Genomic DNA, 144,179 nt, shown 5'->3' with positions numbered 1-144,179 from the left:
ATTTAGAATAAGCCAACGTGCAGAGCAGGTTAATAACTTCTGCCTGATTAAAAAATCCAAACCCATGTTCCCTTCAGAACTGCTATGTCTATACAAGTGAAATACATGAAGCCCTTTGGGAATAGACATTAAAAAATGGGTTTGGGGAAGTGAAAAGTGAAGAACTTTGCCTTAGAAATGGTGGGAGTGAGTCACTGAGAAGTGTTTAATGTTATATAACCAATAACTTATGTGATGCTTTGCAGAATTCCAAAGACACCATTAAAACGAAATAAAAAGCCTCAGCTTGGTTTTGTGCATGCTTCAATAGACAAAAAGATATATTTAATGCAGGGGGTGTTGAATTTGAATTAGTACAAATATTATTAATTTAATGTTCATACTGCACTTTATGGTTTATAAACTGCTAGCAATAATTTTATATATTTTCCCTTACAGCAACATAGTAAAATATATCAGCATTTTATTTTTCCCATGTTATAGATGAGGCAACATTTAATAAGTGATCTATTTCTTTCCTGTGCATATTGGTTAACTGGTAAATGATTAATTTATGTCTACATGAACTTCATCATGCAGAGTATTTATTTTAGTGCGAGTTGGTATTTATTTTACCCACAAAGCATTACAGTATCCAATTATATATGCATGTTTTAAAGGCAGTAAAGCAGCCACCAGTAGTTAATGCAGCATTAAGTCAGAGAATTTAAATCACAGTAAATTCTGAGTTAGGGTATTTAAATCAACCCTCTTTCTTCCACTTCTGGTTTGCGAGGGTAAGAAATGGTCCTCCTAGTAAATGACCACCTGGCACCTGTCCAGTGATATAGAAAAGATGTGTTGAGATTTTCTGAGTTTATAATCTTAACTGTAAAAATAAAAGAACCAAAGGTTTATGATTTGGCTAGTGGAAGGGTAAGCAAGTGTGATCATTTATATCTGCCTACAAGAGTAACTTGCGATTGTGGGGCTTCTATCTTGCCTGCTTCCTTCTTTCTTCTTTCTTTTCTACCTTCATTTCTTCTTTTTGCTTTTTTTTTATCAATATTTGCATCAGTATGACAGTTGCTGTGACTGCTTGTATGGAGAAGTATAACTAACCTGCACACATAAGTAATATATTAAGATTTAGTAAAAAGGACAACATCCCCTGCATTCCTACTGTTTGCATTATTCTCCATATTGCAATCTATTGAATTATTAGAAAAATTGCCTCTCTCAACGTGTGTGGCATTTAAAGTCCATGCTTCTCAAAATACCCCTCTAATATCATTGTACTGCTTTAATCCTGTAAGCTAGAGGACTACCCACCAAAAACTTCAGTCATTTTCTAAGTCTAATTTTTTAGAAATGTGCTTTCTTTTTATAATGTAATATATATAATTGTCCTTCATTTATTGATTGCAAGACTCTTAAATTTGGCCAATAAAACTAAGATTTTAAAAATTCATTGCAAAGAGTTCCTGCCCTAATTTCATATGCAAAGTTTCTGATAAAATCTAAATATTGGCATGTTAGCTGTCAAAGGCTAATGATATAAAACACATTGTGTGTGCTGGGTATTTAAACTCTTCCAGAATCCAGAAATTGTCTCTTTCAAAATTGGAATGTATTCTTGAAACCAGGAAAGTACTTATAGATCCAGGAAAGGCTATGACAAGAATTTTATGAAAATAATTTTAGTAAAAATTTGAACATACTAAAATATAAACTCAGATCTACCACTATGCAGTAATGTTTTTAAATTTGTGTGATCTGTTAGAGGACACATTTTACAGTATCTACTTAATCAGGACATAGAAGTTTTAAAAATAATTTTTTAAAAAAAACAAGCAGCATTACCACAGAGAAGGGTCATTGAAACATTCTCCTCGAGCTTCTTGCTTAGAGATCAGTTTTAATGGAATCAGCACTTCAATGTGCAGTTTTCTCAGAGTTATATATGCTTGACCCTTAAATGGGTGCTGTGAATTATTGTCATAAACTTTACACATATATTTTTGTGTGTGTATGTGTGTGTGTATGTGTATCCCAAAAATATATATGCACACTTTGAATAATTAAAAAGGCAGTTTTTATTTTCAAAATTGAGCTATCAGCTATTAAAGTGTGTATACAGTTTTGGGACATCCTATATATATTATATACACGCACATATATAATACATCCATATATCTCTATAGGTACATATGTATGTATATAGATTTTAAATATAAATTGAGAGATTTAACTGTATCCTCTGTTATAAAAAATAGAAAAATACACATATAATCAAAAGAAACATTTTCAATATTAGAGTATAAATTCAATATATGAAGTATAGAAAATTTACTCTTTTATAAAACCTTCCAACTAATAAATTATCCAAATGAAATGCTATTATAGGCTTTCCTTATATGACATTGTTCCAATATCTAATACCCAAGGGCTTACCCCAGTCCAGACCTTTTCAATAGCATTTATTATTCCTAGTTACATTTATTTGACCAATATTGCAGCTTCTAAATTACATATATCATTTTCCCCTGAGAAGTCCATGTCCTTACATAGCCTTACAGGAGAACTGGGGATTTATATCACTTTCTGGTGTAACAATGAATAAAAGGGCAGAGAACCAGATAAGACTCCCTTACGCTTCCTCATTTTCCACTACCCCTCACAGAACATGAGATACCAGTGAATGTCTTATTATTGTAAATGCTGAACTGGACTTGATCCCCAAGGTCTCATTCTTGTAATCTCAGAATCCATTATTATGATGTTTCTGTTTTCATTTTTATGTAATTCTGTCAGCTTTTGCCAAAAAGAAACATATCAAGGAGGGTTTCTAAAAAAAAAAAAAAAAAAAAAAAGAAAGAAAAGAAAAGAAAAGAATGTTCATGCTAGCTAAAATCACTGTATTCTTTTTCAAAGAAAAAACTTACATGAAATCAAGTATTCCTGATTTTTCAAAACTGCATATGGAGAAGTTGCTAAAACTCAATCTTGATTACAGACAAAATCAGTACAGCATTTACACATTACCAGGCTAATGAAAAATCATATTTCAGCTTAAAATTTCAGCTTTTAGTCTACATGTAACTCTAAAACTCTTACAAGTAAAAGCTCTTAAAAGTAAGCATTCTTGTCCATAAGAAGTTGTTACAGTAAAAGAAGAAAACTAAACAGGACAGGTATTGGCAATGCCTGTCCAGCCCTGACATTTCAAGGAGATCCTGGCCCAAGAACACAGGTTTCTAGCCCATGTAGCAAATGTAACCCTGAGGGAGAAGATTCCATTAGGTTGTCATGGTTTTGAAACATCAGCCATTTATACTTTCTAACTTATTCCCATGGCTCTGAACTCAGAGTCACTTGCTAATCAGTTCATTGATTATAACTCTCCATACCATATACTTATATGTATATCTATGTCTATACCAGTGATGGCGAACCTATGACATGCATGTCAGAGGTGACACGCGAACTCATTTTTTTGGTTGATTTTTCTTTATTAAATGGCATTTAAATATATAAAATAAATATCAAAAATATAAGTCTTTGTTTTACTATGGTTGCAAATATCAAAAAATTTCTATATGTGACAGGGCACCAGAGTTAAGTTAGGGTTTTTCAAAATGCTGACACGCCGAGCTCAAAAGGTTCGCCATCACTGGTCTATACTCACAGAGAGAAAATACAGTCTATATAATTCATTAGCTTCACGGATGCATTTCTTATTATAAAATAACATATTGGCATTCTGCTAGAAAGAAGCTTTGTAATTAATGTAAATATTGCCAATGAGATAATCTTCAAGACATAGAACTCCAGCCACATGTACAGAAGTAGAAGTTCCATTTCTGGAACATAGGACTAGAGAGTAATTTCTCATCTATATTTGCTTATATAATACTAGAGGCCCAGTTGCACAAAATTCGCACCCTCCAGTCTGCACCCTCTCCAATCTGGGACCCCTCGAGGGATGTCCAACTGCCCGTTTAGGCCGAATCCCATTGTGACACCCCTCTCACAATCCAGGACTGCTAGCTCCAACTGCTCACCTGCCTGCCTGCCTGCCTGATTGCCCCTAACCCAGGGGTGGGCAAACTTTTTGACTCGAGGGCCACAATGGGTTCTTAAACTGGACCGGAGGGCCGGAACAAAAGCATGGATGGAGTGTTTGTGTGAACTAATATAAATTCAAAGTAAACATCATTACATAAAAGGGTACAGTCTTTTTTTTTTTTTTTAGTTTTATTCATTTCAAACGGGCCGGATCCAGCCCGCGGGCCGTAGTTTGCCCACGGCTACCCTAACCGCTTCTGCCTGCCACCCTGACCACCCCCTAACCACTCCCCTGCCAGCCTGATCGATGCCTAACTGCTCCCCTGCCGGCCCAGTCGCCCACAACTGCCCTCCCCTGCCGGCCCGGTTGCCCCTAACTGCCCTCCCCTGCCAGACCAGTCACCCCCAACTGCCCTCCCCTGCAGGCCCGGTCGCCCCCAACTGCCCTCGCCTGCTAGCCTGGTCGTCCCTAACTGCCCTCCCCTGTAGGCCTGGTTGCCCCCATCTACCCTCCCTCACCTGCTGGCCTGGTCGCCCCTAACTGCCCTCCCCTTCTGGCCTGATTGCCCACAACTGCCCTCCCCTGCAGGCCATCTTGTGGTCACATGGGGGTGGCCATGTTTGACCACATGGGGGTGGCCAGCTTGTGTGTTGAAGTGATGGTAATTTGCATATTACCTCTTTATTATATAGGATAGCCACTCCCATACATGTTATCACAAAGCCTTTCCTACTCCACATGAAAGGGAACTAATGCTTGCAAGAAATAATGATGGCCTTACATTATCCTCAGAGAAATAGTTACTTGTGCAAGTTCACCAGCCAGAAAGTAATAGAGATGAAATTAAAACTCAGGTCTGACCAATGCCCTTACAAATAAACTTGTATCTTTACTTTGGATATACTACTAGCAACAGGCCCTGACCAGGAGACACAGATAACATTTATTTCCTGGCTGCTAGAGAATAAACATTTGCTGAATGATCTATTGGCTATTTCTTCTAAACCCAAATCTCACATCCAAGAAATGGGTGTTCTGTAACTGGCACTCTTTTATCTTCATACACATGGGAAGAAACCTTGTCTGATAATTTAGTTATACATCTATTTTGGAATCTGACTTTTAAACGAATTCAACAAGAAGATATCTGCTTATAGTAAACTTAAGAATTCAATGTGTACTACTTATCTGGCCATTGGGAAATTTTAAAGAAGTTATTTCATTAAGCAGTTTCATAGTTTCTGTTATTACCTATTTATATCTCTTTATTTGATATGGCTACATAATTATGAGCCCAGTTCCCATTATTACATTTTGTTAGTTGAAATATAGTTTTGTTTCCAAATGTATTTCATATTATTTACCTAAAACTAATCTGAAAGGTCTTCTATCTACTTAATTGGAGCTATTTGTGATAGAGGTGAAGAGTATTCCTAACTAATTGTAAGCCTAGTGATGCACAGATGAAATATTTTGTATTTTGGTTATACATGTTAGGTATTAGGAGTAATACATTTCATGTTATGGAGATATAAAAAATTCTGGAGATTATTTTTTTTTACATCTTAAAGAATTATAAGTGTTAAACAGCATGTAAGTCATTTAGATTTAACTTAATGAGATCATTCTTCCATCTTCCAGTAGCTGTTTTACCTCAACTGTTTCAAACATTAGAATATTTTCTTAAGAAAAGATTATCCACTGAGTCAAACCAGCTAGGGCAATTATCACTGAAGATTAACATTTTATAACCTAAACAGGAATTAATTTCAATGTTTAACACACCTCCTCACTTTGAATAAATTCTAATATCTAATTCAAATCTCTTCCAAAATGTCCTACATCTTCTCCTCTGCAAGTAATGTAATACCAAACTATTTTCCTTATTCTTGATTTTTCATTCCTTTAGTGGTTGGTCTGAATCTATAATTAGGTTATTATTTTCATTACTTTCTAATCAGCTATTTTTGAACCAGTGGAAAACTTTAAGTAAAAAGTGAAAAACAGACCCCTTCCATATCAAATGGATGATCTGCTTGACTCTAGATTCAGGTGCTAATATTGTCCTTAATTACATTATTACTACTAATAATGGCAATGAGCACAATGTTCGATAACAGCTAGCTACCTTGAGCTAATCCCTGGAAGAGCTTTACATATATTATTTATATTTAATCATCACAACAGTTCTCTGAAGTTTTACCAAAATAAAAATGGTGAGTTACTCCACCACCATTGAGTCTGGGACATTTCTTCTGGTATTGACTTTACATGTCCATGAATATTTTTACAATGAGCTGTTCAGCATTTAGTTGATTATTTTTTTGTTGTTGCTTGGTCCAAATGCAGTTTGGATAATATAGAATGAACATAGAAAACCATAGCATTAATCTTGAACTGTAAAAGCCCTATTTGTATTGTGACACAAATATAAATGTAAAGCAAGCAGAAAAAATGCTATGTAAGCTCTTTTCTGAGCTTGGTATTGTTAGAAAATGTTTAACTCTTATGTTATTCGGTAACTTTTCCATTGTGTGTACTGTAAGTGCAAAAAGAATTATGCTAGGGTCAAAAATGATTCTGAAGTTTCATAGTGAACCATTTTTATCAAAAATTTGTTAATTCCTCAGGTATATGTGCACCACTGAACTTAATTACCAAGAGCCATGGAATAGAGAGTTAATGTTCAATACAGGTCTGAACTGATCAGCAAATATTTGATATAAGGTATTACAAAGAAAAAAGTATTTTATTAACATTCCTTGTCTCTTGAATGAGTTATGATTGAAATAATGGGTTTATATATCTAAAGAGGGTAGCATTTTGTTGTGCCAAATATAAACTCACATCAACCCCACTATATTCAAAACTAGGAAGCATTTTTTAAGCAGTGGAATAATTAGAATTGTTGACAACAATCACATGTTTTTATTATAGTACTGAGAGAAAAGCTGATACTATTATAGGCAAATGATCACTGATGGCATCTTACTAAATGGCAGCATAGATAGCAAGTTTCGTCCATAGCACTGAATGATCCCTCTACCAGACAGAATTGGAGACCACACTGGAAACTCCCCCAGGTGATAGTTTTACCCATCTGGCCTTGTATGAATCAACTAAGCAGTTGCCCCGGTTTGCATAATCTTTCCTTGGGGACATCAGAACTGAGATGGGTAAATCTGAAGTGCTATATATAGTCTGCTCTCACATCGGGATGGGAGGAGAGATTATCTCTATTGCTCCATATCCACAATTTCTAAAAGTACAGCCTACAAGTGACGCTAAAGAGGTAAGTCAATGTCATTGTACAATGATTAGTAAACAACTCAAAAACTAAAGACTCTCTGAAAGGGACCTTAGAGGTCATGAATGATGGTCCTATCTTCTTCTGATGACTGCAGTGACACTGAAACACCACTGATGATAGGAATCTCTTGGCCTCCCAATATCAGACTGCTCCAGTTCACAGAAAGTCCTTGAATGAAACTATAATGTTTCTCTCTGTAAATTCCATTTAGTCCTAGATACAAGCTTTTGGTCAAATGAAATGTTTACTTCTTCTTTGGTAACGACAAGTTCCTTTCCAATACTTCCCATTCTCTCTCTTTTCTTACTTCGATCTCCTTAGTCACTTTCCTCTGAACGTGCTCCAATTTTTTTAACATTTTGCAAACTCAGAGTATAATCTAACCTGCACAGGATAAAACAAAATTAGCAATAGCTTTATTCTAAGCACTGTCTTTCTCTTAACACTGAATTTGCTTTTGTGGCAACTATATCAGAGTGACAGTTGAAATTCCTAAGTGCTTAAATATCTAAGCCAAGTCACATGTACCCCATCCTGTACTGTGTAGTTGGGTTTTTACATTTTTGTTTTGGACCTCCATAGACTTCACCTTTATTTCCATTAATGTTACCTCATTAAATGTGTTCCATCCCGACAACTTATTTTTTTTCCTTCAAATTTGGAATGTCTAGTGTATTCTAATTCTGTCACCTCACTCACTAGAAATCCTAACTTCCTGCATTGGTAAACCTGACTAGCATACTTTCTATTTATTCTAATTTCTATTCTAATGCCTGATTTTTTTTAATGTTGACAGTAACAGAAATGAGGCATCACCATTAGAAATGTCCTTCCAGACAGACATTGAACATTCATTGTTATCCTCTGGTTGTGGCTATTCCACAAATTGCCAAACACCCTTGATTTCTAGCTCATACTAGTATTTCTTCATATTAGCCACTAGGATGCTATGTGATGCTTTGGCAAATATTCTGTAGAAGTCCAGATATATTAGTTACCCCCATTCCCCACACTGGTTAGCCCCACTAGTTAGTCCAGTACCCCTTTCAGAGAAGAAAATGATGTTCACCTACATGATCTATTCCTTGCTGAATCATTTGGATCCCAGTTATGAGCCTTCTTATGGTTGATGTAAGGCCCACAGATACGGAGGTTTTGAGAAACTTTCCCCCTCTCCCTTTTTAAAATCACACTCACATTTGCCAATCCTTTGCCTATTATACACCTCCCTTGCTTTCCACAGTTTCTCAATGGTGTTCAGCAATGGTTCAGTAGCTTTCATTTACCGTAGTGTCCTCAGCATACTCACGGTCTCTAGAATTGGCACAGTGTCTAAAACATAAGTGGCATCCTGCTATTTTTAAAAATTAAAGCACACAAAATTTGATATTTTGGTGGCTGTATTCATGTTTTAAAACTCTGAAATAGAAATTATACAATTCATTTGTACACTACATTAGAATTTGAATTGGGCAAAGAAACACTCCCACATCTGACTACATGCTACATCTAACACCCTTCCAAGCTATCTTCCTGTGGTGGTAAATGATATTCTCTGGGTTCTTAGAAAGCTTATTTGCATTACATCCAGAGACAGTGTGGGCTCAGATGGAGCCATATTTGAATTGTTTGGTACAAGAAAAAGGAAGAGAAGAGGTCAGGTGGCATTAAAGGACCTAAGAGGAAGGGGATAGGGCTTTGGAGGAATAGAAAGGGATAAGGTTTCCAATCCAGTCCCTTGAGACCTCATTCCTCTGTGCCCCTCTGACTGGAGTCCTTCTGCTTCCCCTTTTTCCTCCAGGGCCAAATTCTCTTAGGACCTGGCCCCTCTTCCACTAGTATAATATAATCTAACCTTTCCTTAAGAAAATTTAAGCCAGAAGGACAAAAGAATTTCACGTGGAAGAGTTTCTAAAGATAACAAGTAGAAGGTGGTGATGGACAAACCTCACATTTCAATAAATCTTGGTAATTACTAGTAATGGCGATTGTTCAAAATAATTATAAAAACACCAATACTGTCTCTTGGCCCCAGAGTTACAATCATTTCTACGTGATCAAGAAATGAACACCCAGGGACACAGCTCCCACCAACCAGAATCCTTGAAGACATCTAGAATATAGGCTTCTTCTTACACTCTCTTTATTCATCTCTTCCCTCTTAGCAATAGTGGTCTATCATTTCCATTCCAAAGATCATTCACTGCTTAACATAGACTAAGGAAATAGAAACCTGTTTTCTTTCTCAGCCTTCGATGTTACCATCATCTCTAAGCTGCAGGTCCATCTTTAATTGGATCATTGTGCTCCTTAAACTTAAAAAAAGAAAAAAACAGACAAAAACATATGTAGCCTGAGATTTTTTTAAATTAGTTTTAGGCCTGGCCAGGTGGCTAAGCTGGTTGGAACACTGTCCCATACACCAAAAGGTTGCAGGGTTGAGTCAAGTCCTGTTAGGTTGCAGGTTTGATCCCCGGTCTGGTGCATATGTGAGTCAATTGGTGTTTCTCTCTCAGGTTAATCTCTCTCTCTCTCTCTCTCTCTCTCTCTCTCTCTCTCTCTCTCTCTCTCTTCTATCCCCCTCCATTCCTCTAAAAGCAATAAAAACATAACCTTGGGTGAGGATTTTTTTTAAATGTTTGGGGTATATTTAGAATTTTTGCAAACTTCTCAATCTTTCTAAGGCATTTTCTCTTTCAAATTCTCATGCTATAGAATTCTTCTAATCTGTCCCCTGAACTTTTAAAAATCTGTTCTCATAAATTTGCCATATTTGTCTGATAATTTTCAGACTTCCCCTATCCCATCACAGTTCTTAAAACTATATATATATTTTGTTCTATAAAATGTCTGTTACTTCCACATGGTCAACCAGTTCCCCTTTGTTAGAATTTGGTTTTATTTATTTATTTATTTATTTATTTGCAATATCAGTTCCTGCATTCATTTCCCCAAATTTCTGGACAATAAAATTGCCAACAAGGCAGGTCCATGACCTATCAGGTGTACTGAGTTAAGCTGAAAATGAATTTCAGGATAGTTGGTTAGAGTCTACTATCAATACTGTATCTCATAAGACACTTATTTAATATTAAGACTTTATTCTACTATTATTGATATACCATAATTAATGTAATGAAAAAATAATCAAAGGACAATTCCTAAAATAATCTACATTCATTCATTCATTCATTCAACAATTACTGAGGACCTATTATGTACAAAACATAATAGTTTGAAGAACCTGAGATACCAAAATGAAAGCAAATAATACACTACTTAGAAAGAGTAAGTTTCTTTGAACACCAGGAACTCCTAATATAGTATCTAAAGAGTAATAGAATATTCAACAAATGTTAAATAGATGGACAAATAGATGTTTTATGAGTAACTCTTCACAATATCACCCTAAAGTCATGAAATTTTCTTAAGGCAGAATATTTACTAGTATGTACAAAAACTTCATTCTAGTATCAAGACTTAAATTCTCCTTTAAGATTTTAGAAATGAAAGACCAAATTAATTTCTGCCTATAAAGTAAGATTACAACAGATATTATCACTAATTTTTCAAGTTTTACATAAAAAAGATTGACCTGAGGGTATTCTAAATTGGATCTACCATGTAAAAATCAAAAGTTGCTCTTTCCTCTTCACCTTGAATTAGTGAAGCTTCTTGGTCCAGAAATAAGTAACAATTTGACAACTTTTGAAATGTTTGCTTATTTTCCTCTATACAAATTAACTTTACAAAGAAATCCTGGAAGAAGCTGGGGGTTTTAGTTTCTGGAGCACTGAAAGCCGAAAGCTTAAATTATAAACAGTGACTAACATATTAGTCAGAGTAAGCAGCTGTTCCTTAATAGGAAAAGAAATAACATGTTTAAAATACTGTAGGAAAATTAGGACAGACCAAATAACATTTTATCTGCTGAGAGTGACTCTAAATTAGGTGACCCTAGAAAAATATGCAATGTAAATATCTTTTTAGGATTATACAGCTATTCTGGAAGTAATCTTAATTGCCTTCCTTAGTAAAAGTTGCATAGACAAGATAATTTTCCAGTCTTCTCAAATTTCTTGGTTTGAGACTTTATATATTTTCCATGTGTCCCCTAGAGGGCAGTGATGACCCAGAACACAGGAAAGGATTTTCTGTCAGTGTCCTCTGGCATCAACTTTCACTCCAGTCCCTTTGCCATTTCTCACAGATCTGTCTTCTATAAGCAAGTTGGCAGTGGTAGGTTTATTTCTGAGTACAGAACTAGCAAAAGCACTAAATATTAGAAAAGGAAATTGCATGAAGTATATTTTTACAGAGAGAGAAAGAAAAGAACATTATATGAAGACTATATTTTGCTTGCGTATATCACTTAATACACACATGCACGTTGCACACATACACACACCCTAATTGGTTCTTTTCATGCATTTTGAAGTAGAAAATGATGTGAGACAGTTGTGTCAAGGCAAAGAAATTAAAGTTTTTTCCTTTAGTTGGTTTGAAACAACTCATGGTATTACTGAATGCCTATTAACTCATCCAGGAGTTACCTAATGTGTAAGATATTATATTACAAGATACACTGATAATGTGAGGAACAAAGAGACTAATGCTGGGAGCTTATAATTAAGAAAGTGATAATTGCATGACACAGGAAAGGATGACACAGGAATATACTCAACTAGTTGTTAACTTTGGTAGCAATGTAACATAAAAAACATTTTATAAATGTTTTGCATTTCTTTTGGAAGCTCCAAAAACCTTGTCTGGGTCCAACAGGACACATAACTTTATATTTAAAAGGATGAGGAACCACAGGAAGCTTCCTAAATAGGAAGGGAGAGCCTGAATGTGCGCTTTTCTAATGCTGAGGTTTTCAATTTTAGTTAATGTTGCTATTTAAATATTTTATTCTGCTCAGACATTTTTATGCAAAGGGTGCAACTTTCAAAAGAGCCTGTTTTGCAAGGCTGTCCTAAAAGCCTCTTATAATACCTAGGTATTTATCTTCCAGGATCTCTTTTATTGTATTTGGGTTATTTGCTGATTAAACTTCTTTATTTATTTTTATCTTGTGAAATTGGGAGCAAGATGCAAACCTCAAGTATATGAAGAAAAAGATTAATGATATCAGAATTATAATTCAGTCAATATTTACTAAGCCACTTGAGTTTTCTGTGGGAGGCAGAGGGTAATAATATCTGTCTACCTGTATAGCAGAGTGGCTCTGAGAATATTCCTGCCATAACTTTTGGTCAAACCAAATGATATGGTTTGTTTATGTGATTGCTTGTTTATGCAGATGTCTCTGGCTAGAAATTATACGTATTTGCAAAACCTCCTGGGGGAACTCTGCCATCACATCTGTAGCCGTGGTCTGCGTTACAATCAATAGTTTATTGAGATGTTAGAAAATAGACTCATTTCTAACAATATGGATGATAATTATTTATGGTGGTTTAACATTAGATTAGGAATGACATATTTCTTTAAGCATATTAAAAATGGTGGATATTTTCAGTGACACTGTTTTAAAGAATTAGAGTAGCAGAACCAGTATTGTCAGTGTACAGGTTAAAGTTTATGGCACCAGGACCAACTCAAAAAGGGGACAAACTAAAAGGAGACATATGTAATACTCTTTGTAATACTTTAAGCAATAAAACAATTTAAAAACAAGGGACAAACTGTTACAATTAGATTCTTAAACTAATATTTATTTCTATTTTCCCAGATTGGACTAAGCCCACTGTTATTTCCAGGGCTACAGTAAATCATCTTAAGACTTTATCAAAGGATAGTTGTGATTCTAAGTACTTGTCAAGTGGACAATTTCTTTAGAAGAAAATAGAAAATTATGACTGTTCAAAAAAGACCTAGACATTTATATGAGACAGTTTATGAGAGGAAGGAAAAAAAAACACTACATAATTTGCTTCTTCTTGAAGGTGTGAAAATTTCTTCCAAAAGGAAAAATATAAATATACATATATATTGTTTGGCCCGGCTGGTATGGCTCAGTGGTTGAGTGTTGACCCATTAACTAGGAGGTCACGGCTCCTTTCCAGGTCAGGGCACATACCGGTTGCAGCTAGATCCCCAGTTGGGAGGGGGAGATGCAGGAGGCAGCTGATGGATGATTCTCTCTCATCATTGATATTTCTCTCTCTCCCTCTCCCTTCCTTCTCTGAAATCAATTTTTAAAAAAACATATTTTTAAAAAACTGTTTGTAGAAAGAGTAGGTATAAGAGCCAATTTTGACTCCTAACTTTACTTTGCATTTGCAGTTTGAGATGTATCTATAAAATGGCTACTATTAGACATTCATCATTTATTTCTCCTGCCATTTCTGCGTGATTATATTTAAAATGAAAACATAACCATTGTGTATATTTTGATATATTATTTGTAGAAAATAGTCTCTTTTTTTCTGTTGGGAATTGTTACATTGGAAGTCACAAATAACCAGGTGATTCTAATGTTGGTTCCAACAAAAACAACTGCAGCCTACTAACAAAAATGTAAGCTTTATAATCAGCAGACATTTTCTATCATGTAGCTCATTTTGAGTTTCTGGATCTGAGGGGCAGAAAAATTGTCAATTTCTTGGAAAAAAAACATTACAAACAATCATTACATTTAATAGTATTGTGATAATATATTGATAGAATAAGAGCCTATCTTGCTTAGAATGCAGAGCTTGTAAAAGCACTTCCACACACAGCAATGTTGATTTCAGGTGAGTGTGGTTAAGCCCATTCCAGACATTTCTAAGAATTAGAGAGCCATAGGGGGTTTCCCAAGGTCACATAACTTGAAAATTGCCAAATGCTTCTCAGACAAGGTCTCCTCACTCTGACCTAGATCTATGTGACATTATAGTGAGGTAGTGCTTAGTACATGATTGCACTCATTTTATTATATGAGGCAGCTTTCTCATATGTCAATGGAACATATGCAGAATGTTGCTCTTAATTATGTTCCAGGCAATGTATTCAATGCACAGACCGCCTTTTTAGAGAGGAGAAAGTGGAATCCCAGAGAGGTTCAATACTGCATCCAGAATCACACAGCTCGTGAGCAGTGGAGTCACAGGGTGTCCGGCTCCAGAGCCACACTACCTGTCGGAAATGGACATTCCTTCCAGTGCATTACTAGATGGGGTTTTTTTCTAAACTGGGCCTTCACTCCCCTAATTGTTTATTTTTAAAATGTCACGCAGTTCTGTGCTTTTTTTCCTCACTGTTGTATGTTTTCACTGGATACAAGGTTTTCTACGAGCTCCAAATAATGTTGGTGTGGTCTCTCTGTTTTGAGTGTAATTCGCATGGCATGGCACAGTCTCTTTTGAACATCACTGAAGGACCAACTGAAGTAATCTAGGAAGCCAGCCCCAGGGCCCTCTGAGAATGAGGGCCACCCACTCCTCTTCCATTGGTTGGTTCAATGGTAGAAGAAAAAGCTGCCCTGAGTAAAGCACACTGGACTCTGAGTACAGGGCAGAGTTATGACTCCCTACCCACAAACCCAACCCCAAGTCAATAAACAAATAAGGAAGAGCTACAGGATGAAAACTGAAAAAGACTGTAATCCTGCTCTTGCCACATGATGGTGACAGGGCATCTTCATGAAGTGGCAATGGCAAGTTCATAGGTACTAAAGGTAGTAAACAACAGAGCAGCAGTAAAGGGCACCAAAGGATACAGGCCAGTGAGGGCAGCCAACCTGCCATTACTGCCTAAAAGGCCACCAAAAATGCAATCCAATTGCAGTTTATTACAAGTTTTTCGTGATTTGGGCTATGATTGCCAGTAAATAAGAAAGTATCAGATGGTGGGGGCATGATACAAAAAGTAAAACCTCTCTCCTGAGTATTCCCAGTTTAAATATTTGGTCTAACCAAATAGTTCAAAGTCTCAGATACTATAAATATTACTTTGGGAAAAAGCAGTCATTCGTTTGACACAATGTGTTATGTTGCAAATGCAGATGATTAGATTTCCAGTTCTCTAAGGGGGTACTTTGTTCCTGTGAGCAGCTTATTTACAACTGGCAAAAACCACATGTCTGGCTGTGGACGTCAGACTCTGTTGGATTATTTAGACAAACATACTATTTGATTAAATTTACGAGTGTAATCAATAGGGGGTTCTGGTTGTCACATTAATTACATTCTATGGAAATTCTATGGACGCATCATTTAATTAAAATTTTCACTTAGTACTTATCCAAGTATAAGAAATGTCATCATAGTTTTTTGCACATGGTAATAAAATCATTGGTACATTACCAAGATTAAATCATGAAAAAATATCTACCCTTCTGTTTTCCTTCCTGCTAAAATTATCGAGCTTCTTACGGTACCACCTATGATGACAGGCAGGATAAACAGAATTTCAAAGCTTTCCACAACATCTCCATGTCAGAACAAATGAGTATTTCCAGTCGACAATTTATCATTATAGCATTTCAGAGCCTTATAGCTAATTCTTAAAAACATTAATAACATCTACCTTTACTGAGTGCTCAATATGTGCAGTGAATATGTTAAGAATTCCACTTACATGATCTTATTTAATCTCAGAGGAACATTTTGAGGTTTCTTTCCATTATACAGATAGAGAGAGTAAGGCACAGGTTATATAGATGGTAAAGGCTAGAGCCAGGATTGAAACTCAGATATGACTCATTCTGATGCCCTTCTAGTCTAGTCCACTTTGTATTTCATAAATACAGAAACAGGCCCAAGGGATAACCTAACCTGTCTTTCCAAAGGGCACACAGCTGGACACTGACAGACAAAATGAGGGCTCAGGTTTCTACCAGTTACCTTAAGTGCAATAAGCCATCACTATAGGCCTAAAATATTCAGCTTTTTATCTTGTTGCATTTCTTTTTCAGCATAAGGCAGCCAGAGACATGTAAGTCATATCCATTATCACTGCTGTCTGTGTTGTATAGAGCAATCACATTTTTAATGGACACTGTCTGAGTCCTTGCTTGTCTGCATAGCTCTTAAAGAGGTCTGGAGTGAATCTATCGCTTCTTAGTGGCAGTCAGCATTTGTCATAGCTCCTCACATGGTAGAGTTGGATTTCTGTGGAATCCAACTCTCCCCTATCTCTGGAAACTTTCTCCCCAAAAATGTCATACTGTAGCTCCTTACTGCAAGAATAAGAACTGTGACTGCTTCATTAAAAGTCTCCTATTTTAAACAGCCCTAAGCTGGTCATGCCTTTTTCTTGCTTTAAATGCTCAGATAAACATTTTGGTGTTTGTTTTTATTATGAATGGGTATAGAATTTTATCATCCGCATTATCTGTATCTGTTGAGATAATCATGTGATTTTCTATTCTAATATCATGATTTACATTATGGATTTTTTTAATGTTAAGCCAACCTTGCATTACTGACAATGTGGCCTTAATGTATTATCCTTTGCTAAACTGCTGGGTTTAGCTAATACTATTTTTATTTGCTAATATTTTATTCAGGATATGTGCCTATGCTCATGATGTCCTTGTCAGGTTTTGTGATGAGTGTTATGCTGGCCTCATCTTGGTTCAGGTGGTGGTGAAAAAGGTACTTAGATATATTAAAAGTCATTGAACTCAAGATATTAGACATTTTACTGTATATAAATCACACTTGATTTAAGTACAATTATTAAAAAATCATTCAGATGGCTTCACCTTGCCCTGAAACCAAATTCATTAGAATGGCATTCAAGGCTTCTGTCTCCTTGGACAGCTGAATCACCTTTGTCACTTCACCTATTACATGGCTATTCAAGACTACTTTTAGTTATTCAAAACCATCATATTCTTTCATACTGTCAGAACTTTGCTCTTCCTTCAGAACTGAATGCTCTCTTCCATGCCTCTCTTTCTCCACCTGGGAGAATTCCTTTCATCCCTCAAGGTTAACACCAACAATGCTCCTTCTAGGATTTTCTGGAAGATTCTGCTTCCCTCCCCAGCCACCTGAATGAGTTAATCTCTGCTCTGTGCTGTCACTACACTGGACACACAACATTCTAACAAACAAAACAGGTCCTGTGTGTAAGTATTTCTGTTTCCTCAGTGAGGCTGAGAGCTCTTCTGAATCTTTTTCTCATTTTTGGATATCCAGGGCCCAATGGCACCCAACAGGGGTAATTGGCAAACTTTATTAAAAGAATAAGTATGTCCTCCAATACAAAATTGGGGGAAGGGAAAGATTATAACATGGTAAAGTTGTTACCATTTAATAAAACCAATAAATGCATGAATACCTCCTCCAAAACAAAAGAAAGATCTAGCATTATGTTTATACATCACTGTATAACAAATTAATCCAGAATGTGGAGGCTTAAAACAACCATTTCACTTATTTGCTTACAATTCTACACACAGAAGAGTATTATCAGCTTATTAAGAAATAAGGGCCAACTGTACAACTTTTGTAGAATCCCACATGATAGTAGTTCATTATTGTTCATGAAGAAAATTCGTGGCTAAAAATTGTTATGAATTTAATAACACGTTTAAATGAAAAATACCTCATCAACCATGATAGCACACACTTAATTTTCAATATAGTGATGTTATTTTTTAAACAACAAATAAGATTGGTGAATATGAGTTCTTGTTTCCTTTGCATTAAACACTGGACCCCTTTGAGTATCCATCACTGACAAGTTACCGGACCACATATTTAGACTAAGAGAATGCTTTTCTAATAACTGGGTCACTCCTTCCAATTACAGTGTTTTACAATTAGCACTGCTGGTATATACTAGACTGGCAATTTAAGAGAATGTATTTGTGCCAAGTAATGATAGATGGCAATTATCTGTGGTTTGGGAAAACCGAGGGCAGTTAGTTACTCCTTGAATAATTGACCACAATGACCCACATGTCTGCCCAATCAGAAGGAAGCCTCCATGTTAAGTTGTGTGGAATGACTTATCCACCGTTTTTGTATTATTTACTCTGATGTCCACAAAGTGTGTTCAGTGAAACACTGTGGACTGTTGGTTACATAGAAGGGTTACTTAGTCTAATATGAATGGGCAGCCCAAAACAAGACTATTTCTTCTTATAAATGCATAATTTCTTTTCACATATAAATGCCCTGAGAAGTCTTCCAATAAGAAATATAACTTTATTTCATCTGTTAGCCACCTCAAATGTGTTATTGAGAAGAAACTTCAAGTCCAGCAATAATCAAACGGTACAAGCAGTAATGCTCATAAGATGAACAGTTGTGACAGGTTCCTTTTTATAGAAAGCGGAAGAACTATTTATGTTCACAGTAGATGTTATATCACCTTTACTATTCACACACACAAAAGTACTGTTTGTATTGAAGTATTGAAAACTGCTAAGAAAAAAGTGATTCAGATATTTCTTCTTGTTATCTGTGAGTGTCATATTTAGTATCCATCTCACACAAAGACCACTGTCCCTTCAGGTGCCATGTAACTTAGAGAAATGAGTGAGAGACCCAGATCTTCAACGAGGAATCTGGGTTGGCCAAGAATTAAGAAGAAAGAAGCATCTCTTTTGAAGTAATGGGTTCTTATGTGTCCAGTTTATTCCTCCTCTGGATAGATGTGGATATTTAAACATCAAGGTATATTCTTTACTTGAGTAATTGGGAATGATACACTTATTAGGAGCCTAAGTCCCTGCCTTGCCCATACTGTCCATGTATTTAAATCAGACTTCATAATCACATCATCTGTTTAAATGCGCTGTGCTTTTTCTGCCCATTTTAACCTCCCCCTCTTATCAACCTGACATTGCTGCCACAAGGTGAAACCATTGTAATATCCCAATTGTTTCATTAGGTAGGAAGTAGAATAATAATTTATTTCTTAAGGAAATATCAAGGAATTAATTACAAATTGCATTATTAGTTTTCTGATACATTATGGTGGTGAGGTGGTATCACTCACAGTCAAATGACCCTCAGATGTTAGCCAGCTTGTCAAGAACCCTGCCAGTCCTAAAGTTGTCATCTCATGAAGATGACATCTCACTCTCTTCAACTAAACTTGACCTTTAACCTACCTGAAGTTTCTGAAATATAACGTATTAAGGTAATTTAATTTGATATTTGAATTTAAGAGGATCTATAGACCATTAGTCTTCTAATCACACAGTGTGATATTATGCATTGTAATCAGCTTTACTTTGAATGAATAGGGAATGGTAAATATGAAATGCTTATTATATGAAAGTAGATTTTTTTTTCCTATGAGGAGTTCCTACTTTAAAATGAATAATATCTAAATCAGTATTTGAGCCCTAGCGGGTTTGGCTCAGTGTCGGCCTGAGGACTGAAGGGTCCTGGGTTCGATTCTGGACAGAGGCACATACCTCAGTTGCAGGCTCAATCCCAGCCCTGCTCTGGGCGTGTGCAAGGAGGCAACCAATCGATGTGTCTCTCACATCGATGTTTCTCTCTCTCTGTCTATCTACCTTCTTTCCCCTCTCTAAAAATCAATGGGAAAAATCCTGGGGTGAGGATTAAATAAACAAACAAATAAGCAAACAAATAGGAATTTTAGTTCTGGCAAGTGACTTGACCTTTCTGGTCCTTAGTTTTCTCATCCATGAAGTGGGGATGATAGTGGTACCTTCCTCATAGTCATTCTGAAGAGTTAATGTAAATGTGAAAGCATTTAGCACCCTGCCCAACACATAGTGGGTGTTTACTAAAATATTAACTAGTGTAATTACAGATTAAAAAGTCAGGTGGTGATAGTGGTGTTTATTTCTATTGTTCGAGCACACTAAGTAGCTTGCCTGTTTATCACACTTAATTCTTTGCAAAACATTTTCATGATGATCAATGTACTGCTGGCAATTGTTACAGTAGAACAAATAAAAACGTGGAACATAGTTTTCCCTTAAAATTGCAGCTTTGTCATAAGTCACACAGATGGCCTGTATATAAGCTAGAAGAAATTATAACTAAGGTGTCTTATAAAAGTTTTATCATTTATCATTATTAAAAATCATTTACTATGGCCTTCCTTACTGTTCAAGGCACTGTGGGATGAAAACATAGTGATACTTCCATGTCTTTCACCAAAACTTCAGTTTCCTCTAAGACTGGTGCTGTGATGGGAAGTGAGATTTTGTGTTCTGATGTCAGGAGTCACCAGCTTATATTTACAAACTAAGCGATTATACTCCTTCAATATTGATCTGACATGTTTAACTGCTTATATCACTCACCTGCAATGCAGTTGAACTCACTTGTCCATAAAGGGGAGTTTACCAAGTGGTAAACTGGAGTCACATGAAATATTAAAGTAAATATGTTTACAGAGTTAAGGAGAGACTGCAATTGTATGCATTGCATCAGATGTTCTTGAGTCAGGTCCTCTGTGCTTTTAGATAAGGAACCATTATGAAAGGAGTGATGCCTATTAAGAAAAAGCCTCCCAATTCAGCTTTTTTTCTGGTGACTGTATGTCTCCCTCCAGGTCACTGGAGTTTCTAAAAAATGTGTCTCCTTTTAAAGTGATACCTATACATATGTTAGTGTACTATGCACTAATTTACTTCAGAATATCTACATCCGCATGACCAGAAGATCAGGGTTAGAATTCTGGGTTAAGCAGAATTCTGGCTTCTCCTCCGCTGACATAAAGCAAGTCACTTACCCTCTAGGAAACTTCATTTCCCCCTTCTCTCATACTTGAGATAATAATTTTCAAGGTTGTCATGAAGATTAAGTGAAATGTATATTAGAAATGTTTGGTAAGCAGAAAATTGTGATATGAACGTAGGTGGAATTATTTTTCTGAAGTGGGCTGTGTGTATATGCATGCGCAGTCCATTTATTTTTCTAGTTTCTGCATGTAGTTTAGCTCACTTCTATAGATGGAAGAAAAAGCAGCAATTGCAAGTCATTCGCAGTGCAAAAACCTCAAATACTAAACTTTCTACTTTACAGAGAGAACTTGATGGAGGCTATTATGTATAATGCTTACAGTCAGCATTTGGGGGATGAGTTGTAGGAATGATTGATCTTTGGTACTCCCAAATCAAACGATACCTTGTGCTGCACATTATTTTTAAATGGCCTCATGATGAGTCCAATTTTACATTTACCAATGTGTATAGAGTTTCACATTTTACAAGACATTTTCCACAAACACTATTTCATTTAGTCTCTTAACAACTTTTCAGAAAGTTATTATTCTTGTTCTCATTTCATATATGGAACTTTGAGTTGTTATAAATTAAAACTAGCACAGAATTACATGGCTAGTTAGTGGGACAGCCAAATACAATCCCATTTTTCTGTGCTTTCAACTACCATGTGTTCCCTTAATGTGTGTTTGGGGATTTTTTTTTCCCGCTTGTTTCATGAACAGAAACACAGTTCTGTGTTTGCTGTATGAAACAGTTGGTCAGGCAAGACAGCCTTAAACATGCTATGAGTCATAAATATTTTCATTTATTTTTAATTAGGTAAAACCGAAGTCTAGCATTAACACCTTTTGCAAATATTAGGAGGAAATGTAGCTTATTCCTGAAACAAATGTCCCATCACATGCAGATTTTTTCCAGTACAGAATCATGTTGTACTCTAAAAACAAAACAAACAAAACTAAAATACACATTGTGCGTGAAACTGTTTTTTCTTCTTTGTATAGATGTGAATACATGTTTTCCAATTAGTAATGCCATGCCAACAAAGCCAGACATATAACCATAAAGGCTGTTTGCCTCCCTCTTACACATGCTGAGCTAGAGCTGTGGAACACCACCATCTTGGTAAGAGAGATTTTGACAGAAAGAAGAATATACGTAGAATTGTGGAACTTGTAAAATCACATTTTTTTACAAAACTTGCCCAACCCCAACAGAAAACCTAATAAATGGATCCATACAAACCTGCAAAAATACGTTTAACATGCTATAAAAAAGGGATATTTCTTTTGTTGATTTCCAGCTCATAGACTATAACCATTGGTGCCCAGTAAATTAGAAACTCCAACGTAAAAAGTATTTTTGCCTTCATAGACCTAACAACTAAAAGCACCCAGGATTTAATGCTTCTATCTTTAAATGGATAATCTTGGAAATTCCAGGATTGAATCCATTAGATTAAGGTTAGTATTCATGTGTTCGCCTATAAATACATATAAACATCATTAAATTTATATATTTAAGATAAACTCTTTTAAGTATTTATTTTCAAAAGCTTCTCCTAGAAACTACATCAAGACTGACAGTGATAACTGAACTAAAAACCCAAGACTGGGAGTTAAAATTTCCACCTGTAGATTTTAGGTAAAGAACATCTCTTTCAGTTGATTCCCAGTTAAGAATAACAAAGATTGACCTAGCCGGTTTGGCTCCGTGGCTAGAAGAGCATAGGCCTGCGGACTGAAGGGTCCCAGGTTCGATGCCCGTCAAGGCCATATCCCCAGTAGGGGTCGTGCAGGAGGCAGCCGATCCATGATGCTCTCTCATAATTAATGTTTCTATCATCTCTCTCTCCCTCTCGCTTCCTCTCTGAAATCAATAAAAACATTAAAAAAAAAAAAGAATAACAAAGATTACCCTAGAACAGTGGACAGAAAATAGAAGCTTCAGAGATCTCGGAGCTGGCTTGAGTAATAGCACCTGAGATAAATTCCCAAGTAGTCACGTCCCAAACCCCTTGGGCTGAAGGGTTTTCACACTTTGCCAAATGAAAGACCATTAACACAGATGCATGCAACGCCTGCCTGTGGCATTTGGAAAGGAGAGGGTTCGTGGTGTGGTGGCGGGTAACCCATCTTATTGCCATTATCAACCACATGAAAGCTAGGGAAGGGGCCCCAGATGGAACGCCCCGCATCACCAGGCCCCAGAGGAGTCTGACAGCTGCGAGAAGCATCTCGTAGAGGCCCCGGGAGGTTCGGGTCATTCTCCGTTTGACCTTGAACGCTTAGCATTGATGGGCCACAGAGGAGGGTCAGCCTTACCTTCCTGCCATCATCAGCTGGAACCTTTGGGGCGCATGCTCTCCCTGGCGCGGCGGTGGGAGCTGGGGAAGCTGGCACGCGAGCTGGTTCGTACAAGGGAGTCCGCGCTACAGCGCTGCTCACGTCCAGTGCCCAGAGGCCTTGCCCTGGTCCGTGGCGCAGAAGCGTTTCTGGAAAAGGCAGACGACCCGAGCATGTGAGTCCGCACGTGGGCCATGTCCCCAGCCACTTCATCTTTAGAGGACCGCCACGGCTGTCGTGAAAGCCACCGGTTCACGCCAGGAATCCTCGCGCACCGCTGTTTTTTAGTATCTTGCAACCAGACACATCGAGTCTTAAAAATGGGCGCAAGAGTGAGCTTCAAGCGTCCCCGTCTTCAAACCCTAGTAGGAAAGAGTCTCTAGAACACCTGAAACTCGCCACCTAAGGGAGCATCCTCTTTATAGGCACAGACAGCATCCGAGGACGAAAAGACGACCACAGGGGTCTTCCTCTCCGGCGTGTGTGGGCTCCGTGTGCTGCGTTGCAGCGCTTTGGCGGCTGGAAAGGTTGTCTGCGCCTGCGCCTGTGTCTGCACCTGCGCCTGAGCATGCGCAGAAGCCAGAATGGGACTTCTGGCGCCGCCACCACGTGTTGCTGGGCTTTGGGCGTCGGTTGCCAACCACTGAAATGCAGGTTTATAAAATAATACGGAAAAGACCCTCTCTACAGGAGTCTTATGTAAGTGAGTACGTGGGTGTGCTTTACGTAACTCCCTGAGAATGTTTTCTATAAACTGATGGCAATAGAAATGTTGAACAATAGTGATTGAATTGAACTTAGTTATCTTGAGGTAGTAATTTGAAAAAATCCTATGATCTGAGAACATACTTTTTTTAAAAACTCTCAAAACTCAATAGTAAAAAAATAAACAATCCAGTTATAAAATAGGCCAAAGACACGAACAGATGTTTTAGCTAAGAGATTTGAACGGCAAATAAGCATGTGAAAGATGTTCGACATTATTAGCCTTTAGAGCAATGCAAATTAAAACCACAATAAGTCGTCCCTACAAAACTATTGAACAACTGATTTTTTTGTTTGTTTAAGTAATAATACCAAATGCCAGGGAGAATGTGAAGAAACTAAACCTCTTCTACCTTACTGGTGGGAATGTAAAATGGTACAACCACTCTGAAACACAGTTTAACAGTTGCTTAACATATGACCCAGCAATCACATTCTTGGGCATTCATCCCGAAGAAATAAAAATCTTATGCTCACACAAATACCTGTATACAAATGTTTATAGAACTATTACTCAAAGTAGCAAAATATTGGATACTACTCAAACATCCTTTAATGGGTACATAGATGAAGATACTCTGGTATAATGCCAATTTACTTAGCAATAAAAAGGAATGAGCTACTGATATATGCAATGCCTTGACTGAACCTCAGGGTATTGTGCTTGTTTTTAAAAAATCAATCTTAAAACATTATATATTGTATTCTCCCATTAATATAACAGTCTCAACGTGACAAAACTGTAGAGATGGAGGACAGATGAATGGCTGGTGGGGTAGCATGATGAAGTGCTTTTGTGATAATGGAACAGTTCTCTATATTCATTGTGGGGATTATATTTTAATCCTATGACTTTGATAACTATTTACCATAAAAGCTAGTCAAAAAGCTTTTACATCCATTTTTGCTCAGTATAATCCTGGAAGTATTTAAATATGCAGTGTTGGTTTAATTAAGCTTAAATACCCATTTTTATATTTGGTAAAATCAAATAGTATTGATTTTATTAGCAAACAACAATTTCAGTATACAGATGTGGGTTATTTTGTGGTAATAACAAGAACAGGGATAAATTCTGGAGTTCAATTTACTATTGTTCCTTTTCACTTCTTGTTGGCAAAGTAGAGACTGGTTTCTCCAACTTTTCTAGAATTGGGGCGGGGGGGGGGGTCATTTGTAAAATTTGAGAGCTACTTAGCATAATTATGGCAGCCTCTTTCTCAGATCACTGCCTTAATATGGAAGGACTTTCTAGAATAGTGACTTTTCCCTGCAATCTTAATTGCTGTTTCACCAATTATTTTTTTCCTGAAAGTTCTTCTGGTCAGTTTCCCTCAGGTTTAGGCATCAACTGGGCAATTTTGTGATGACTGTTCTTCACCCCTATGGAAGCAGCATCCTTTAGAAGGCCTCTCTGAGCCTCAGTGTCCCCTGGGTATGGAAGGCAAGCGACAACTGAATGGTAGTCTGTCAACTGGAGTCTTTGTATAGATGTCTTTTTGGGCCTAGCACCTACCTTGCTTAAGCATGCCACTTAATTTTTTAAAATTTATTATCGAGGAAATGAAAGAAACAGGAAAGGAAGGATACCAAAAAGCAGGTTAGTAATAAAATAAAGCCTTGGCACAGGCTGACCCAGGTACAAGTACAACTGTCAAAAACTCAGAAAACTACTCACTTCTGCATGCCTCAGTTGTATCATCTATAAAATGATTATGATATTAATTATATCTTCATCAGTTGTTGTAAGGATTCACTGAGCAAATACGTTTTCAACCTTCGAGCCCACTGCCTGCCACATATGATGGCTGCAATACATGCTGATTCCCATTTCTTTTGAGTTTCTACCCTAATTCTTAGCCTTGAGGATAGTTTGAAAAGATTAGGGACTGACTGATAACTCCATTTCGAAGACAGTTCAATGAGGATGGCCTAAACAAAGCAGGTTGCCTATAATACCTTTCCTTGCCCCAAATAAACAAACCATTGAATTTCACTATATCCTGGAGCCTCTGAGACATTCAGAGAGCACCGGGCAAGCCTTTGTCTCTGCAGGAAATATAAACCAGTGGGGAAGAGTAGGAATGCCCAATGGACTAGAACTCATCTGGGGACCTGGGAAGGGACAGTAAGTACTCCATCTGGGAAACTAAGAATGGTTTCCTGGAAGAAACTGAGGGACTGAGAGGTTTGCTTTTAGGAATTTTCCCAATGTTCTGTTTCTTAGGGGATATGGCAAAAGCCAGAGCCCTTGCAATAAAATATGGCTCCCTTTTCCCCAGCCCTCAATATCTCAGAACATGTTACTGGAGAACTCCTTGAGGACCAAGGACACGTTGCCATCTTTGCATACCCAGCCCTGTGTACACATCCTTCTAAATAAAGGTTTATTAAATGAATAAATCCCTTTAAGGTAGCTGAGCACATCAATAACATTGTGCCCAGGCTGGAAGTAAGGAGGTCTGGGCACACTAATTTTAGCAGGCCCTCTCAACGCTCTCCGAGGGCCCAGGCCAGCTTGGTCGTGCTCACTGTCATCTCCTTAGAACCTGACAGAGTACCTGACATACTGTAAACATTCTAAATACTTATGTGAATCCTGAAAAAAAACACCCCTGGTCCTGTCCTCAGAGGTCACAGTCAGCCTGGAAGAAGAGAGATGGACTCTCTTGGGTTTCCAAGGATTCTGATAACCCATGAGCGGCCAGAAGTCAATTTCACTTCCTCGCTCAGCCATTTGTTGATGGTTGTAAGTCACCCCCTTACTCGGGTTGGGGGCTGCCTGTGAGTCCTTAAGCCCCCTGCGGGGATCCCAAGAGCTAAGTCACCAAGGAAGGAACCCAGAGGGGGAAGCCCGACAGCACAGCACGTGCAGCCGCCCAGGGGAGGAGGAGGCTGGGCTAACGCCGCCCTTAGTCAGCAGCTGGGCTCGGTTTTGAAACAAAAGCCAATGTCCTCCCTCGGAGTCCGCGGCCGGTCAGCTGCTAGGGGAAAGAAAGCCATGCTGCCCAGCCGGTTAGTGGCCCAACTTACTTTTCCGGAGCCTGGGACCAAGGGCCAGCAATTGCACGGGAATGGGTGGGATGTTAGGGATGGGAACCGGGGCACAAAGCTCATCGACCCGCCCCTCCCCACGGCTCGGGAGAGGGGCCTGGGTCTCCCATGCTCTGCGCATGTTTGTCCTGGGCAATCCGCCTCCCAGCCCGGGCCCAGTCTGCGTAAAGCTGAGGCCCCTTGGCCACCCGCGCACCAGCGCCCAGACACACCAGGCCCTGGTTTCATGAATGAAATCCAATCGTGTGGATATAAATAGCCGCGAAGGCTGCTAACGTCACAGTGAGCGCGGCTGCCGCCACCGCGGCGGAGCTGGGTGCCGGGAGCTCTATCCGCCGAGCTGGCCCGCCCGGGAGCGGGGTGGGGGCCGGAGGAGAAGGGGAGGGCTGGGGGTGGAAAGGGGCGAACCCCTCTGTCCCCGGACTGGGAAGAGCGGCCGCGGCGGGAGGCGAGCCCGCCGGGCGAGGCAGTGCCATGCTGCCTTTGTGCAAAGTTGGGCGGCGGGCTGCACGCCGCGCGCAGGGGCCCCGCACACCCGCGACCGCGCGCAGTCGTGGCTGCTGCTGAGTGACGGGGGGGCCCCCCCCGCTCCCCCCAGCCCTTGAAGGCGGAGAGAGCTCGCGTCTCGCTCGGCTTCAGGGTAGGTTCTGTGTTGTGAGTGCGCTAAGGTACGAAACTTCTCGGAGCAGCCGCCGCGCAGCCCCCACCGCCCCCGGCCCCGGCGGGTGGCGTGCGGGGGTCCCCGGGCCGCGCCACGCGGTAAGCCGCGTCCCAAGAGAGAGTTGTGGGACCGAGATGCCAGAGGAGCCGCCCTCGTTTCTCCGCGAGGCCGGGAACCCTCACAAACGAGAGATTTCTAGGAGCGCCCGCACAGCCGCACCCCTAACTTGGAGCTGAGAAAATGAACAACAGGCACCCTTAGAAGGCTGGCTGCGCCAGGGAGGGGGTGGTGCCGCGCCGACAGGAGGGCTCTTTTCCTTGGAAGGACAGTGGTGGGGAGCCAGAGGTCCCGAGAGGGGGATATGCTTGCCCTTTTGGCGCTTGCACCCCCATGAGAGTTGACGGGTCAGCCCACAGTTTGGCACTCCCCACCCCCCAACCCCCTGTCGATGGAGTCTGTTGTGAGTTGCTGTGACAACAGTGGAGCTGCCATGAGGGGCTTTCAAAACCTCTTACCTTGTCTCCCTGTGCTCAGCTTTCGGGGAGAACAATGGGGGTGGGGTGGGGGGGGGGGGGGAGTGTGCAGACAAGGGAACCCAACCTCCTCTCCAAAGAAAGAAATGAGAGGAAGGCACAGCGATGTAAAAATACATCATTAGATCCTACTGTTAGCTGTGCCGTGTCTACCCCCAGCAGTATCAAACATCTCAACTGAGGAGCAATGTCAATATTTAGACTTGGACAAGCCAGAAAGTTAGAAGGGAGCGCCAAACACAGGGTTTTGACTTGGCTTTGCACGTCAGCCCACAAGCTGTGCCTTTCGAGCTGACTGTACACATTTACTGGGGGGAAATGCATGAAGGTTGATATATACACAAAGGCACCCAGACCTTCAGGTCTCAGAAGACCAAGACTCGCCTTGACTTTGAACTTCACCCAACCTGGGCTGTTCGCACAGTTCCGTTGGACCCCAGCCAGATGCTCAACCTGAGGTTTCTCTAGTTTGGGGCTCTCCCACCCCCAACCAGGCTGTGTTGCATATTCTACACTGAACTGTGCATCCTCTCTAAACTGCAAAGATGTTATCAGTAGTTTGTATACCTTCTCTCACTAACAGCAGATATAAATAGCCAATAGTCTGTTTTTGTTTGATCTCAGACAAGCTCTAGGCTTTCCAAACATACACTATGTTTACAAAAAACTCTTTATAAATTTGGAATTATATTTAGTTTCCAATAACTTTGTAGTTGCTGAAGAGAGTCTCTAGTTGCTAGAAAATAAACAAGAGTTCTTTTCAGTGTAAATAACGTCTGCATATTGCTCTGCAGGTGGAGTGGGCAGTAAATTATTACATTAAACAAGGTTTCCTCTGAGATTCCTGGATCATATTTGGACATTAGTGGGAAAGGGTTTAACCAGTCCAATCCAATGCAGAAGACTGAAAAATAATTAGGAAGCACTAAAATCACAGCCAGTATTCTTCTAAACTTGCCCATTGGTTGTTATTGTCCAGAATTTTGAATGTAGTGTAAATTGAAGTACAAAAGTCTGTGTGTGATCAAGAGGTGGAAATAGAAACACAGGTAGTTTAATGTCATTGGCTCAATAACACAACTTATTAACTGTTCAAATGTAGTTTAATAGAAAAAAAGAACTTTTCTTATGATAATATTATCTTAAAAATGTTATTTTTGAGGAATAGCATGTCTGCCTTTAGGACTTTTGTATTGTAAAATGTCTGTAAGCTTTTCCTTGTTCCTATCCTTGGGTTTGTGGCCAAATGCTTTTTTTGTAACATACCCAGTGTTCAGAAATATATTTTAACAAATGCTACAAAATGTTATCCTAGCTATTTTAGGATAACATTTCTTTGACCCAAAGAAATGCTACTTTAACACTGGCACCTAGCAAAAGTAAAGCAGATTCTGCCCATTTGGGGGGCGGGGCGGGGGGAGAAAACAACATATGTTGAAAATTTTGGTAGCTTTTCATGTGCTCCTGGCAAGCAGTAGGATTTATACAGTATTTCTCTCTTTTATGTAGGTAAGTCCAGCTGTAAGCAGAGTGTTTTGTTCTTCACATCCAGCAAGCCAGGTTAGTGTCTTTGTACAAACCCGTGACCACAGATTACATCTTGTGTCTAATTCTGAGTGTACATTTGAGGACAGGTTTCTTAGTCAATTTGTCTTACAACAATTTGTCTTTGTCATTTTTTAATGGAATAATTTATTAACATAACTTCAATGATTATTAAAATTATTCTATTTACTCTGTGAATAAAATGGACCTTGAATCAATTTGTCCTTTATAAGACTTTTTTTATTTGGGGTGGGGGGGATAAAAGTGGTGCCTGAGTAGCTGAGGATAATGAAGATCTAGGTGCTTGATAAATAAGGTTTTACTTCTATTCTAATCTTAGCACTCTAGAGCTGGAAGAAACCTGATAAAATAATAGTTGGCATTTTTTAACATGAACCAAAGTTAAGGTAAGATACTGCATTCTTTGCATTTATGTTCTCATTCTGCATCTAAAAAACTCCCCGTGATGTGGAATTACTCTCTTGATCCCCAAACAACAGGTGAGGAATTGGAAACTAAGAGGTTAGATAATTTCAATTCCTAGTTCTAGGCAATGGAAAAAAAATAGAATTGATTTTAAAAAATTAAAAAAAGTTCTATCTTACTCTAACACTTAATTCTCTAGTTGAAAAAATTGTTCTCCAATAGGGAAACTGGGGCCAAGAAAAGTTAAGTGACTTGCCCAATATAACTTGGTAATTACAGCTCATATCATACAGCTGTTACAAAATAAATCAATTCCATTTTCTAGAATCTAGAGTAAAACGGTGGAATAATAGGTATTCATGTCTGCTTTCTGGCATGGGACTGTCAAAGATCTAAGTAAGTTTTTATCATGAGATCTCTGGTCTTAAGGATCTTACCAACAAGTAAGATTGTAAACATTCATGTATTTAAAAAATTAGGAATGAATCAAGAACATGTATACCAAAAGGCCAAATGGGGGGTCATTGGTACATTGACAAGTTCAACATTTTCCACTCTGTGGGATTACTTTGTCATTGGGGGGAAAATATCCAGTACATGTTTTGTATGGATAGATGACAAGTGGGTGAAAGTTTAGGAAAAGATAGAATGTAAAATTTCAACCGAACAGGGAGAGATTTTGCAGTCATCTAGAAACACTAAATTACACTATCTCAGACTCAAAGGTGATACTGCTTCAAAAGCATTGTAAAAAAAATAGGCAGTTTCATCTCATTACAGTGGGGCCTTGACTTACGAGTTTAATTCATTCCAAGACTGAGCTCTTTAAGGAGCTTGTTAACTCAAATTACTCTATCAACTCAATGCAAAAAATCAGCTGGGCCAAAGCCGGTTTGGCTCAGCGGATAGAGCGTCGGCCTGCGGACTGAAAGGTCCCAGGTTCGATTCCGGTCAAGGGCATGTACCTGGGTTGCAGGCACTTCCCCAGTGGGGGATGTGCAGGAGGCAGCTGATCGATGTTTCTCTCTCATCGATGTTTCTAACTCTCTATCTCTCTCCCTTCCTCTCTGTAAAAAATCAATAAAATATATTAAAAAAAAAAAAAATCAGCTGGTATCTCAAAAAACTCGTTAGTCGGGACACTCTTAAGTCAAGGCCCCACTGTACTTGGAGGCCTCACTTGGGCTTCATGGAATGGGATTGGTTTAGAAATTCAGGTGACTTGAATCTGATTTTTGTGTTTGAATCTGCATAGCATCTTTGAGAAAGCATTGCAATTTGGCATGTTGCTTGCAAGTATTGTATTCCTTTTGGAATTTCAGTTTGTCTGAAATATGCCATGTAATGGATTTGGATACATAATAGATAAATCCCAACTAAAGTCCTGAAAATAGCCAATATTTATAGATTAAGTAAGACATTTTTAGTTTTTGCCTAGGTTGATAGTCTTCTCTTCCCCACTCTTCCCTACTTTTTGAAAAATCATTGGTTACAGTTGTTAATCCTTTTAGATAGGGGTAATAAAAGAAATGGAAACAAATTACTAAAGAAAACCTTAATATATCATCTTTTATTAAAGTATTGATATTACCAACTCAAGCTAATAGCCCTAAAAGCTTATAAGTTAAGATATCCTTTTAAGCATTTAAGGTGTGGTTAAAGATGTTCCATAACAGCTTTGTCCTATAAAAGTTGTTATATAGTGTATCATTACAAAATAGATCATAAGAGCATTATTATACTGGGAAGATCCCATTACAGGTTGAGACCTCAGCATCAACTGACATTTGGTCATAGCAACTACAAATCTATAATTACTTCAAGAGTAAAATTATGCTCTGAATCATATAGTGTTAGTACCGCAAGAGATGGCTAGAATTTGTGCGATATCTCTAATGATAATTTAATTAGCAATCATTTTTTGTTTGTTTTTGTTTTGTCTTAACTTCAGAAAGCTTTAGTTAATGTGCTTGACTTATCTCAAAACATGGCTGAAAACATTTGAAATTTTACTATTTTTTTGTTCAGAAAATGTTCTTGTATAAAACAGAATAATTTTTTAAAATCATTTTGTTCTCCCTTTTAGAAAATAGGCAGTTCAATTTCATTATTTGGAGGCCTCACTTGGGCTTCATGTAATGGGGTTGGTTCAAAGAATTCAGGTGATTTGAATGTGATTCTTCTGTTCATCTTCTTTTCTCCATCCAAGCTTTGACCAACCTCCCAACACCAAAACAAAACTTGGAGAAAGAAGAAAAAATAAGTCACAAAAAGTAGTGTATGTAGAAAAGGATAGAAAGTGGTAGTGTGGGAGTAGTGGAGCAGGAGATGAGGGAAGGGAAAGCTTTGATGGGGTGGTCCAGAGACAGGCACTCAAGTGGATGGGGTGTGTGTAGATTGGTTATTTATATGTCAGCATGAGAATTGTTTGGTTTTTTATGATCTAAACAAAGTGAATCACCTCCTCCTCTTCCTAGAATCTTTTGTTCCTGTGCACATAGGGCAGAAATTGGACAATGGACAAATAAGACACTGAAATGAAATGTGGGTATAACAGTACTCTTTCCAAATGTCCAAGAACACTCTGGTCTTCAAATACTTTGAGAAGGTTTTATCCACTAAGAGGTGAATTAGAACATTTTGTTTTTTTTTAAAAAAAGAAAGAGATGCTAAAAGGTCCAGAAGGAGCAATTATGTTTTTCTATTCTGCACCTGAGTTAATTTATTGCACAGACATGGTTCATGATAAGTTCCCAGTGCTAATGAGTTTACCATCTCAGGTTTCATTTCACTGGAAAATTTCCTTTGAATTGTTACCCAACCATAGTTCCAATCCCTGATGATCTGGAATAACAGTACTAGTTATACTCCTACTAGATGCCAGGCACTTTACTACATTACAACTCAGGTTCTGTAAATTTCAATCTACAGAAGCAAAAAATGGAACTCAGATATGTTAAGTCAAAGAGCTAATAGGAGGTAGAGCTTGGATTTGCACTCAGATCTAAGAACTTGAATATATATTTATTTTTAAAGAACACCTAGAAATAAAAACAAAACTTTAAATCATTTTATTCCAGGTTACTCTTGCCAATGGTAGCGTATGGGAGTAAATAATTATTCTTATGTGATTTTTTTTTAATTTAATGTAATTTGAATCACATGAGAGGTTTTTCTCAACACATTTGTTAACACTTCAGGTCATTTCTAATATATTTTGATGGAAGTTTATATCTTAAATAGTTGAGTCATAGAGGGTTGAATCATGGATCCAGAAAAGTTCTTAAGGATACTTAATCCAACCTCATGTAGGTGAAAAAAAAACTGCCATCTAGAGAAGTGGTATAACTTACCCACTCTCATAGTTAATAAGTGACACATCTGGAACAGAACCCAGGCTTCTAAGTCCCAGCCCAGGGCTCAGTTCTATTATATAACACTTCCAGAAAAATGCCAAGTCTTCCAAACCCTCCAGCTTAGCCAGAATTACAGCTATCAGTATGATATACATCTGAAACCTAAGATACATCCAGAAATGGGTGATAAAGATATGTTGTGTTCTAGGAGATGCCTTACTTATCTTCATTAACTCCAATATAGAAAAAACCCTTTCCTCTTATTCACAAGATAACAACCCCATACTCTGATTCCTGCCAGCTGTCTTTGTTGAGCAATCTGTGTTAATTAAGTAAGGAGCTATTTAATTTTGTCTGTGGAGCTCCAGATTTTTATTTACTATATGACATGGCTGAAATACTTCCTTGGACCGCATTTTGCTAGTCTGTAAAATGGGGACCATATCACCTCCTCTAAAGGCTTATGAAGATATTAGGAAATTGCACATGTCGAGCACATAGTAGGTGTCCAGTAAGGGTTAGTTCTCTTCTTAGCCTTCCTAGATTATTTCAAGGGAAAATGTTATAACACATTAGGGCAGTGATATCATTTTACCCCTAAATGTACTAAAGTCATTTGAATTCTGATATCACAAGGACGGTTGTAGTAACCCTTTTTCTTGGGTAAAAACAGGCAAGATGGTCTCTCTGGGTACCAGTGGCCCAGTCGCAATTACATTTGATTTGTTTTCTTCACATTCTAGGGTTGCCAGAGTTTACCTGAATTATTTTACTGTTCCGGTTTCTGCTGCAACTAATCCCAAGTTCCCCTTGGAGATTTGTGGCTCGCATTTCCTTCCAGACACTGTTTAAGTAGCTAACGTGTTTTCCCATAGACCTGTGCAGCTTGAAGCAACTACAATATTTTCAACCAAATAGCTAAGAAATATTTCCAGAGAATATTATGGCCAGTAGAACATTTTTGCTTTCAATTTCAAAATATGTGACACTTTCCTACCACTGTCATTTCAATTAACTTGAGCACTGACTGTTGTCTGTGCACTGGCCCTCTCTTTTCTTCCTGTCCTGTGTTGCTGACTGAGATATTGATAGGAAAAGCATGAGCACTACAATTTCCCCCTTTCGCCCTCAGCACTTGATGACTACCCTGGCCTAAATTACATCTCTGGGAAGTGTTTCATCACACTCCTCTCCCAGCTGCCACACTTTGTCCTGTGGCACTTGCTGCCCTGCTTTGAAATTTTGGAACCAAGTCTAGGGAAACATGTCCTATCCATCATGTACATGGAGAAAAGCTACTATTGCGATTTTTTTCTCTGTCTTTTACATTTTTTCTCCTTCTTAAATTAATAATCCAAGTGGCCTAGAATAGCCTTTATTTTCCTAGTGGCACAGTTTCCCTTTCAATATTTGACAAATGTATATTGCAAGATATAGGTCCTTTTCTTCTGGCTTATGGGCAGCAATTGTGTATTTTCCCCAGGGCTGTGAAGTGGTTAGACTGATTTTAGATGCTTAAAGATCACTAATCGCTAGATTGTCTCTAACCTTATTACTAATCTCAAATTGGTTATATCAATTTCAGTTCATACCAATGAGTTTATTTTTAAAACTAGAGGCCCAGTGCACAAAATTCATGCAAGAGTAGGCCTTCCTTCCCCTGGGTGCTGGCACCAGCTTCTCTCTGGCACCCAGGACCCTGGCTTCCCTCGCAGCCCCAGCTTCATCCAGAAGGTCGTCTGGAAGGACATCAGAAGGATGTCCTGTCTAATTAGCATATTATGCTTTTATTATTATAGATCAGTGATGGCGAACCTATGACACACGTGTCAGAGGTGACACACGAACTCATTTTTTTGGTTGACTTTTCGTTGTTAAATAGAATTTAAATATATAAAATAAATATCAAAAATATAAATCTTTGTTTTACTATGGTTGCAAAGATCAAAAAATTTCTATATGTGACACGGCACCCAGAGTTAAGTTAGGGTTTTTCAAAAGGTTCGCCATCACTGTTATAGATAGTGCTTCTCAAACTTGTCAGTATACAGATCACCTGGGCACCTTGATAAAAATGCAGATTCTGATTCAGGAGTTCTGGGGGTTAAACCCAAGGTTAATCTCACAAGCTTCCCATTGATGCCAGTGCTATGGGTGTGGGAACCACAGGTTGAATAGTGAGACTCTAAAGTATAATCGTTACTATAACTTATGCCAAAACTCATTGCATACAGGCCCTACAACTCCCACCTTATTTTGTTTGCTTGTTTCTTAAATCATAATAGAGAGTCATGGAATCTTAAACATGGGAGGAATGTAGACAGAGGTGTGCCGGTAAATCAACCAGCTCTCTGGGGGAAAAATGCATTTATGTGCATACATAAGTTGATGATAAATTTTACTGACATAAAGAATGTGTGTAGCATACAATTACAAATAATAATAAAATATACAATACTCTTTATTGTAAATTCCATATAGCCCATTGGGTTTCACAGAATGTTCGTTGGTTTTTGTAGAACACTTCTATCCAAAGCCTACCTAGGATACAATTGATGAAAAGGTGTAATTCCCATATAAATGTTGGCTGATAGTTTTCTTTAAGTTGATGAGTAAAACAAAGTTAAAATAACAAAGACATATGTCAGAACTGCATACATTCATTAAAAATATGAATGACGTGAGAAACTAAGATGGCGGCATAGGTAAACACCGGGAAATTGCCGCCTCACACAACAATTGAAAATTACCGCAAAGGACAGAGCAAACATCATCCAGAACAACAGGAAGGCTGGCTGAGTGTAAATTCTACAACTAGAAGGAAAGAAAAACACGCTGAGAGCCAGAGGCGCTGCAGAGGTGAAGTGCAGAGGTACAAGTGCAGAGGTACGGCCGGCTCGCGAGTGCACGCGAGTAAAGGGGGTGCCACCTGAGGACGCGGCTGTCTTTTTGAATCACAAACTCCCGACTGCTCTGAACTCCGGTTCCGGGAAGTCTCTGGGGACCCAGGACTCATACGGGGAGAAGCTGGTCTGTCCGGCAGCGGGTGAACTTGAAGGCGGCTTTCCCTCAGAGGTGCTTGCAGCAATTAGCGGGTCACCGAGACTCGCGACTCCAGGCGGAGAATCAGCCATAGCTCCTTGATCCGCCCTTTGATTCCCTGAGACCCCACCCCGCCCCACCCAGGCTGCGGCAGAGGCTTTTGCATGTGAATGTACCTAACTGCAGCCCAGCCAGGCAGACCCGGAACTTCCAAGAGAAGGCCCAAGGCCCCGCAGCGGCTTGCATTGCTTCACAGCTGAGCCTCTTCGTGGCTCCTGCTGTGTGGCCTCAGGCAGAGGCTGAATTAGCACCTCCTTAGATCCAGGAGCCCCTGTACCCAGTGGTCAGAGGGGGACCATCCAGATTGCAACTCCTCAGATCCATAAGGGACACACTCAGGGAGCAGACTCAGTGAGCACCAAAGCCCCACTGAAGCAAGTCTTGCCCCAGAAGGGTGTCTTCAGCACAGAAGTTCTCCCACTTTAGACACAGCTGATTCTCACAGCCAATTGGCCTGGAGGTCAATTCCTTCCAGTGATCCTACAACAACCAAGGCACCAAGAGTGCACCAAGAGTGCCCACCCTAGGTAACTGGGGAGGCTGAGCTACTGGGCCCTACAGGACACCTGGCGTGCAGGGCCACTCTATCAACACAGGGAAGCTGCCAAAATGCGGAGACAAAGAAACAGGTCACAAATGGCAGAAATGGAGGAAAGCAAACGATTGGATATAGAATTCAAGGCCACGTTTATAAGGTTTTTCAAGAATTTTATGGAAACCGCCGATAAATTTAATGAATCCCTCAATAAGTATAGTGAGACCATGGAGGACATGAAAAAGGACCAACTAGAAATTAAGCATACACTGACTGAAATAAAGAATAATTTACAGAGAGCCAGCAGCAGACAAGAGGATCCCAAGAATCAAGTCAAAGATTTGAAATACAAAGAAACAAAAAATACCCAACCGAAAAAGAAAAAAGAAAAGAGATTCCAAAAATATGAAGATAGTGTAAGGAACCTCTGGGACAACTTCAAGCGTACCAACATCAGAATTATAGGGGTACCAGAAGGAGAGAGAGGGCAAGATATTGAAAACCTTTTTGAAGAAATAATGACAGAAAACTTCCCCTACCTGGTGAAAGAAATGGACTTACAAGTCCAGGAAGCGCAGAGAACCCCAAACAAAAGGAATCCAAAGAGGACCACACCAAGACACATCATAATTAAAATGCCAAGAGCAAAAGATAAAGAGAGAATCTTAAAAGCAGCAAGAGAAAGACAGTCAGTTACCTACAAGGGAGTACCCATACGACTGTCAGCTGATTTCTCAACAGAAACCATGCAGGCCAGAAGAGAGTGGCAAGAAATATTCAAAGTGATGAATAGCAAGAACCTGCAACCAAGATTACTTTATCCAGCAAAGCTATCATTCAGAATAGAAGGTCAGATAAAGAACTTCACAGATAAGAAAAAGCTAAAGGAGTTCATCACCACCAAACCAGCATTATATGAAATGCTGAAAGGTATTCTTTAAGAAGAGGAAGAAGAAAAAGGAACTCTTACCATTTGCCACAGCATGGATGGAACTGGAGAGCGGATAAATACCACATGATCTCACTCATTTGTGGAATATAATGAACAACATAAACTGATGAACAAGGACTGATCCAGAAATGGAGAGGCATTGATTGGACTGTCGGGACTTGGAGGGAAGGTAGGGGAGGGTGGGGGTAAGGGGGAAAGATCAACCAAAGGACTTATATGCAAGCATATAGGCCTAATCAATGGACATGGACAACGGCGGGGTGAGGGCATGAGTGGGGGGGGGGGGGGTAGAGGATAACGTGGGGACAAGGACACATATGTAATATCTTAATCAATAAAAAATATATTAAAAAAAATATGAATGACTTCTTTGCTGAACCAGATAATAGCTTTTATATACCATAAGGATATTTCCTTAAATGTACTATTCACGATGTAGCAGCTACACATATAACACATTTTTAAATTTAGTATCTATTATTAACATCTTTAAAATCATTTTCTTAAGACAGTCAACAGACCAGTAAAGCTATTGTGTAGTGGTTGCTAACTTCTGTGGTGTAAATACTCCCACCATAGCCACTTTCATGCTATCATTCTGACTGAGCATGGAGTTGGGGAGAGATGGGACAGTAGCACACCACTATATAGTATTTCCACCATGCAGATAAAATGGGCATAAATAACGACAAAAATATAGATAACAGTAAAATAATGAGTTTTGAGTATTTCGTACCTTTAGTACATTTTATTTAATCAAAACTTTACATAGTGTAATTCTTAATACCGACCCTATTTTAACAGGCTTACAAAAATCCTAAAAATGTAACTGGTTCTCATGAGCTAACAGGGACTGGCTCCAGCACACCACTGGATGTAGACCATTGGTCCAGTGATTCTCAACCTTGACTGCACATTGGAACATTCCAGGAAAAATATAACCAACCATCTTAGTAGATCTGCAGTGGGGCCCAGGAATCTGAATGTAAAACATTTTATTGAAGTGTATCTCATTTCAAGAAAAATATACATATCATAAGTATATAACTTAAAGAATTTTCACCATCTGAGCACACCCACATAACTGGCACCTACATACAGAAATAGGACATCACCACCAAGAAGGCTTTCTTAAACTCTTATCCAGTCACAACCCAATGGAGGTAAGCACTGTCTTGATTTCTAATACGGTAGATTAGTTTTGCCTGATTTTGTGCTTTTATAAAAACAAAATCTCTTTTGTGTCAGGATTTCCTCTCCCTCAATATTGCATTTGTGAGATGTAGCCACAATTCATCCATTTTTAGTGCTGTGTAATACTTCATTGTATAAATAGACCTCAATTTCTGATTTATTTATTATTTATTCTACCATTGTTGAGTTGTTTCAAGTTGTTGGCTATTATGAATAATGCTGCCAAGAACATTCATGTAAAGGCAGCAGCAGTATTTAAAACAAAACAAATTCTCCCAGTGGTTCTAATGAGCAGCCAGTCTCTTGACCAACATCTCTATACTTCCTCTCCTTTTATTTCGCATTAGAGGCCCGGTACATGAATTCGTGCACAGGTGCGGTCCATCGGCCTGGTCAGCAATTGAAGCCTATCAGGAGGCCGTCCAGCCGGGGGGAGGGACCACAGGAGGTTGGCCTGCCAGCCCCCCCCCCCCCCAACCCCTGGTCGGGCCCAGGGGGAGGAATCATGGAAGGTTGGCCAACAGTGGGGGGAGGGAAGGGGCCAAGTGAGGTTGGCCAGCAGGGGGTTGGGGGGGCAGGGCTGCAGGAGGTTGGCCAGGGAGGGGGAGGGACCGAGGGAGGTTGGCTATGGGAGAGCACTGACCACCAGGGGGAAGCTCCTGCATTGAGCATATGCCCCCCTGGTGGTAAGTGCGCATCATAGTGACTGGTCAACCAGTGGTTCTGGTAGTTCCGGTCATTTGGTCCTAATGGTCACTTAGCCTTTTATATATATATATATAGATGTAGTATGACCAAGGCCATTGATTCTTTTGCATAAATGTACTTTTAGTACCATAAGCCAGGAAGCTATGCTTCCTTTCAGTACAGTGTGTTCTCCTAGCTCTTTTCATATAGGTTCACTAACTCCCCCTTTTATCAAGACATCTGCTGTTGTGCACTCTGATTGGAGATGAGATTGGGCCTCACATCAATAGCATGGAGGAGTAATAAATATGGTGGCGAGGCACCAGAGCTAAATTTGGCAGGTGATCATTAAGGATCCTAGAAAGAGGTTTCAAGGAAAGGAAATTGTTTCCTTTTGTGTATACCAGCATTAAACACAAGTCAACAGGGAACCCTTAGAATATTTCAAATTTTAAAAAATCCACTTATTTGCAGTAGAACAAGGACTCTCTTCTGAAAGAGAATTGAAATCTCTCAAAGTCAGATGACTTGATGTGAAAAGATTGGAGAAGGGAGTGATCCCTTTGTCTTATTTCTACCCCTGTGTTTAGCAGGTGTATCCTTGTCGCATTATTCTAGGCTAGGTGGCTGTGGAGTTTTCTTGTTTGGGCCTATTGATATTTTAGAGTCTTCTTTGACATAAGTCAAAGGAGCTGAATGATGCCAAGCTCCAAAGTGATATTGATGACGAGTGGGATGTCTGCTCAGAGCTGAAAGAACGTTTTCAGGAGTGATAGGGCTGTTCTTATTCTATGAAATGCACTTCACATAAAGCTCTCAAGGTATTCAGAGAGGTCAAGAGTAGACATTAATTCCATATAAAGAAGAAGAATATTTTAGTCCCTGGTTTTCCTACTTTCCCATCTCATTTGTTTGCAAATTTCTTGTTATAAAAGAATTCATGTCCAGTATAGAAAAGATGGAATATATAGATAAGAAAAAAATAAATTATAATAGTAGTTGGCACTCATATTTTAATGTATCTCTATCCCAAATGTTTTTGTTGATATTTAGGCACATAATTTTTAAGGAATGGTGTTACTCTGTCAATACTTTTATGATCTTTTCTTTAAAGATTTCCCATGAGTATCTAACTACTGGAGGCCTGATGCATGAGATTCATGCACTTGTGGGGGGGGAGGAGGATCCTTCAGCCCAGCCTGCACCCTCTCATAGTCCAGGAGCCCTCAGGGTATGTCTGACTGCCGGCTTAGGCCAGCAGTCAGACATCCTGAGTGCTGCTGTGGAGGTGGGAGAGGCTCCTGCCACCACCGCTGTGCTCTCCAGCCGTGAGCCATGAGCCTGGCTTCTGGCTGAGCAGTGCTCCCCCTGTGGGAATGCACTGACCACCAGGGGACAGCTCCTTCATTGAGCATCTGCCCACTGGTGGTCAGTGCGTGTCATAGAGACCGGTCATTCTGCCACTTGGTTGACTTGCATATTACCCTTTTATTATATAGGATAACAATAAATGTACTCTTATAACATATTTTTGGTGGCTATATACTCTCCCATTGTATGGACATTTATTGGTGGTGTTTTTTAACCAATCCCCTATAGTTGTATTTCTGAAATTGTTTTCAATATTTTATTTCCACAAATAGTGACATGATGTGCATACATTTAGTGGAATTTTTTTATATGCCCTAATTATGCTTTTAGGAATAAAGTCTTATAACTGATGAAAGTTATGGACATTTTTAAGTCTTTAGAGTGCCAGTTGCATTCCTGAATAATGGTTCCATCTTACATTCCCACAAATAGTGCCTCATCCTGCTTTTAAAAATGTGCAATCTTTCATGTAATAACTCCTTACCAAGAGTTGAAAGGTATAGGAACATGATCTGAAAATACTAGCTAGAATCTACACAATGATATCAGCCAATAACCTTAAATAAAATAAGAGATTTTAAAGAGTCTGGATTTTGTCCACCAGCACTTTTATATTTATGCTCTAACTTTGCTAGGAAATCCTAAAGGGATCAAAACAGTTTTCTTCATTTGCTTCAATCAGAGCATAACCTAATCCTAACTGTCATATTATAGTCTCATAAATGATTAAATGCAATTGTTTGATTGTCATCATATCTGAAGGTTTCACAACAAGTGGTCTCTTGGTACTTCAAAAGCTGACCCAGTGACATCTTTAGAGAATGCTTTCAGTGAAAAAGTAGCTGCAGAACACTATAGAGACTTTTATTCATTAGGATGGATTTTTAAGCATGTCTTCTCAACAGATTGGATATTAGCTTTCTCAAACAAGCACATACAACTTTGACTGTTTAAAGGCTTGACCAATATTTTATTTTTTTAAATTTTTTTAAAATCGTTTTATTGCTTAAAGTATTACAAAGAGTATTACGTATGTCTCCTTTTGTTCCCGACCTTGACAATCCCCTGGCCTCCCCTACCCCCCAGTGTCTTATGTCCATTAGTTATGCTTATATGCATGCATAGAAGTCCTTCGGTTGATCTTTTACCCCGCCCCCCAACTCTCCCCGGCCTTCCCACTGTAGTTTGACAGTCTGTTTGAGGCTGCTCTGCCTCTGTATCTATTTTTGTTCATAAGTTTATAATGGTCTTTATTATCAATAAATGAGTGAGATCATGTGGTATTTTTCCTTCATTGATTGGCTTATTTGACTTAGCATAACGCTCTCCAGTTCCATCCAAGCTGTTGCAAATGGTAAGAATTCCTTCTTTTTTACAGCAGCATAGTATTCCATTGTGTAGATGTACCACAGTTTTCTAATCCATTCATCTACTGATGGGCACTTAGGCTGTTTCCAAATCTTAGCTATGGTGAATTGTGCTGCTATGAACATAGGGGTGCATATATCCTTTCTGATTGGTGTTTCTGTTTTCTTGGGATATATTCCTAGAAGTGGGATCACTGAGTCAAATGGGAGTTCCATTTCTAGTTTTTTTGAGGAAACTCCATACTGTCTTCCATAGTGGCTGCACCACCAGCAGTGCACGAGTGTTCCTTTTTCTCCACATCCTCTCCAGCACTTGTCGTTTGTTGATTTGTTGATGATAGCCATTCTGACAGGTGTGAGATGGTACCTCATTGTTGTTTTGATTTGCATCTCTCGGATGACTAGTGACTTTGAGCATGTTTTCATATGTCTCTTGGCTTTCTGAATGTCCTCTTTTTAAAAGTGTCTATTTAGGTCCTTTGCCCATTTTTTGATTGGATTGTTTATCTTCCTTTTGTTAAGTTGTACGAGTTCCCTATAAATGTTGGAGATTAAACCCTTATCGGTGATAACATTGGCAAATATGTCCTCCCATGCAGTGGGCTTTCTTATTGTTTTGTCGATGGTTTCTTTTGCTGTGCAGAAGCTTTTTATTTTGATGTAGTCCCATTTGTTTATTTTCTCCTTTAATTCTTGATAAAGCTTCCTGATTCAGCCCTTAGCAAAAGCTCACCAACATGAGAACCACATGCCCTTCAAAATCAATGTGTAGGGTCTTTTGTTGCTATTTCAACTTTAAAGAATTATTGAAGTATACCATACATAGCAAAATGTGTAAATGTCACAAGTGTATGGTTTTAATGAAATTTTGCAAGTGAAACCTACCTATGTAACCAGCACCTAGATCAAGACCACGAGCATCCCGCTTCTGCTCACCACCCCACTGCACCCTCAGTGTGTTTGAAGTGCTTCATATTTTATGTCCAGGGTCATTTATTTATAGAATTTGATTTTTCACTGAACTCTTACTTTATATGAGCTAGTTCCAGTCAGCTTTGCTCAAGCTTATCTCCCATATAACTAAAAATATATAAGACTCTGCCTTTGCAAGTAAAGATTATAACATGAATTCACATACTGAGTGTGTATCAACAAGTGTTTGTGATTTGCAGCTACACAAATATATATACAGTGTGCATACAAACAAGTTAGGAACTTCTTTCTTCTTAAAGCTGAAGTATACTATGTAGATCCATGCTTAAAATATCTTATTTGATTGCACAGAATAGTACATGTACTATGTTTCCAAATAATTTCTTAAAATTGCTCGTTTTACTACCGTAATTTTCTCTTTGAACATTCAAAATTTTAAAGCCAAGAATGTTTCATCTTCTGTTTAAGATAGAACTGTATGTATGTGTCCTGGGTGTCTACACCTGTCTCTTTATATTGTTTAATTTTTGTCTGATTATCAGCAAGATATCATTTAGATTCCCATGTTATTTTTAGTTGAGAGCTTGAGTCAGAAAGAAAACCTATTTCACAGGCTCACTATGCTTTATAAGTATATGATTTTAAAAATTAATTTGTGCATTATCAAAAAATGTATTATTATTGTATCAATGTACCCTTAGTAGAATTAACAATCAAGGGTTACACTTATGTACTCATTCCTTTTTTAAAAGCTAAAATATTTTCTCATTATAGAAGTAATACATCTAAAAATATTATTCCACCATGAAAGTAATGAAGTACTAATACATGCTGCAACATAAATGAACTTGAAAACATACTAAGTAGAAAGCAGACACCAAAGGCCACATATTATATGATTCCATTTATAATAAATGTCCATAATGGCAAATCCATAGAGATAAGAAGTAAATTAGTGGTTTCCAGAGTGGGAGGAGGTGGAATGGGAATACTGTTTATGGGCAAAAGGTTTCTTTTTGATGAAAATATTCTAGAATTAGATAGTGGGAATGGTTGTACAAATTTGTGAATATAATGAAACAGCCTGAATTGTATACTTTAAAAGGGTGAGTTTTATGGCATTTTTACCTCAATTAAACAAAGAAAGGTAATATAGTTTCACTGTAAAACACTTGGAAACCAAAGGAAAATAGAAAAATGGCAACAAGTTCTAGTTTCATTGTCCAGCAATAATCATTGTTATCTGTTTAGTATCTCCCATTTTTTTCTCCATGTATCGTTGTTGTAGGAGGAAGAGGTTGGTGTTGCTTCTTTTTAGATGAAAGAGATGAAATGATTAAATTACAAGTATTCACATATTAATGCTCACCCATTCCTTCTTCCCCAAAAAATGATAGGTCCCAAGGAAAATCCATTTAGTTGTCAGAGGGGAATAATGGATAGAAATGTGATTAAGAGAAGAGAGGGCAATGGCCAGCCCTGTAAGAAGGGAAGAAGAAGCAATGAAGGGGAAAGATCTAGGGTCCTTCCTGAGAGGCAGAGAGGCAGATTTGAGCAGTTGCCATGAGACGTGGAGCTCTTTCTAGGAGTTTAGCTGCCAGATGCCTGATGTATTATGTAACCCACATTTCAGATGTGTCACTGTGCTAAGATGGTACTTCCAGGGAAAGAATGAGGCAGAGGTCCCAATTTTATTCAAGTTACACATACTTGTTTATTTTATGTAGTTTTCATCGACTATATTTCAGATTACTATCCTGCACTTTCCTTTCAGTAGCATAACATAAGCATTTCTCTATATTATTGCAAGCTCAGCACAAACAGCATTAAATAATAACAATCTGTTTCTTATAGCGTATTTACTTCAGTACACCTTTCCTCTGTGTCTGTCTAATTGCTTGTCCTTTTCGATGTGTCAGGGTTTTTAATAAACCATATGCTGAATGGTCTCTGTTTATTCCATTCATATAGAGAGTGATTCATGGTGACCAAAGACCAAAGTATATTCTAAATGCTTGGATAACCTTAGACTCTTTCAGAGACCAAGGTAGGGCTCTATAGTGACCTAGGAACCCACCCAGTTCCAGAATGCACAAGCAAAGCTATTCAGTATGGTACAGGTTGAGAGAACTTTTGTAGGTGAGATAAGGACAGTGGTGAGTAATGTCATCACTGAAGATGTTCCCGTGTTCAGTCTTAGAGCTTGCACCACCTCACCCCACTCCCTCTCACATTAACATCACAAGATCAATCACTCCTGTTGCAAGGTCAGAACTGAAATGGCCTGGTTGAGCAGGCTGGAGGAAGCAAAAACAAAGTCTTTTCTTTGCTCAGTGCTGTCTATCTGGTCCATTCCAAGCAAGGACTATCACTGGGGCTACTCCTCGCCTATGGCAGCATGCTGGTCTCCTAATGGCTTTCCAGTGGCTCCACAACCTACTCTTTCCACCCTTGTCCCAAGTCAGGCCAGCTCTTATTGCACATCACGGGCATCTATGCTGAAGAGCATACCACCTACCAAGTCCTAGACAAACTCCATTCCCTGTACAAATGGGCAGTCTGCTGGTCTTCAGTGACTTTCTCATTTGGCCCCATAGAAATGAATTTGGCAGAAATCCTTCACGTTTCTGTATATGGTTATTCTTTATCCTTAGCTTCTGGTACTGTCGTGAAGTCTGTTATCTATATAGAATAAGGTTCATTTTAGTGAGACGTGGGAGGAGGGGGATCCAAGCATCTGTTCTTTCAATGCTATCTTGCCTTCAAGGCTAATTGCCTCTTGTGATGTAGCTCTTTTAGGCATAGATTGACCTCCTTCATTCAAGACTCACTTTCATTTCAATTATAAATTGTTCTCCATATGTAGTGGATACATGTGCCTCCCTTGCCAGGCAAGTAGTGGCTCACTAGAAAGAGTTGGGAATTTCTTGAATTAGGAGGTTAAAGTCTAAAAGTAGATGGTAACTTTGTGAGACCCTTAAATGCTATTAAGATTCATAAATTGACTCTAGGTACTAGCGTACAATAAACGATCACATTCCTCCCCCCTTTTTTTTCTAAATCAGATCGGATCCTAAACTGCTCCTGCCAACCTATATTGGGGCTCTCCCCTGACCCCACCTTCCCGTTTGGTGAAGAAGCCCGGTCCTTGGTCCCTGGTGGTTTCCATGGTTACTGATGATTTTTCTGATGGGGCGTCATGGCTGGTGCGATGCCATCTGTCAAACACCGCTCTCATGATGAGTCACACAGATGTCCCTCAAGGTGTTCCTCTCACCGACTGCAGGCTTAGCCACATGCTGCTGCTTTCGAGGCCACGGGCTTAATGATCATTCATCAGAGAAAGCTGAGTGCAAGTTCTCTGCCAGACCCAGGTGGAAGTTTCCCTAAGGAGAGTGGCTGTACTTTTATATTCTATTGAACTAATGTTTACTGAAAGCCACATACGGCCAACCACTAAGAAAGATTTGAGGATTTAACAATAACAGTTTCTGTTGTAAAAAAATGTATGATCTTGGAGTCGTAAAAGCAAAATACATATGAGCACAATTGTCAATATTACAACACAGAATTTTATAAGTACAGTATAAAGGATGATGTTTTAAGTGCATCTTCTTCCAAAACATATGTCTATCCACTTTGCTTCATCTCTGCTGATTCCACCCTGGTCCATGCCACCATCCTTTCCCTCCCGGAGAATTTGGGAGCATCCTACCTGGTCCTTCTGCCACTGCCCAGATTCCCCACAGCGAGTTCTCCACACAGCAGTCTCAGTGATATCAGTGGTACTACTAAAAAGCAAATCAGAACCTGGTACTCCTTTGCCTGCAGCAATTCAGTGGCTTCTCACTGACATAAGAATAAATCCATTTATTTAAATCCATCTATTCTCATTTAGAATAAAATCCAAACTCCTGACTGTGGCTTGAAAGGCAAGGTATGACCTAGCGGCTAGGTCCTAGTCCCACCTGCCTTTCTGACCTTCTCATGGCTGGGCCTTCTTATTCTTCCAATAGCAGGAATATGGGGCTTCCTCATAGAGACTGCCCTTGACTTCCCAGCAAACTCCCGCCCATTAAGTTCTCCCACAGCACCCTTTCATTTTTCTTCAAGTTGCATATGAAGTATATGATTTCATCTACTTGTTTAGTTGTCTCTCCCCACCTGACTCTGCGGTCGTGAGGGTAAGAGCTACACCTGGATTGTCCACTACTATACACCTGTAGGCCTGGCTCAGTCTATATTTCTTTTTTTAAAATATATTTTTATTGATTTCAGAGAGGAGGGGAGAGGGAAAGAGAGATATAAACATTAATGATGAGAGAGAATTGATCAGCTGCCTCCTACACACCCCCTACTGGGGATCGAGCCTACAGCCTGGGCATGTGCCCTTGAACAGAATCAAACCCAGGACCCTTCTGTCTGCTGGCTGACACTCTATCCACTGAGCCAAACCGGATAGGGCAATCTATATTTCTTTAATTAAGACTGCCTGAGTCCCAAAGGACAATTCCAGGATCAGGGCATGAGAAAGGGCATTTGAGCAGAAGTTATGGCAAAACAAAGTCACCAAAGGACAGTTTACATGGCATGTTTGTAGTTGGAAGTAGAACAGTGTGGTTTATTTTGGTGGTTTTGCAAACTACCCTAGAACTTTTATGCATGTTTAAGCTAATTTTTTTTTATCTGTTCTTTACTTTTCAATTGGGGCAGCAAGTTGCAGTGGGTAGGTAGAAAGCTTCTTTCTAATCCTGGCTCGCTTTCCCCACTGACATTGAGTTTAAAAAAACTAGTGAGAGCATGAGTTCCTGTAGGTCTCCATTATCACAGGGCTCTGGCAGGATAATGAGTGCATGTTCAAAAAGAGCACCTCTGAATTACTTGCATTCCTGGACTTCTATGCAGTGTCCTTTCTGTTATTTAATCTCTTCTCTTTTCTGTTTTAATCAAAACTTTCAACTGAAAAAAAAATAGTTTTGCTTTGAATGATGAAAAGAAATTTGATCCTAGAGCTATATTTCTATGAAGTTTTGATTTAGGAAAGCCCAGCCCAGCCCTGCCTGTCTCTTTCCCAGCTCTGGACCCATTCTCCATTCCAGCGGAGATGTTTATGTTATGTATAAAGCGGCTCCTGCCTGCCTGGGACTGGTGATTAAGAGCTCAGAATAATCAAATCTGCACAGTTGAAACTTGGCTGTTGGCTATAGTTATTATGCAACGCTTAACATTTCCCTTTTGTTTCTGTCAATAATATAAAATTCTCAGTTTTTCTTTCAGAAGGAGCTCTTGAAATACACTAAAACTTGTTCCAGTAGTATTTTTTAATGATCAAGTTAAGTATATGCATTTTGGACAAGAAAATTTAGTGGCTGTACAATAGTATTGTTCAAACTGTCTACGTGAACAGCTGCACGGAGCTGAAAATACAAAGGCCACTCTGTGGGCCTTAGATTCTTGTCTTTAAGCAGATTGCTCACCATGCCTTGATTAAAATAGCAAATATCACAAGAAGTACAGCAAAAGTGATGATAAGAGGCAGCATATTCCAACGAGAGGGTAATTCTGAACAATTAGGAGACGTGTAATGAGATGTCTTAGACAAATGGTAAGCATTTTTCTGCCCACTCTCCCTAATATCTGAATTTCTAATATTAGAAGAGACTCACACCTTACCTTAATTCAAATTGTGGCCCTGTACTAAAGTGCACCTCTCCAGAGCAAGCAGGAATAGCTTGCGTTTCATCAGCCACAGTGCCCCTAAATTATTAAAGTATGGGGCCAGGACTCTTTGATGGTCATCTAGCCGTAGTGTGATTGAGGGAGTGAATGTGTCTGACACTTCCTGAGAGCCCATTTCTTAAGAGAGGAACAGGACACCATGAAGGCCTTTAACTCAAGGAATGAAGGTGGGGATGGGGTACCGCCATTGGAAGAGAAAAGATGTGAAGAGGAGGCCAGGGCAGCTAAGGTCACATGACTATGTTACTCTTCTGCCCATAGTTTTCCCCAGCAGACAGTCACAAATTGGGGGACCTATAGACCAGACTAAACAGTTAGAGAAAGCTATACAGAAGAGGGGTATTGCATACTCATAGATTCCAAGCACTTCAGCACAGAGTAGCACCCCAGAAACACTTGATGATTCATTAAGTACACGAGATGGGCACTTTGCAGTGTAGCCAAGGAAAAATAAAAAGCTCACAAAACTCCATTCCATGATTGCTAATTCAGGAAAAAATGAGTGTGGATATGTGTTTGCCTTTGGGATTGCTTCTCCTAGAACCATTTATTGGTGCAAAGGAGAAAGTAAATTAGTCTGTATGGAGGCGAGGCAGTTAGAGAAGCATTTTAGAAGAGGTCATATCTGAATAAGTTTTTAAGGAATGAATAGAATTTGCCAGGCAGACAAGGAGTGGTAGAGGGTTGGCCGAGGGAATGATATACGGAAAGGCACTGAGTAGCAAACATTCAGAATTTGGGAAGCCAATTTGTGTGGCTAAATCATGCAATATTCGTTTCCTATATCTGCTATAACAAATCACCAAAAATTTAGCAGCTTAAAACAACACAGATTTATTATCTTGTAGTTCTGGAGGTCAGAAATCTGAAATGGGTCTCCTTGGGTGCAAGGCAAAGTGTTGGCAGGCTGCATTCTTTCTGAGACTCCAGGGGAGAATCTGTTTCCTTACCTTTTCCAGCTTCTAGAGTTCACCTGCACTCCTTGGTTCATGGCCCTGTCTTCCATTTTCAGAGCCAGCAATGTAGCATCTTCATATTTCTCCCTGACTCTGACCTTCTTACTCCTCCTTCCACATGTAAAGGGCCCTTGTGACTATATTGGGCCTTCCCCCAATAATCCTATATAATAAAAGCCTAATATGCTAAGTGTCCGGTCATCCGGTCATCTGTTCAACCAATCAAAGCGTAATATGCTAATGATATGCTAAGGCCGCTCAACCACTCGCTATGATGTGCACTGACCACCAGGAGGCAGATGCTCCAACTGGTAGGTTAGCTTGCTGCTGGGGTCCAGCCAATCAGGACTGAGCGAGACAGGCCAGAAACGCCCTGGAGCCCTCCCACGGTCCCTCCCCAGCTGGCCAACCTCCCGCATCCCTCCCCAGCCCCAATCGTGCACCGGTGGGGTCCCTCGGCTTGGCCTGTGCCCTCTCACAATCCAGGACCCCTCAGGGGATGTCAGAAAGCTGGTTTCAGGCCGATCCCACAGGCCAGGCCGAGGGACCCCACTGGTGCATGAATTCATGCACCGGGCCTCTAGTTCAAGATAATCTCCTTGTAGTAAGGTCAACTGACTAGCAATCTTAATTTTATCGATCCCCCTAATTCTACCCCATGCCATGTAATGGGACATGCTCATAGGTACCAGGACAAGGATATCTTTGAGGGACCATTATTCTGCCAACCACACATGCAGTGCAGTACAAGGTGTTAAAGGTGATGATGAAGAGAGAAGTTAGCATGAACCTGTCAACCCCAACTGGAAAATACCATCCATCCATCCATATCAGGCCTCATTATCAGGGGCCTATAACCTGGTATTTGTGGGGTTTTTTGATGGAGGAGTCAATATGCTGGAGTTTTTCCATAGGTATGTTTCAGTTAACAAATGTATGTTTGCTGCATAACAAATCACCCAAAATTTGGTGGCTTAAAACTACAATCTATTTTCATGATTTTGTGAGATTAGATGATAGCCTCAGGACAGCATTCCAACAGCAAGAAGGTGGAGGTGCAGGGATTCTGGACCCCTCACAACATCACTACCACATTCTTTTGGGTTTGGCCAAGGAGTCACAAGGTGAACTCATATTCAAGAGGACAGGAAATAGATTCCATGTCTTGATGAGAGTTGCTGCAGTGGTCATACTTCATCTAGCACAAGTTGTGAAGGTAGGAATTTTTGCTCAGAGAGTAGGATTTTGAAATTTGAGATTTCAGAGGCAAAATGTTTCTGGGTGACAATATCAGGCACATGACCAAAAGTATGAATAGCTCATTAGAGTGTGGCAGATATCACTGGTGTTGAAGAGGTAAAGAAACTGTGAGGCTAGAGTGTGGGGTGCATCATCTTGTGGACACAACAAGGGTTGATGGTGATGGTGAATGTGGAGGAGGGACCTGAGGTTCAGGAGATGACAGTAATAATGCCATGGGCAGATGTGGGATAATCAAGCCAGATGGGGCTAATTAATAGCCAGAAAATCATAACCACTGTGTTCTAAGTCAGCCTATGGATGGTGGGCACTGCACCCAGAGCAGTAGCCACCATGTACCACCTATTTGTCATCTTCCACATTGTCTTATTCACCTGCCAGTGTTCTTAAAAACATACCACTTCTGATTTCCAGAGTGTGCAGGTAGATCCTTCAGTTATTTTAACTTCAGCATCTGTGCCCTGAAGATTCAGAGAAAGTATGATATGAACTTCAAGTCAGTTTTGAGTAAGAAGACTACAAAGCTGCCATAGTATCAGGTTACCAATGTCAGTTCTTCTAAGTTTTCTTTCTCTTTTATACTTTCCTTATCTCTTCAGATATGTATCTAAAGGCAAAAGGGTATCTGCACAGATCTGCATGATATATGGTGCTGAAATTTATTAACAGTGCTAAGTGAATACTATTTATTATTCTCATGCCAGGTAAATAAAGATCAGAAACCAGATAGTCATTATCCAGATGGTCCCAAGAGCTCATTCAACCATAAGAGTGCCAGATATGAATAAATTAGAGCCCCTAACACGTAAAGGAAAATAAAATTTCATATTTTTATAATCACCACCATAGATTAATGCTCATTTGTTTATATGTAACAGATGAACAACCAGTTTACAACAATGCATGTGTAGCATGAGTTTACATCCTTGGCTGTGACTTCATGCCCTTAAAATGCTTTTTAGATTACGACAAAATAAATTTCTACCCAAAAGAAAAGTTCTTCAGTATTTGAAAATCCAGAAAACCGTTCCTGAAAATTAAATTCCATGTCTAAAGTGAGTGACCTAGGCTATGAATATTTAATTCCTGCCTTTTATTTCCCTTATATGCTGTCCCCTTTGCACAAGGTTCAGCACCTTTGGCAGTCACTTCGTTTTCTAGCAGATTGCTAGAGATTAGAGGACTCACTGATGTTATTCTCACCTTTGACACAGAAATTCTTTTAAGGACTGTGCATGAGATGTGTCTATAAATAAGTAATGATATTTTTGTAATCATAGCCTTAATATAAAGCTGGGAAAGCTTTGGCCCCCTCAAAGTAGTGTCCTGAAAAAACTACACAGCTATTCCACCAAAACTGCCATGTTTCAAATTACTGGGGGGAGAGAAGATTACTCTTTTGGGGCTGCTATCAGAGCTACTTTGCAAGCCAACAAGAAAACCAATTCTATTTTTTTTTTCATATCTCAATTTTGACGAAATTCAAGCATTCCTCAAATTTTAGGGATTGGCTCTCTATGACTTTTAGTTATCTAAAACAGCGGTCGCCAACTGGTGGTCCGTGAACCACTGGTGATCTGTGAGGTCCGAAAGGTTGGTGACCACTGATCTAAAACATAAAATAAAATTCACTCTCAAAAAAGTGAGGTTTTCCTTCCATCTCTTAGGACATTCCAAATAATATAACTCAGTTTCCAGAGTGTGAGGCTCTAAATGGAACCTGTTTTTCTGGCATAGGCTATCCCATGCTAATATCCCCAAAAACTTATAAAGACTATTAAGAAGTGTTACCATTCTCATTCCAGAATCTAGAAATGCCTCCTAAAAATATTTTTAAGCTACCTTTCTAACTCTGTTATCTTTTAGGTAACTATATCCTTCTCCCTACCCAAAACCTTTTCTGCCTTCTCTGTATACGGTCACCTATGCTCCATCTTGTATTTCCATTCTGTGTTTTTCAGTAACTTACCCTTTAATTGCTCTTCTAGACTATATCCATCCCTTTTATAGATCTTTGTGCAAAATCAAGTGTATGATTTTGCATCTAATTCTGGTCTTCCACCTGACTCAATTTTGCTGTCATGTAAAGGCATTCATCTTCGGGATCATGATTATAATTTTTGAAGGCATCCGTGTGTCGGGGACTGAAAACAACAGTTCACCTAATCCTCACAACAACCTCAGGGGATTCCCACCTCACAGATAAGGAAGCTGAGGCTCACAAAGAGGAAATAATTTGCCAAGTCAATGACTGCAAAATGGGAACAAGGATTCAAACTCACATCCATCTAAGGCAGGGATTTCTCAGCCTCGGCACTATGACATTTGGGGCAGCACTGTGACATTTTGTTGAGGGAGCTGTACTGTGCATTCCACTATGTTCAGCAGTATTTCTGGCCTATGCCCACTAGAAGCCAGTAGCACTCCCCCAACCCCATGTGACAACCAAAAATATCTCCAGACATTGCTAATGTTCTCTACTTAAGACCCACTGATCTAATGCCAAAGTCATGCTTTTACCATCTTATACTATTAAGTATGGAACAAGTAAAACCATAGAATGTTAAGGCTAGATTTTAAAGCGATAAATAGTAGGAGTTACCACACCTGGCTGATCCTCAGAATTGGAGATTTCTTTTCCCACCCGAGACCATCAGAACAGCATTTGCCAGGTGAGGGGCAGGTATCTATATATTTTAAGCCCTTCCATTGTGTAGGAGCCACAAATCAGGTCCTAACCTCATTACACATCTGTTCCATCACATATCTATTCCATTCCCATCAAATAATTCTTCAGCCTCTGGTCTGTCACCTCTTGTAATGGTGTTACAGGAGACAAGTTCATGTCCAGATGGTCCAAACTGAAAAAGCATTCTTCTTCATGTTCTTTCTTCTATCTCTCCCTCTATTCTCTTACTCTCATACTAGGCAAACGGTCACTTTTCTCAAATCAGTTGACTTAAACACTTATAGAGTCCCCATTACGTATCAGGTCCTACAATTTCTTTACCATTATGGCCATTAAAACCATTATTGGCTCTTTAAAAATGATCCTATAACCAGTGTTCTCAGTTTAACAATAGATTTCCTCAAAAGGGCAGTTCTATTTCATTAAAATCTTAAAGTCTTAAAATGGTTGGCTGTCCATCTGGTCTCTCCCAGGAAGCAGTCTGCTCTGCCTTTTGTGGAGGCTCTGATGCGGAAAGCAGAGCTAGCAGCTGCCCTTCCTCTTCCTCTTGAAAGATCGTCCGTATTTGAAAATCCAGAAAACCAGGTCAGCAACTCTCTTTAAACCTGCTCTGATGGTTTCAGGAAAACTCCAAAGTAGTTCCGCATCCTGGTAAAATCATTCTTTACCAAATGTTCCAGATTTCTTGATGAAAACACAGAAAGGAGAATAAAATATATATTGCTTAATGGTGCCCCTCTTGGGAATATATTTTTATGAACTTGATTAATAAAAATAAATAAATGGATAAATATAAAAAGTTAATTCTGTTCATGTGTCAAGTAATAAAATTACAATTCACTCTTCAGTAATGTTGGGTAGTGCTGTCTGCTTGCACTTTGGAGTCTCCTCTAAGTCACCATGATAGCTGAGAACCTATAGAAAACTGCTTTCCAGCAGGAGATAGTGGATCATTGGAAGACTGTGATGGTATGGGCACTAGTACTGCCACGGCAGCCTCTGCCCTCATGTCTCAGGCTAACCTGCAGGTGATGAGTCTCTAGCGGTCAACATGAGTAGCTGGTGAGCTATAAATGTGCCCCAGCAGCTGACCAGTCTGGATGGATCTCCAGTAGGCGGGTTGTGTTTAGAGAAAACCAAGGAGAAAATAACATGTTAACCGGAATAAACCGTTTGGGGTCAAAATAACAATCCGGTGTTTTTGTACTTGTGTGAGATATAAAAAGAAAACTTGGGTTTCACTTAGGCTTAGTATAAACTTCCAAACTTCTTGCTTATGCTTGGTTACCTCCAAAGCAGTTCCTGGACAAAGAGAAAACTGCCCGAACCCCTCAGGTCTTTGATTGCCCTGGAAAGCCCTGGTGTCTTTAATGTGGTATCTACTCTCTTCTTACAGGGTTTTATAAATGGACACTGACATGGACTACGAAAGGCCCAACGTTGAAACCATCAAGTGTGTGGTCGTGGGAGACAACGCCGTGGGGAAGACGCGCTTGATCTGTGCCAGAGCATGTAATACAACGCTAACGCAGTATCAGCTGCTGGCCACCCATGTACCAACCGTGTGGGCAATTGACCAGTACCGGGTCTGCCAGGAGGTAAGATGTACAGAGTTTCTTTAGAATCCTCAGGGCACATCACTGCTACTGACTGTCCGATTTTAAAGGGAGGGAAGGGGCAATTTGTACATTCGAAATAAAACTAGCATTTGTAGTACCATAAGAGAAAACAAAAGCAAAACGCAAATTTGGGAGGATGGCTATGGGATCCTGAATGAGGTGGGTTTGAGTCATGTGATTCCAGGAGGAGAACTGAGCTGAGGTTAAGTCCTGTTAGGGGGAGTGAGAAAACTAAATGCAAGCAAGTCGGGTGGGCATTGAGGGGTGCTGACCCAGACATCCTTCCCTGGGGAGCCTTTGGGTGCCACTGAGCATGGATGCTCTCTCTCCTCTGCAGGTTTTGGAACGTTCCCGGGATGTTGTTGATGAAGTGAGTGTTTCTCTCAGGCTTTGGGACACTTTTGGCGATCATCACAAAGACCGGCGCTTTGCATATGGCAGGTAAACCAGGACTGTGCAGCGCCGTTGAGCTTGAATACAATTTCCTTTCCAAAACCCACAGCTGCTTCATAACTCTACAAAAAAAACCCACATCATATGGCCTTGAAATGTGTTGGGTTCTGCACTGTGTCTAAGAAAAGACCAAAAAAAAAAAAAATAACGAAAACAAAAAAAAAAAACCAACCCACAACCCAAAATGACGTTGTTTCCTGTTGTCAAGAAAAGCTGTGTGTCTGGCCACTCTGTTCCTCCCAGGAAGTACTTGACTAAAAACAACCAGAGTGCTAGTTAAATGGGGATGTTTGCAAGACGAGGATTCTTTGTGCCCTCAGCCTGGGGCTGCTTTGATTGCTGTTTTCCTGGGTAATGCTTTATTTGCCTTCTGTTAAAATGTTTTAAGTTTTCTTAGCACATGACCACCTCAGTTCTAAAGGTCTCTGTGGTCTTTTCATGACCATATTTGCAGAGTCGGATGTTATTTGCTTTGGGCTTTGTTATCTGAAAAGTCTATTACTTTTATGTGAAGGTCATTTTTAAAAAGAAAGAAAAACATCTCTGAAGTCCTTCACAAGACACATTTCCAAAATGAACTGAAGCATTAATATATATTTTTCAGTAAAAAAGAAAAAGAAAAAAGAAAGCGAAGAAGGGAACATTCAATAAAGGAAAGCTTAATCTGGAAGGACATGAGAAGGAATATGCCTCAAAATATTTAGCAACTGCTTGTCACCAAAGCTCCAACAGAGTCTTCATGACCCTCACTTTAAGCGTATCGTAGAGAATGTGTCATCCCTATCAAAATCCAGATAAGGAGATCTTCTTACCCCTTAATTATAAATTAACACCTTTCATTTTAAGTTTAGAATTTAGGTTTTGTGGATCAGCTATCCCTTGTCAAAATCAAACATGGTGTTACCTCACAGGGTTGAACTATTTAGCTACTCCAAACACGGGAGTTGCTCCTTGGTATTGAGGTAAGCGTTTCTGAAAGTCCCCTCTATCCCTTCAAGCCAGTAGCTCTCTAACCTCTGAGCACACTTCTACTGGCATTTCTCCAAGTGGCCTCAAATACTGAGTAAGCCGCTGAGAAGCCGTTCACACACTGAGAGAATCTGCAATTTAGACAGGTCTGTTCAAGGGGATTCAGAAAGAGGCATATGAAAGTAAAGCTTTAACTTTAACAAAAATTTTTGGTAACAAGGTCTTTGAACTTAATATTCAGCATCATGGATACTTGTCTTCTCCTTAATTTTTGTTTTGTTGTTTTTTCTTTCCAGGATGTTCTTGATTTTTTCTCTTAGTTGCCATGTTAGGTTTTTCCCATGTTAGTTTGTTTCTTTTGTACAATTATTACACACACACACACACACACACAGTAATGAACCTGCTTATAAGTACTATGCAGTCACATTTGTAATATCTATGGTTTCAGGGAAGCATAATAACATGATGACTTGAAGCAAAGTAAGAATAGACATGGTAAATTTCAAAGGACTGTTTGTATATACCCCACTTCTAACAAAGTGTTGTGAGAATGATGGGCCTAATGTGAGCCTGCTGAGACTTTGGGTTTTGCTTCTGTAGGCTGGTTCAATACCTCAGTGGTTTGCTGCTACTTGAAATTTTTATGGTTTTAAAAACATGAATTTTAACTTGGGTCCACGGTGTAAAAGTTGCATGTGGTCCTGTAAGGGCTGCTTCATTATCGTGTGAGGTTCCTGCTTAGGATTGATGGAATGGCACAGTAGCCTTCATTGACCTAATATTGACAGGCATCTACATCGGGTCTCTCCCGGCTCCCTGATGTGTATAGGGTCATTTTACCATTTGTCATGCCTGTGCTTACTCACCAACAAAAACAAGCTGCTCTTTCATATGACTCCGGCAGATCAAAGTGCATTGTTCTGCTCCCTTGTCTGTCTGCCGGGTTTGGTTCTATCAGCTGTAACCAGGTCCCCCTTGGATGGAAACAGGACATGCTTTCCAAGCCAAGTCCAATTCTCCGAACAGCACACGGGGCTTCAGGAAACAGTCCTGTGTTTCTGGCCCAGCTCTCCATGGGCCTCACTTTATGCGCATGTTTGTACCTTGTACTTCCTCTGTCTTTTCCAATTCTCCACAGCCTCCCGGCATCCTGCACAGGCCCCACTATGGGTAAAAAACAAACGCAAGTGCTGTCCTGTCTTGGACTCCAGCATCTTTCTATAAATGATAAAAATGTAATACCTTATGGATGCAGCACCAAAATATTACAGTTTATGGAAAATTCTGATAGTAATAGGAGTTCTTTTATTTATTATTTTTTAACATATTTTTATTGATTTCATGGATGAAGGGAGAGGGAGAGAGATATAGAAACATCAATGATGACAGAGAATCATTGATCGGCTGCCTCCAGCATGATCAGGGATCGAACCCGCAACCCAGGCATGTGCCCTGACCAGGAATTGAACCTTGAGCTCAACGCTCAACCACTGAGCCACTGCAGCTGGGCAGGAGTTTCTTTTATTCAGTCTAAGGCTCTGACCACTGCATTTAATGGCTATGTGAAAGTTGTTGAATTTCTTTATGGCTTTTATTTTTAGCTTTATATCATTCGTGAAGGAGAAAAATCCTAATTACAGTTCCTGACAATCAGTTTGGTTTGCAAGTCTATTTTTTGACTGATGTTTTTACTATGCTTGGTGTGAATTGCAAGTCAGTGAGATGTGATATATTCCTTATACTTGGAAATGTATTTGAAACCTTTTTGAAGTAATTCATTTGATTCTTGTGGTGACAGTGAGAGAAACCAGATTCCTACCAAGAGAAACCAGATTCCTACCAAGAGTCCTACTTGCACCAAACTAGTTAATAATTTGCCCCCTCAAACATTCTTTGTCATGGACAAGCAGAATGGATCCTTGGGACATGGGGTGGGGTCGGGGCGTGGTGTCAGTCTGCTAACTTTAATCTGTAGTTTTACTAGCACAGTAAAACTATAACCAGAATGGCATTGCTCTTTTTTTATGATAGTCACCTATTCAACCCATTTATTTTTAGCCAACTAGAATAATAGCAGAATAATAGCCCTAATTTATCCAAGGCCTATAATGCGCCAGTCAAAATATTTGATGCCTTGCCAACATTAACTTTGTTCATCCTTTTAAGAACCCTAGGAGGCAGAGGTTATTTGCAGGCTGCATACAATTGAGTCGAGTTGTGTCCCTTCACTTGCCCATTAGTGAATTTCAGAGGTGGATGCAAACCCAGCTCTGCCTGACTCCTGGCTCCCACTCTGCCTACCTTACCAGGCTCCCTCAACCTCCTTTTAAACAGGATGCAACTGAAAAGCCACTCCGCCGTGATGAGCTAAGTGTCTGTTTGCTGTTTCATATTTGTGCAGACTTAGAACTAGAAGAGATCTCGAAAGGCCATCTAGTTGAATTATTTTCTTCAGAAAGGGAAGTCATCCACCCAAGAAAAGGTACTGAGAGGAGCCCTTGTGTTCCCTGGAGATGAAAGGTAGCAGAGTAGCAGCATCACCATCCTAACACTTAACACATTTGAAATCTGTCAAACCCTCTCTTGTCTGGAGTGAATGACTCCAACTCTCGGGTAGCCTGTCTTCCCACCACCTACTTTCTATCCACTTTTGGATGAACTTTTGAAGCTCTTTTCTGGATCTTTTTAAATGTCAAGAACAAGACTGTACATAGTAACCATGACTGTGATCAGCTGCTCTCTTTTTTTGGCAAGAAAAGAGCCTCTTTTTAAAGGGATATCACTCAACTCAGTTTATCCCTGAAACTATTATAAGAATGAAATGTTCACACTTAGGTACCTGGCACTGAAAATGTAGACAAATAGGATGGGGCCTGCCTTCAACAGGACAGGGCCCCTCTATTCCTCTCCGATAGCCATGCCACACATAAATAATTATAAATTGTATTGTTTCCTTTCCTTGGAAACTTCCAGCATTGATCTGTCTCAGGCCCTTCAAACACTGAATAAAGCCTATGGTGCTGGAGGTGGTGGTGACAACAGCAGCTACGATTTAATTGGGGCTCCTCATGAGCCAGGCCTGTGATAGGTGCTGTATAAATCTCGTCCCACTTCATTCCTGTGGTGACCCTGCAAAGCAGGCTCTCTTCATAGTTGAGCAAACAGGCACAGAAAGGGACCAAGGTCAGACAGCTACGAAACAGTAAAGCTGAAGTTTTCCTGACAGTTTTATCTGCCTCCAAAGCCTATATCTTCCTTTGCACCATGCTTTTTGGCTGATGGTGATGCTTGATCAGAAATTTACTTTAAATTTATTCCTGGTGCAGTCTAATTCCTGTGTTGTTTTGTTTTTTGTTTTTGTGGACACTGAAGACCAGCATTCACCATCTGTCACCAGCTCTAATATTCCATTGTTCTTCTTAAGTTTTTATACATAGCAAATAGCTAAATTCCTTATGTGCATCTAAAAGTAGCTAAAAATGAGTCCTTTTACTTCCAGTAAACATGATACATTCAAGTGAACTTTCTGAGTGTGAGTAGGAATCTTGGGTACAGATGGCCCTTCATTTCTGCAGGTTCCGAATCCACAAATTCTAACAACGACGGATTGAAAATATCCAGAAAAACAATGTTAATGTTGTTGCTGACATGTACTATATAGTTAAGCCTATGATGACTGTGTCTGTACTGAATATGTACAGACATTTTTCCTTGTCATTATTCCCTAAACAATACAGTATAACAGCATTTACAAGCACTTACATTGTATTACATATTATAAATAATCTAGAGACTATTTAAAATATATAGAAGGATATGCATAGGTTACATGCAAATACTACACCATATGTAAAGAGACTTGAAAATCCTCACATCATGGTATCCACAGCAGGTCCTGGAACCAATCCCTGTGGGTACTGAGGCATGACTGTATTTTATAATGGCATGCTTTCTCCCCAAAATTTAACTTAAGCATGAAGAACTACTGTACTTGCCCTTATACAGAACAGGTTCTAATCATATTTTCAGTCTAGTTGGAATCCATTTATTCTATAAATTATTCTTACACTCTGTTTTTTCCCATACATTAGCTCCTATGAAAAGTACAGTATATGCTTTAAATGGTAACATTAATTAGAGCCGTGGTTTCTGTGTGTCTTAGGTAACTGATGTTTCACATTGAAGGCACATGTAATCAGATACAACATGAATACATCCCAATTTGAGTGCTCAGTTGAGGTTCTTTAAAAAATTCAGGATTATGGGTTTGTGTCTTTGTCTGGGATTGGCTGTACTTGTGGTTAATGGCGAGGGAAAAATCAGAAACAACTAATGCATCTAGATAGAGTATTTTGAGGTAGCTCTTATTGTTCATGGCACATTCTAAGTGCTGAGCCAGAAGTAACATCCTAATGATGATTTCAGGATGGCAAAAACCCTGTTTGAGAGAAATATATCAAAGTGAGGTGGACCAGGGCCAAGACTAGGGTAAGGTGAGTAAGACATTCTGCCTCAGGCATAAAATATAAATAATAATGCTTTAAAAAAAAAAAGATAAGAGCATTATTAACTGGTGTGTGTGTGTGTGTGTGTGTGTGTGTGTGTGTGTGTGTGTGTGTTTCTGCCTCAAGCTCAGTATTGGCACTGTTGCTGGTCTTGATTTTATTTAAAATTTTGGTATTTTGTTCATCATGGATTTTTTTCCCTTTAATTTTTTAAAGATGTGTTTCATCTGGATTACTGAGATTTTTGGCACCTCTATACGTTTTTGCACTTGAGGCAAGTGCTAAACTCTCTTCACCCAAGACCTGGTCCTAATGGTGGACTTCACAAGTTGATAGCAAAGGGAGGAAAGTTAGCAATGCATGTTCTTTATGGGAAAGTAATTCAAACCACATGTGTAGTACAAAGGGATCTAGGAAAATTCTTACAACTTATATCTTAAAGATATTTAGTTCTGCCCTAGCCGGTTTGGCTCAGTGGATAGAGCGTTGGCCTGCGGACTGAAGGTTCTCAGGTTCAATTCTGGTCAAGGGCACATGCCTGGGTTTCGGGTGCAATCCCTAGTAAGGGGCGTGCAGGAGGCAGCCGATCAATGATTCTCTCTCATCGTTGATGTTTCTTTCTCTCTCTCCCTTTTCCTTCCTCTCTAAAATCAATAAAGATATATTTTTTAAAAAAAAGATATTTAGTTCTATGTACTGCTGTGGCTTAAAGGACTAAGACCTGCCCAGGTTACAGAAAACAGTAGAAAGACATAAACAGTTCGTTGGACCAAGGGATAAGAATAGTTATTCCCTAAGAGGTTAAACTAAAACTGCTAGTTCTCATACTTGAGTATGCCTAAGCACCCTGGTTATTTTGGTTTCGGAGTCCTGGGGAGAGATGAATCAGCAAATTTTAGCTAGTGTCTGGATGATTATAAAGCAGATGGTTCTCAAGTTATGCTTTGGTAAACACTGCCGTGGAATTATGATGCTCTTTACTGAACCTGGGCCAACAGGGAGGAATCTCTGGAAGATTAAAAAGAGAACTTGAGCCCTAACCGGTTTGGCTCAGTGGATAGAGCGTCGGCCTGCGGACTGAAGGGTCCCAGGTTCAATTCCGACCAAGGGCATGTACCTTGGTTGCGGGCACATCCCCAGTAGGGAGTGTGCAGGAGACAGCTGATCGTTGTTTCTCTCTCATCGATGTTTCTAACTCTCTGTCCCTCTCTCTTCCTCTCTGTAAAAAATCAATAAAATATATTAAAAAACTAAATTAATTAATTAATTAATTAATTAATTAAAAAGAGAACCTGAGAGTAAAGGAAACCAAAGAATACATGCTATGTGATTCCATTTGTATAAAATTCTAGAAAATTCAATCTATAATGATAGAAAGTATATTGTTAGAAAGTATATTGTTGGTTGCCTGGGAAACAGGAGGGAGGGAGGTATAAATTACAAAGAAGACACAAGTAAACTTTGGGGGTGATGAGTGGCTGTTATCTTGATTAGGATGATAGTGCCAAAGGGCAAATAGTGTATTTTGATTGTATCTCAAAGTTTTTTTTTAAAATAGAAATATTTTATGGGCAATAAAAGTAGTCTATGATATACAAGAAAAATTTGCATGGTAAACAATATATGTTTTAATTATTTCTAGAACTTAAAGTTCTCATTGAAAACATAAATCATTTGTGTGAATTTGAAATTGGGTGGGAATGGGGCCAGATTTTTAATAGTAGAATGTGAGAAATGGGATGGTTCTAGAAGTCAAAGCTAATGATGACCACTATCAAATTGTCCCCAAATCATGCTGGTTCCCTTTTCCAAGAGATAGAGCCCTCAGATGTGAGATTATAGTCTGACCAAGTAGCCTATGTCTTTGGCTATGGTTATGTGTGTGTCTTTTTCTAAGAAAATTATTTTGACCAGGTACCCTGCGATAGCCAAATAGAGAACAACACGTTCCATGAAAGTTTTCCATATCTCCATCAAATAGCAACAATTTAGTCTTTTCTAGTGGGTTTGTTCGCGACCTGGGGGATGCAGTGGTTCTCTGGGAGTATACAAACGACCTTTCCCATTTGGTACTCAGCCACTCTGGCTGGGAATTGGGTGCAGAGTGTAGCTATCAGGAGTGTCCTCTCACTGGATTAAGCACTAAGTAGAGGTGTGAGGTTCCACCCTCGTTAGTTTCTCTGGTTGAGTCCCAACCTACCTTTCCAGCCTCATCTCTTGCTGCCTGCATAACAAGATATTTATAGTTCCCCATCCTCTGTGCCTCTTGCCCACAAACATGCTTTACATCCACATGGAAAAATTACAGTTCCTACTCTACCTATTCTTTACCTACTTAATTACCGCTAATAGTCTAAGAATTTAGAACAAGGGTCAAAAATCCCAGAAGTCCTCTTCATCCCTGTCACCTTCAGAATCCAGGTGAAGTATCTCTCCTTTATGTTTCCATACAATACCTTCACAAATCTCTATTACAGCCACGATCACATTGTTTGAAAATTGTTCCTTAATCTTTTCCCCTTCCCCTTTTTCCTATTATTCCTAGTATTTTTAGAACAGAGATTTTGTCTTTCTACTCTATGTCCCCAGTGCCTGGACCTGGTACACAGCAGGAGCTTAATGAATGTTAGTTATTGGAGTACATGAATCTATCGATTGATCTTATACAAGCCAGGATTTTCTAAGGCACTTATGAAGAAATATCATAACAAAACCAAATTATTTCACAAGGTTGAATTTTACATTTGAACTTTTAAAATAAGAATAACAAATCTTGTACCAACCTGAAGGTTAGGAAGATGGAAAACACTGGTGCCAGGCCTCTCTTCAATGAATTAGCAAATGAAAAGATCAGCTGTGAAGCCAAGAGAAAAAGGAGGGAAGCACAGTCAGCCACAACCCAAACCTCTGTTTTTTCCCCCAATATTTGGATTTGAAAATTTCTTTTGGAGTAACTTGTTTGAGTGAGCATTACTAAACAGAGAATTACTTGTATTAATGCTAATGCTTTTCCAACTATAGGTTGTTTTCCTCTGGGTATCATTTCCAAGATCTTTATAAGAATCATTTTTAAAATAATTATATATGTAATTATTCCATTTTCCGAAAGATGAGGCATTAAGGAGAACAATTAAAGTTGGATTATTACTGCTCTGTGCTTATCCAAAACAAACAAAAATACATTAGACTAAATGCATATAAATAATTGGTAAAATTTAAAGTGATGGAAATTTATGGATTATATACTAAAGCATAGGATTTCAGTGATGCCAAATCATCTGGAACACAGAAAATACGTCTGTGCCATACTCTGTGCCCCCCTCCACCTGCTGTCCCACACTGTCCTTCCTTCTCTGAACTGATACAGTTTGTATTGTAACCAGAAGACAGAATATTCCAAGAGCCAGATTCCCGTGCCAGACTCAGCCCTGTGTCCAGGATGAAATTGTCCTTGGGAAAAAGCCATGCCAAATGAGATAGCAACAGGGCTTGATTGATGGCTGGAGTCACTCGTGTTCCAAGACCTACAAGAATGCTTGCTGCTGCCCAAACACTGGTCATGGCTGGGGGAAGGGTTGTTTGTGGTTCAACCCAGAAAAGCATTGATGAACCCAAACGATGCCACAAAAATATGAATAATGAGGCCACTAGATGGGTAAAAAGAATAAAAAATATGCATTGTTCAATACATTAACATCTTGTGTTCTACCCTCTTTTTTACCTTTTTTCTATTACTACTTAATAACTACAAGCTTGATAACTTGGATCAAATCTACCTAAGTAGATTTTCTTCATGGAGGAAGAGAAAAAAACATCAGTTTGTGATGTTTCTATACTGGAATTTTCTGATGAAGAAATCTATTTCAGTCATATAGTATTTTTGCTTTTAAATTAGGAGGTAAAATTAAAGAGACTGTTGAGTAATTCTGTGTCTTCAAAGGGTAATTCTATTGCCATCTTTCAGCAAGTCCATATCAATAAAGGAATGATCTGGTAAGCCAAAAGGAAAAGATCTCTTGATGAGAATGTTCTTCCTTCTAATTAGCTGTAATATACAAGGTATTTCCTCAGTGACTTTTGAACCCATAATCATATGTGTCTGACAGTAATTAGTACTTCATAGTTTACAGAACACTTCAACAAATATTTTTTCAGTGAATCTTAACAATAATCTATCAGTAACTTTTAATATTGGCCATTCATTAGATTTCCACAATTATTCCATCACTTTATTCTCTCCCCAGAACTCTTATGCCCCCAGCAGGCAGTATATAGAGCAGAGTCAGAAGAACCAAGTATTGAATTACAGAAAGATAAAGCAAATTTTCAAATTCTCTTTTAAACTTATCCCCTTGGCTATCTTTCTATTTTAGTGATTTTTTAAAAAAATTTGGTTTTTGGCATTTTTTTTTAATGATGGTCTGTGAAATAGAAGGTGTTCCCTTAAGCCTTAATTCTATGTAATGAACACAGAATTAATTCTGAAAGTAGCTTCCCTATTTCTTTACATTTCCTTTGCTTCTGGAGATAATCTAATTCCTGGAAGAGATCATTAATCCATTATTCTGGTGTTATGAAAGTATCCAATTAGATTGGGTAAATGGGTTTTTTAGAAAAATTCACACAATTTAAAAACAATATTGCCCGGCTAATTTCTGCTGTATACCAGAGATATATTGCTGTCTTTCAGCAGTAATTGTCTGAAGAAAGAGAATAACTCACATACTATTTTCATTCTTTTTTTAAAGTATTTTATTTTTTTAATATATTTTATTGATTTTTTACAGAGAGGAAGGGAGAGGGATAGAGAGTTAGAAACATCGATGAGAAAGAAGCATTGATAAGCTGCCTCCTACACATCCCCTACTGGGGATGTGCCTGCAACCAAGGTACATGCCCTTGACCAGAATCGAACCTAGGACCCTTCAGTCCGCGAGCTGACGCTCCATCCACTGAGCCAAACCAGTCAGATCCTATTTTCATTTTTTATTAAAATTATAAAATATCCCTTGACTTATTTTAGGCCTAAGTTTATTTCTTTTAGATTTTGAGTCTGCAAACATATTGGCATCTATATTTTTTATCCTCCAATATCTATAAGGCTTTTTATTTGATAAACAGTAATGGAAGGGCTCTGTTGTTACAATTGCTATGTTGTGTACAATGGAAGACAAACTAATAGGAACAGAATAAAATGCCTAAAAATGAAACTCACAATATAGTGGTGAAAACAGCACATAAATAATTACAATTCGGTGTTAGAAATGCTGAACTAAAGATGTCAGTACAAGGAACAGGGAAGAAAGAATTGCTCAGGATGAATACTCAAGCAACATTCTCAATTTTTCTTGGTCATCCCCTACACCTAGCCCATCAGCAAACCCTGTTGGCTCTCTCTCTCTCTCTATATATATATACCAGTAGAATGCAGCCACTTCTTACCATCTGCGCCCAGGCCAAAGTCACCATCATCTCTCACTGCATTATCTCATAACTGTTCCCCTTCTCCTACCTTATCCCTCCTGGCAACCCTCTCCCCACCACCATTTAGTCAGTTTTCATTATAACAGTGGGTGATCCTTTTAAAACATAAATTAAAGTACTCTGGTTTCTCTTCAGATCGCATAAATCTTTCGCCTTTTTATTTTTTTTATTTTTTATTTTTTTTAAATATATTTCTTTATTGATTTCAGAGAGGAAGGGAGAAGGAGAGAGAGATAGAAACATCAATGATGAGAGAGAATCATTGATTGGCTGCCTCCCGCACACCCCCCACTGGGTAACGAGCCCGCAACTGAGGCATGTGCCCTTGGCCGGAATCGAACCTGGGGCCCTTCAGTCCGAAGGCTGACGCTCTATCCACTGAGCCAAGCCAGCCAGGGCAATCTTTCGCCTTTTTAAAACACAGATTATATCATGTCGTTCTGCTCAAAAACTCCGAATGGTCTATCAGTTCACTTGAAGTAAGAGCCCCTGAGGCTCTCCCTACCTCTGCCCAGCATTGCCTCTCAGCTCAGCTCCTGCTGTATTCCCCCTGGCCCTCAGGGAAACAGCCCAGGCATGCTTCTGCCTCAGGGCCTTTGCACTAGCTTTCCCTGTTCCACTGTATTCTCCCTCAAGATATCAGCAAGTTAGCGCCCTCACTTCCTTCCGATCTTTACTGAAATGTCACCTTCTCACTCAGGCCTTCCCTGGCCACATTTCAGTAGCACCTTCTGCTCCCCAATATTTCTGTCCCCATGTCCTGTTTTATTTTCTGTTAGTACTTGTCACGACCTAACATAGTATGTATTTTACTGCTTTTGTTTGCTTGTTTTGCTTATTGTCTCTGTATGAGGAGGATAAGAACAATGAGGACAGTCATTTGTGTCCTTGACTAATTGCTGTGTCCCCAGTGTCTAGAAGATTGCCTGGTACACAGCAGGTTACCAGTTAATATTTCTGGAATAAATGATTGAATGACTGCTTATTGATATTGGATGAGTGACTTAACAAGTTCTTGTACCTTTGTCCATTCAAAGAGGATTGCTGAGAGACCTGGGTTAAACTCCCTTTCTTATTGTGGTAGAATGAACTTGAGGGCTTGTTTCAGAAGAGTCAGGGAGGTTAATCCCAGAGACCTCCCATCTGACATTCTAGCTGATACAGAGGCTTTCTTCTGTTTACAGCTAGTCTTGCTCTCAGGAGAAAACATTAACAGTGTAGGAAGGAAGTTCCTTAGTCACTTAGCTTCAGGGAAAGCCAAAGAGAAATGAAACTGACAGGTAGAGCAGGGGGGCATTTATCACCACAATTTCACCTTCTATTAAGCAAGCCTTCTTTATGTCAATACTTCCTGCTTCCATTGACCAAGAGTTAAATCAGATTGCTTAAGCTATTCTTCTAACAAATTACTTGTGCTTCACTCAATTTCACAAGCATTCAACGTTTTCTGATGATTGTGCAAGGTGTAAGGATATACCAAATGGAGCATAGATTGCTAAGTATAGAAAATAGAATATCAAGTGGAAAATAGCCAGTTTCCATTGGATGATAACCAACAACCTTCTAGGACAGGGCCATTTCCCCCTGTGATATTTGTGCTATGATGGTAACACCAACCATTTTTAAGACTTGCACAGTATTTATCTTAGGGTTTGGTGGCATTGGTTGGGGCGTGGCTGTGGCTTCCCTGCATAAGAGTGTGCATTGCGCTGGTCCCATTTTTGGAGGGTGGGGGAAGACTGGTTTACAATGCTGATTCCTACTAAATATGCGGTTACGGGCTTAGAAGAAATAGTTGTGCATGCTAATCATTCCCAAATCTGAATATATTTCAGGGTGTTTTCACAGTTTTCCCCACATAACATCTGTCCTTAAGAAGCCTCACTGCTATTGGTAAAGTATTGACTTGATTTCTCTGCTCACCTCCACGGCGCTGCATGGTACTGCCCTGCCAGGCGCTCCCCTGCAGGCCTCTCCATCTCCCATGAGTATGAGCTTACACAGCCATTCATCTCCAGGTGGTTATGTTCACCATCACTGACAATCCCGCCACATCTCATACACACCACCGGGCTGCTCCCCTACTAAAATTTTCCCAAGCCACATGTTACACATTTCTTTTCTCCGCCATGCTCCCAGCTGTTTCGTGCTGTTTGGGTCTGTCTGTTTTCATAGCTCTGTCAGACTATATGCATGAAAGGTGCATTGTTGACATGACTGGTTTTGAAAATGTTTCTGAAAAGAGCCTACCTCGATTATTTGGGAGGTGGGAGGAAGAGGAAGTTTAAAGCCCCAAAAGTAGAGGTCAGAGACTCCTACTTAAACCTTTGTCAAAAGGGGACAAAGAAAAGAATGTGATCATGATCTCTACCCATATAAAGGGTGTGGATGTCTCCACTAAAAAAAAAAGAAGAAGGAAAGAAAGAATGATAGGCAGTAGTGACATAAAGAGGTAGGATCCATAGAACAAAGGGCACACTTTTAACAAATGTTTGTTAAAAAGGGCACACTTGCAGGCAAGACTCAGGTTAATATCATTGTTAGCTTTCTTTTAGTCACTAAGTTCAAGACACCCAACCAGAACTGGCCCATGGAGAAGAGTGTTTGGCTGTCCCTCTCACAGCTGTCTGGTATACTGCATGGACTCCGCTGTCCTTCACATTGCCCATCAGATTGGCCTGGTTTTAGGCTTTCAGATAAAGAATAATTTAGGAATTATTTTTCACTTAGCCAGATAAGAAAGCATAAGTTAACTGGACAATGATGGGACTAGAAAAGGGAACACAAGAAGCACTTTTGGAAATTAACTTAGGAAACTCGTTTCTAATAACCAATTTTTGATAGTGATTATCTGCCCTTTTCAACCACTTCTTCAAAGGATGAATTTGGTATTTCTGGTTGGAAAATCAGTTTAGCTTCTCATTGCTTCTCTGGTCTTTTCCTACTATGTTTGCTATATTTGATTGTAGTTTTATAAAGATAGGCCTTGCGAACATGTGTGGCATTTGCTGTTTAATGGGTAGCTCTGGCCAAGATATGTGGATAAGATGCACTTTTTTCAGACTTTTTTCCTTTAATCTTCCAACAAAGATTGGTCCCAACTTTGCATGTACTCCTTATGTTATCCAAATATCTTTGCCAATCTTTTCACATGCTATTTTTGGCCAGTGTTCTACTTGAAAGATCAATGAAAAATATGCTTTTTTGTTTGTTTACCATCAAAAGAAAAACTGATGTGATTGAGGTTGGCTTTATCAGCTCAAGCATTTTTGGATGACTAGATCTCTTTCTGATTCCCTCCCCACCTGCTACCCCTCCGTGAAACTGATAATTCACAATGTTCAAACATGCAGACTTACTTTGGATTGTTTTTTACTTAACTAATCAAAACATTATTTCATGGGCATTATTTGATATGTTAGTACCCTAGTGAAACTTTTATATATATATTTCTCCTTAGGAACAAGAAATCACATTTTCTCCAAAACAATAAACATTCATGGGCAAGCAGCTGAGACTGTACATTTGAATCCTTTGTAACCCTTGCTTTCTAATATAGTTACTTAGCCCAATCACAAAAATAAATAAGTAAACAAATAATCCAAACTTCTTCCTACCCCCTTCTCAATATTCAACTTCTGGAGTTTAGAGTTTTGTCTACTTTGTGCTTTGCCTCTTTATTCTCAAAATAGAGGCCCGATGCATGAAATTCATGCAAGGGGCTCGGCCCTCGCAGCCCCCAGCTTCATTCAGAAGGTCGTCCGGAAGGTTGTCCAGACGGTCATTCCGCCGTCGGGTATAATTAGCATGTTAGCTCTTTATTATATAGGATTCTTATGCATTCTACTCCAAATAGCTGTAGGACTCCATTTAAATCCTATCAGGCTTTTTTACAGCTGAAATAGGAACCCTGAGGTCATTTCCAGGCTAACCCTGCTGCCTAATATGTGAGAATGTCCTCATCACACCACCCCCTCCCAATTATTTTTAAACTCAGTTCTTCAAAGTAAAAAACAAATAAATAAATAATAGAACTATAGAAGTAAACACACTAGAAGTTCCCTTTTTCTCTTTTTCCTTCGTAGGAATGGCATTTTTAAACATGAGCTGTGTAGACATTGAAGAGCCTCCACATGGGAGTGAATGGTTTGATTAAAGGTCACTTAAGATCTTAGTTCCTTGGAATTCCGCCTAAAGCTGGAGATATTCTTCACTGTAGGTTTTGTGCCTTCTTTGACTACATAGAAAAAAATGGCTCAAAAAAGCAGAGGGAATAAATGGCATTCTCAAAATAGTTACTTGATTGTATAGGTGTTTGTGTCACAGAGGATACTGATGTGTTGAGAGTGAGGAATTAGAAAAGGATGTTGAGATAAGGAGGGATGTGTTTAAAGCAGCATCTTCCTATGGCCCTATCGTTATATTCATTGACACAGTTTTCTTGGTTAAAATCAGGTTTCGTGTACTGCGTTCATATTGCAGCCTAAGGAATAGGATTCTGTATCATCTGTACACAATGTTTTCTTCATTTGCATTTATATTTAGATCAGCAAGGGTTAAACTGAATACATTTAAGCAAAGATGATATTCTTAACTGCTTTCCATATAAAATTATGGGGACAGATTCTCATGGATGTGCATTAAAAAGGGAAAAAAATAACTTTATTCCAAGGATACAAGTAGAATTTTGACTCAGTAAATTATTTTAGCTTCAGAGGTAGTATTCCTCTCAGCACAATCTCTTCTCTTTAACTATCATTCTTTTGAGTAAATATTTACAGAGCACGGAATTATATTTCTAGCTTTCCAACAGCATGTCATACATTGAAATATTGATGGGACACAGTTAGAAGTTGGGCCCTCCGGACTTGTATTGTGTGGTGGCATTGTGCTACTATCATCAGGAGATTCAATTTTTTCCAACCCCCAAGGTCCTGTCTGTACTTGTTTACAGGTCATCTGGAGAGTAACTAGTATGTGTTCAGCGGCATGAGTGTTATCACAGTAACCTTGGCAACAGAGCTAGCTCTGATTTCAAAACATCACATGCTGTATCATAAAATTAGATAACGGAATTGACATTTAGCTACATGTCTGTCATATAAATTAAACCCTGAGAATGATTTCCTTTATAGTCACATACTTTAATATGGAAAGAGAAGGCACCAATTAGAACAATTTTATACAAATACATATTATTCCACTTGTAAGTGCTAAATACATTTCCTCAATTCTTTCTCTATAATATTGAAACTCGGATATTGCCATATTATTCTCACACTCCCGAAATTCATGGTGGCTTTATTTTATGATCAGGATGAAGCTTACAGCAGAGCTACATCAGATATCCTATATAAATAGAATTATGAATAATAGAAAACTCAGCTCCTGAAAAAAATGTAAAATTCAAAGCACTCTTGGCTTTACTGGGTACTGCTATTTATGCTGATTAGAAGTAAGACTGCACAGAATATTCTACTAAATCAGAATCCCAAAGACAAGACATGCTTTCCTTTCATTTATATATTTATGAATATTTTACACATATTTTCCAGTATCCAAGAATCTTTGATAATATCTTTATTTCAAGGACACTACACATGCAGATTAATACATTTATCTACTTTGAGTCCTAGGTCCTCTTTTGTGATTTATAAATATTTTAATCTCAGCATTTTTCTCTATATTTGCTCTGATCTGTTGCAGTTATATATATATATGTAAATGTAAAGAGTTAACTTATGATTTACATTTAATGTAAGAACCCTGCAGTTTTCTATCTTGCAAATGATTATTTTTAGAAACTTTATGGCTGCCTGGATATATTTGTTTGTCTTATTGATATGTAGTGGGGGGAGCTCATTAATGATTTAAAAAAAAAGGTGTTTTGATTAAATTTATTCCTAGTATTTTTTGAAGCAATTGTGAATGGGATTGTTGTTTTAGTTTCCCTTTTTGATAGTTCATAATTAGTATATAAAAATGCAACTGATTTCTGGATATTTATTTTGTATCCTGCTGCTTTACTGAATTCTGGACCCTTGAATCTCCTGCTCAGGTTGTAAATATTAGAGGCAGGATTTCAATATATGTTTCTTTCAGGTCCCCATGGAATGTTAGCTCCTGCTCTTTGAACTAGTTCCTTTCTAATTTCCAACATATATAAATTTCCCTTCATTTATTTTGAACTAAAAAAATTAAAAATTAAAGATGGTGTTTTAATTAATCAACTTGATCTTTCTCATTACATAACAATAATCTAATAAAATTATACGAGTTTATTTCTGAATTTAGCTACAAGATAATCTCGAATCCTTGGGCATAAGTTTTCCTATTCCTTATACTCTTCTGCCTCAATGTTCTCAAAGTCATCATTGAGCCTGTTTCAACCTAGACTGATAGTTTATAATTCTTCTTAAAGATACCTTTTAGCAACTATCTGTCAAACACCATAATGGAACAACTGTCTTGTAAAAAGTTCTTTGGCTTCTAGAATGGTAAGTTGTTATATAAAAATGAAAGATCTTTATGTCAAAATTGACTATAAAGCAATTTTTCTTTTCCCCATCTACCTGCTATATTTCATAAATAATATTGAGAAATCTGCTTCCAACATTTTCTCATCTTATTAGCCATCCATTTAACTCTTGCTATTTTTATGTTGAACACTACCTTCTTACCTTATACCTGGTAAAGAGTCAAAATCCCTGCAAATTCGGAACCAGATAAGTGGTTGTGCTCTCCACTCAGGTGCTGAAGTGGGAAGAAGGGTAGAAATCCTTCTGAGCATTTGCCACTTGTACAGTAAATACCTGTTCCATTTTCAGTATTGTTTAAACTCTTTGCTTTATCTCATTGGGTTGAGTCATCATCACCTTTATGTTTTAACTGCTGAAAGGTAGTTTGTATTGTTTTCTTTTATCTTGAAACTATTTCTGTGATGAACAGAAATAGTTCAGCATGTTGTGGTTCCAGGACTGAGTCAAGCTTGAGTCACCATCTATACTATAGAATAGCATCACTGGAAACTTGTCAATGCATAGGCATTCTGCAGTGCAATGTGGACATGAACTTGGGCTGTGCTGATGCTGGACTGTGGGGGCTTATCAGGCTCTTTGCATGACTCCAAGGTGTAGTTTAATATCTAATCTCTCTCTTTTTTAAAATTATGACATGATCATTGGCATTAGATGGATGGGAGTGGGGAGAAACTTTAATGATAAAAGAAAAAAAGTGAAAAGGTGATACAGTGCTGTTTGTTTTTTTTCATTTCCTTTTAGGTCTGATGTTGTGGTCCTCTGCTTTTCTATTGCTAATCCCAACTCCCTAAATCATGTGAAAACCATGTGGTATCAAGAAATCAAGCACTTTTGCCCCCGCACACCTGTTGTCCTTGTTGGCTGCCAGCTAGACCTCCGCTATGCCGATCTTGAAGCTGTTAATCGAGCCCGACGCCCTTTAGCAAGGTAAGCCAAGGGACTCGGTGTTTCTCTGTGCTGGCCAAATTAAAATGTGGAGATAGCAGATGTCTCTGTAGCCTGGCGTTCTGTTCTGTAACAGTCTTGAGACCCCTTCAGCCAGCCATACACTCTCAGTTACCTTATTCAGCATGAGGGTGCGTGTCCTGACCCTTCTCACGGTGATATCACCTCTTAGGTAGAAACCCATTTCACTAAATGGTTGCCCAGTGCTTGAAATGAATTCTCTAATTATGACATGGTGTAGAGAAAAGTGCTTTGAAATTTGTAAAGTATTAAACAAAATGTTAGCTACTCATAATGTCATTCTTGAAATTATGATTATAATAAAGTTAAATAACAGAGTGACCAGCACAATTTTTGGACCCAGGATCGTCAGGTTCGTACAGGTATGCATGTCCAAGGGTTATAATCTCATTTTCCTCAATCCAGCCTCTGAGAGTATTTCATTCCGAAAATGACAGTGTCCGGCTTTAAAAAAATCATATGGATCTATAGTTGCAAAACAACATTTTTTTAAATGTTGCTAGTGGTTATGTTTTAATGTGTCACAAGTTTAATAATCAACTCAAAGGCGAAGTTTAAAATGTGGATACCAATTTCAGGGGCGGGCAGTAAGAGTTTTTATAAACCTATGCTCCTTCAATAGTCCCTTTATAAAAATAATTTTATGTGTTTTATGTTTAAGTGCATTTTTTTCTGAAGAGCATATCTTTTCAAAATGCTGATATTAATACCTTCTTTCAATATTTGCTAATGTGCTTGTTACAAAATTTTATCTAGATACAATTTTTTATGCTCTCACAACAAAAGCAAATGTTACGTTGTTTAAATAATTTCTGATGTTCTGGGTACATTTTGGATATATTTTCTGAAAAGATTTCATGGAAAGTTTTCACAGTCCTTCTGTTCTTAAATAAATGGCCTCTGAATCGATTAGAAGCCACATAGAGGACTTACGGTGAATAAGAGACTGCCCGGATCTCAGAACTTGCTGTATAAAAGAATAGATTAAGATGATCAGGCCTTATAACCGTGGACATGTGAAGGACTAGGGGAGAGTTACAGAGCTCTAGAGGACAGGGAGGGGACAAGCCCTTCTACAGAGCAGTAATGAGATTACATAAAGGAGGTGACATTTGAGCTAAACCTTGAAAAGTGTCATCCGTTAGTGATCTTCCAGCCAGTCCCAGGACAAGGAGCACAAAATGCCCACAGAAACAAAGCTTGATATTCCGCTTTCTTCACTACACGCCCCTTCCACTTTTGCAGCACCCTACAGTTTCTCCTCTTTTCAATCCAGGTCTTCAAATCCAAATTCTACCTAGTATTATCTTATTTCCCCTAAGACTAGTGCCTGTCACTCACATTACCTTTGGTATTGAAAGCCAAATGTTTATTTAGGAAGATAAATTCTAATAGTATGTCTCAAAATCAAGTATGCATTTATAACAGATCACATCTTACCTATGTTCTGGAATCCATTTGTGTCTTTGCTGTGGTTATGCTATAATCACAGAACTATTCCATTACACTGCTTCCAAAGGTCTGGCCTCCCTGGGTTTGATTAGACTGTAAATTGGTCTCATGTGCCAGCCCAAAGGAGGTAGAACCTTGTGGAACCAGAAGAAAAAAAAAAATTTTCCAGGAACTCAGTGGAACCAGAAGGCAAAACATTTTTTTTGTTAATTCTTACCTGAGGATATTTTTCTCCATTGATTTTTAGAAAGAGTGGAAAGGAGGAAGGGAGGGGGGAAGAGGGAGAAAGAGAGAGACTAATGCACTTGTCTAGGCAAAAATGTGATGAGGTCCTGACTAAAGAGGGTGAAAGAAAAAAGAAGGTAAAGATATGAAAGAAGATTTACAAATCTAATTACTAAGAATGTAATGAGCTTTTGGATGGGGACCATTTAACTAGTTTGGAACTAGGGAGTTCTAGACTCTAATTGCTTAGTAGAGGTCTCTCAGCAACTTGCAAATGTGACTTTAGGCAAACCCTTTAAACTCTCTGCCTTCAGTTTCTTTAGAATGTAGAATGAAAATAATACCCATAGGGTTATGGTGAGGCTCAGATGAGAAAATGAATATGGACTCATTTTAAAGTAATAAAGCAAAATTTAGTGGTGATGAAGATGATGATGGTGTTCACGATGATAACTGCTAACATTTATCAAGCATAGTGGACCAGGTACTATGCTAAGCATATTATCTCATTTAAACCTCTCAACACTCTTTGAAGATATAGGTACTCATTATTATTATTCCTCTTTTAGAGATGGGAGAACCAAGGCTTAAAGAGATTAAGTAACTTTCCCAGGATCAAATAGTTAGTAAATGGCTGTTACTTCAGTTATTGTGGTTACTACTGAAAGCATTTTTTCCCTATAATCATAAGTTCTTTATATTTTAAAGACTTGAAGTTGGCAGTATATTTTTTCAAGAGGCTTTTTAAAAGCTTTAGTAGGCCCAGCCAGTGTAGCTCAGTGGTTGAGCATTGACCTATGCACCCGAAGGTCATGGTTTGATTCTGGTCAGAGCACATGACTAGGTTGAGGGCTCTATCTCCAGTGGGGGACATGCAGGAGGCAACCAATTGATGATTCTCTCTCGTCATTGATGTTTCTGTGTCTCTCTCTCCCTCTCCCCTCCTCTCTGAAATCAATAAAAAATATATTTTAAAAAATAAAAGCTTGAGAAGGATTTTAAATTATGATTCAATTGGGTCCTTAGGGAGACCCTAGCTACTACATTATTTTTCTAAAATAAAGCCGATAATAATTTTTAAATATTCTATTTCAGGCCCATAAAGAGAGGAGATATTCTGCCCCCTGAGAAAGGCCGAGAGGTTGCAAAGGAATTGGGCATCCCATACTATGAGACGAGCGTCTTTGATCAGTTTGGAATCAAGGATGTGTTTGACAACGCAATCCGGGCAGCGCTGATTTCCCGCCGGCACCTGCAGTTCTGGAAATCCCACCTCAAGAAAGTTCAGAAACCTTTACTTCAGGCACCGTTCCTACCTCCAAAAGCCCCTCCACCGGTCATCAAAGTCCCAGAGTGTCCCTCTGCGGGGACGAGCGAAGCCGCCTGTTTACTGGACAATCCTTTGTGTGCTGACGTCCTGTTCGTCCTCCAGGACCAGGAGCACATCTTTGCACACCGAATATACCTCGCTACCTCCTCTTCCAAATTTTATGATCTTTTTCTAATGGAATGTGAAGAAACTCCAAATTGGAGTGAAGTTACTTGTGAGAAGGAGAAGCAGGGCCGGGATGGCCAGGAGCAGGCATGGAGTGTCGTTGACCCAGATGAGGAGCAGGAGGAGGGGACCGGAAGGACGCCTCAGGCTGACCAGTGGGAGGCCTCCAGCCAGAACCTGTCCCAGCAGGAGATTCTAAAGCTGGAAGCCGAGGGCTCACTCCCAGAGGCACAGACACTGGCAGGCTGGAGTAAGGGGTTTCTTGGCATGCACAAGGAAATGCAAGTCAATCCCATTTCAAAGCGGGTGGGCCCCGTGACTGTGGTCAGGATGGACTCGTCGGTCCAATCGGGCCCTTTCCGGACCCTGCTCCAGTTTCTTTACACAGGGCAACTGGATGAAAAGGAGAAGGACTTGGTGGGCCTGGCTCAGATCGCAGAGGTCCTGGAGATGTTTGACTTGAGAATGATGGTGGAAAACATCATGAACAAGGAAGCCTTCATGAACCAGGAGATTACGAAAGCGTTTCATGTCAGGAAGGCCAATCGCATAAAAGAGTGTCTTAGCAAGGGGACGTTCTCAGGTGAGCGGGGCCAGTGGCCCAGTCCTGGATGCCTTTGATCGAACCGTAGTCAGACATGAGCAGGGGAAAACATAACTGTCCCTAACATGGATGAGTACTTATGTTTTCCCACATGCCAAAATTACATGTATTTACTTATATAATTCTCATCAGACTTAAGGGCTACATATTATTATGTCTATTTTTCAGATATGGAAACTGAAGGACACAGAAGGTTAGGTAACTTGCCCATGGTTATGCAGGTAGTAAAGGTAGACCCGGGATTTGAACCCAAGCTGTCCCCCGAAGTGCCACAATATCACAATGCTTCCAAGGATGGGTCAGGTTATCCCTGAGCCTGAGCCTGAGCCAGTCAGCTTGATGCTCACAGTTCTCCTTCAGGATTCCTTCCTGAGCAACTCTGTTCCCCACTGACCCTTCAGCAATTACGCATGACCAAAAGCAAAGACCTCTTGTCCTGAGGCACTGAAATCCTGAGGCAATTTTGGTGACCCCTGCATTCCCACCAGGGGTGCCTCATCTCTTTCCACTCCCTCTTCTTTTTTGTTCTCACACTCCTTTCTTGTTCCTTCTTTGTCTTTGACAAGTAAGCATATCTGCCCACGGTGTCCTTACATAATTACTTAAGCACACTGGTGGCCTGTATCCAAGATGGGTTACATGCCCATGTTTGTACTGTCTTCTATCTTGTACTATTTTTGTTTTGCAGTTGTCCTCTGTGTGTGTGCGTGTGTGTGTGTGTGTGTGTGTCATTATTACATTTTGACTTCCTAACTTCTGATAATATGTATACTTCATTTGTGTCTTTATCTTTCATAATGCCTGTCATGATATATACATTTAGTAAGTGTTACTGAGTCTGTTCATAAATTTTAAAACTTATGAGTAATATTTACTCCAAACACTGACCGTCATGATATAAAAGCAGTCTTGAAAGTTAATGGGAAAAAAATGTTCAAAGCTGCAGCAAATTAAACAGTGGGACTCAAGTAAAGTTCATGAAATCAAGCTCTCCTTACTGCAGAAGCATAATGAGCAAATACAGTGGGGAAGCCTCAAGTGAATTCTGTTTAAGGGGGAAAAAGACTATAAAATACAGTTCATGGATAATTGGAAATTTTTTAATATGAACTAGATAGTAGACGATATTAGGGAATTATTTTTAACTAGAGGCCTGGTGCACGAAATTCGTGCACGGGGGGTTGCAGGGGTGTGGTCCCTCAGCCCAGCCTGCCCTCTCTCACAGTCCGGGAGCCCTCAGTGGATGTCCTACTGACGGCTTAGTCCTACAGACAAAGCCACAGTCTGACAGAGGCTCGGAGCAGGCACCCCGTGTGTGTGTGTGTGTGTGTGTGTGTGTGTGTGTCCCCACTGGGGCCTGCCCCCAGCTGTGTCGGAGGCTCAGAGCAGTCGCCCCGTGTGTGTGTGTGTGTGTGTGTGTGTGTGTGTGTGTCCTTGCTGGGAGCCTGCTCCCAGCCACACCGCGGAGGCTTGGAGCAGGCACCCCTCTGTGTTGATCTCTCAGGCTCCTGGCCACACCTGCGTGTTGTTCTCTCCCTTGAGTGGCAACCAGGGCGGGCTGGAAGCTTGGCTTCCTCCATCACCATGGGCAACCCAAGCCTCCAGCTCCGTGGCCGCTGCCATCTTTGTTGGGTTAATTTGAATACTCACCCTGATTGGCTGGTAGGTGTAGCGGAGTGACACCAATTTGAATGTTTCTCTTTTATTAGTGTGGATTTTCTTAGAAGTAATGATATGATTATCTAGGAGAATGTTCTTAGTTTTAGAAACTCGATAAAGTAGGAATGATGTGTAATACTATCTGTTTTATAATATAATTTATATAATAACTTATATAAATTATATATACACATATAGCTGAAGCAAACATGGCAAACATTAAGTGTGATAAATGAATTGTATTATTCTTTTTTTAAAATATATTTTATTGATTTTTTACAGAGAGGAAGAGAGAAAGATAGAGAGTTAGAAACATTGATGAGAGAGAAACATCGATCAGCTGCCTCCTGCACACCTCCTACTGGGGATGTGCCTGCAAACAAGGTACATGCCCTTGACCGGAATCGAACCTGGGACCTTTCAGTCCACAGGCCAACACTCTATCCACTGAGCCAAACCAGTCAGGGCTGTTGTATTATTCTTACCACTGTTATAATTTTTTGAAGTTGTTCATAATGGGGAAGAAAAAAATATTCCTCTTTTATGTGTCTTTATGGTTCAGAGAAGTTGTGTTGTGACACTGTGTGTAAATGCTTACTCCTTAATCCTTGGAGAACATGGAGGGAATTGGGTGTGCCACAGATGGGACACAAAATCACTCAATAAAGCTATGGAAGAGAGAGGACAAGAGACGTAGATGGATGAATATGGGTGCAACTCTCAATGAGGCTGACTCATGGTGGTGTTTCCTCAATCCCTGGGCAGATGTGACATTTAAGTTGGACGATGGAGCCATCAGTGCCCACAAACCGCTGCTGATCTGTAGCTGCCAGTGGATGTCTGCCATGTTCGGGGGGTCATTTGTGGAAAGCGCCAACAGTGAGGTACGTGCCTTCCGAAAAGCCTGAGTGAGTGTTCATGAACGTGCATGTGTATTTGTATAAAGTGTTTTATTAGCCAGATGACTTTGCTTCTTTAACTCCTTCTGTGAAATAGTTCCTTAGGCAGTGCCTGCGTGTCAGATCACCCTCTTCTTCGATCTGCAATTGTGAGGAGCATTGGTTATTGTTCACTTGTTATGTATGAGCACCTAAGTGCTTTCCGTGCCTATCCTTTCATCCCCACCGCTCTCCTCTCCCCTGAAAAACATGATCAGCTGTACTTTGTAACAGATGTCTCCAGGCATATTATCAAAAGCATATATAAGAGGGACAGAACCTATCTTTCCAAAGTTTAGGACAGTGAAATGTGTCTTCAGTCACTTATGTCCTAGGCTCAGCTCTGGCCTTAACCAGAGAGAGGACCTCAAGAAGCCACCTCCTTGTGCCATTGTCTCCTCATCCGCAAGATGAGGGATGCACTGGATTGCCATTGAGGTCTCCTTGAGCTATGTCTCTCTCTGTGGCTCTGCCTTAACTTGCCTTCTCTGAGAGTTTGTCAGCAGTAGGGAAACAGTAATACAGCAAATGGTTACTCCTCTGAACACATCTCTCAAAGTGCTTAGGTCTAGTGGAAGCCCCTTGGTTAGTGTCAGATGCTGGCCTTCTCTCCAAAAGAGGGACACTCTTTAGAGCAGAGCAAGTTGTACCTCAGAGACCCTGTATCTGCATCTTTTTACACACTCAGTTGGAAAATAAATAAAAATTTCATTCAAACACTTCTAACTTTAGCCTAGAGGTGAGCAAGCATTTTTGTTCAGTTTTGCAAGTATTTTTAACCATCTTTTTTTTTTTAAGAAAAAATATGGGGACACCCCATCAAGTTGATTGTCCTAAGAGGCTTTGCTTTGCTTATCTCAGCAACTCTCCAAACTTTAAAAAGAAATACAGAAAACAATGGCTAACTTTTGGAAAGGATTGCTCACACCAGAAATCTGAGCACTCCCATTGTGACCCAGGAGCCTGCATTTGCATCCCCAAGTAGGGAAACAGAATCCTAGAATCACAAGTTGGGATGACCAAGACTAGAGAGGTCACTGGGCCACCCCCCCTGCCTCCAGAACAAACTGCAGCTGCTGCTAAGCCAACCCCCAGCAAAAGGCTGTCTGCTGTTTGGAGAAAAGCATTGGAACTATCCTGACGACCTCTCCTGGTGCCTTTCAGCCATTGTAGATCAGGAACTTCTCACATGTGACAATGAAAAGGTCCCTGTACTGTCAGAGGTGTTCTGGGGAGTTATCATGGAGACCCCTGTAGCCTGTGGAGGCCCCCCAGTGAAGGAGCTGCGAGGCTTGCATCCCAGCTCCTACTCTGCAAGCTTGAGGCCTTGGGCCAGTGATCACCCTTCTGAGCTCATCTCCCTATCTGGAAATCATGAGAATAAGCCATAGTGTGGTCATGAGGTGTAAGAATGAATATGTGCAAAGCACCTCATCAACTGTACATAATGGTAGCTGTCAGGAGACTTATTTTGATGATATTCTTTGTCTCTTCCAAAAAAAAAAAATGTGAGGACGCCACTGATAAATAAAACTTCATCCTAAAGGCATTTCACTGACTTCAGTTCTCTCTAGATAAAGAGCCCAGAGGCTCGCTTCCCTTCTTTCTCCAGCTCACTGCAATGTGTGCTGATGGTGCTGTAGCCGCCTGCGATTAACCCAGCAGGGAGAAGCTGATCAAGGTCGGGGACCCAGGCACAGAGGGACACTGTGGAGCTGACCTCACAAATGCTAATCCCCTTTATCCCTTCCCAGAATGGATTGTAATTGTCTCCAGATTAAAATGTGCAGGAGAGGTGACCGAAGCAAAAACTTGGCAGCAAATGTGAATGTGCACGTATGCCTCCCCTGGAAATGACCACCTGTTGAGCACTCCCCCAGAAAGTGAGGGTCGCTCACCACTTAGAGCTGTAGCTAAGGCTAATAACAGGTATGTTTTGATCCAACCCAGCTCAAAAGACAAGGCCCTGGAACCAAAACCAAAGGTCTGTGCCGAAATTTCTCTAGCCAGTGTATGGCAAATGCCACATGCACAGACATTCCTGCCCTTTCCTGCTCCTTCTCTTCATATCCAGTTTAGACTGTGATCGTTATGTAATGTTGAACTCCTGTCTCAGCTCGACCTGGGGCACGTGGCCAGCCTCTCTAAATCTGTGTCCTCATCCGTAAAATGGGGATAACAGAGAAGGAGAGAACCTTCTTTAAAGGGCAGGCAAGGCAGGAGAGTGTGTGCGTAACGCATTGAATTTGGTGTCTAGAACATTTAAGAATCGTTAGTGACCATCATCCAACTAGAGGATTCTTGTTAAATGCTTTCTAATGAGGAGTTAAAGATCTTTGTCCCCTGAAAGCCCTAAGTGAAAGCCCCCAGTTTCCTTCCTGGTAGAGGTGGTTTTGGGGGTAGGGAAGAGCACTCAAGCGCCCAGTAAATGCTCCAGGGTTGATTTGGGTCCCTATGTGCACTTGGGATTTGTCTTTTCTAGGCCACCTTTTAACTCTGTTTTGTCCTGTGAAAATCTGACTTCCCAATACAAAATGCAGCCTATTTTTTGGCATTAATAGAATTCACATGCATATTCAGAAAATAATAAAATGTGCCCATTGATGTTCCTTTAACATTTTTTGTCATTTAATATTTAAGAAGACACTATTTTACGTATATTTTTCTCATTACTTTTAATACAGCAGTAAGCACAATTCTCTCCCCCAGAGGTTTGCAGCAAATGGTTTATTGAAAATGCATGCCAGGGTTGTAGTAAGCCATGCTCTGGATCTACAATACTTTCTCATCCTCTAGGAGACTGTCTCTAATTATAAGCCTAATAGTCTGAGCTGATCTTTGCAATTAAAATTTTAAACCAACTAAACTGGAATATGGAATGTTATTTAGGATAGCATTATATTCTCTTTTATTACTCTCTTTTTAAAAGCTACATCAAGCAGGTACAATGCAAAATTCTTAATTCCATTTCTTATGTCACTTTATATTATTTTTTAATTCTATAAAACAGTCTCTCCATAGTTAATCAGTTCCATTGTAAATGTTGAAATCACATGAATGGGCTTTAAAAAAAAACACACAAAAAACAATGAACTATGAAGGGGGAAAAATGTGTGCTCTGAAAGTGTTTTTAGTTTATTCTTATTTGCTGGTTACTTCCAAAAGTCCCTAACATTATTTTCCAAAAAGGGCCATCACTTCAAAAAAATATTAGTACCATTTAGCAAGAAGGAAGCAACAAGTCACGAATGATGACAAATGTCAGAACATTCCAAAGACACTGAGAGTTTTGGGGGCTGCTTGCTGGACTCTGCCATCTCTTAGAACCATGACTTAGAACAGACTCTTACAAAGAAAAACAAAAACCTGCTAAAGTAATCTGAATATTGTGAAAATCCATATCAGTGAAAAAGGAAAAACCTCAGATATCATTGACTCCAAATTTCTCCCCTATAACAGATGAGGCAACTGAGAGTCATAGAAGGTGAATGATTTGTCAAACATCACCCGGCATTGTAGTGACATGCCTGGCCTGCCCCAGACTCTTGCCCTGTCCTTCAAGCCCGTATTTTTAGAAACAGCAGACATCCTCCCCTCTGAGAGAGCAGGGGTTCACAGGAAGCCCTTGGCTTTTTATATTACAGTCACTAACACCTTTAGCACTTGGCACTTTGTAAAATGTGCACTGTACTTTCACAATCAAAATGGCTCCAATTTTAAAGTTTTACAACTTAATTAGCCTTCCATTATCTAGAAAATTGTACTAATCCAAACACCACTTTTGAGGGAGAAAATTTTGCCATGTGCTCACACATACAGAAACAATTGGGTGTTTAGAAATAAATCTATGTATGTATAAAATAAATGCATGTGTACATAAACATGTCTACCTATGTAAGCATGCACACAAGTACAACCAGTGTTAGATTCACTGGAATAGCAATTAATTACAATGCAAGGGCTTTTTATTTCAAAATAATATTAGTAATAGTTTCTACTTGCCAAGTTCTGTATGTTGCAGAGGTTATTTGCAATGGTCACACTTGTTAAATCATGGATGGTAATAACCGATATACCTTATTTATGGAATAATAATTGTTTCCACTGACAATACCTGAAGGAAGCAGGGGAGATAATTTTCTAAATATATCTAGGAATTTTATGAGCCCTTCCTTTGATACATTAGGGGGAAGTTCTGTCTGAAAGGATATTCCCTCTCTGAGGTGGCTGGTGGCTATACAAGAGAATAATAGAGAAGGTTGCTATGCTTGAAAACATTCTGGAACCACTAGAATACATTAGACATGAGGTGAGGGAGAGAGAGAGAAGGGAAGAGGGAAGAGAGGAAAAGAGAATAAAATTTGATATATAGTATAGATATAATTATATATAATTAGATATGTATATCTTTATACTATGCTGTAGAGAGGTTTATTAAATACCAGAATTAAGAAGCGCATAACTACTTATCCTTTTGAACTCAGAAATCTAATTCTTAAAAACTAGTAATGAAAGATGTAACCCAAACCTTTGCTTCCTTTGCCATGAGGGGTTTCCAATACTGCACAGCAGTTCTGAACACAGACTATAGAATTATATTCCCTGGGTCCAAATCTCAATCACTACTCACTAGCTCTGTGACCTTGGATATGGAACTTAACCTCCCTAAACCTCAATTTCCTTATCTGTAAAGTAGTAGAAATAATCATCTTTTCCTGTGAGGATTAAATTAGATACTGCGTGTGGAAAGCTTAGCACAATATCTTGTGCATAGGAGGCCTTTAATGGGGTTCATTTTTATAATCATCATTTTAGAAATAAACACCAGGGCCCATTTCATGTAGTTAGAGACCTGCAGCAAAGAACAGCTGCTGTGCAGTGTAGATCTCACTGACCCATGCCCCACCCAGCCATCCAGAACTCCCTGGCTGCCTAGCAAACGCCAGCATGCATTCACATGGGCAACAGCTACAGGTACTCAGGAGGGAGATTAGGGGAACCCTGCAGGGGAGAGGTCACCATACCAACCAGCTATTCCCCCAGAAGTCCCAGGCGAAGGGTGCTCTCAGTCTACTGGCACCTGGTAATGTTCCAGTAGTTCTGAATCTATGTGGTTGTGCCATAGGAAAAATAATTAAGTGTGTATATCATATTAGCATATATGTCGATAGAATGTTGGAATCAAGCCAGTCACTGTGGCAGCTCGGGTAGTTGCATATACTCTGCTTTGACATCTTAGAGATCTGGGCTCTACCGTGTGTCAGCAATAGTGTGGTTTGCAGCTCCCCCCACCCCCACCCCGACACCTGTCATGTTGCTAGGTTTTTTCTTTCCCCACAAAGGTACTTGGCAAGGAGGACTCATAATGTCATCTTACATTTACAACCTATTTGTCTGATTTATAAATCCAAATAGCCATTTAAAAATTCCAAATCAGGCTTTGTCAGACAGCCCCACGCTTTTGTCCTCTACAAATCAAACTGTTATGTTTAAAGCCATAAATAGTGAATGACTTCTAGACACAGCCTCAAAGCAGGTGTTCCAGACTTGCCAATCTCGAATAACACAGTTGGGATGTGTATAAGCAGTATAGCCTGAAAATGTGCCCACTGCTTTCTTCATCAGAACTCAGCTTTTCAAATAACATTTCAGGTATATCTCCCTAACATAAACAAGATGTCAATGCAGGCGGTACTGGATTATCTCTACACCAAGCAGTTGTCACCTAACTTGGACCTGGACCCACTGGAATTAATTGCCTTGGCAAACAGATTCTGCCTGCCACACTTGGTTGCACTTGCAGGTAAGGCTGATGACTCAGGCCATGTGGTGTCTGACTGTCATATTTATCAAGTTCACATTTAAACAAAAGTAAGATTTCCAGGGACTAAAACTTAATTTTTTTATCACCCAGTATAAGACAGTCTTGTACAGGATGATATGAACTGCTCAAATGTATCAGACAGCCCAATTCAATTCAACAAATATTTTTAAGCACCTCCTTTGTGGTAGGAACTGTTAGGTGATGCAAATATAAAAAGATGGATAATGCACGGCCGATCCCCTCATGGCCCATTTTCTCTGCACTCTACCTCATTTGTGGACCATGGAATTTGAAATAACACTGTTGTGTCCATGTCATCTTCATAATGTATCCAGACACAGTCTTTAGAAAGAGGCTATAGGAAGCAGTGGTTAAGAACATAGGCTACCCAGCCAGATTGCTTGGGTTCAAATTTTGACTGCATCATTTACTGACTTCTTACTTGACTTATCTGCTCTATCTCAGCTCTCACTCTCTTTAACATGGGGAAAATGGTATGCTTCCATGGAGCTGTAGGGAAGATTAAAGAGTTAAGATGTATGTATATATAAAGTCCTTAGAACTGTGTCTGGTCCTAGTCAGCATTATATAAGTGGTTTTCTTAAAGCTATTTTAGAAAATGTTCTGACATTGTCAAGATCATTTTGGGAGAAAGAATGAGAAAAAAAAGGGAGACTTGGCTTAACTTCTCAAAATCTTATGTATCATTTGTAGATTTGTTCAGTGGGTAAGCTAAAGCAGGTCTAAATAGGACATAGGCATTCAAATACCTTCCACTTACATTTAAACCTTCAGCTTTATTCACCAGCAGTGTCAGTTAGCAAGCCATTTGGGTGTTTATCGCTACATTTAGTTTACTCCTGTTAACCATGAAAGCAGAGATAGTGCCTGTTTTGTCTATTGGTTTATCTTCTGCACACAGAAAAGTGCCTGAGGATGTTAGGTTCTCAATAAATATTTGTTGAATCATTAAATGAATGTATGAGCAAACCAACCAGTCATGTCTGTGCTTTATTTTCTGTCAGTGTCTTTAGGAAAAAGATTTATTTCTCTGTATTCCACATTTCTACTATATGCAACCAATAGGAGGTCAGAGTCCTCCCCTCCCCTGCCTTCTTTCTCAGTGAGATAGCAAGAGATAGTTGAAGCATTGCTAGCTGATATTTTTAAAATATATTTATTTCAGAGAGGAAGGGAGAGGGAGAGATAGAAACATCAGTGGTGAGAGAGAATTATTGATCAGCTGCCTCCTACATGCCCCGCGGTGGGGATTGAGCCCACAACCTAGGCATATGCCCTGACCAGGAGTCAAACTGTGACCTCCTGGTTCACAGGTCAACACTCAATCACTAAGCCATACCAGCCAGGCACTAGCTGATTTTTAAAAAACTGTTTTTAACTAATAAACCTGAAGTCATAGGTCTAAATGAGTATACACTACTTTTTAAATAGTAACTAGGAAGCAGTGATGGGCAGTGTCCTTTTTCAGAGGTATGAGTTCCAAACCACTTGGCTGTTTTTCCAAGTATTTGTCCTTTAAGGATAAATTTGATTTTTTTTTTTAAACAGAAGCAATTTGGAGCCAAATCCATTGAACAGGGTTTGTAACCAATCTCAACACAGTGTCATTTTTGCTTAAATATTAAGTATGGTAATGAAAACCTGGAACTGATTTCTTCATAAAAGAAACTGACCCAAAGAAACCCTTTCCTATGAACTATAGACTTCTCTGTTTACTTTTGTTATTAAATGCTATTATTACTGTTATAATTATTTAATATACTAGAGGCCCAGTGCACGAAATTCATGCACGGGGGGCGTAGGGGAGTCCCTCAGCTCAACCTGCACCCTCTCCAATCCGGGACCCCTCGGAGGATGTCCGACTGCTGGTTTAGGCCAGATCCCTAACTGCTCTGCCCTGCCAATCTGATCGCCCCTAACTGCTCCCCCCTGCCAGCCTAATCGCCCCTAACCACCTCTGCCTTGGCCCCTGCCACCGTGGCTTTGTCCAGAAGGATATCTGGAAGCTGTCCCATCTAATTAGCATATTACCCTTACCCTTTTATTAGTATAGATGGCTTCCTAAGATGATTCCTTTATACTATTTGATGTATACTGTTTAGTGTAAGGATAGAGTGTTTAGAATCTTGTTTAAAAATCAGCTTCTGGGGTGAAAATGCTTTGCAAGACAAAGTGTTGAATAAATATCAAGGAATGGTGAGGTTACCTCAAATTAAAAAGCCCGATGACTTCTCTGGGAAATTTAGTTCCAAATAGCTCTTATTTTTCAAGCGAGCTGAGGAAGGGTGTGCCAAAGAAACCACTGAAATCTAGATAACTTATTGACCAGATAGAGGCATATTGACCAACAAGAATGTAGAGCCAGAGCAGAAAGTAAGCATGATTCAGCAACATAGTGGATTAGAAGAACAGATGCAATGATAGAGATGGAAAAAACAAACAAACATAGTAACATCAAGGAGCTAGAAACACGGGGCCTAGACTATCCACTCCCTGTCAGTCCCAGAGGCAGGTGACAGCCTAAACGGAGGCAGGACAGCTCAGTCTCAGAACCACAATTTAAATTCAGGTTTGAAACATTGGACATGGCTCACAAGCAGAAACAGTTCTCCCAGCTGGGTTAGTGTTACTTCTGGCTGACAGTCATTAGAATCTAAGGGGCTGAGCAATATGTGGTCCATCTGCAGCTGTTAAGATAGACATACGCATTCACATTTTATTTTATTTTTTATTTTTTAAATTGATTTCAGAGAGGAAGGGAGAGGGAGAGAGAGATAGAAACATCAATGATGGAAAGAATCATTGATCAGCTGCCTCCTGCACACCCCCTACTAGGGATGGAGCCTGCAACCTGGGCATATACCCTGACCAGGAATTGAACCCTAACCTCCTGGCTCATAGGTCAATGCTCAGCCACTAATCCAGGCAGCATTCACATTTTAATTCCCCATATGAACTCGTTCCTGTTACTCATTCTCTCCACTGTCAGAAAGTGTTGAGATTTGGAACAGGGTGAGTGGGGAAACTGTCAAACAGGAAGAAACTAGAGAGTCTAGAGGATTCTAGAAAGGTGCTGGACTGTGTAGAGCAGCAGGTCCAATAGGATTTTTTTGCAGTGGTGGGGACGCTGTGCTTCTGCCTTGTTCAAAACTCATGTGGCTATTGAGCACTTAAAAGTGGCTGGTTGTGGCTAAGGACCTGGGTTTTGCATTTCATTTAAGTTTAAATTAATTGAAACTTAAATAGTCTCATGGCCAGGAGTTACCATACTGGACAGCAAAGGTCTGGAGGAATCTGGCTCTTTCAGAAGTGCTAACTAGTGTCCTCAGAGTCATAGGTGCAATGGCTGGAGACCAAACTCTGTACTGAAGGGCCGCACATCAGAATGGGCCTTAGGTTCCGTTAGGATGGCTGTTAGCACTGTGCTCCATACTTCCTCCCCTCTTAGGCGGCCCAGCACCAGACCCAACCCTCCAGGCAAGATGTCTGGCTTGCAGAGGATGTTCTAACTTTCTCCTGTCCCTCTCTTCCCCAGAGCAGCACGCAGTTCAGGAGCTGACCAAGGCTGCTGTGAGTGGCGTGGGCATTGATGGGGAAGTGCTCTCTTATTTGGAGTTGGCCCAGGTTTGTAACAATTTGCTTTTCACCTTTTTAGTGTGTTCAACCAGTTCATTTAATGCTGATAAAACATTCCACTGTTGCATCTGTCTAAATAAAGATGTCACCACTGAGTCACAGAGGCCCCCTGTGTACACTGGGAAGATCTGAGAGTTTTACATTTCATGCACCATTCACCCCGCTGGGCTTCCTTTGAAAAAACAACAAGGACCTAACCCCTGCACCAGCCGCATTGTCCCTCGAGGCCCTAGCTTTGCATGCAGGAGAACAACTTGGGGCCGTCTAGGGGAGGGATTTGTCTCTCCTTTGTAAAATTCTTGCACACTTTTTGGCCAAGATCTGTTTCTAGGATTCAATGAAGTCCCGCTAGGCCCCACGTCTCACTGTGGCTCTCCAGGGTTTTCTAAAATCTGGATTTGCTAACACTGATATTGTGATTCTGTCATCCCAATACACACATGCACTAGGCTTTGGGGCAGCTGGGTGGGACCCTGATCTGTTGCATTTTCTAATTCCATGGTATAAATTTCCCAGCTGGCCAATTTTAACAACATCAAGTCGCTGAATTCAGAGTAGGGAAGAAATATCCACAATTGTCTCTCCTGAATAGGAACAAGCCAACTTCAATATAGCACTATCTTAATCCTACTTTCAGAAAGAAATCTAATATCAAGAGAAATTGGAAGCACCAGCTAAAATTGTCCATGAGGTTGGGGTTGTAATTTTCAAGGAGTTTCTTGCCTTAGTTTCTGAGGACTTTGGTTTTTCTCATGGCCTTTGTTCAAGGCCATGTGGGCCCCAGAAGAAGCCAGACTGTAGATTTCAGGGTCTTGTCTAATCCAAGAAACGTCAAGAGCAACAACTAGAATGGATGTCTGAGAAGGGGTATAGACCAAAAGAGTGAGGGATGGGAGGAGACCTTTCATGTTTGGGAAGCTGTCGTTTTTTTGAGCATCGGGTCTTTTTCCGTCACAGCCACCTCAGTGTCACCTCCCTGAGCACCTACTCAAGAAAGGAGGGGTGAAGCGTTTGGATCCCTCCCATCATGCCCACACTGCCTGCTCTTATGTAACCAAAGGACAGGTATAGGACAGTCACACATTCCACGGTCTCCTCTTTCAGATCTTTGGCTCTGAAAGCTGAGCTCTGACATGCGACACGGAGTATTGCGTTGCCCAGGCTTCCTTAAACAGAGATGACATCGCTGTTTTCTGGTGTTGGCTGGGGCCATTCAGAGGCCATGGCCACTTATCACACGAGAGGGCCAGGTGGTGGGGTACGGGAGGGCAGGCGTACTTTAAACTCCTGATCTGATACAGTGATTATTTTTGGTGCACCTATCACAGGGGATAAGGGAGGGGTGTGCCAAAGGCTATACTTGGCTGGAATAGACCACAGCCAAAGCCAAGACAAGGTGTTTACTGAATTACTATACAGGCCTTTATTTCTCTCCCCCCTACGGTGGCTTCCTATTTGTTTGTATCCCCACTTTATTAAAAAAAGAGGCGTACCCACTTTTGCTCACTTCCCTGCAGTTCCACAATGCCCACCAGCTGGCTGCCTGGTGCCTGCACCACATCTGCACCAACTACAACAGTGTTTGTTCCAAGTTCCGCAAAGAGATCAAATCGAAATCTGCAGGTGAGCCTTCGGGGTCCCCATCCATCCCATTCTTATCTCCTCTGACTGAGTTGATATCCTACTTGCCCTTGAGAAGGAACATGGGCCACAGGAAGCTCGGGGAGAAATTCTGGTGACTGGCTGGTGGTCACATACCCATGTGACATGACACAGGGATTGTAGGTTGGGGGTTCTCTTTGGAGGACTTTGTGTTTGGAGGGTTTGGGTGGAGTGGGGCTCACGGGGCCCTGCCACAGAGCATGCTGAGGTTGTCAGCTCAGCCTCATCTAGGGCGGCAGGCTTAGGAGCAAGCTTACACTATATCAAGTGATCCTGGGTTCCGGTTCTCTGTACCCAGCTACATGAGTTTAGGGCAAGTAATTCTACCACTCAAAACTTCAGTGTCATCCAGCTGGCATGGCTCAGTGGTTGAACATTGACCTATGAACCAGGAAGTCACGATTTGATTCCCAGTGAGCCCACATGCCCAGTGGGAAGCATGCAGAAGGCAGCTGATCAATGATTCTCTCTCATCATTGATGTTTCTATCTCTCTCTCCCTTTCCCTTCCTCTCTGAAATCAATAAAAATATATTTTTAAAAAGAAAACAAAAAAAATAATGTCAATGTCACAATCTGCAAATGGTCTTAATATTGTTCCAGCACATCAGGTTGTGGATAATCATGCATGTGAAGCATTAAACAGAGAACCTAGCTCATAGAAGCAATCGATGCATGAACCGCAGGTATGATCATCCACCCCTTTTTTTCACCAGACAACCAGGAATACTTTGAGCGCCACCGGTGGCCCCCTGTGTGGTACCTGAAGGAAGAAGACCACTACCAGCGGGTGAAAAGGGAAAGAGAGAAGGAAGATATTGCACTAAATAAACATCACTCGAGACGAAAGTGGTGCTTCTGGAATTCATCTCCAGCAGTCGCCTGAGGAGGAAGAGGAGGAAAAGTCAGTAATCCATCACACCCTTTTGAAAGCACTACTGTACCGTTAGTCTTATTATTAGCGATAAGCTGTAGGTCAGGTTTCAGGCACTGGTCTTCCTCCACTTTTGTGCATTTATCTGGCTGGGATCAAAGCACAAGCTCACCATCAATGAGCCTGGACAAAAGGGAAGTTGACAATGCTCACTGCATTCCTTCAACTTACATGTATATTTTTTTGTTAGAAGGCTTAATAAACCTTAGTCCGTTTTGGGTGGTTTTTTTTTCTTCTCTCGTTTCTTTTTATACAAAGGAAAAAAAACAATTCAGCTTTCATGTTGCAAATTCCAATTTGGAAAATATTTTTATATGGTCTCTTGTATTTTGTTGAAATGAAAATACTATGTATTACTTTATTTTACAGGCCACAAATTAACCATGAAGTCGCCCTGTGATTCTCTGTTCCCACATGATCACGGAGCGTTATTACATAATTAGAGGGTTAGCCTTTTGTTGTGAAGTAAAGGGTTGGAATAAAACTCCCCAAAGTGCAAGTTAGAGAGTGTTTAATCTTTGTTCTGCCAACTAACACTGGTATAATTACCAAGTCAACCCCAAGAACGTGTATTTACAATATTTGCCGTGTAAGTGCTAGTAATTATATGGTTATGTGTGCCATGTAAAATATAGTGATATCAAATCTTCTGTTGTTTAAAATGTCTAGTTTCAAGAGGATAATCTTTCTAATCATTAGAAGGGCTTATTAAATCCCAGCATTATCCAGGGCAAACTCACTGGTGGACCTGAATACAAAAGATACCATAAGAGTGTTGGTGTTTGGACTGCTGTATTAGGGTCGATGTCTCTCAGTGTTCATTGATCTCGCCATGCTTCTGCATGCCGATTCTCTACTGACTTGAATCTAGTTGGGTAAGGGCAAGGGTCCCCGAACTCTGTCCACCATCTGCAGGCTTGTCACATCTCACCACCAGAAACAAGCTTCCTCAGGTCTCTCACCTGTGGCCAACTTCACTTGTAAGACACGTATTTTTAATTCTTCCCAGGGAAAATCCATGTTGCTGCAGAAAATAGGCTAAGGAAGGTGGACCACCCACCCCAGCTGAAATTCAGCGGGGCCTATGAAGGCACAAAGCTGGAGGCCGGGTCATCTGGGGTCCCTGTGTTCTCCAATGTAGACAGGAATCTTATTCCAAGAGTCTAGGAAATGGTGCTATTGTGAGTTTGTTCTGACCCCTTGTCATTCTGAGTTTTCACTGTTAAAATAGAAAGTACTGAGCCAGGGAGCTTTCGAAAGGCAGTCAATCATTGCTTCTCTGTGAATTAAAATGTTGCAGCATTCATACAAAGCATTTTAAGGCCACAGCTTCATATCTGCCATGGGATGCTGTGTGGTGGAAGCTAGGGCTTATTCTGTTGGGAGGTCAACTTACTGATGCTAAAGGTTGTGGATTCGTGTTTTGTTTGGTTTTGTTTTTTTCTAGCTTTCAGAACTTGGAATAGAGACAGTAGAGTCCAGACCCCAATGTTGACAGTCATGCATTTGAAAATCTATCCAGATTATAGATAGGCATTTATTACTGACAGTGGAAACACACCAGATACAAGAGTTTGGAGAAGCCTAGAAATGCATCACCCTTTCATGACAAGGGCTGGGGAGGGGGAGGGGACAGTAGAGTACAGAGGGATGGCTATAAATGCATCTGCTTTAATTTTTCGTCAATAGAGTTGTGCATCATTAATGGAAGGAGAAGGGACATAGAATGAGAGGATAAATGCCAGGCTTCAGGAAGAATCAGCATATATCCTGTCACTAAATGGTAGAGGCTGAGTTTTCAATGTGCAGTCAGAGTTGAATTTACACAACCAAAGCTCCTGTTTGATTGTAATCTTGCCAAAAACATAATGGACGTATAAATGAACCTGGGGTATAAGCAATAATATACACTAGTGTTATCAGCTACTCTAACCAAGTGGCTGGTTCATTTGGTTGACGCTGACTATGGCCTTTAACCATGATGGTTTGTTTTGTGTTTTTTATTTCACAAAAAGCCAATAAAATTGTTTAGCTATAAAATGCCTCCAGTTTGTTTTTTATTAAGGACTACCCTTATCATGAGTGTAATGTTAATAGCTTTTTAAAAACTAAGGTGCTAGGTCATGGGGGTCTGGGTGCTCCAGTAACAAGGCAGCTGGGAGGACTGTCATCCTTGTTTTAGGCATTGCCAGCCATGATATAAATGAGGGGTCTGGTTCTTTGCTCTTGGCTAATACGGTTATGTCACTAGACATGGTGCAGCACTAGGAAAAACAAATGATGTCTCTATTCTAATGGACTTATTATAACCTGGGTTTGGGCAGTTTGCCAGCAATTAAGTGAAAGGCTGCATTGGTGGACTCATGAAAAATCAATCTTTTCAGAAGCACATCCAAGAAAGCCTTTAGGAAAATGTGTAAACTGGACTTCTAGGTGATATAATATTTGCCTAAGCTCAGAGGGAAGAAGAGTCTCCAATGGGATCTCATGGGAGACTTTTCTGAGTGGCAAGTTTTCTAAAGCTCTGTGGAAAGAAGTTGACAAATAAATAAATAAAGAGATGCAGAAAAAGGCTGTGAGATTCACAGCATATTCCCATACCTTTTTAAGGTAGATGGTCCAGATCATGGCACCTTTTACATAATGCATACCAATGGAGTCTTATCTATAGAAAATCTTCATCTAAGTTTCTCCTAAGACAATGTCTGACAAATCCCCAAGAATTTCAACACCCTATATTGGCACTATAGGAACCACAAATCCTACTGGTTTCGAGATAACAAGTAATTTCATTATGGACATTCTAGAACAAGAATCCAATGTTTCTAAAATTTCTTTTTTACATTTGCTTCCATTGTATGATATATCAGTTATCAAAATTCAGTTTTTCATCATGGTAACATTAACCAAGTAGAATGCATCACAAGTTTGGAAACTATTTTGTGAGTTCCACATTTCTGAAATGAATGCTTTTCTGCCAGCTGAAGATTTACCAGGCTTTTTCTTGAATTAGGTTAGTAGCAATAATTTATTTTTTTCCTAGAAGAATGTGACTATTGCATTTTAAGAAGTTAGCCAAGGAGACTGTGTTTGTTGTGTGTGCATGTGCATGTGCATGTGTTTAAGTAATCCAAAAGCAGCATAATGGAAAAAAGAAAGGCTAAGAGCAATTAAAAATGAAGAAGAAGAAAGGCCTCTGACAGAAACCATAGAAATAGAATTAAACACCCTGAGCCACAGATGTCCTCTCTTTCTTTTAAAAATGCTAATTTATCAGATTATATTTCATGACAATTTATTTTCAGATGAAGACTTTGTTCTCTTGAATTTCCAATTAGGCAGGTGATATATGCAACATGAAAATGCACAGGTGTGGCAACCCTGGTGACCTCCAGTCAAAGCAGTGCTTCAGAAGCAATGTCATTCCTTTTGGCTGCATTTGAAAATTCCACCCTATGCTGATAGTTCCTCTAAATTGGGCATTTTTAGGTAAGCCACTTAGATGCATGGTTTTTCTCTAGGTTCATGGGCAGGTGCCTCATCAGTTACATATTTACAAACTATAGTCTACAAAATAGGGAAATCATTTAGGAGCAGATAACTCCTGGGTAGAAGTTAATTCATCATATATAGTCATACATGTACAGACATGAGAGTGTTAGAAACAACAGTAGAAGACATGAAGTGACTTGCCAGCAACTCACCATTTCTCTAGAAATAACATTTTAATGACATGGAATTCCAATGGAATGTAGATGAAATGGGTAATATATAAATTCTTTGAGTCTGAACACATTCTCCACTCCAAAGACCAGACTGGTCATGTCCTTCAGCCATTCAATGAAGAAAGAACTTGATTAATTTCTCTCTGCTTGGATACCAACCAAAGTTTTGGCATTTTTCTTATTTTCTTCCAATCTGATAAAAGAAACATCCTTTTGGTTGGATGATTCACGATAGTCTCAACTGGAGTGATAATACCCATAGAATGTTAAGTTTAACTGTTGTGTGAAAAGAAACAGCTCTCTAAACTTTAGTCATCTAAAAAATAGGAACAGGCTTCACTGAGTTTTTGGTGCAGATTAAAGGATTTAGGTAAAGCACAGTGCCTGGCATGTAGTAAGTAGTCAGTAAACGAACCATGTTAACCAGCAAAGCAAGAAACCCAAGAGAGAAGACAATGCTCAAAATAGAACCATTTGGTCTTTTCCTGTCATTCATTTAAACCAAACACCAACCTTGCTGCTTAGTGCATCATAACAGATTAAAAATTAGAAAATAAGAGCTACCTATAATAATAAAAGCATAATATGCTAATTAGATGGGACAGCTGAACAACATTCTGGACGAAGCCAGGGCTGCGAGGGCCGAGCCCCTTGCACAAATTTCATGCATTGGGCCTCTAGTGGGAAAAGAAAAGAAAAAAATAGGCTGTTAGAAAAGGCAGGTAGGTGGTGGGAGGATAGAAGAGAATGTGGCACTTTAGTCCAAGAGGATGGTCCCCCTCCTTGGGCCCCCATTGTCTCTGTGGAGTAGGGCTGCCACCCTAAGGCCGAACTTGGCTGAGGTCTGAGTCACTTGGAGCACTTTCTCTTTTTTTTGCTCCCAGTCACTTTTTCCTTATTTCCCTTGAAGATTGGATGCAGAGTCTAGTTAACTGGATTCTAAATGCTCGTCACTGGTCAACGCTGTCATCTTCAGTCAGTACAAAGGCCTCTCTTTTTTATTTTCCTTCTTCCATACTATCCCACACCCATAATATTTTCAATGTATGTCTTTAAATGTGTGGGTATCCTCCTATACTGTGTTGTTTCATGTGAGTGGTCATTACACAAATAGTGTTGCACAATAAATTTCATCCTCTCTGCTTGTCATACTCCACACTGATCTTGGAAACAGCCATGTTACAATATGTGCATCCTATCTTTTTTTTTCCCCCATGGCTGCTCAATGTTCCTTAGACTGCTTCCAGATTTTACTCTCCTATTCCACTGGTGATAAAACCACTGGTCAATTCCCACTCCCTGGCACTATAGTGAACCTTGTATATGCCCTGGGGTCAAGATCTAGATCTAAAAATGGGTTCCAGGTCCTGCACCTGAGGTACAGAATCAAAGCATTCCAAGGTGATGGACATGCATGGGAACCCATTGGTGATTGAACTTTGCGATGCAAATCCTTCCACTGCCAGCACTAAGTTGACATGATTCTATAGAATCGAAGTCATAAAGAATGTGAAAAGCTCTGGCCCAGCCCAGAGACTGGCTGTCCTCTGGCCAAAAAGAGGAGAAACTGGGCTTAACTCACTTGCTGCCTTAGAGGTTCAAAGAGACTCTCCAGATGGTAAAAATTGTTAGATATTGGAATGAATTAGTCAATCCCATCTGGTGTTGATATTTTGTATCATCAGCCCCTCATGAAAGGTGAGAGGACAAGATAGCTTCTCAAGAGCCTCTTGAATATTAAGATTCCTAATTTTCTGCCTTAAAAAAAATCCATAGTGAACTTATGCACACCCATTGAACGTTGCCTTCTAATTCTGTTATTTCACATAAAAAGTCTAAAGAAGCCCTACCTGGTTTGGCTCAGTGGATAGAGTGTCGGCCTATGGACTCAAGGGTTCCAGGTTCGATTCTGGCCAAGGGCACATGCCCAGGTTTCGGGCTCAATCCTGCCCCCCCCCCAGTAGGGGGTGTGCATGAGGCAGCCAATCAATGATTCTCTCTCATTGATGTTTCTATCTATCTCTTACCCTTCCTCTCTGAAATCAATTAAAAATAGATATATTAAAAAAAAGAAGTCTAAATAAAAAGTAACCTGCCAGTACAAATTCTATAGATTGTTCAAACTATCTCAGAGTCTTTCAGATTCTTTATGACTCTTGAATTTTGTAGAATCCTATCATCATGAATATAAAACTTCCCTTTCTTAGTTCCGTCTCTGGGTGGTAAAGCACAAAGCAACACCACCTAATGCATTAGGTGGGGAGTGTTCATACCACTGTGATTTCTCTCCCAACCCTACCCCAATTAGGATTCTTGAACCTCATTGCCACCACGACCATATATCTGAGAGACATGGCTAAGAGATTTCTTTAAAAATAAGTAGTCATAGTAAATGGTCAAACATGAAATTTCCAACTCTTAGAGAAATGGGCTCACTAATTTTTAAAAGAAGTATAAGGCGGACTCTCTCCCCAGTAGATTCTGTACTGCTAGTTATCCTTGCTCTCATTTTGCTTCATTTGCATAGATAGCCAGAGTGGTGAGGACTTGGTGTGCTAATATACACCTTCACATATTCTTTCAGTCTTAGTTAAATGTTTCTTCACTGTGCTCTACTGTCTGGATCGATGTTCCAAGTCTTGGCACTAACTATCAGAGTCCAAGAAACTGATGCAAGAACCATGATAGTAAGATATTTAACATTTTTTAGTACATATTGTGGCCAATCACTATGACAAGTGATTTACATGCATTTACCCATTTAATTCCCACAACATTACCTTATGGGGAAGGTAATTGCTTCCCCAGAAGCAGACCCTGAGCTAAAGTTTCACACACGAGTCACTTACTTAGGCAGTGCCCCTAGGTAAGACGAACAAGGGGAGGGGAAAGAAGCAGGAAAATAAACAAAACAGGGATAAAGTGTAAGCAGCCTCACCTTCAGCCTGGTGTCAGGGTGTGCTCTAGAGTTTAAACTACACCTCAGAGTTGTCCTATTCCTGCATCAGTGGTCAAAGGCTCAGTGCTCCAGGCAGAGGAGGGGCAGGGAATAAGAGTAAACTCATGGGCATTTTAGCTCTCTGGCTTTGGAGAGTTCAGGAAAGTGTCTTTAAGAGCTTGCAGGAAATTCTTTAACAAGTGTCACAGACGCCGACTCCAAAAGGTAAGCAGAAGGACATAGAAGCCAGGAAGGACACTCAGAAAAGCAAAAGGACCAAGAACTTCTGGGAGGAGCATAGATTTGTCTGCCCACTAATCTCTATTTTGAAATTCTAACAAACAACCTGAACTACTTGATGGGGCACACTGATAGAAGTTTTATGTGCTGATGAGTAACTATGGATGAAAACATTGCATCCTCCTCTGCTTCTATGTCAAAAAGCCTCTGAAATCAATTTGGAGAACATTAACAATAAATTCACCTTGATTAACTTTTCAGAATTACAGAATCTCAAATGTAATCATCCTTCTAACCGTGTATACAAGACCTTACTTGGAAATGCATCATTGAATTTTCCCTAGATTGTGCAAAACAAATTTAATAATGATTTACTTTGAACCTAAACAGATTTCTGCCACACAGCATTTTATAGACTTAAGCAATTTCTGCAATTTTATAGGCGTAAGCAATTTCTGAAAAATGCCCAAGATGGCAATTCTGCTCTTCCTTCAATTCTCCCACCATCTCCCTACATACACACAGAATCAGTCCAGGATAAATGATCAAAGAATAAGATTTAAGGCAAACTTGAAAATTTTTATTTCAATACCAACTGCCAGATGTCCATAGCGTTCTCTGCCTGATTTTTTTTTAGCCTACCATAGGACCTAATGTCACTGCTCAGACTTAAGCATTAGAATTTGGGCCTGACTCAGAGCTTTAATAAATTAGCAGAGCATTCCTCCAACTGCCCGAAGGCTGAGCACCCCTGCCAGCTGCAGCCACAGGGTAGCATCTTCCCTTGGGTCATTTCTCTGGTTTCATTCAGACAAGTCTACAGAAAAAAGAATGCTTTTATTGACCCATATATTTTCTTGCAACTCACCGAGGAAGGATGGAGGAGTAAATATCTGATTCGTCAGAGGGGTATCTTTTTTGTTTTCATAGTTTGGGTTGTTTGTGAGTGATGGATATATTGATAATAGGGGTGAACGATGTTTCCATGTGTGATGGTAATCTTTGTTGAAACTACTTCTTTCCAAAATTGGCATTCATCTCTGTTTCACTAGGGATGTTCTTCTTGACTATGCATGCCCTACGGTATAAGTGATTGCATTCATAACCAATTAGGATATACCTCTCCTGTTTTAAACACATTTTGGTATGAGCAAGGCCCTCAAATGACAGCCAAGAAGACATGCTTCTACTGAGAGTGTCTTGACCCAAAATCTACCCAGGAAGCCAGGGCCTTCCACGTTGAAGATCATTCAGATTTTATTTCTCCTAAAATAGACCACCCATTCCCAGTAAAGTTTGGCAACAGGTTCGCTTTGCTCTTCATCTGAAGAACTGCATTATAGCTGTCATGTTTCCATCCCTCCCTCTCCCTCACCCAAAGCCTGAGCCCTGCTTCTAGGCTGAGCCCTGGAGAAATTCCATTGGAACAGCATCATGCCATATGCAAGGAGATGATGCAAATGAAAGTCTGGGACACTTTGTGGTGGAATAGGTGGAAAATGTTCACTTTTCAAATCCTACAGAAATTCATATTGAACATCTTATAACCCCAAGTTTCTGGCATCAGAACTAACTTCCTCATCTGTTATATTTTGTCTTATCATTTGAAGCTTAGTGATCATATGTTGATTTAGTCCTCCTTCTACCCTGCCACATGGTTGATCTGAAGATTACCACAAATCATTTCAATGCATCTAAGACTCTTTGAACTTCTATTATGTGACAAAAACAGTATGAGACCCAGTCTACGGCCTGAGAGAGCATCTAGTATCTAGTTGGACACACCCAAATAATAACAACAAGAAGACCATGCCAAAATTAATGTGATGGACCAAGTATGGAAAACAGGTTTCATTTCATCTGCTAACTCAGATAGGTAATGCATAATTGTGTTGTGAGTTATTCTGAGGCATAATCCAGGCTCCAGGGCAAAGAGTTCTGGGGTTGCTTAATGGTGTCTGACATGACTCTGGAAGAAAGAACTAATAACATAATTGTCAAGTTTTATTCACTCCACTCCACGGATATTGATCTCACAGATATCTGTCTAATATGTGCAGGCATTTGTCTAAGCATCAATGTCCCTTTCATTGTGCAGTTTATATGCCACTGTGGGAGGCATGCAATGAAAACCAACAAACAAATACAGGGTATCCCCCCAAAATGTATACACACTTTAACAGCTGATAGCTCAATTTTGAAAATAAAATGTATTTTAATAAACACTGCCTTTATGATTATTCAAAGTGTATGTATACATTTTTTGGAATACCCTTTATATCTTTTTGTCAGATGAGTGCTATGGAAAAAAGGAAGAAGATAAAAAATAGTCAAGAATATTATTTTTGGGCAAAATGGGCAAAGGTGGTCAAAAGGAACAAACTGCCAGTTATAAAATAAATAAGTCCGGGTATGTAAAGTACATCATCGTGACTATAGTTAATAATACTGTATTGTATATTTGAATGTTGCTGAAAGAGATCTAGTCATTCAAATGGTTACCTCTACATCTGGGCAGCCACCATGCTTCCTCACCACAAGAAAAATAAATACCTAACTATGTGTGGAGATGAATATTAACTAGACTTACTGTGGTGATCATTTAGCAATACACATAAATATTGGATCATTCTGTTGTACAGCTGAAACTAATATAATGTTTTATGTCAATTAAACCTCAATTTTAAAAAATACCATTTTAGACAAAAGTGGTCCGAGTAGTCCTCTCCAAGGAGGTATTATTTGAGACATGAATTAAGTATCTGTCAGAAATTTGGAGAGGACACAGCACTGACAGCTTGTCTCTACTTCACAATGTTTGGACCTCAGCTAAGACTTAGAGGCCTGGGGCACCTAAATGGCTCAGGGCTGAAATCATCTGGAGTATCTACACTCACATATTCGGTTTATGCTGGCTCTTGGCTGAGATCCCAGCAGGTCTGTTGATTAAGAACACCTACATAGGGTTTCTCCACCAGATCTCCCTGCCTGAGCTTGTTCAGTCTTTCTTAAGGAATGGCAGCTGGGTTCCCAGGGTAAGTGTCCCCAAAGAAGAAGGTAAAAAATACATGCAATATGTTTTTATTTAGCCTTGGGAGTCACATGGTGCCACTTCTACCATACTCTATAATTTGAGGCAATCAAAAGGTCCATCCAAGTTCAAGGAGAGAGGACACAGACTTCACCACTCAATGGGAGGAGTATTAAGGTCAACTCAAGAAGAACATGTGCAATGGGAGATAGTGTTGCTGCCATCTGCCACAATGTCTTACAGTGAAAGGGTTGGATGCTTTTCCAGAGCTGGCTTTTGATTGGTGAAGGAAGGACTATGAGATGGAGAGGCAATGAAGAATATTCTATGCCCCAAAGGAGAAAAGAGAGAGTCAGGGCTCACTTGCTTTCTTGTTTGACATCTTCTTTCACATGCAAAGCTACTGCCAGGACTGCTCTTTGATTTTTCTCGCCCTATTTCCTGCATTAACCCATGCTCACCTGGACCGGAACTCTCCCTGCTTCACCTAAGCTTTTGGTCATTCAAATGGTGACCTCTACATGTAGGCAGCCACCATGCTTCAGCAGCTTCAACTGTCTGAAGATTATTGGCCCCAGTGAGGCTCTGCTGTTTTCCTATTGGATCTCCCAGGTAAAAAAACAACCTCTTTTACAGCCATGTCCTCCCATTTTCCTCACATAAACTCTCCAAAGAGGGTCTGAAGTTTTTGAAATAATTGGCTTTGGTTACGTAAAAGTTTAGAAAGTGAATATTTCTTCATAAACAACAATAGCAGCATCAACAATATTCTTTTTTGGTGGAGCAACCAGAAAGCCTAAAAGTCGATACAAAATCCTGAGGGAGTGATGCCCAGACACCTATGTTTTAAAGCATGTGGGTGATTCTAATGTGCATGATGGTTGAGAACTGTCCTATCTGATCTGTCCTGAGTCCCTTCCTGCCTGCTTCCCTGCCACTCCTTTTCTTGATTATTGTGCTCCAGCCTCTCTGGTCTTCTTGACCAGCCTTTAACACATTGTATGCGGGAAACGTATTTATACATTTTACTTATACGTTTTACGTTGACTGGTAGTAGAGCACGGGACACGTATTAATACGTTTTTTATAGACTAGCGGTAGAATGCGGGTAACATATAAATACGTAAACTAAAGTTATCGTAATTTTACTGAACGTTGCCATTTGCGCAAAAAAATAGCAAAAATGGCCCATGCCACCTGTGAGCGCGCGATAAAAACTACCCACAAGCAATGTGTTAATAGACGAAGTGTGTTCTTGTCCTGTGATCTTTGTGCATGCCGTCGCTAAGCCATCAGATGCTGTTTCCTAGTTATCTGTTTGACTCACTGCACCAGGACCATAAAGCTTCAAGAAGTAGCCCCCTTTCTCCTTGGATGTTTCACCATCTAGGCCCCTTTGCGTTTCTATCCATTTATATAGCCATCTTCAAGGAGGCCAAAAGGGTTCATGTTATAACTAGAAGTAGTCATCTCAGCTTAGAGTTGGAAAATAATTCAGCCTTGAAGTTCTATAATTACACACATCATGCTCCCTTGTCTGTTCTACCATCAGAGCCAAGAAGCAGTAACTTGGCCTCCCACGTGGCTTCTTTTCTGAAAATAGTCTCTTGCTGGTTTCAAGGTAAACGCATTGTTCTACCTTCTGAATAGCCCCCAACCTACCTACAACTCCAACCACTGTCTGGCTACTCCTTCTCTCTGATGCTAAGAAGCTGTGTGTGAGCTGTAGTGGAGTAGAAAGAACCAGCCAGCCAGAATATCTGTTAGGAGGCCCCACTGTAGTGATGGGAGCCAGAGGAGGGGAGTGTTGGCAAGGAAAACTGTCCCTCTTCCCCCAGGTCAACATTTCCAAAAACAAGCATTCTGTCTCTTTTTATCAAGATCACTAACTCATGTGTATTCTTAGGCATTTGGCACTATAAAGTTCCAGATGTTCTGCCCTTGGCTTTCGGAAACTTCAACAGGAACTGATATTCAGGTCACTCAAGGTGAATGGAAACATGGCACATTATATCTGAGACAGGTGTTGGAAAGGGTTTCCTGGAGACATTCAATTGCCAGACTTGCAAATACCTTGAGCCCAAAGCTCTTCACAATATTAGTGGACAACCTGGTTGGTGGGAATGTGATAATCACTGGACAGGGTTGCTCAGCCTCTCCTTTCCCTGCCTTGAGGAAGTATGGGAAGGGACAGGACTCCCTGTTCAATAGAAAGGACCTCTGGTCAGGACTTCAAGAGGCAACCTGGAGGCCACCATTCTCTTGGGGGTCCTTCTTTCTCTGCCAACAATGGAGGTGACAGCCCCTTTCCTAAAGCCAGCGAAGCTTCCCACACCCACTGTGCCACCCAGAAGCTCCCCTGGTGCAGGGCTAAGGCTTGGGTTTGAGAAGTAGCAGGAGGCCCTCGCTTGACCAAGGCCCCAGCTAATGTCTCCAATCAGCTTTACCAGGAAAACCTGACATTTGCGATTTGGGGGCACCTGACACAATAATATAGCCAAAAGTTTTTTTTAAATTTTATTGAATTTATTGGGGTGGTAGTGGTTAAAAATATCATTTAAGTTGTAGGTGTATAATCCTATAATGCATCATCTATATATTGTATTGTGTGTTCATCACCCCAAGTCAGACTCTGATCGCCTTTTGGCCGCTTATATCTTTTCACTACTAGTTAAAACCTGAAGCAGGAAACAATAACTAAATGATCCCCAAGCACATAACTACTGACTATTTTTTCTCTCCACTTACTAGGAGCCTGGTGATGTCCTCACTCAATTCTATCATGTCGGCCCTAATGCAGACCCTGTATTGCAGTGAGGAGGCAGAGGCTCAAGGAGGATGTGGCCAAGTTAGGAATAGGACCCGGTCTGTCTGATTCCTAATTCCACTCTACAGTGCAATACTGCTAGCTTCCCATTTGCTTTACAAATGAGAAAACGACCCAGAGAAACTAAAGAACTTACCCACTTAGTTTATACACTTAGAATCCGAGCAAGGATTTGAACTCAGTTCAGTACTCATCCGCTTATGTATTTGCATGCTACATTTGTTCGTTTATATGTTGGAGTTAGACAATTTTATTTTAAATTTCTTAGAGATAGATAACATTAACCATGTGCTATAGACCTAGTGTTTGTGCCCCCACCCAATACATATGTTGAAATCTAACCCCCTATGTGATTGTATTAGAGGTGGAGAATTTGGTAGGTAATTGGGTCATGAGGGTGGAGCCCTCATGAATGGGATTAGTGCCCTTGTAAGAGGCCCAAGAGAGTTCCCTCCGCCCTTTCACCATGTGAAGATGCAGAAAAAAAGATGCTGTTGATGAACGAGGAAGTGAGCCCTCACCAGACACAGAATCTTTTGGAACCTTGATCTTATTAGACTTTCTATCCTGCAGAACTGTGAGAAATAAATTTCTGTTGTTTAAAAGCCAACCAGTTTATGGCATGTTTGTTACAGCAGCCTAAACAGACTAAGATATCATGAAAGTTCTAAAAACAAGGAGAAAAAAATAGACAGCCCTAGGGGTTATTAAAATACCTAAGGAGCCTTTACAATAACACAGTTCATTTCAGCATAAAAATAGAAAGAAATGTGGACTAGAATAGAACGTATAGAAATAACATATGCACAAGTTCATATCGTTTGTCCTATGATTAAAGTTGTACTAAATATGACTGAGGAAGAGATGGAACTTTTGATAAATGGTATTGGGACAACTAGATAGCCATTGGAAAAGAAAATATAAAATACTCCATACTTCCACATCATTTCTAACTTTAGAGATCTCAATGTAAAATAAAACAAATATAACCATAGAACTAACACAAAAACTGTGGGTGAACTTCTTAGAGAGTGGGACAACATTTATGACTGATTCAAATCTTCAGTAAATAAAAGAAACAACTGATAGTTTCAACTATATAAAATCAAAATTTTATTTATGAGGATCCTGTGGACCAGAGAATGTGACTTACCCCAGCCCCACAGAGTTAGTGGAAGCTACTGAGTCTAATGCCAGTTTGATCTTATTCTCAGGTATTTCTCTGTCTTGCCCACCATAATTACCTCTTACTACTGGTAACCCTCCTGTTCTTTGCTGAGCCTGTATCTGTATCATTAGCTGCACAGAGCCACAGTATTAGGCTCCAGGAGCCTTTAAATGAAATGTGCATCTCATTTCCACTTCGCTAGTTGGCTGAAGTTTAACCTGTGATGGGATTGTAAAGTCGTCCAAAGTTCACCCGTGTTGTAATCTGCGGGTATAAGTAACAGAGGAGCCCAGAGTCTGGCAGACGTGGGCTCTGTGCTGCATCTTTGTTTTCTGCAGAGGCAGGAGGCCAGCTGGATGCAGTATTTCTCTGGTAACCCCTGTTTAAAAGACACCTCGTTGGGAGAGATAACAACGACATAGAAAACCCTGCCCTCAAGTGTCTTGGCAGCAAATTCAGAAATTAGGAGGATGGAAGGGACCTGAGAGGTCATGTAAACCAACCACCAGCCTTTCAGGAGGCATCAGTGTGAACCCAATGAGAGATCCGAGGGAATCAGTGCCAGCGTGTATGGCGCAGAACATGCTGGGGCTCAGAGGAGGGTGGGATCTGAAACAGAGTGACTGAAGCTCCACGTGACCAAGACAGATGGCTAGTGAGAATCTTACCCAGGTCCCACTCACTACTTATACCCACCCCCAGCCCTAAGCCTTCTTCCTGCACACAGTACTTCCTCTATACAGTTGTGTATGGCATTGCTGCTCTAACTCTCATGACTTGTAGCAGGTCCTGTAGTCTGGGTTGCCCCTTTGAGTAAAGACTCTGAAATGTTTCAGACTCCCCCTTCCCCAGTCCAGGCAAACATGCCCTTGGGCACTGTGATATTGGGGAATCTAAGAGAATCATGTTTGGCAGCCTGGTACTTAGATAATGAGTTAAAACTGGAAGTGAAGCCCCAAACATTCAGTCAAGTTCCTCTGGGTCACAAGGCAGAAATGCAGACAGAGCCTACAGATCACAGAATGAGGGTTTGTTGCAAGGGCCCGCAGGCATACCACGTAGGAGGGAAATTATTCCTGCATTCATCGCAAGGCTCACTTCTCCCAGCTCTGGGGGCAAGGTGGGTTCACAGTCACTGGGAAGAGGCACAGAAGGGCCTGGGATTCCGACGCTGAGAGAGCCACTCTCTTGTTGTCCCCTCTACATGTATCCTTCCCAGAGGGAGGATTGAGTGAGGTTGGTTTGTTACCACCGGAACACCTCTCTCGGTCTTTCACCCCAAGGCTATTTGCCTTTTGGTTCACATGGCAGTTCCAGGTTCCAGCCACCATGGTCAGAACAACCAACTTCATTTCCACTAGAAAGCATTCTTCATGAATGATGGAAACAAAGCAAAACAAGGTGTGTCCGCGTTTATCAAAAGTGAAAGATAGATGTCAGTGAGATTTCATGGGCCTCTCCTTTTCTCTTCCCACCATGGCCACCTTAGTCCTTTCACCCTTCCTATCTTCTTTTGCCTGTCTCTCTTAAGCCAGGCTGAGAAGAAAGGTCCTCTGCCCTCTGGAGACCCCTCGTATACCAGGCCTGCCTCTGAGCAGCAATCTTTCCAGCAAGGATCCAAGGTGGAGAGGAAGACTTGGGGAGGAAGGATAAGGGGGGAGAGGAGAGGTAAAAGAGCTTAAGCAATAGTCCAACCACAGCTCATTGGCACTGGGTGGTCGTCATGAATAGCACATGGTCAGAGCTACTTAATTTAGACAATTGCCGCTCTCCTGCTTAGTCACTCTCTTGGGGTTGTTGTGTGTACACTGTTGGCGCCTTAAGCCTGCTCTGCTGCAGGCAGAAAGGAGGGACAGTCGTATCCTCTGGATTCACTGCTCCCCTCCTTAAGGCATCACCCCCGTTGGGAAGCTTCTCCCTTGCCCACACCCCACCAGGAGAGGAGGTCTTTGCCCAAGTTTGTTTTTATTCCTGAATATTCCACTGATAACAAAATAGCACTTTTGCCAAACATGTATCCTTCTCCTCTGCCACTTAGTGTAATGTCCATTATTCTTGAGCTCTTCCAGTATTCTGTTTCCATTTTTAAAATATTTCCAATTACAGTTAATGCCCAAAGCTTTGCTTCGGGAGGTGCGGAATTGATTCTGTGGAATGGTTTGCACACTGTAAGATACTCTCGTTTGTTTATCTGAAAGGACCCTACATTGGGCTGCACAGCAAGCTGAGCCAGGCAGCGCAGGGCACTGGGTTTCTGGGCTGCATTGCCTTGGAAACCATGGACCTCTGAGATAAGGCCAAGAGGGGGCCCATAGCAACCTGAGACTTCCGCTCACTGCTTTCCCCCACACTGGGTAATGGGACTCCAAAGGCTACTGCCAAATTCTACTCTGGCCAGCTCCCAGCTGAAGGAATATTCAAGCAATATTTGTGGGAATGGACTTCATTGAGGATGGTAAGCCTTCTGAATGGGCGTGTCTCACTGGGCTTAGTTTACTTTGAATAAAATGCATGGCGTGGTGGAAAGAAGATGGGCTTTCCAAGCAGACACGCTTGAGTTCTAACACCGGCCCTGCCCTTAAAGTGACCCCATCTCTCCCAGTCTCTGTTTCCTCATTTATAAAATGGGCTAATGTAAAAAAAACCAAAACAAAAAACAAAAAACCATGGCATCACCGACAGCAGGGCTTGGCATATATACATGCCCTCAATAATGGTAGTGCCCTCTGATTACCAAGAGCTCCCTCACATACAAATCCCCCCCACCACCACCACAGGGCACCTGCCACCCTCCTGGACACTGCAGGGTGGCCCTGACACAGGATCGGGTTAGAGAAGGGTGCGGTGAGGTGGCTGATGGGTGATCAGAAAAGTTACTATTAGGAAGGCGCTCAAAACATTGCCTGGCCCACAGTAAGGCTGGGTAAGCTCTTGTTTGATTTATCAAATTCCCTGGACTGGAGGGTGCTGGGGTGGGGGAGCGTTATGGAAGGCAGCGCTTCTCACCCGCACACATCACCTAGGGATCTTGTTAAAGCGCAGACTCTGATTTCCAAGGTCTGAAATGTGGTCAGGGTCTGTGTTTCTAACGAGGTGATTCAGATACCCTGGTCTTGCGGACCAGACCTTTAGTAGGAAGGGAGTCAGGCACAGATAACATAGACCAGGAAGCCGACCTCATTCTGGAAAGGGGTCATGAGGTCCAGTGAGTCCCCTGACCACAGCGAGAGGTCTGGCCTTCCCAGCCTTTCTCCCCTTCCGGGAAGCAGCTCTGGGCAGGAGGCATCGCTCCCCGTGGCCAGGATGGTGGCGGTGGGCCATTTCTGCTGAAGGCTGGCCGTGTCTCAAGCACGAATGAGGCACTTAGCAGGAGGCCAAGGAAGGAGTTGACCAGTAGAAGCTTAAACCCTTCAAAGCCGCCCCATCCCCTACAAAATAAACACCAAGCTCCCTGGGATTCACACCCATGTCGACACAACGCAAAATCCTGAGCTCCTTTCCGCCACACCAGCAACTTCCCAAGTGTGACTGGCTGTAAACACAGATGGCTTTACTTGATCAAACAATTTATAGCACTAGGCCCGTGGTCAGCAAACTGCGGCTCACTAGCCACACGCGGCTCTTTGGCCCCTTGAGTGTGGCTCTTCCTAAGCCTTAGGAGTACCCTAATTAAGTTAATAACAATGTACCTACCTATATAGTTTAAGTTTAAAAAATTTGGCTCTCAAAAGAAACTTCAATCGTTGTACTGTTGATATTTGGCTCTGTTGACTAATGAGTTTGCCGACCACTGCACTAGGCTGACCTTACATGTGCAAACAACAAGCTAAACCGCACTCCCCTCAGCCCACAGAGTCCCTTTTGTGTCCTCTCCATCTTCTAAGCCCTCACCTTTCAATGTGCAGTGCAGGGACTAGCAGTGCCGGTATCACCTGGGAGCCTGATAGAAATGCAGACTCTCAGGCCCCACCCAGACCGATTGAGTCAGAAGCTGCATTTTAGTAAGACCCCCTCCCCCCTCACACACACACATACACACACACCCCAGCAATTTGTGTGCTCGTCAAAGTCTGAGGAGCCCTGGCTTAGGCCACTTCTATTTCTGTGTTTGCCACACCTTCACACCCAGCCCCCATCTCAACTTCCCTCTCCCCGGCGGGTCAGCTTGACCTACATACGGAGGTTAAATTTAGCCTCCTCTGGGCTCTCCTTGTTTGCCTCTCCTTTCAGATGCTTCCAGTCCATTCCTCATCTTCCTCCACCAGGGCCAATTCTGCCCCCCGCCCCCTCCTTAGGAACATGTCAGCATTTAAGAATCTTTGCAGTCATTTTTTTTCTTGCTAAATAAGAAATCATTCGCCTGAAGGTTTTAAACTGTGGCCAGACCAGCAGCTCTGCACAGGGACATTGCCGGGGGCCGGTCCATCCTTGCTGTTTCAAGGGACCTGGCATATATGGCATACTGTTCTTAATATGTTTGCTCACCTTCTTGGCACTATGTGTTTTAACCAAGGTCTCTGAGAAAGGTTGTTTCCCCAGGTAGGGATTTTCCCCTGAAGTTAGGGAGGGAATAAAACCTCTTAACTAAGTGCCAGGCGGGTAATTAATCACTTTAACTATGAACAATCATGCTTAAGCTACATAATCTTTACTCCCTGGAATGGAGCTAAGAAACGCCCTAACCTTTGTAATAGAGATTGATAGGATTGAATCAACTGATATAAATACAGATGTAATAAGACAACAAGACACAGAACTCAGAAGACAGAACCAAGAGAGACAGAACCTAGGCACAGAACCTACACAGAAAGTTCTCTAGAGACAGAAGAACTTCACTGGAGAGAACATGGCAAAAGATCCTGGACAGAAACTGGCCTCAGAACCTAGAGACAGAACCTAGCGAGAGAACATGGCAAAAGAACCTGGACTGAACCTGACTACAGAAATTGGCAAGAGAACCTGACTAGAACCTGGTGACTGAACCTGGCTGGAGAACCTGGACAGAACCTGGCTGGAGAACCTAGCGAGGGAACATGGACACAGAACCTGGCTGGAGAACCTGGAGAACCTAGCAAGAGAACATGGACACAGAACCTGGCTGGAGATCCTAACCAGAACTTCGCTGGAGATCCACAGCAGAACCTCTCTGGAGATCCAGACCAGAACTTGGCTGGAGATCCTGGCTAGAGATCCTGGCTAGGCTGCTGATCAACTGAACGCTGTCTCCGTGTCATTCCTTCTTCGCCGACTCCATCCACACCTTTGGGGACCCCTGGACCTGCTGGGGTTGGACCCCGGCAGGACATGGCTGTGCTGTGTTTTCCACTCGAGCCTCTGAGACTGCCCATCCACCAGGAGGAGTCTGCCATGGTGGGACAAAGAGGGAGGCCACCACTTTCAGGCAGTTCTGTGTAAAATTCTTATCCTTGCAGAACCTGAGACAGTAGCAGGGAGAACACGGCAAAATTGCAAGCAGCTGCCACTCCATAGCAGGCACCAGCCAGGCTGCCCCAGGTCATCCTGGGGCAGGTGGGGTTATTCCAAGGAGTCAGTTTTAGAAATGAGCCAGCAGAGTTCCTTCAAGGCCCTGAGGGCCTGAGGATAAACTTGAACTTAACCTTGGAATGCTCCTGGTCCCCTCTTCACTGCCCATGTGAACAACCTGAAACATTTTTGATAACATAGACCAGGAAGCTTCTTGGCTTATATTTTAGTTTTTAATCCAGTCTATTGACTTTTCTCAGAAAATAAAAATACATGCAGAAAATGTGTACTGTAAATGCAGATACCTTGAGCAAAGAAAGCAAAATCTAGTTCATGAAGCAGAGATAATCCTAGTTCATACATGGGGTCATGTGAGGGATTGCTATCTACCAAGCACTATTATCAGTACTTTAAATGTAGAAACTCATTTTAAGCTTACACATTTATGAGGTAGCTCTCATTACCTTTATAGATAAAGAAACTGAAGCCCAGAGAAGTTAAGTCCAAGGGCACCCAGCTAGTCAGTGGCAGAATCCATCCCTCAGGCTCCAAATCATTACACCACACTGCCACCCTGGGGATTCTCAACTCCTTTTACAACTTGGAGTCTAGAACCTAGATTTCCAGGGGTCCAGAGAAAAAAATCCCTTCCCACAGAGTGGGGCAGATGGTGTCTATAGCTAGGAAGAGCTAAACAGAAAGTAGGAGATACGTGAGTTGTGTCTCCTAAATTACTGGTTCTTGAACCCACCTCTATACCCAACCCCAGGCATTCTGAATCAGAATCTCCACGGATGGACTTGGGAATCAGCATTTTCAGTCCCTCCAGTGAGTGTGCTGCCCCCAACCCAGGAAGCAGCACTTAGAAACCATAGTATCAAACTACATACTAGTTAGTGTATCTGTTTCCCTTCTGTTTTCAACATGTCATTAAGTCTCAGAAAATTGAGGGACAATTAGAGGCCAAGGTAGAGGAAGCAGAAACAATTAGTGTGAATTGCCCTAAGTGGTAATAAATCTTAAGGAATGAAATTTAAAGTTATCAGAACTAGTTGTCTGGACCTAAAGAGGGCTGCAATAGTTCCGACTGACAGCATTCAACCAGAAATGCAACCCCCACAATGGTCACACTCCATTCTCCATGAATGTTATTACATAGGAGCCACTATTCAGTCCTTTGTCTTATTTACTTCAGGTACCAAACAGATACTTAATTGGATTCTTTATTGAAATTGCATCAACACCCAGTCTTTATCTACGTAGACTGGAATTACATATTTAAGAAAATGGTCTCTGTAAAGAACCTAGCATATAAAATATTGTAGTATAAAATCATGGTGGCACTTGTCAAGCCATCCTTTCATCTGTCAGCACATTCTCATCATCTGTTATGGACTGAATTGTGTCCCCCCCAAAAGATGTTAAAGTCCTAACTCCCAGTGCCTATGAATGTGATCTGATTTGGAAATAGGGTGTTTGCTGATGATCAAGTTAAGATGAGGTAATTAGGGTAGGCCTTAATAAAACATGACTGACCCTATATAATAAAAGGCTAATATGCACATCAACCAAATGGCAGAACGACCAGTCGCTATGATACGCACTGACCACGAGGGGGCAGACATTCAATGCAGGAGCTGCCCCCTGGTGGTCAGTGCATTCCCACAGGGGGAGCTCTGCTTAGCCAGAAGCCAGGCTCATGGCTGGCGAGCGCAGCAACAGTGGCAGGAGCCTCTCCCACCTCTGTGGCAGTGCTAAAGACGTCTGACTGACGGCTTAGACCTGCTGCCCCTAGGGGGGGCGGGCCTAAGTCATCAGTTGGACATCCCCCAAGGGCTCCCAGAATGCAAGAGGGCACAGGCTGGGCTGAGGGACCCCAACCCCCCCGAGTGCATGAATTTCGTGCACTGGGCCTCTAGTGTTCTTAGAAAAAGGGGAAATTTGGACACAGCAACACACATACAGACAGAATGCCATGTGAAGATGAAGGCAGAGATAGGAATAATGCATCTACTCATCAAGGAATGCCAAAGATTGCCACCAAACCAGTAGAGAAGCATGGTATAGATTCTCCCTTGGAGCCTTCAAAGAGACCAAACCTACCAATCAATATCTTAGACTTCTAGCCTCCAAGCTACTATTTAAGCCACTCCATTTGTGGACTTGGTTACAGCAGCCCTAGCAAACTAATACACCATCTCACAACCACAAGTTGATATAAATCAACTGGACAATTTATATATTAATGAACCTCTTAGCTAGACTCATTCTAAAGGGCACCCAGTTTTGAGAATCACAGACTTAGAATCTAGCATAGTATGCATCATAACTGTAATAAGGACAACCATAGCAAGAAAGAGATGGACTGAAAATACCAGTCCCAAATTCCTAACAAGTCATTTGCTGCCACCACAGTTTGGAAATGGATGTAAGTAGAGAGAAAACCCCAGATGAAAGTACTAGTATATTCTAAACCCCAATGTTCCCATTTGATGAGAAGTATTCATTACACAAGAGGTACCAGAATGTTTTTTATCCTTCTGGTCCAAAGGTAGGGACCCTTATTTGTTATAATACCCACAGTATTTGCTCAAGAAGAATGTTTTTTAATAAATAAATGAATGAACAGCCTCTCTAACTATTTCATTTTAAGTTCACAACCTAATCTTAGCTATAGATCACTGGTGTCCTTCAGCATGTGTCCCTAATACTGTACATGTTTTTTTTAATTATAAACATGCACAGCTCTATGTTATACAACACAAAAAGAGTTAGAAATACCCAAATGATAAGGTGAAAAATAAACAAAATTAGAGGTTCTATTACATTCTTCTATAGCTTTAGTGGATATTCTATAGCTTTTTAAAAAATATATGTGTTATTGATTTCAGAGAGGAAGGGAGAGAGAGATAGAAATAACAACGATGAGAATCATTGATCCACTGCCTCCTGCATGCCCCCTACTGGGTATCAAGCACATAACTGGGGCATGTGCCCTGACCAGGAATTGAACTGTGACCTCCTGGTTCATAGGGCAATGTTCAACCCCTGAACCACACCAGCCGGGCTCTAGTGGATATTCTTTCACACACCCCAGCATCCTCAACCACACTACCACTGTAACAGAATTTACAGCTTAATGACAAAAAGATCAAGAAAACACAAATCCAAGGCAATGAAGGCTTCTCCCTAAGACCCAGAGAAGCATCCCCTGCTCCCAAGCCCTCTTTGCTACTCCTTTAGCTTTGGTAGAAAGGGGTAGAGTCAAAGGAGGAAAATGTGCCTCTTTTCAAAGGGAAGAAGGCCCTAGGTTCCTCTCATAATCAAATCCACAAAAATGCCAATAGGTTAGCCAGATTTATTCAGCACAGGACATCGCAGGGCTGTTAATGTGCTAACGTGCTTTGGAAAGCCCCAGGAGGAGCTAGCGTCCGGGCCTTTTAGAACAGTTTGGGAAGTAAGAATAAGGGATTATATGGTTCAGCTTGTCTGGGCTCTTAGTGTGGAGCAGAGGAAGTGTTCTTTTTGCTCACCATCCCCACTTAAGGGCCATCTTCCAACTTATTTGATTATGGAACTCTTTTCAGTGAATTCTTATTCACATTTTAAGGGAAATTAGTTTGAGATTAATGAGGTAACCAAAGAAAACAATTACCTTAAATAACCTTCATTAAAAAACATTCCATTTCTAATTCAAATATAACTAAAAATTTTGTTCACTTAGGTTGGGAGTATAGTTACTTCTAACAAATTTTCAGAAACTAGTAATAAATTTGTCATCAGTTAAATTTAGGCCCCCATGAAAGGGTTTAATCCATAAATCCTAAATATAAAAGACATAATAAATAACAACCATAAGCAAAAATATTTAGCTCTGCTCACAAATAAACACATATCAAAGACAACTATTATTACATTAGCAAGAAAGAGGACCCAAATAAATAAAATTAGAAATTAAAGAGGAGTAACAACTGACACCACAGAAATACGCAGAAGTATAACAAAATATTACAAACAACTAAATTAGCAAGAAAGAGAAAAAAAGAGAGAGAGAGATGAAATGATGGTGAGTACAATGGCCATGGAGGCCTAATATATCGCAGCATTTTATTTCATTGGAACAACCCTAGGGTAAAGCAATTTAAAATATATATTCAGAGCCAAGAAAATGTCATACTCTTTTACTCATTAATTCCACTTCTTAGAAATAATTGAAAGTCTGGAACCAGAACAAGCGATGAAGGAGGGCACTTTACACATGAATATATTCATTGTATTTTTATTTTTAATGGCAGAATTGCAAAGAAAATCTAAATATTTTATCCTACAGACAACATTTAAGTAAATTTTGGCACATCTCCTAGAAGGAATACCATGCAACCATTACAATTTTAAATTAAAATGTGGAATATGTAACAACATCAGAAAAAAACTTATTTTATAATAAAGAAAAAAAGAGCATAATACAAAATTGCATAACAATATGAAAACCATATGCCCAGAGAGGATTATAAAAAGATGAGTTCTTATAATAGCCTGGTAAGATTGTAGATTTTTTTCCTAAAATTTTGCAGTGATATTATATTACCTTTCCCTTTTAAAAATATTTTTAAGAACATACAAAATGTGCTGCCAATATACCAATATGACATTAAAGATGTATTCATATACATTTTAAACCTAAATAAATTTCTGACAGGGTACAAAATACATTTCTTTTTAAATCCTCACCCAAGGATATTTTTTTTATTGATTTTTAGGGAGAGAGAAAACGGAGGGGGGGGGGGCGGTAGGGAAGAGAGAGAGGGAAAGGAGAGGGGGGGAGAGAGAGAGAGAGAGAGAGAGAGAGAGAGACATCAATCCGTTAGCCTCCTCTATCCGCCCTGGCAGGGGATCAAACCTGCAACCTAGGTATGTGCCCTGACAAGTAGGTAACAGAACCAACAACCTTTTGGTGTACGGGATGATGCTCCAACCTGGCTGGGGCAGGGTATAGAACGAATTTTCAAACATTCTCCCATTCATCTGAAAATACATTAAAATTCTCCTACTCATCTGAAAAAATACATTAATCTATAAAGGTAATGATAGCTACCTCATAAATTTGTAAGCTTTAAATGAGTTTCTACTAAATTTTCAATAATTCAAATGATCTTTCAACTTGAAAGCAGTGCTAAGGCCGTTGGAGAAATATAACCGTTTCTGGGGCCCAACATGATTATTTTAGGTAATTTTGTAAAATCCATTCCGCTTTTGCTACACCTGGTAATTACGTTCAAACATTCTGAAGAAGGCCACCTCATCTCCCTGGGGCCCCGAGAGGATTTCAATTGCCATTTAAATCTTCCAATTAGCTCACAATATAAAATTACAATTTACTTTTGATATTTTTTTCCCTCTGGGCCTAATTTTTTCTTTTCTTACCACTCTTCTAACCTATATTATAATTATACCTGATCAATCTGATGCAAAACATGCCCTTTTTCATGCTGGGCTACTAAAATACAACGTGGCTCGTTAGCCACCGTCCTATTTAAGAGTACCTGAGTCCTGGAGACAAACTGTCACTCCATGCTTCTGGGAAAGGCTCTCCACCGGGCTGAAGACCTCCTAATCTCGTCCCCACCCCACCTCCTCCTGTCAGCTGGCCTTGATGCTGTATCACTCTCAGGTGAAAGGACTTGCCAGTGTTACTCTAATAAGGGTTCCATTTTCCTAACCTGATTTCCAGAATGGCCCCTAATTCAGGGGCTGAAGGTGACAATTAAAATTTACCTTCCCACCACTTGTTAGTTTTTCCTGTAACCTTCCCTCTACCTATTGTAAGCAGATAGCCAAACCCTTCACAATCCCTTGCCTCTGGGATTGTCTCCTCATCCCCTACCCAGAAATCTGAAGCTAGCTGAAGTCAATCCTTTTAAGTACCTAAATCATTAAAGTGACACAAATAGTACTTGAGAGAGATATGTAGAAAATAGCCTTTTCTTTTTACTTTTTTTTCTTTATTGACTGAGGTATTACATATCCCCCCATTGCCCTCCTATCCCCCCACTCATGCCCTCACCTCCGTAGTGCCTGTGTCCGTTGGTTATGCTTATATGCATGCATACAAGTCCTTTGGTTGATCTCTGCCCCTTCCCCCCCCCCACCCTCCCCTGCCTTCCCTCTGAGGTCTGATGGTCTGATCAATTCTTCTCTGGTTCTGTTTTTGTTCATCAGTTTATGTTGTTCATTATATTCCACAAACGAGTGAGATCATGTGATTTATCTTTCTCTGACTGACTTATTTCACTTAGCATAATGCTCTCCCGGCCCCATAGAAGATAGCTTTTGAGAGCAATGGGAGTGAAGGTTAAGATCACCTCCTGTCAATCATAGCTCTCCCCACCACCACCTCCCCTGCCCCCAGCCTTGGAAAGGGAAGTGTATCTAGAAGACAAGGACCAGGAATGCTGGGTGGCTGCAGAATGGTGGTCATGCGGGCAGCTCACTCTTCCCAGAGGCAAGAGGCACCCCTCTTCTGGGCCCCATGGTTGAGAGCAGTGGTTCTCAACCTTGGCTGCACATTAGAATCGCCTGGGAATCTTTTTAAAATCTTGATTTCTGGGCCTCATTCTCTGGAAATTCTGTTTCTTTGTTACTAATGTTGTGGCCTCACCCCATAACAAAGAACACATAACTATCTTTATATTCATTAAAGAATATTCTAAACACCTGTTCTGTGCATAACACCTTTAAGGCTCCCGGGAAATGCTTCTACCCAGTGCTTGTTCTACTTCCTCAAATTAACTGCATCTGAAGCCCTTGCTTTTAGCCATGCTGCAGCTCTCCAGTACCCCAGAAGAAAGTACAGACCAACAAGCCTCTCCATAGCCAGAACTTCTTTGTTCTTGAGCCTTATTCCTCCTCACTTTCTACATATGGAACCACTTCAAGCTTCCTAACATAGTCCATCTCAGGCTCCTTTCTGCAAAAGCCTTAGTCGATCACCATTGAAATAGGCTACCCCCTTGTACTTCCATTGTGCCACTCTGGGGCCCTGTCGCCTCTGTTTCCTAGCAAAGCCATTTGTGTGTTTATTATCTCTTCCAGGAGGTTGTAAACACCTTTAAAGGGACCTTTACCTTAGTCATCTGACTCCCTGCTCTGAAACCTCCCATAGGGTCTGACACACAGTAGGTATTCAATAAATATTTGTGGACGGAGTACGTATCGATCGCATTTTAAACTGTCCCAACTTGTATTTATTTTTAAAGGGGAAAAAGCCAACCCAAAATATTAAATGGTAACAAATGGAAACTAGAAGGCTTTAGTCAACTTTTCCAAATCCTTTCATATTGCTCCACTTCTGCTGTTTACCAAGTAAATACGGAAATTAAAGAGCAACTACAAAGTGTTTTAATGGTTAGATTTAAGTTCAATTTTTTTTGAATCAGCACAGAGAAATATTATTTCTGAAGGCTCTTAAGTGAAAAGGACTGGAAAATATATTAAATGAAACTCAGAAAAAAAATGAATGTCAGCCTGATATTCACAGTTTTGAAAGAGAAAATACACAACAGCATTCTTAACAATGTCTCATAATTCCCATAGCATAGGAACACAAAAATATTCATTCTGAATGCCAGCATGTCAATTCAGGCTCTTATCCTTCAACGTGGAACACACACGGAACACCCTCTGAATGTCCTGTTGTTAAGAGCTACCAGTGCAGAAGGAACTTTCACTTCAGAAAATTCAAGTTCAAGTCATGAGTCTTCTCCATTTTCATCACAATTCTGGTATACATTGTCTTGGTTAAAATGAATCATTTCTTACTGCAGAACAAAAAATAATCTAAGCAAATTGGCACACTCGCTTTCAAACTCAATCCAAACCCTTGTTGGTACCAACATAAATAAATCACACCCAATTTTGCAATGTCTTTAAGACAACACAATGGTTTATCTTAAAACTCCCTTAGTCATATTATAAATAGATCACATAACACAAATCCATATTACATTATTTTGGCTGCAAAAAAGCCAGTACAAATATTTAATGTGGATATCTCTGAAGAGGAAAATACTCTACAGGTAGCAAAATGTGGACCAGAGCTGCCTGCCGAATAGAGTTTCAGCTGTGAAACCAAATCCATCCTCCTCATGGCCTCTGGAGTGAGCTTGCCTCTGCCTGCTTTTAGCCGTACAGTGGCTCTTCAATACCCCAGAAGAAAGCACAGACCCACAAGCCTCTCCATAGCCAGACTCTTCTTTGTTCTTCAGCCTTATTCCTCCTCACTTTCTACACATAGAACCACTTCAACTTTCCTGGATATTCCTCTTTATTTTATACCTCCATGGTTTTCCTCAAAATAAAAATATCCTACCAATTCCCACCCATCCTTTCTCCCTCCTCTGAATCCCCCTGCCTCTTCAGCCATTAAATCATTCAAAATAATGCTTAGCCAAGCAATTCTGCTCCTAAAAATATACCCAAGAGAAATGAAAACAGGTCCACATAAAAATTGTACACAAATGTTCATAACAGCTTTATTCATAGTAGCTAAAAAATGGAAACAACCCATTTATCCATCGACTGATAAATAGATAAATAAAATGTGGTATAGCCATACAATGTGGCACAAAAAAGGAATGAAGCCCTGATACATGCTACAACATGCATAAATACTGAAACCACTATGCTAAGTGAAGGACCACATATTATAAGATCCCACTTGCATTAAATGGCCAGAGTAGGCAAATCTATAGAGACAGAAAATATAATAGTGGTTGCCTAGGTCTGGAAGGTTTGCGGGGAGATGGGAAGGGATGGCTAATGGGTATGGAATTACTTTGGGAGAGGTATTGAAAATGTTCTAAAATTGATTGTGGTGATGGTTGCACAACTCTATGAATTTATAAAGCCACTCAATTAAATGCTTTAAATGAGTGAATTGTATGGATTAGCTCTCAATAAAGCTGGAACAAAACACACTGCTCAGGCATCACCACCTCTGGAAGCTCTCTCTGACTTTCCCGCACAGTTTGTCGCTTCATCTTCTGGTCACCTCCATCCTGGGCATACGACAGTTACCACCCATTGATAACAATTAAGAGCGGTCATTTGGGCAAGTACTTCATGCCCAAATCTTATTTAATGCTTTTAATAAACCTGTGGGATAAGTATCATTATCACATCACTTTGCAATTAGATATATTTTTAAGTGCTTTGTCATTCAAGGACAGAAGTTGCATATATGTGGCCTTCAGGTCTAATGGGGTCCCGTGGGATTTTTTTTTGTTTGAGCCAAAGTCACAATGTTTTTAAAAACTTTAAATTAGTTGATAATATTCTTTAAAGCTGAAGAGTTTATGGAAAAAATCCATTTTGCTAACCTATCTTGAAACACAGAGAGCCTAATGATGAGATTTGACCAGAGCCTTTAAATCTGGGAAGCTCTCTCCAAATCTGCCACCATCCTCCTTGCTCCTCCCAATTGTCTCATATCCAGCTCACTATGCTAATTGGTGCTGCCTGCATAGGGTAGCATAATAGAGCCGAAGCAACAACTGCCCCTGCACATGGAAGTTAAATCCTTTATCTACCAATAATGTGTTTACATAAGTATACCTTTTTAATTTTAAAATATGCATACTCGGAAAATTAGAAGAAAAAATATTAAATTTCTCATAATCCCAACTATCCAAAGACTAACATTTAACATTTTAGTATCTTTCCTTATAGCCTTCTTCCTATGTATATTTTTGCATAATTTTAATCATAAAGTAAATCATGTTTGCATATTGCTTCTCATTTAAAACTATAACTTGAATCTTTTAATGGCCGCATGATATTGCATTGTATGTATGTACCCTAATTTATATAAATTGTCCCCTGTAATGGGACATTTAAGTTATGTCTTATTTTTCAGAGTAATAAGGCTGTAATTATCTTTCAGTAAACAACTTTTTTCATACTTCAAGCTATGTCCTCCGGGTAAATTCCCAAGAATAGAATTACACTGTTAGAATCTTCATCTGTGTTACCAAACTTCCATTCAGGTTGGACTGATTTCCACTCCAACCAGCAGTTGAGGGTTCACCGACCCATTTTTAATTAAAATGTCCTCTTCTGAAAACTTCAGTTGTGATGTGTAGGGCTCGCTGCAGACAATCTGAAGAAGTCCAAGAATGTCCGTGGTGCTATCACGTGCTCTTCACTCCCGTTCACGCAGTCACCTCTACTAACCTCTCACCTACCTCCCCGCACCCCCGCCCCCTTCAGGCCTATAGGGCCTCTGCCTTCTCCACCCCAATCCCTACTGCACTTGCTGGAGCCAGATTTAGGAAGCCATAGACGAGCGGGGAAGTGTGCTCGTCTTAAACAGAATTTGCATCTACAATATTCCCAGGACCCGCAGGCTGATAGAAAGCCTTGGGGTAACCAGGACCTTCCTAGGGTCCTTGAATTTCACCCCATAGAAGGCTGCTGGCCTGTTTTGAAAGACTTATTTTGGAGGGGGAAAAAAGAATTATTTTAATGATCTTTATTTTTCCTGATTGTAAAACTAATACGTGCTCCCTATTCAAAAGTCTGGGAAATATTTTCTCCAAAAAGAATTAAGAAAAAAACAAAATCACCCAGATTGCTCAGTGGATATGTTTGGAAGCCTCTGAACAAGCCGTACTCTCATCCTGAGCTCCTGCACAGTCTCCGACCCAGGGAAAAAGCTGGTTCTGCCCGTTCCTTTGTGATAAGCTCCCAGAAATATGTACTCAACCAGGTCACCGGAGTCAGACCCGGAAAAGGCCCTTTTTGTCCACGTGAGCTCAGAGGGCTTTTGGAAGCCCAGTCCAGCGGTTCTTCCCTTAGAAGACCACAGGCTTCCTGTCTGTGTACAGAGTCCAGTGGTATTTCCTGGAATTCAACCACCTTCCTCTCTCTAGAGAAACCCAGGCACTCCAGAATGGAAACTCAATTATTGGCATAAATGTCTCTATACTGTTTCCCTGGAGTATAATTATCACGTACGTTCCATTTTGCTTCTGGTTTATAATACTTCTGTCCAGACATTTGACTCAGGTCAAGTTTTTGACCTTTTCTTATGCAGCTAAGTTTTTCTTGGACTTGCACAGCTTTCAAATTAATTTGTCCTTGGGAGACAGACAGTATGTGCCGTGGTTAAGGGCACAGGCCTTATGACAATGAGCTGTGAGAATGCGGCCATGGTGACACGGGCACTTTGGTCCATGGCTGGTAGGGATGATAAAGGGTATAAGTCCCTTGGAAGGCAACTTGTCATGGTCTATCAAAATTGCAATGTATACAGTCTTCCGTCTATACTCTGGCTCTGCAACTCACCAGTTTGTGAATTCTCTAAGCCTGCGATTCCTCTCTTCATAAAAATCCCATCCACAGGAGATACACCACTAACGTGTTTGATATAGGGCAGGCCCATGGCACATGCTCAGGAAGTGGGAAAGACCACATATACTTCTTGCTCTTCACTTTCTCCTTCCCCCAGGTGCCCCAAAGACACTGATTCTCCCCCCACCAGCTGCCAGCATTCCAGAAACTGAGACCCAATTGCCTATGGATGGAAGAGGTGGGCAGACACTCTGGGGTGAAATCAGATCAGGGTTCAAATCTCAGCTAAGTCCATTGTTACTAACAGCATGGACTTGAGCAAGTGGCTTCAGTTTCCTCATTTGTAAATGGAGGCAATGACAAGATTAATAACCACCATCTTGCAGGGTTGTTGTAAGGACTAGAAATGATGTTTGTGAAGTGCCCAGCACAGGACTGAGGATGTACTGAGTCCATGGAAGTTATTTTGAGGAAGAGGACAGGAGGGGCTGGGAGAAACGGGAAATGGCTCTTATTCCCAACACTTGCTCTTCCAATGTAGCAAGCAACTGAACTACTGAAGGCCAGTAGCTAAGTCTTGTCCTCATGTAGCTTCCTGGGGAACAGAAAGCACCTGGATTAAGAATTTAGTGGAAATGTGGGCTCTCTGTTCTTGACTTCGTGCAGGAAAGATTTCACAATACAAGTCCTGGTGATTTTGAGAGTAGGTTTATTAAAGCTGGAAATAGTGAAATAAAGGAAGGGCTTAAGAGAAGAGGCAAGTTCATAGCAACAGGAGTGAGCCTAGGTGTGGCTACCTTGGCCCTTTAGAAAAAAGTTTCTGAGCAGAAGTGAGCCAGCTGGCATGAATGGACTCAGGAAACAAGTTACCAACACAGAAGAAGGGCCCTTGGAGAAAGAAAGCAAAGCTACATGCCTTAGGAAAGGAGGAGGGAAGGTGCTGGCATACTCCAGAGAGGCAGAGAGAAAGAGAAAGCCAGAGAGAATGTGCACTGGGTCCTTTGCCTTTGAGGCAGCGGTTCTCAACCTGTGGGTCGCGACCCCTTTGGGGATCGAACAACCCTTTCACAGGGGTCGCCTAAGACCATCGGAAAACACATATATAATTACATATTGTTTTTGTGATTAATCACTATGCTTTAAGTATGTTCAATTTGTAACAATGAAAATACATCCTGCATATCAGATATTTACATTACGATTCATAACAGTAGCAAAATTACAGTTATGAAGTAGCAATGAAAATAATTTTATGGTTGGGGGTCACCACAACATGAGGAACTGTATTAAAGGGTCGTGGCATTAGGAAGGCTGAGAACTACTGCTTTAAGGGGTTTATTCTCTTTTCTAAAGGCAGGAGATTTAGGGGAGGATCTCAGAAGAATATTCATCAGCTTTCCAGGGGCAGGGGGTCATTAGTCATTGCATCTAGTCCTGATGTCAGCCAAGGTGTAGTTGTCCCTTGGGCTGGTTTTGCTGCTTTTCTGGGCCCAGAGCTGAAACTCGCCTGAGGCCTAGATGTTATCTCTAGTTTAACCAAAACTCTGTCTCTGTGATCAACAGACCAGGAGGCCTTGTTCCTAAGATTATTGGATGCTGCTCAGAACCTCATTTTCCTGAGGGCTGAATGCTTAAGGGAGTGATTGTGCAAGAGAGAAGGAGGCAGGTAAGTCGGGTGCTGGATGAGGCCAGTCTGAATCAGGTATCTATCTCAGTTTCCCCATTCCCCTTGCCAAGGAATTTTCCTAGCTTCTTACTATTCTACCTCACTCATTATCATATTACCATTCTCAATGAGGGTAAATCAAACAATTTCTGGGTAGGTCACCAGTCAAGAAAGACAGGGTGAGCTAAACAACAAGTACACGAGAAACCCCACTTTTTGAGCATCTTCTGTGTGCCAGACATTGTCCTCAGTCCTAAGGCTACAGACACAAACAAGGCAGATGAGGCCCCAGTTCTCATAACACCTACACTCACTTCAGTGGACCGTACGCAAAAAAGCACAGAGGCTAGGACTGTATTTGTGGGGTGCTGCCCAGGTGAGATGGTTATGAAGGTAAACTGGGAAGCTCAGGTGGTTGGTTTAGGGTTTGAATATGTTACTTTCATACTGAAGATAGTCTCCAGTTTTTTGAAAGACCGAGGACTTCAGACAAATTTTCATCAGAGGAGGAGGGGAGAAGTCACATTAGAGATAGAACCACTATTTTCAGTCCTGCCTCCACCACCCACCAAGGCCTGTTCTCTCAACTGGCATGGTAGCAGCTAGCAGGTCACTCCTTCTCAAGGTCCTGACACTTTAGGATCCCAATTTGGGATCATACAGCTCAATTTGGCATTAACCATCATATCAATGTGATGTCATTGCAAAATTAACCATAATATCATTTTTATGTCTTTGCAGACTTTTTTTTTAAACTTTCGCTCTTGCTAAAAACTATGTGCAGCTCTATGTATTATGGAGTCAGGTTTTTACTATGCTGGACGTGAAAGGTCACATTTTTGGCAAGACGTGGATAAGCAAAACCCCACGTGTGCCTATAAAACTAAATAGCTATTCCAAAGTATCTCTTAGTATGGGCCCAGGATGTTTCCCAGATTTTAAAATATATAATTTAAAATTCATGATTCTCTTGAGAAATGCAGGAAAGTAAAATAAATCTTCTCTTTCATATACAAATGCCTCAAGGAAAGCAGAGTTTCATGTAAATAGCTGCAGATGGCAATGGAGCAGTATTACAATAGCCCCTATAAATTTTGGAGTTCACCAAGTGGGCCCTGAGTTTCTGCAAATTCTGTTCCTTCTCCTTGGAGTACCCTCTTCCTTCCTTCCGACTTGCACCGAATTCAACAGAAAAATTTCTCATTTTCCTTTAGTTAAAACTGAGTCATCTCTTTCTCTAAGAGATATTTATGTGATCTCCCCAACACTCGGTTAGTTGCGCCTCCTCTATGCTGTCTTAGCAACCTGAATCTTTATCACATGATTTAAATAACCTTTACTACAGTGCTTAAATTTTTTTTTTTTTTTTTTTTTTTTTTTTTTGCCCTTGACCTTATAGGCACAGAATGGTTAAAAATAATCCTCGGATTGTAATGCATTATCATCACTGGCCAATGCTTGGCCCTGTTTTATAATTAGTATTTTGTCTTATTTGTGTATTTACTTGCAACACTACTGCCCAGTAGGAATGTAATGGAAGCCACACATGTAGCTTTAAATTTTCTAGTAGCCCCATTTTTAAAAATATAGAGTAACAGATGAAATTAATTTTAATAATATTTTTATTTAACCCAGTATATCCAAAAGACTATCACTTCCACATATAATCAATATAAAAATTATTAATGAAATATTTACATTCATTATTTCCCATATGAAGCCAAATGTATTTTACATTTAAAGCACATCTTAATTAGCTCTCGTCACATTACAAGTGATCAATAATCGTATATGACCAGTGGCTATCATATTGGACAACACATATTTATAATATATTTATAATATAACTCCACGCATGCATGACCAAAAACAAGAAATAGAATATTACCAATAAGTTATATCTACCTGTAGACTCTTCGTCCAACCTGTTTCTTGTCAGCTGGTCTGCTGGTTCAACTGGGTGTTAAGTTCATGGAGGACAGAACGTGTATAAATGATACAGATGCTTGTGTTTCATTGTCTTCTCAAAGTGTGGTCCCTAGGCCATGGGAGTCCCTGAGACACTTTTAAGTCAGAGTATTTTTGTAATAACATTAAGATTTATTAGCCTTTTTTATTATTACATTTGCACAAATTACGAAGGCAATGGTGTGTAAAACTGCTGGCGCCTTATCACAAATCAAGGTAAGCAGCCCCATACCATACAAGTAGTCATTGTAATCTTCAACGCTATGCACTTCAGGTTTAAAAATAGGAGATTTTTTTTAAAAACTTGATTGATTAAGCAGTGAAATGTATTAATTTTGTTAAATCAGTGAATTCTTGTCTTTTAGTATTTTGTGTGATAAATGGGGAGCATCAGAGAGCACTTTGCTGCACACTGAACGAAGTACAACTCTTGTCCCAGAAAAGCACTTGTGTGATTGTTTGAGTCATGAGCTGAACTAGTGGCTTTTTTTTTTTTTTTCTTTAATGTAACACCATTTTTACTTGAAAGAACAAATGACAGACAAACTATGGTATTCAGAGTTGGGGGTTTAGTGAACATTTTCTCAAAATAAACAAAATTAACCTGTCACTTCCAAGGAAACAATTGACAATATTTCTTGACCATAATAAAAATGTGGGCTTTCAAGGGAAAACTCAAATTTTGAAAAATTTGTAACCACAACTGTGAATTTCAGTTTCTCAGTCTCTAAACACTTTTCGGAAGAGCTCAGTGGTGATATTAACAAATGTGGCTTTTGGGGGTTATGATTTTAAAAAGTGGCAACATTTGGAAGATATGTATAACTCAGGGAGCCAATATTTTACAAATGACCAGTGCATAATGTTTACAAAACCATGTATGGGAAAAAGATCCATTCAAAGTATGTGATAAACCAATGGGTTTTAACATAACAGAAAACAAAATGTTCATTGATACAATTTCAGATTTTACATTTCTAGGAACCTTTTAGAAACTATTACTTACTGAGTTTTGGCCTAGTATCAAAGATTATCCATAATCATCTTAAAAGGCTCCTAAAATACCCCCTTCTTTTCCAATTACATATGTATTTTTTCACATGTAATACATATGTATTTTTTTCTTAATCTACTTCAACCAAAAAACATATTGCAACAGATTGACTCCAGAAGCAGATAAGAGAATCCAGCTGCCCTCCATTAAGCCAGACATTAAAGAGGCTTACAAAAATGTAAAACAATGACATTTTACTCCCTAATTTTTTGTTTGGGAAAGTATAGTTACTGTTTATAAAACATACATTATTTGTGTTATTATGCGTCAGGTTTATTATTGTTACTCTCAAATAAATTAATGTCAATATTTTTAATTTCTCAGTTTTAATTTCTAATACAGTAAATATTGATAGATCTAACTGAAATAAACAAAAGCTCTTTGAGATCCTCAGGAACTGTTAGGGTATCAAATATTCCTGAGATGTAAGTTTAAGAACCACTAGCCTAACACATTTCCTATTATATTATATTAATTATGTTATATTTAGCTTTTATGTTATATTTAGCTTTTATGTATACTTAGCTTTTATATTATTCTTAGCTTATATATGATATATAGCTTATGTATGATATACGCTAATATATAAGATATATTATATTATAGCTTTCATAATATGTTTACTATTATACATAGTCCTACTACCTTACAAGTGATCAAAGTTAATACCACAACTGATGGGACAAATTGAAATCAACATCATGTGCTTCCTGATGTGATGTACAAGAGAGACATAACATCACTTCTATGATATATTAACTTATATATTACATTTTGAGTTTGTAACAAAAATGCACATCCTGAATCTAATTATGAAGTAATGTCAGACAAATCCAACATCAACATTCTGTCAAATATTATGCTTGTACTTTTCAAAAATGTCAATATCAAGAAAGACAAAGCACAACCAAGAAATGGATGTCATCTGGGAGATTCTTTTACTATAGAAAATATTAATAACAATTGGAAAAACCTGAATAAAAGCTGAACTGGGAAAATAATAGTCTTAATGTTAATTTCTTGATTTTGATCATTGTACAGAGGTTATATAATAGGATGTTCTTGGGTTTAGAAAATGATACAGTGAATAGAGGAATTAATTACTTTCTGCCGCTTTAACTCTCAAATGGTTTAGAAAACAATCTGAGAAAGAGGAAAGAAGAGAGGAAACCTGGTAAAATGTTGATATTTGAAACCTGGGAAAAGGAAATTCAGAAATTTTTTGGCATTATTTTTGCAACTTTTCTGTTAATCAGAAATCATGTCAAAATAAGGGGTTAAAAGGGGAAAAAATTACTAAATGAATACATGAGTGCATCCTTTTCTAGATACTCCACCCTCAGCTTCTAGATTTAGTTACTAGGAGAATTAAATGGAGGGGGTTATTATATCCTGATATTGCATTAACAATATATGCTAAAAGTGCCTCTAAAATTTAACCTCTCTTGTAATTTTCTGAAATAGACGTTTTCATTACATGAACTCCAAATTATTTTATTTCTACTTCGATGTGGGGGAAAGAGGATCGCTTGCAAGCCTCTGACACTGAACATGAAGAGACAAGAGCAATTATAAAATTACTCCTGGAAGAATTTAGAAAGACATTTGTGTCAAGTCAATAGGGAAAGTTAGCGTAAGCTGCTTCTCGATTCCAAAGGCTCTCGCTGAGAGAAGAGAGGGTGGGACACCTGTATCAGTGACTCTTGGTTCCACTTCTCTGGTCTGAAAGTGCCTCGCCTGTGGTTGACTGCTTTGTGTGCGGAAAAGCAGCCTGGGCCCTGGAGGATGGGCTGAAATGTGTGTGGTTAGGAGTCTAGCCTTATGTATAATTAGAAGCTGATCATGCGAGTGAGCGAAGGTGGTTTTTATTGTTGTTGTTATTTTAAACAACACACCCTCAGTCTTATCCTTAACATTTCAATTCTGCAAAAGTAGCCTCGCCCGCCTCCCTCTAGTGGTTCTGAGTAGGATCGTCATGGTCGGAGAAGCCACTGTTTCTGACCCTGGGTGGCTTCCCTGTCCAGAAAGGGGTTGTGAGCATTGGTTCTTGTTTTACGAGCAAGAGCCTTATAAATTACTTCATCTAACCTGGGTTAAGGTTATTAATATTTAGAGAGCTTAAAGGAATCTTCTGAGACAACAAAGTAAGGGCTAAATCAGTGCAGGAAGATTCATCAACTGACCCTAGTCCCAAACCCCTCCTAGGACAACCTGAAGAGGGACCCACTGGCTTCCCAAACATGCTGACAATTCCCAAAGCCATACTTAGTATGAAATGCAAAGCCTTTACTCTGCATATGCTGCCCAATTCATTTCCTACCACAGCCTCAGGCTCCATGGGCTCCACCACCCTGCTTTATCTTCAGTATGTCGCGAGCATCGTATCAGACATTAGATTGTGCATCTGTGTGTCTGTTCATTGTCTCTTCCACAAGCATCACATTAGACATTTGATTGTGTATTTGTGTGTCCGTTCATTGTCTCTCCAACATTAGAATATAAGCTCCATGAAGGATGTTTTTCCTGAATTGCTCTCTTCCCAACATCTATCATATGGTAAGTGTATTAGATTCCCATGGCTTCTGTAACAAATGACCACAAACCTGGTGGCTTAAAACAACAGAAATTTATTCTTTCACAGTTCTGGAGGTCAGAGCTTAAAATCAGTTTCACTGAGCCCAAATCAAGGCATTGGCAGAGCCACACTCCCTCCGGGGGCTCTAGGGACAATCAGTTCTTTGCCTCTTGTGGTTTCAGGTGGCTGCCAGCCTTCCTTGTTTTGTGGCTCTATCACTTCAGTCTTCAAGGCCAAACATTTTCAAATCTTTCTCTGCTCCATCTTCATATTACCTCCTCTCTGTGTGTGCATCAAATCTCTCTCTGTCACTCTCTCATACAGACAGTGCCTGTGATTGTATTTGGGCCCGCCCCAATAATCCAGGCTAATCTTGCAAACCAGGAAATTGAGGTCCCTAAGGATGGACTGCCCACAGTCAGACAGGTAGGAGTCTAGAGGCAGGGTCTGAACCCAGGCAGTCTAACTCCAAAACTCGCCCACCGCCCTGCACCGGAGTCTGAGGGCACCTGTGCTTTTGTGATCCATGCTTGTAGATGAGCCCAATGAACCATCCTGCACTAAGTGCTACTCTGGACACTAAAGGAATCCAAGGATAACAGGACCTATCTCTGTCTTCCAGGATATACCCATTTATTTGGAAAGAAATGGCAAAAATCAGATAGTGGTTACCCTGGTGTAGAGATGTGACTAAAAAACGGTATGAAGGGGCTCCTGGGATCTTGTCATGTTTCTTGATCTGGTGCTGTCACAGGAGTGTGTGAAGTCTTTGTAACAATTCATCACTGTACACTTGTGATGTGTGCACTTTACTCCATGTGTATTATATTTTCAAAAAGGCATAAAATGCAGGCACAAAGTCAAGTACTCTCTCCCACAGCATTGGATGTGTGGGCCATCCCTAGCCTTCTGATTAATTGCTTGACTAGTTAAGGGCGATGGGGTAGGAGGGTGAGAGATTGAGATTTTTCCAGGGCCTTTCATATCAAAATTCCCAAGGTGAGCCCACTTCAAACTCAGCTTGGCTTTAAAGCCTAGTGAAATAAGTATATTTTTAAATATATTTTTATTAATTTCAGAGCGGAAGGGAGAGGGAGAGAAATATAGAAATATCAATTATGAAAGAACACAATTGATTGGCTGTCTCCTACATGCCCCACACTAGGGACCAAGCCCAGGCATGTGCCCTGACCAGGAATTGAACCATGACTTCCTGGTTCATAGGTCGATGCTCAACCACTGAGCCATGCCAGCCAGGTGAAACAAATATTTTAAGTGACATCCAAAAATATTGCCAATAAGAACTAACCTCTCTAAAAAATAAATCTATTATCACATAAATGTGGAAAATCCTGGGCTAAACAAATTTAGATCCCTTTCTTTACTGCCGGACTTGTCAGAGTCCTTAATGTATTAACCTATATATATAAAAGCCAAGCCACCAGAACACTGGAATGACTGGAATGACCGGCACTGTGGCTGGCCAACCAGCCCAATTGTGGGGTGAGGGGGAGTTGTGGCCCCTCCTGCTAGCTGGCCTCACCAGATTGGGAGTGGGGCCAGCTGGCCAACCTCCCATGGCCTCTCCCTTCAGCCAGCCCCGCTCCCAACTGCCCCCCCACCCTGATTGGGGGTGGGGCCAGCCTGCCAACCTCCATGTCCCCTCCCCCCTCCCCCCCCCCACCAGCCTGGCCCAATCGGCCCCCACCCATGCACAAATTTGTGCACCAGGCCTCTAGTGTAAACTAAAAGTCTGTTAAGAGGGAGAGATATTTCAAATTTTTCCCAGATTTATTTTACTATGGAATAGTTTGGGATTTTTTCTGAACACTTTCAGAATTAATGTTCTAAGGAAAAAACCTGAGAAGTGAGATTTTAGAATTCTGATGTACAGATCCACTTACCCAAAGATCATGGAGAATTCCTTGAGGCCTTTCTAGGTTACTCTCACTATCCCTCAACAAGCCAGCGGAATTGGTTCAAAAGATCAAATAAATTGCAAGTACCAGAGTGGTTTGGTTAAAGAAAATGAATATTTACTATGAGGCTATAGGGCTTTCTCTTGGAACCCAAGAGTGAATGGATGAGGTGGCCTCCAGGACAAGATGGAACTGGATACCTGATGCCGCTCCTTCAGTGCTCCCGTGACTCCTTCATGTTTATGCCTCCCTGCAGACCTGTGTTTAGGTTCTTGGTCAGCGCGATGGAAAATACAGTGACCAACAGATCTTGAGTTTACATAGCCAGTCATCTGGAGAGAGGCTCAACTGACTCAACCCCAAATTCCTGCGAAAGGGATTTTGACCAGGCTCCCAGTCACTGTTCAGAACACTGGGTGGGTCACATCAGATGCCAGTCACACTGTGACCCTGTGGATGGAGAAAAGCATATGGACACCTGCATACAGGTGGGGAGCTGGACAGATCATCCAATAGATGGCTGTTCAGGTCATGAACTTTCATGACTTCTATGTAAGTAAGTAAATACAACTTTTTCAATGACTCGGGAACTTTCAGTTCTTCAGAATCATGATCCAGAGCGCCAGCTGTCATCTCCTGGCCTGCAGATGTGTCCCATGGAGGGGCCCCTGCAGACTGTGCTAGCCAACCTGAAAGTCATTTTACCCAAGTAACAAGAGAGGAACTTGCATTTTTTAAAAAATGATTTGTTTCCTTCCCTTAAAATTGGAGTCTGAAGGGAAATTTGGTTAATTAACAATATTTGTTTTTTGGAAACTTGTTGTTTGAAGCCTCGCTAAGCAGGGTTTTGGTTGTTTTCAGCGATTACACCCTCCATATTTAATGCCCTCATTTTGAAAATGGATTGATCTCAGAAGTATTTCTCTCAGGCTTTGAAGATTTTGCACATTGGCCCAAATGGGTTTTTATTTTCCATTTTAATTTATACAGTATAAATATGATGTTGGACTTCTTTGGAGTTAGTAGTTTCACTGTGCAGATGTTTCTTGAAAGCTTTTTCAATTCATAGTGTTGGTTTAAAAAATATTTTTTATTAGCCTGGCTGTCTGCCAGAAAAGGAAAAAAAACACACACACAAAACTATTCCATTTTGCATAAAACTGCATTTCTTTTTCTGGTCTTCCCCCACCCCCAGCTAGCTACACCATTATTAGGATTAAAGATGCCATAGTGACATCTTGTGGTCAATCACCAGACACACAGCAAAAAGTGGTCGTGTGGGGATGACAGAAGTGATCTAGCTCATTTTCCCACAAGGATTTCTTGATTTACTTTATTTTCTTTTTATTTACCATTTGGATCAAATAACTGTAGATTACCAGGCTGTCGGGTTTTTTTACAGAAGATATTTGATTTGCCCCCATAGAAAGAATAAACACCCTGTGCTCTGCAAAGGAAAGGGAGAAAATAACTCTTGTTTTGGCTTTTTTATTGGGTCCCTCCTAAAAATAGAGTTGTGCAAGTTACTCAGCAATAACTTTAAAAAAATATTCAAATTTTTTCCCTGGAAAAGGGACAGAAACAATAATTCTGGTGGCTTTTATTTATTATTTTACTTCAAAGTGCTCAGATACTAACTGATTCACTTGCTTAATATTTAAATGAAAATGTATAAATAATGACCCTCCAATTTTTTTCCATAACTAGTGTCCATGGAGATAAAATCTGCCTGCATAAAAAAATTCTTAACTTTTAAAAGAAAAATGTACCAAAAATTATGCAGCAATAAAAAAAAAAAAATCAGGCTTACTAGAACTTTTGGAAAACAGAAGAAAGATCTGATGTAATGTTAAAAGAGCAAGACAGCCCTAGCTGGTTTGGCTCAGTGGATAGAGCGTTGGCCTGTGGACTGAAGGATCCCGGGTTCGATTCCGGCCAAGGGCATATGCCCAGGTTGCGGGCTCGATCCCCAGGCGGCGGTGTGCAAGAGGCAGCCGATCGATGATTCTCTCTCATCATTGATGTTTCTATCTCTCTCTCCCTCTCCCTTCCTCTCTGAGATAATAAAGATATATTTTTTTAAAAAAGGAAACCCCATACTCAAAAAAAGAAAGAGCAAGACAAGTTATATATAAGGCATAATCCTATTCACATATCCATGTGATCATCTATATGGATGTAGATGTCTATACAAGTGTGGATGTAAATGTCAATATTGAGGTCCATGTGGAGGAGGGTATAGACACTGAAATAAGCCTAGAAGGAACACTTTCTGTTTTATGGCATTATAACTAATTTTGATTATTTTTTTCCTATTTTCTATTTTTTCTTATGAGACTATATTAAAATCATAATCAGAAAAAATATTCAGCAATTTTTTAAAAATTTAAATATATTTTTATTGATTTCAGAGAGGAAGGGTGAGGGAGAAGTAGATAAAAACATCAATGATGAGAGAGAATCATTGATCAGCTGTCTCCATGCAAACCCCACACTGGGGATCGAGCCAGTAACCTTGGCATGTGCCCTGACCTCCTGATTCATAGGTGGATGCTCAACCACGGAGCCACACCAGCCGGGTCTCAGCACTCTTTTTTTAAAGGATCTAGGTTTCATTTGTTTATATGTGAAATATCTCCATTTCAGGGTGACCCGAAAACATGAGGAAAAAAATCCTGCAACGTGAGATGCATAGCCACGCACTGAGATGTGGGAACCTGAGTGAATCACAGACCAAGAGCCAAGTCACTGGGAAGAGCTGAAATGGCTGGAATTCCAGAGGCAGAAAGGCCTGTCCTATCTGTTGGGTGCCTCCTGAGTGGATGTGAGGCAGCGAGTCTGTCTGGTGTGTGATGCTACTTTCCACAGGAGAGGTTTGTCAAGGCCGCAGAGGAACTGTAATGCCATTCGAGGTTGTCTTTGGTGCAAAATGTGCACCTACTTATTCATTTCCTGATGTATGCCAGGTGCTCTGCCAGATCTTGACATGTGTTCATTCTAACATTGACAATTCTACAAGGTATTTCTGAAGGTGAGAAAGGCGAGATTTGGAGAAATTAAGTGCCCCAAATCATACAACAAGACTGGGACTTAAACTCAGTCCCATTGGGCTCATGCTCTTTACCCTATGGCTGCCTCTCACTATCCTTTTCAGCAGAAAAAACACTCCCCACACACCATGAGTGTCCCAGGCCTCCAGAACCATGAGACCAAATTCCTTTCAGAGCCTTTGAAATGTATCCTGAGAGGAATCCCTAGCGGGCGCCCTTCAAATTTACTGTCATGGCGAACACCTTTACCCACCTGCTCCTCAGGTTTCCTTAGGGGGAGGTTTTCTGCTCTACTCCCCAGAAAAGAGCAGTAAATATTTCTGCTTGCCTCTCTTCCATGTCACTCACTGAACCCCAAAGTCACAGTAGTGTTATATCTGATCAGTGGTATTTGTGAGGGTCTGACATCCATTGGACCCAAGGGGCAGGACTGCTGGACTGTAAAGGTAACACACATAAAGCCACAGTCCCCTCTACGTTAATCAATGTGCTCACAAAGCCGATAGAATATGAATTTTTTTAAACTCAGTTGATTCTAAAATTTAGAAGGAAAAATAAACAAGCAAAAGGATCAAGAAAATTCTAGGGGGGTTTGGGAGGGATCAGCAGATTTTCTTCAAACAGATAATTAAAGCCTTCTATAAAGTGGTTAAAAATGTGTAGGGCTAATGTATGAATAGACAGAGCAATCAATGAAAATGAATAGAAAGTTTAGGAATAGAGTTAAGAACATATGGAAATATGGTATGTGGTAAGTTCAATATAGCTTAAAGAATAATATCTCAAATCAATAGAGAAAAGATAGATTATTCAATTAAAGGCTTTAGGAAAATTGGATGGCCATCTGAAAATAATGTTGGATCCCATATGTCACACCTTATGTCAAGAAAAAATCCAAGTGGTACAAAAATTTAAATGCAAAAAAAAAAAAAAAAAGCACATTACAAGTGATATCAGAAACCCTGGGACAATTATTTAATAATCTCAGAGTACAGAATATCTTTATATTTTTGACACACATAAAGCACAGAAGTCACAATGTTCTGCAGGAAAAAAAAAATAAAAGACAAATGACAGAACTGGAAGGGAAAAATATTTGCAATAGATGCTATGGTAATTTGCCTAAATATATAAAGAATCCCTTACATTCAACAAGAAACAAGCCAATGACCCAGTCGGAAAAGAGACAAATCATCTGAAGCAACTCTTCACAGCAAAGAAAACCCAAATGCATCTTAGGACATATGAAAAGGGGTTCAGTGTCACTTACAATCAGAAAGATGCACTTTACAACCATCTCGAAGTATCATTTTGTCCCTAGCACATTGGCAGAAATCAAACTTTTAGAGAAGATGGCATTGATGAGGGTGTGGGGAAACAGGCATTCTCCCACACTGCTAGGGGAAGTGGAAATTAGAACAACCTTTATGAAGGGCAATCTATAAATGCACATAGTTTTTGACCCAGCTATTCCACTTCTAGAAATTTATAGAACAAAAGATGCTCCTATATGCAAAATGACTTATGTCCAAGGTCAGTCACTGCAGCAATGTTTAAACAGCAAAAGGCTGAAAACATCAACAGAATATTGGTTAAATACATTATAATACATCCACATGGAAGAATAAACTGTACAGCTATTTTTTTTAAATAATGGATGAAGCTCTTTATGAGTGGAGAGAAGACATCTTGTTAAGGTAAAATTCAGAGCTAGTGTGGTGTTGGGTTTAAGAACAGGTTGTACCTGGGAACCCCAGTTCCTGGGTGGCAGTCCATAGAAGCCAGCTCCTCTCCCTGCTCCTCCTCACTCCCTAAAAAACAGTCTATATACCCCCAAAAAACATGGCTTAAAACAATGTGTAGAGTGTGCTATCATTTGTGTTACAAATGAAAGGAAAGGATGGAGCAGAGTAGAATCTATATATGCTTATGTGTGCACAGTCTATCACTGGGAAAAATGCTAACAGTGGTCACCTAGATACCTAGGCGTGGCCTCTGAAAGTCCCCGCTCACTCAGAATGGTGAGACCTTCGTGATGCTCAAGGCTTTACTCTCCACCCAAGACCAGGGGACACTAAAGGCAGAGACATGTGAATAGTACCCTCAAGGAGCCTGAGCACCCCCAAATGAGTCCATAACGAGAGGGGCATCTTTCCAAAACATATGAAGTTTCATTTTTATCTTAATTAATTGATACAAATTTGGCATTCTAATCAACAACATATTTACATTAGTTTTTTTTTAATTGATTCTAGAGAGTATGGGGGGGGGGGCAGTGGAGAGAGAAAGAGAAACATCTATGTGAGAGAAATACATTGATAGGTTGCCTCACACACATGCCCTGACCTAGGATCAAATCTGCAACCTGGGTATGTTCCCTGACCGGCAATCGAACCATGAGATGATACTCTAACTACTTAGTCACACCAGCCAGGGGTACATTAGTTTTAAGAGTAAAATTATTATTTCTTTTTCTCCAAGGAAAGTGCATCATATGGAGCAGATGTTCTCGTAGTTTGGGCAGCAAGAGAGAATTGCTTAGAATACATACTTATATTTTTAACTATCCACCTTTTTATGCTTGATCGTTCTGAGTAATATTGAAAATAACTGAGATTTGTTGTGCAGCAGGCACTTTAATTAAATGCTCACTGCCATCCTAGATGTGAACATTATTATTACACTCTTTTTTTTTTTTCTTCATCCGAGGACATGCTTAGAGAGAGGAAGAGAGAGAGAGAGAGAGAGAGAGAGAGAGAGAGAGAGAGAGATCGGTTGCCTTCTGTATATGCCCCAATAGGGAATCAAACCCCCAAACCTTGTATGTGCCCTGACCAGAACCAAACTGGCAACCTTTCAGGGCACAGGACGACACTCAGCCAACAGAGCCACTCTGGCCGGGTCTAGCCTCATTTTTAAATGTTGAAGCAGAGGCTCAGAGCGGTTAAATGCTTGTCCGGTATAACACGGGCTGAAAAATAGAAAGGCGGAAATTCTAGCGCAGAATGATCAGACACCGAAGTTATTTTTCTTTCTCCTTATCAAGTAACTTCCCATTTCCTCTGCACTGTTCTTCAACACCCACGCAGGGCCTCCTCTTTAGTTGGTTCTCTTTCTAGTCCTTCTCCTGAGAATATTAAACCTCATTCACTCCTCTGGCTTCAGTATCTACATTAAGTATATTCGAGAGGTTCTCGATCCTAGCTGCATATTGGACTATTGGAAAGATTTCATAAACATACCTATAACCAGAACTCACTGCAGATATTTTGTTTTAACTGGTCTGGGGTGGTGTCTCAGAATCAGTATTTTCTACCCCTTTTTCTCCAACTTCAGATATTTTATTCAACTTTGCATCCCCGGTGCCTAGCAGGAACTCTTTAATATTTGTTGCATAAATGAAGGAAGGAAGGAAGGAAGGAAGGAAGGAAGGAAGGAAGGAAGGAAGGAAGGAAGGAAGGAAGGAAGGAAGGAAGGAAGGAAGGAACCAATGAACAAATGAAGGTAAGGTAAAAGCCAAAATTATTTTTGACAATAAAACAAAAGCGGTTTTGAAAGACCTTGGCCAAGTGGAAGCTCACGATAAATGCAGAGTCATTTTGCTCTTCTTCTGGGACGTTGGCGAAGGATGCATCCCTATAACCCAGCCCAGAGCCCACACAATGGAAAACTATAAATAGCGACCCTGAATCACATGAGGGTTATGCAATATAAGGGTCACAGAACACGGCTGCCTTTATCGCTCAGGCTTCAGTTGCACTGAAATGGAAACTCAGCTGATGTCCCATGTATTAGTTTCTCCAAAAGATGAAAGCCGCCAGGCACTTGCCCAGACCATATTTGAGGCAGGTTGCCGGGCCTTTCGAGCTAAGGAATCCCTGCTGTCTTTCCAAAGAACAAGTAGGCAACTTCAGCAGAAGAATTATTTTTACTTGCAAAGATAAGACCAAAATTTCCCTTGATCAAGTGAAAAAGCAGTGTTTGTCAGCTTTTCAGACACTTGGGAAAAAGGGATCACAGGCTCCAGTGAGGAGAGAGAGAGGTTGCCTTCCTGAGTACGGTTCCAGAAGGTCACCCCCACTTGTTCCTCCAGGAGAGATTCACTGATCATCTCAAAACCTTTTGCAAAACACCCAAATCCACTCTGTGCCATTTAACTCTATTAGAAGAGGTTTGTCGTCCTCTAGAAAATGTTAGGGCACCTACCGCATCTAGGAAAGAATCCCAAAGCTACCTCTGAAGGCACAATCAATCTCACTGATTGGCAAACACTCTGGAATACATTTTTCCATGAGCCAAATGGTAAGTATGTGGTGGCAGAGATTGGCACCCATATTCTCCCTTTCTTCCGTGAGGTACTGCTGGCTCTCGCTTCCCTATCTTGCTTGCACTTATGCATGGCCAAATAACTGCATTCTAGCCCATGGAATGTGAGAAGAAAGTGTGCTGCGTCCAGATGTGGCCTTGCAATTCTCTCCATGCTTTTATCTGCCTTCAGTATGGCAGGAATGGAGATGCCTCTGGGGCAGTTCTGGAAGTCAGGGGTTGAAGATGGGAGAGCATCGCCACTTTCAGTCCCTGAAATATTGCCTGCAGAAAGCCCCCCACCATCCTGCTGTCATCAGAGAGAGAGAGATCAATTTCTATTGTGTTTGAGTCATTACACAGTACCGAGGCTGTCTCTTACAGCGTTTAGCCTTCCCTATCTAATTATAAATGTCATTCATGTGTCATTATACTTTAGCATCAAGGACAGGAATCCCTCATAGGCCTTAAAAGGAAAGGTCCCCCAGAATGGCCAACCCCAACACCAGTGGTTCTCAACCTTCTGGCCCTTTAAATACAGTTCCTCATGTTGTGACCCAACTATAAAATTATTTTCATTGCTACTTCATAGCTGTAATGTTGCTACTGTTACGAATCGTAATGTAAATATCTGATATGCAGGATGGTCTTAGGTGACCCCTGTGAAAAGGTCGTTCAACCACCAAAGGGGTCGCGACCCACAGGTTGAGAACCGCTGCCCAAAACTATGAGTACAGCCTACCTTCACCCCCCAGGAGGCCCTCATCTGAAGCCAGGTGTGGGTGTTTCCCAGGAGCACCAGTTTATCTCTAATGTAGACCAACAGTTTTCCCAAATTCCATCTCAAAACAAGATATGTCATGCCAGGATTTTAGCAAAGGCCTGACCTGAAGGAAAGGGATCCTTCAAGTAAAATTCACATTACGCTACTGATGGGTTCCTGAAACTATTGAACAAAATTGAAGTTTTTATCAAACTGATCATATGTCAAGAAGATAAAAAAGAATGTCTTTTTGCAATTGAAATAATCACAGTCCACATTCCCTACATACTTTGTGACTTATCACAGCATAGTAATTCTTTCAGTGAAACACAACCTATATTTTACAGACACTATCAGAGATTTTAATGACACACTGACATGCGAGCAGAGGCAGCAGGGAGAGAGAAGAAAATAGAACACTTAGGTAGATGTGGAAAATAATCTTCAGTCCAAACACCCACTATGGCAGAAGGGATTGCTGGGCAAGAAGGTAGGCAGAGTGTGTGAGGCACAGACACTGGGTTAATGAGAATAAATTAAACTTTACAGAAAAGCTGGTAGAATGCTCTGGGATTGACAAATGGGGCACCTGCTAGACATCTATTGCCAAATGTAAATGCCTGGCAATAGAAGAGATGGGGAGATGGGGACTCAGGACCCCAACTGATGCTCCTCCAACTCCAACTAGAATGAGGAAGGAGTGAAGGGGGTTGATAAAGTATGGCGTTTACTTGGGAAACTAGGTGGAAATACCTCTGGAGAAGAGCTTCAACCACAAATAAACATCAAATGGATTCTTCAAGTAAGAGTGAGAAAAGTAAGCTCTTAAACTCAGGAAGGAAGGTCTTATTCAGCTAAGAAGAAATCTATCCTTCCACCGCCTGTTAGAGAGAAGATCTGGCACAGTCTGCAGGACCTTGTTCGAACTTTACCACGCTGGACGCCTTGTATCATTCTCTCCTCAGCCATCTGGCCAAATCTGAACCCAACGACTTGGGAAAGCTTCCCAAATGAGCCTTTCAGCAGTTTTCCATACCGTTGAGAAGGAAAGGCAGGGTAGCTGCAGCTTTAGAGCTGTGAAGCCCAAATTCTTGATTGCCCACTTCATCAATAAAACACTACTGAGCACATAACATATATGTATTTATTGATTCATAAAGTATACATGTGTACTAATATAGATAATACTAACATTATACATCTTATGTAAAGCACATGATCAATGCATTGTAAGGCTACATGAAAATATTTCCTTCCTGCGCCCGATAGGTTGTCTTGTACATCTCATGTTGGACACCACTGCCTTCAGTGCTGGTCCTAGAACGAAGACCTGATCTTCACAAGAGTGACTGTGGTGTCAAAAAGGAATGAAAAGCACTTGACCCATGCTTTAGGTAATGATACCTTGCTGAGCTGTGTCTAAGGCCCTAGCTGGTTGGGCTCAGTGGATAGAGCGTCGGCCTGTGGACTGAAGGGTCCCGAGTTCGATTCTGGTCAAGGGCACATGCCAGGTTGCAGACTCAACCCCAGTAGGGGGCATGCAGGAGGCAGTCAATCAATGATTCTCTCTCATCATCAATGTTTCTGTCTCTCTCTTTCTCCCTTCCTCTCTGAAATCAATAAAAATATATTTAAAAATAATAGTAAGTTAGAAGTGTGGATTGTGTGTTATCTAATAATGCTTCACTCAAAGTCTGCTGTTTAAGTAAGCAGAAGAATCATGTGGAAATGGAGCTCCTTAAAGGGATAGCTCATTTTTTATTTACTGTGTCCTCCTCTAGGGCTAGTGACACCTGTTTAATTTAAGCGTGAATGAGTAAATGATTGAACAATTGAGTGAATATGTGAAAAACATTTTTAAGCCATGGAAAAAGCACAATTAAGGTGTGATTCTCACTTGTCTGTAAAACATCTCCATTGCTTCTACCTCGCCTACAATCTGGAACTACCAGGGCCACAACAGCTCAAGTTCTAACTTCTCATCAGGAGCTCTTCCTCAAAGAACTTTGAGCTCTGAGTTCATACCACAGATGATGAAGAAGAAGACTGAGTAAGGTAACAGGGAGAAGTGGTGAAAACTGACTAAACAAAGTATGCATAGGGTCTGATGAGGGTGGTCATTTCTACTTTTATTAGGCTGTCTTCTTATCTGGGTATCTAATGGTTTTGTGACTTATCTCCTCAACTATATTGTAAACCTACTGAGGTCTGGGAATGCAGGGTATTTCTTCTCTCTTATGTCCTCACCATAGTCTGGTGTAATGAGAACCAGACTTTGGGTCCAGACCTACAAGTCTTCTATCTAATTAGCTGATGGCATTAAACAAGGCACTTAACTCTGTGATTCTGTTTCTTCATCCAGCCAATGAGAACAGTGCTACCTCTCTCAATAGGATGTTCAGAAGAGCAAACAAGACTTTTGCAAACAGTGGTACTATATACAAACTAGAGGCCCTGTGCACGAATTCGTGTATGGGTGGGGTCCCTCTGGGTGGCCAGCAGGGATTGGCTGAAACCCACAGTCCAAAGCCACCTGCAGCTCTTACCCACTGATCCTGCTCATCCCGGCCCCACTGTGCCTGCCATGGGCTTGCACCCAATTGGTCCCGATTGAGAGAGGTTGGTGCTGCCACAGCAGCACT

At 40.4% G+C, this 144,179-nt stretch overlaps 1 protein-coding gene across 4 annotated transcripts; it reads left to right on the top strand.

The window, feature by feature from the left end:
• The first annotated feature begins 27,075 nt into the window (after positions 1–27,075).
• On the top strand, positions 27,076–93,697 carry RHOBTB1 (Rho related BTB domain containing 1). Of its 4 annotated transcripts, none has more exons than XM_036336824.1 (11): positions 27,076–27,143; positions 29,886–29,936; positions 55,885–56,086; positions 56,445–56,548; positions 74,802–74,987; positions 77,799–78,781; positions 81,227–81,345; positions 87,052–87,202; positions 90,780–90,868; positions 92,398–92,503; positions 93,258–93,697. In XM_036336824.1, the coding sequence occupies exons 3-11, from the start codon at positions 55,895–55,897 to the stop codon at positions 93,425–93,427; spliced, it is 2,100 nt and encodes a 699-aa protein (XP_036192717.1). In that variant the 5' UTR covers positions 27,076–27,143; positions 29,886–29,936; positions 55,885–55,894; the 3' UTR covers positions 93,428–93,697. The 4 variants fall into 4 exon arrangements, with proteins under 4 accessions (XP_036192717.1, XP_036192716.1, XP_036192718.1 ...); XM_036336823.1 differs by lacking the exon at positions 27,076–27,143 and adding an exon at positions 27,585–27,822; XM_036336825.1 differs by lacking the exons at positions 27,076–27,143; positions 29,886–29,936 and adding an exon at positions 27,585–27,822.
• Positions 93,698–144,179: the final 50,482 nt, after the last annotated feature.

The sequence above is a fragment of the Myotis myotis genome, unplaced genomic scaffold (genome assembly GCF_014108235.1).
Source record: "Myotis myotis isolate mMyoMyo1 unplaced genomic scaffold, mMyoMyo1.p scaffold_m19_p_15, whole genome shotgun sequence".
Lineage (NCBI taxonomy): Eukaryota > Metazoa > Chordata > Mammalia > Chiroptera > Vespertilionidae > Myotis > Myotis myotis.
Note: the sequence above shows the minus strand (reverse complement) of the source record. Positions and strands in the feature narration are given on the sequence as shown.

Excerpts from the sequence above, each read along its gene's own strand:
- RHOBTB1 (XM_036336824.1), top strand. The coding sequence starts at position 55,895 with ATGGACACTGACATGGACTACGAAAGGCCCAACGTTGAAACCATCAAG. Across the intron at positions 56,549-74,801 it reads CGGCGCTTTGCATATGGCAG|GTCTGATGTTGTGGTCCTCT; the intron begins GTAAACCAGGAC and ends ATTTCCTTTTAG. Across the intron at positions 87,203-90,779 it reads ACACTTGGTTGCACTTGCAG|AGCAGCACGCAGTTCAGGAG; the intron begins GTAAGGCTGATG and ends TCTCTTCCCCAG.